Source organism: Blennius ocellaris (genome assembly GCF_963422515.1).
Source record: "Blennius ocellaris genome assembly, chromosome: 5".
In the NCBI taxonomy this organism is placed as follows: domain Eukaryota; kingdom Metazoa; phylum Chordata; class Actinopteri; order Blenniiformes; family Blenniidae; genus Blennius; species Blennius ocellaris.
In genome coordinates this window covers 2499549-2604548 of record NC_137654.1, presented here as the reverse complement: position 1 = coordinate 2604548, position 105000 = coordinate 2499549, and the positions used below count along the sequence as shown (strand labels likewise).

Here is a 105000-nt window from a genome sequence, read left to right as displayed (position 1 = left end):
CACCTCTACCCTCACTATTGTTCACCTCCACCCTCACTGTGGTTCAGCTCCACCCTCCTGCCCCCCAGACCACTGCAAGGCCTTGACCTTGATCAATACGACGGTGTGAAGGCACCGTCTACAGCCTCTCTACAGCCTCTCTACAGCCTCTCTACAGCCTCTCTACAGCCTCTCTACAGCCTCTCTACAGCCCCTCTACAGCCTCTCTACAGCCCCTCTACAGCCTCTCTACAGCCTCTCTACAGCCTCTCTACAGCCCCTCTACAGCCTCTCTACAGCTCCTCTACAGCCTCTCTACAGCCCCTCTACAGCCTCTCTACAGCCTCTCTACAGCCTCTCTACAGCCTCTCTACAGCCTCTCTACAGCCTCTCTACAGCCTCTCTACAGCCCCTCTACAGCCTCTCTACAGCCCCTCTACAGCCCCTCTACAGCCTCTCTACAGCCCCTCTACAGCCTCTCTACAGCCTCTCTACAGCCTCTCTACAGCCTCTCTACAGCCTCTCTACAGCTCCTCTACAGCCTCTCTACAGCCTCTCTACAGCCCCTCTACAGCCTCTCTACAGCCCCTCTACAGCCTCTCTACAGCCTCTCTACAGCCTCTCTACAGCCTCTCTACAGCCTCTCTACAGCTCCTCTACAGCCTCTCTACAGCCTCTCTACAGCCCCTCTACAGCCTCTCTACAGCCCCTCTACAGCCTCTCTACAGCCTCTCTACAGCCTCTCTACAGCCTCTCTACAGCCTCTCTACAGCTCCTCTACAGCCTCTCTACAGCCTCTCTACAGCTCCTCTACAGCCCCTCTACAGCTCCTCTACAGCTCCTCTACAGCCCCTCTACAGCCTCTCTACAGCCCCTCTACAGCCTCTCTACAGCTCCTCTACAGCCCCTCTACAGCTCCTCTACAGCTCCTCTACAGCTCCTCTACAGCTCCTCTACACCTCCTCTACAGCCTCTCTACAGCTCCTCTACAGCGTCTCTACAGCCTCTCTACAGCCCCTCTACAGCTCCTCTACAGCCTCTCTACAGCTCCTCTACAGCTCCTCTACAGCCTCTCTACAGCCTCTCTACAGCTCCTCTACAGCCTCTCTACAGCTCCTCTACAGCCCCTCTACAGCTCCTCTACAGCTCCTCTACAGCCTCTCTACAGCTCCTCTACAGCCCCTCTACAGCTCCTCTACAGCTCCTCTACAGCTCCTCTACAGCCTCTCTACAGCCTCTCTACAGCTCCTCTACAGCCCCTCTACAGCTCCTCTACAGCCTCTCTACAGCTCCTCTACAGCCTCTCTACAGCCTCTCTACAGCTCCTCTACAGCTCCTCTACAGCTCCTCTACAGCCCCTCTACAGCTCCTCTACAGCCTCTCTACAGCCTCTCTACAGCTCCTCTACAGCCCCTCTACAGCTCCTCTACAGCTCCTCTACAGCCCCTCTACAGCCTCTCTACAGCCTCTCTACAGCCCCTCTACAGCCTCTCTACAGCTCCTCTACAGCCCCTCTACAGCTCCTCTACAGCTCCTCTACAGCTCCTCTACAGCCCCTCTACAGCTCCTCTACAGCTCCTCTACAGCTCCTCTACAGCTCCTCTACAGCTCCTCTACAGCTCCTCTACAGCCTCTCTACAGCTCCTCTACAGCGTCTCTACAGCCTCTCTACAGCCCCTCTACAGCTCCTCTACAGCCTCTCTACAGCTCCTCTACAGCCTCTCTACAGCCTCTCTACAGCTCCTCTACAGCCTCTCTACAGCTCCTCTACAGCCCCTCTACAGCTCCTCTACAGCTCCTCTACAGCCCCTTTACAGCTCCTCTACAGCTCCTCTACAGCTCCTCTACAGCCTCTCTACAGCTCCTCTACAGCCTCTCTACAGCTCCTCTACAGCCTCTCTACAGCCTCTCTACAGCCCCTCTACAGCCTCTCTACAGCTCCTCTACAGCTCCTCTACAGCCTCTCTACAGCCTCTCTACAGCTCCTCTACAGCCTCTCTACAGCCTCTCTACAGCCTCTCTACAGCTCCTCTACAGCTCCTCTACAGCCCCTCTACAGCTCCTCTACAGCTCCTCTACAGCTCCTCTACAGCTCCTCTACAGCCTCTCTACAGCTCCTCTACAGCCTCTCTACAGCCTCTCTACAGCTCCTCTACAGCCTCTCTACAGCCTCTCTACAGCTCCTCTACAGCCTCTCTACAGCTCCTCTACAGCCCCTCTACAGCTCCTCTACAGCTCCTCTACAGCTCCTCTACAGCTCCTCTACAGCCTCTCTACAGCTCCTCTACAGCCTCTCTACAGCCTCTCTACAGCTCCTCTACAGCCTCTCTACAGCTCCTCTACAGCCCCTCTACAGCTCCTCTACAGCTCCTCTACAGCCTCTCTACAGCCTCTCTACAGGTCCTCTACAGCCTCTCTACAGCCTCTCTACAGCCTCTCTACAGGTCCTCTACAGCCTCTCTACAGCCTCTCTACAGCCTCTCTACAGCTCCTCTACAGCTCCTCTACAGCCTCTCTACAGCCTCTCTACAGCTCCTCTACAGCCTCTCTACAGCCTCTCTACAGCCTCTCTACAGCCCCTCTACAGCTCCTCTACAGCCCCTCTACAGCTCCTCTACAGTTCCTCTACAGCCTCTCTACAGCCTCTCTACAGCCTCTCTACAGCCTCTCTACAGCCCCTCTACAGCTCCTCTACAGCCCCTCTACAGCTCCTCTACAGTTCCTCTACAGCCTCTCTACAGCCTCTCTACAGCCTCTCTACAGCTCCTCTACAGTTCCTCTACAGCCTCTCTACAGCTCCTCTACAGCCTCTCTACAGCTCCTCTACAGCCTCTCTACAGCCTCTCTACAGCCTCTCTACAGCCTCTCTACAGCCTCTCTACAGCCCCTCTACAGCCTCTCTACAGCTCCTCTACAGCCTCTCTACAGCTCCTCTACAGCTCCTCTACAGCTCCTCTACAGCTCCTCTACAGCTCCTCTACAGCTCCTCTACAGCCTCTCTACAGCTTCTCTACAGCCTCTTTACAAGGTTTTCATAATTTTTTCTCTTGAAAAAGTAAAACCATCCTTTTGTCTAAATTAAGGTGATTTGATCTTACTTTTTTCCAAACCATCTCACCAGTACCACTCATCATAACTAAATACAAATATTTACAGCCAATCCATGCGACGGTATGGGTCTGTAGAGTTTATCTCAATAACTCCCCACCGTCTCTTCTGGCAAGGCAGTTTGGGACCTCTTTGTTTCCTTATTTGTGCTGCAGGGTTCCCTTCCCTATTTCTCAGCTGTGTTGATGTGAGGCCACAATGAACATTACATTTAAAAACAAGACAAAATCAGTTGGAAACTGCAAACAAAAACCAGATTATGAAGAAGCTTGTCAGATTTGTACAGATCCAGACTTCATTTCACATCTTTTACTGTCCAATAGCTATAGTGCTATAAGATCAAAGTGTTTGTTTTTGAACATTGACAAGTAGTTGTGTCCTTGATTTCCTCTTGTTGATTATTATTATTAGTTATTCAAAATGACATCCACAACCTGTAATATGACTGGTTTTAGAGATAAAATAAAATTAAAATGTTTGCAAATATTCTCATGCTTTACCCCAAAATATTATGCAAAATACACTGTTCCAAAAGCTCCAGGAACCCGCAAACAACACAACGTCACTCCCAGTACATCACACTGGTGTGAAACTACACTCACTGTCAATCACTTTCACCGGTTGTTGTTCAATCAAACACAACATGTGGAAATGACAGGCGATGTTGTTGTTCAATCAAACACAATATGTGGAAATGACAGGCGATGTTGTTGTTCAATCAAACACAACATGTGGAAATGACCGGCGATGTTGTTGTTCAATCAAACACAACATGTGGAAATGACAGGCGATGTTGTTGTTCAATCAAACACAACATGTGGAAATGACAGGCGATGTTGTTGTTCAATCAAACACAACATGTGGAAATGACAGGCGATGTTGTTGTTCAATCAAACACAACATGTGGAAATGACAGGCGATGTTGTTGTTCAATCAAACACAACATGTGGAAATGACAGGCGATGTTGTTGTTCAATCAAACACAACATGTGGAAATGACAGGCGATGTTGTTGTTCAATCAAACACAACATGTGGAAATGACAGGCGATGTTGTTGTTCAATCAAACACAACATGTGGAAATGACAGGCGATGTTGTTGTTCAATCAAACACAACATGTGGAAATGACAGGCGATGTTGTTGTTCAATCAAACACAACATGTGGAAATGACCGGCGATGTTGTTGTTCAATCAAACACAACATGTGGAAATGACAGGCGATGTTGTTGTTCAATCAAACACAACATGTGGAAATGACAGGCGATGTTGTTGTTCAATCAAACACAACATGTGGAAATGACCGGCGATGTTGTTGTTCAATCAAACACAACATGTGGAAATGACAGGCGGTGATGTTGTTCAATCAAACACAACATGTGGAAATGACAGGCGATGTTGTTGTTCAATCAAACACAACATGTGGAAATGACCGGCGATGTTGTTGTTCAATCAAACACAACATGTGGAAATGACAGGCGATGTTGTTGTTCAATCAAACACAACATGTGGAAATGACCGGCGATGTTGTTGTTCAATCAAACACAACATGTGGAAATGACCGGCGATGATCAAGACGACTGCTGTAAAGGAGACGTTCTGCACTTGGTGACCACAAACCATGAAGACGTTCTCCTGGTTCCTGCTCACTTTAGAACCTTGTTAGTGTTTCAGTCCTGGAGGAGCAGGAGGAGGAGGAGCAGGAGGAGGAGAGGGGGAGCAGGAGGAGGAGAGGGGGAGGAGAGGGGGAGCAGGAGGAGGAGAGGGGGAGGAGGAGGAGAGGGGGAGCAGGAGGAGGAGAGGGGGATGAGACGACCAACAAAAGATGGAACCTCAATGAGTCTCCCTGGACAGTGTCCAGAGCATGGAGGACACACCAGGACACCAGGAGACATGGAGGGGGGGTAGGAGGACACACCAGGACACCAGGAGACATGGAGGGGGGGTAGGAGGACACACCAGGACACCAGGAGACATGGAGGGGGGGTAGGAGGACACACCAGGACACCAGGAGACATGGAGGGGGGGTAGGAGGACACACCAGGACACCAGGAGACATGGAGGGGGGGTAGGAGGACAACAAGCAGGACAGCTCCCTCCTCCTTTGTGCAAGAAGGAGCAGGAGGAGCTGCAAGAGCTGCAGAACCTCCAGCAGGACACTGATGTGATGTTCCTGCTCAAACTGTCAGAAACACACTTCACCAGGGTGCTATGAGGAACCTCGTCCACCAGGGGGAGCTGTTCTTACAGCCCACCACCCTGCAGGGCCATTGGCATTTACCAGAGAACAGCAATATTAGCGTCTCTATCCTCCAGCACTATGGAGAACGTTCTGCTGCAGCACCATGGAGAACGTTCTGCTGCAGCAATGTCCTCCAGCACCATGGAGAACGTTCTGCTGCAGCACCATGGAGAACGTTCTGCTGCAGCAACGTCCTCAGGCATGAGCCGTGGAGAACGTTCTGCTGCAACTATGTCCTCCAGCATGAAATGTGGAGAACGTTCTAAATCTGCAACATCCTCCAGCACCATGGAGAACGTTCTGCTGCAGCACCATGGAGAACGTTCTGCTGCAGCAATGTCCTCCAGCACCATGGAGAACGTTCTGCGTCAGCACCATGGAGAACGTTCTGCTGCAGCAATGTCCTCCAGCACCATGGAGAACGTTCTGCTGCAGCACCATGGAGAACGTTCTGCTGCAGCAACGTCCTCAGGCATGAGCCGTGGAGAACGTTCTGCTGCAACTATGTCCTCCAGCATGAAATGTGGAGAACGTTCTAAATCTGCAACATCCTCCAGCACCATGGAGAACGTTCTGCTGCAGCACCATGGAGAACATTCTGCTACAGAAAGATCCTCCAGCACCATGGAGAACGTTCTGCATCAGCAGCATCCTCCAGTAACATGGAGAACGTTCTGCTGCGGTAACTTCCTCCATCATGAGCCGTGGAGAACGTTCTGCATCAGCAACATACTCCAGCAACATGGAGAACGTTCTGCTGCAGCAACATGGAGAACATTCTGCTACAGAAAGATCCTCCAGCACCATGGAGAACGTTCTGCTGCAGCAACCTTCCTCCAATAACATGGTGAACGTTCTGCTGCAGCAAAATTGTGAAGGTTCTGCTGCAGAAATGTCCTCGAGCATGAGCCGTGGAGAACGTTCTGCTGCAGTTCCGTCCTCCAGCACCATGGAGAACGTTGTGCTGCAGCAACATCCTCAGGCATGAGCCGTGGAGAACGTTCTGCTGCAGCAACCTTCCTCCAGTAACATGGTGAATGTTCTGCTGCAGTTACATGCTCGAGCACCATGGAGAACATTCTGCTGCAGCAACATGCTCCATGACCATGGAAAACATTATGCTGCAGCAACATCCTCCAGAACCAAGGAGAACGTTCCGCTGCAGCTACATCCAGCAGCACCATGGAGAACGTTCGGCTAAAGCAACATCCTCCAGCACAGTGGAGAACGTTCTGCTGCACCAACATACTCCAGCATCATGTAGAACGTTCTGCTGCAGCTACATCCTCCAGCACCATAGAGAACATTCTGATGCAGCAACATCCTCCAGCACCATGGAGAACGTTCTGCTGCAGCAACATGCTCCAGCAACATGGAGAACGTTCTGCTTCAGCAACATGCTCCAGCAACATGGAGAACGTTTTGCTGCAGCAACATTCCTCCAGTAACATAGAGAACGTTCTGCTGCAAAAACACCCTACAATAACATGGAGAACATTGTACTGCAGCAACATCCTCCATAATGAGCCGTGGAGAACGTTCTGCATCAGCAACATCCTCCAGTAACATAGAGAATGTTCTGCTGCAGCAACATGGAGAAAGTTCTGTTGCAGCACCATCCTCCAGATCCATGGAGAACGTTCTGCTGCAGCAACATGGTGAACGTTCTGCTGCAGGAACATCCTCCAGCAACATGGAGAACGTTCTGCGTCAGCAACGTCCTCCAGGACCATGGAGAATGTTCTGCTGCAGCAACATGGTGAATGTTCTGCTGCAGCAACATGGTGAACGTTCTGCTGCAGCAACATCCTCCAGCACCATGGAGAACATTCTGCTGCAACTCCGTCCTCCAGCACCATGGAGAACGTTCTGCTGCAGCACCATGGAGAACGTTCTGCTGCAGCAACGTCCTCAGGCATGAGCCGTGGAGAACGTTCTGCTGCAACTATGTCCTCCAGCATGAAATGTGGAGAACGTTCTAAATCTGCAGCATCCTCCAGCACCATGAGAACGTTCTGCTGCAGCACCATGGAGAACGTTGTGCTGCAGCAATGTCCTCCAGCACCATGGAGAACGTTCTGCGTCAGCACCATGGAGAACGTTCTGCTGCAGCAATGTCCTCCAGCACCATGGAGAACGTTCTGCTGCAGCACCATGGAGAACGTTCTGCTGCAGCAACGTCCTCAGGCATGAGCCGTGGAGAACGTTCTGCTGCAACTATGTCCTCCAGCATGAAATGTGGAGAACGTTCTAAATCTGCAACATCCTCCAGCACCATGGAGAACGTTCTGCTGCAGCACCATGGAGAACATTCTGCTACAGAAAGATCCTCCAGCACCATGGAGAACGTTCTGCATCAGCAGCATCCTCCAGTAACATGGAGAACATTCTGCTGCGGTAACTTCCTCCATCATGAGCCGTGGAGAACGTTCTGCATCAGCAACATACTCCAGCAACATGGAGAACGTTCTGCTGCAGCAACATGGAGAACATTCTGCTACAGAAAGATCCTCCAGCACCATGGAGAACGTTCTGCTGCAGCAACCTTCCTCCAATAACATGGTGAACGTTCTGCTGCAGCAAAATTGTGAAGGTTCTGCTGCAGAAATGTCCTCGAGCATGAGCCGTGGAGAACGTTCTGCTGCAGTTCCGTCCTCCAGCACCATGGAGAACGTTGTGCTGCAGCAACATCCTCAGGCATGAGCCGTGGAGAACGTTCTGCTGCAGCAACCTTCCTCCAGTAACATGGTGAATGTTCTGCTGCAGTTACATGCTCGAGCACCATGGAGAACATTCTGCTGCAGCAACATGCTCCATGACCATGGAAAACATTATGCTGCAGCAACATCCTCCAGAACCAAGGAGAACGTTCCGCTGCAGCTACATCCAGCAGCACCATGGAGAACATTCGGCTAAAGCAACATCCTCCAGCACAGTGGAGAACGTTCTGCTGCACCAACATACTCCAGCATCATGTAGAACGTTCTGCTGCAGCTACATCCTCCAGCACCATAGAGAACATTCTGATGCAGCAACATCCTCCAGCACCATGGAGAACGTTCTGCTGCAGCAACATGCTCCAGCAACATGGAGAACGTTCTGCTTCAGCAACATGCTCCAGCAACATGGAGAACGTTTTGCTGCAGCAACATTCCTCCAGTAACATAGAGAACGTTCTGCTGCAAAAACACCCTACAATAACATGGAGAACATTGTACTGCAGCAACATCCTCCATAATGAGCAGTGGAGAACGTTCTGCATCAGCAACATCCTCCAGTAACATAGAGAATGTTCTGCTGCAGCAACATGGAGAACGTTCTGTTGCAGCACCATCCTCCAGATCCATGGAGAACGTTCTGCTGCAGCAACATGGTGAACGTTCTGCTGCAGCAACATCCTCCAGTAACATGGAGAACGTTCTGCTGCAGCACCATGGAGAATGTTCTGCTGCAGCAACATGCAGAACATTTTGCTGCAGCAAAATGGAGAACGTTCCACTTCAGCAACATCCTCCAGCACCATGGAGAACGTTCTGCTGCCGCAACATCCTCCAGCAACATGGAGAACGTTCTGCGTCAGCAACGTCCTCCAGCACCATGGACAACGTTCTGCTGCCGCAACATGGAGAATGTTCTGCTGCAGCAAAATGGAGAACGTTCCGCTTCAGCAACATCCTCCAGCACCATGGACAATGTTCTGCTGCAGGAACATCCTCCAGCAACATGGAGAACGTTCTGCGTCAGCAACGTCCTCCAGGACCATGGAGAACGTTCTGCTGCAGCAACATGGTGAATGTTCTGCTGCAGCAACATGGTGAACGTTCTGCTGCAACAACATCCTCCAGCACCATGGAGAACATTCTGCTGCAACTCCGTCCTCCAGCACCATGGAGAACGTTCTGCTGCAGCAACATTGTGAACGTTCTGCTTCAGCTGCGTCCTCCAGCACCATGGAGAACGTTCTGCTGCAGCAACATCCTCCAGCACCATGGACAACGTTCTGCATCAGCAACATCCTCCAGCAACATGGAGAACATTCTGCTACAGAAAGATCCTCCAGCCCCATGGAGAACGTTCTGCTGCAGCAACATGGTGAACGTTCTGCTGCAACAACGTCCTCCAGCAACATGGAGAACATTCTGCTGTAGCAACATGGAGAATGTTCTGCATCAGCAACGTCCTCCAGCAACATGGAGAATGTTCTGCTGCAGCAACATCCTCCAGCATGAGCCGTGGAGAACGTTTTGCTGTCACAACATGGAGAACGATCTGCTGCAACAACATGGAGAACGTTCTGCTGCAGCAACATGGTGAACGTTCTGCTGAAGCAACATCCTCCAGTAACATGGAGAACGTTCTGCTGCAGCAACATGGTGAACGTTCTGCTGCAGAAACGTCCTCAAGCATGACCCGTGGAGAACGTTCTGCTGCAGCTTCGTCCTCCAGCACCATGGAGAACGTTCTGCTGCAGCAACATCCTCAAGCATGAGCCATGGAGAACGTTCTGCTGCATCAACATACTCCAGCAACATGAAGAACGTTCTGCTGCAGCAACATCCTCCAGCAACATGGAGAACGTTCTGCTGCAACTCCGTCCTCCAGCACCATGGAGAACGTTCTGCTGCAGCAACATTGTGAACGTTCTGCTTCAGCTGCGTCCTCCAGCACCATGGAGAACGTTCTGCTGCAGCAACATCCTCCAGCACCATGGACAACGTTCTGCATCAGCAACATCCTCCAGCAACATGGAGAACATTCTGCTATAGAAAGATCCTCCAGCCCCATGGAGAACGTTCTGCTGCAGCAACATGGTGAACGTTCTGCTGCAACAACGTCCTCCAGCAACATGGAGAACATTCTGCTGTAGCAACATGGAGAATGTTCTGCATCAGCAACGTCCTCCAGCAACATGGAGAATGTTCTGCTGCAGCAACATCCTCCAGCATGAGCCGTGGAGAACGTTTTGCTGTCACAACATGGAGAACGATCTGCTGCAACAACATGGAGAACGTTCTGCTGCAGCAACATGGTGAACGTTCTGCTGAAGCAACATCCTCCAGTAACATGGAGAACGTTCTGCTGCAGCAACATGGTGAACGTTCTGCTGCAGAAACGTCCTCAAGCATGACCCGTGGAGAATGTTCTGCTGCAGCTTCATCCTCCAGCACCATGGAGAACGTTCTGCTGCAGCAACATCCTCAAGCATGAGCCATGGAGAATGTTCTGCTGCATCAACATACTCCAGCAACATGAAGAACGTTCTGCTGCAGCAACATCCTCCAGCAACATGGAGAACGTTCTGCTGCAGCAACATCCTCCAGCAACATGGAGAACGTTCTGCTGCAGAGACATCCTCCAGCATGAGGGAGAACGTTCTGCTGCAGCACCATGGAGGTTGTTGCAGCAGCAGAATGTTCTGCATGTTGCTGCAGCAGAACATTCTGCTGCTGCAACATCCTCCAGCATTATAGAGAACGTTCTGCTGCAGCAACATTGTGAACATTCTGCTGCAGAAACGTCCTCCAGCACCATGGAGAACGTTCTGCATCAGTAACATACTCCAGCAGCATGGAGAACGTTCTGCATCAGTAACATACTCCAGCACCATGGAGAACGTTCTGCTGCAGCAACATTGTGAACGTTCTGCTGCAGAAACGTCCTCCAGCACCATGGAGAACGTTCTGCTGCAGCTGCGTCCTCCAGCACCATGGAGAACGTTCTGCTGCAGCAACATGCAGAACATACTGCTGCAGCAACATCCTCAAGCATGAGCCATGGAGAACGTTCTGCTGTAGCAACATCCTCCAGCAACATGGAGAACGTTCTGCTGCAGCAACATGCAGAACGTTCTGCTGCAGCAACATGGAGAACGTTCTGCTGATGCTACGTTCTCCAGCACAATGTAGCTGCAGCTACATCCTCCAGCATGAACCGTGGCAAACGTTCTGCTGCAGCAACATCCTCCAGTAACATGGAGAACGTTCTACTGCAGCAATGTCCTCCATCATGAACCGTGGAGAATGTTCTGCATCAGCAACATCATCCAGCACCATGGAGAACGTTCTGCATCAGTAACATACTCCAGCAACACGGAGAACGTTCTGCATCAGCAACATCCTCCAGTAACATAGAGAACGTTCTTCTGCAGTGACATGGAGAACATTCTGCTGCAGCAACATCCTCCAGCACCATGGAGAACGTTCTGCTGCAGCAACATGGTGAACGTTCTGCTGTAGTATCATCCCCCAGCATGAGCCGTGGAGAATGTTTCCCACATGGAAAGAACCTATATGAGGATATATGCACATATATGAAACCTATATGCAGCATATATGCACATATATGACAATATATATGCTGCATATATGCACATAAATGCTGCATATATGCACATATATGACAATGTATGGGCTGCATATATGCACATATATGACAATACATGCTGCATATATGCACATATATGCTGCATATAAGACCATATATATGCTGCATATATGCACATATATGCACATATATGCTGCATATATGCTGCATATATGCACATAAATGCTCCATGTATGCACATATATGACAATATATGGGCTGCATATATGCACATATATGACCATATATATGCTCCATATATGCACATATATGACAATATATATGCTGCATATATGCACATATGTGCTGCATATATGCACATATATGCTGCATATATGCACATATATGACAATATATATGACTATATATGCTGCATATATGGAAAGTCCCACATGGACAGAACCTATATAAACATATATGTTTTAATATAGGTTTTGATATAGGTTTTGAATATATGTGACATATATAAAATTGGCCATTTTCCTATATTTTATGCACATATATGGACCTATATGCACAGATAGGTACATATTTTTATATATATATATATAGGTCAGGTGGCAAGGCAAAGGACTGGTGCACGGGGACCCTGGTTCGATTCCCGCTAGGGTCACTGAGCAAATAACAGCATCTGGTGTGGGCCCACATGGAAAGAACCTATATAAAGGTTAGGATATATGTGGCATATATAAAATTGGCCATTTTACTATATTTTATGTACATATATGTGTGCATACATGGGCACATATAGGTGTGCATATATGGGCACATATAGGTGCACATATAGCTGTGCATATATGGGCACATATAGGTTTGCATATATTGGAACATATAGGTGTGCGTATATGCGCATATAGGTTTGGAATATATGTGACATATATAAAATTGGCCGTTTTCCTATATGTTATATACATATATATGTACATATATGTATATAACATATAGGAAAACGGCCAATTTTATATATGTCACATATATGCCAAACCTATATCAAAACCTATATTAAAACATATATGTTTATATAGGTTCTTTTCAGTGGGTTTGCATCAGTAACATACTCCAGCAAAATGGAGAACGTTCTGCTGCAGCAACATGCTCCAGCATGAGGGAGAACGTTCTACTACAGCAACATCCTCCAGCACAGTGGAGAACGTTCTGCTGCAGCAACATCCTCCAAGCAACATGGACAACGTTCTGCCAGCAGCAACATACTCCAGCAACATGGAGAATGTTCTGCTGCAGCAACATCCTCCAGCACCATGGAGAACGTTCTGCTGCAGCAACATCCTCCAGCACCATGGAGAACGTTCTGCTGCAGCAACATCCTCCAGCACCATGGAGAACATTCTGCTGTGGCAACATCCTCTAGCAACATGGACAACGTTCTGCCAGCAGCAACATACTCCAGCAACATGGAGAATGTTCTGCTGCAGCAACATCCTCCAGCACCATGGAGAACATTCTGCATCAGCAACATCATCCAGCACCATGGAGAACGTTCTGCATCAGTAACATACTCCAGCAACACGGAGAACGTTCTGCATCAGCAACATCCTCCAGTAACATAGAGAACGTTCTTCTGCAGTGACATGGAGAACATTCTGCTGCAGCAACATCCTCCAGCACCATGGAGAACGTTCTGCTGCAGCAACATGGTGAACGTTCTGCTGTAGTATCATCCCCCAGCATGAGCCGTGGAGAATGTTTTGCATCAGTAACATACTCCAGCAAAATGGAGAACGTTCTGCTGCAGCAACATGCTCCAGCATGAGGGAGAACGTTCTACTACAGCAACATCCTCCAGCACAGTGGAGAACGTTCTGCTGCAGCAACATCCTCCAAGCAACATGGACAACGTTCTGCCAGCAGCAACATACTCCAGCAACATGGAGAATGTTCTGCTGCAGCAACATCCTCCAGCAGCATGGAGAACGTTCTGCTGCAGCAACATCCTCCAGCACCATGGAGAATATTCTGCTGTGGCAACATCCTCTAGCACCATGGAGAACGTTCTGCTGCAGCACCATGGAGAACGTTCTGCTGCAGCAACATCCTTCAGCATAGGCCGTGGAGAACATTCTGCTGCAGCAACATCCTCCAGCACCATGGAGAACGTTCTGCTGCAGCAACATCCTCCAGCAACATGGAGAACGTTCTGCTGCAGCAACATGCAGAACGTTCTGCTGCAGCAACATGGAGAACGTTCTGCTGATGCTACGTTCTCCAGCACAATGTAGCTGCAGCTACATCCTCCAGCATGAACCGTGGCAAACGTTCTGCTGCAGCAACATCCTCCAGTAACATGGAGAACGTTCTACTGCAGCAATGTCCTCCATCATGAACCGTGGAGAACGTTCTGCATCAGCAACATCATCCAGCACCATGGAGAACGTTCTGCATCAGTAACATACTCCAGCAACACGGAGAACGTTCTGCATCAGCAACATCCTCCAGTAACATAGAGAACGTTCTTCTGCAGTGACATGGAGAACATTCTGCTGCAGCAACATCCTCCAGTACCATGGAGAACGTTCTGCTGCAGCAACATGGTGAACGTTCTGCTGTAGTATCATCCCCCAGCATGAGCCGTGGAGAATGTTTCCCACATGGAAAGAACCTATATGAGGATATATGCACATATATGAAACCTATATGCAGCATATATGCACATATATGACAATATATATGCTGTATATATGCACATATATGCACATATATGACAATATATATGCTGCATATATGCACATAAATGCTGCATATATGCACATATATGACAATGTATGGGCTGCATATATGCACATATATGACAATACATGCTGCATATATGCACATATATGCTGCATATAAGACCATATATATGCTGCATATATGCACATATATGCACATATATGCTGCATATATGCTGCATATATGCACATAAATGCTCCATGTATGCACATATATGACAATATATGGGCTGCATATATGCACATATATGACCATATATATGCTCCATATATGCACATATATGCTGCATATATGCACATATATGACAATATATATGACAATATATATGCTGCATATATGGAAAGTCCCACATGGACAGAACCTATATAAACATATATGTTTTAATATAGGTTTTGATATAGGTTTTGAATATATGTGACATATATAAAATTGGCCATTTTCCTATATTTTATGCACATATATGTACCTATATGCACAGATAGGTACATATTTTTATATATATATATATAGGTCAGGTGGCAAGGCAAAGGACTGGTGCACGGGGACCCTGGTTCGATTCCCGCTAGGGTCACTGAGCAAATAACAGCATCTGGTGTGGGCCCACATGGAAAGAACCTATATAAAGGTTAGGATATATGTGGCATATATAAAATTGGCCATTTTACTATATTTTATGTACATATATGTGTGCATACATGGGCACATATAGGTGTGCATATATGGGCACATATAGGTGCACATATAGGTGTGCATATATGGGCACATATAGGTTTGCATATATTGGAACATATAGGTGTGCGTATATGCGCATATAGGTTTGGAATATATGTGACATATATAAAATTGGCCTATATGTTATATACATATATATGTACATATATGTATATAACATATAGGAAAACGGCCAATTTTATATATGTCACATATATGCCAAACCTATATCAAAACCTATATTAAAACATATATGTTTATATAGGTTCTTTCCATGTGGGTTTGCATCAGTAACATACTCCAGCAAAATGGAGAACGTTCTGCTGCAGCAACATACTCCAGCATGAGGGAGAACGTTCTACTACAGCAACATCCTCCAGTAACAAAGAGAACGTTCTGCATCAGCAACGTCCTCCAGCAACATGAAGAACGTTCTGCTACAGCAACATGGAGAATGTTCTGCATCACCAACATGGACAACGTTCTGATGTAGCAACATGGAGAACGTTCTGCATCAGCAACGTCCTCCAGCAACATGGAGAATGTTCTGCTGCAGCAACATGGAGAACGTTCTGTTGCAGCAACATGGAGAACGTTCTGTTGCAGCAACATCTTCCAGCATGAGCCGTGGAGAACGTTTCGCAACATAGAGAACGTTCTGCTGCAACAACGTCCTCCAGCAACATGGAGAACATTCTGCTGTAGCAACATGGAGAACGTTCTGCTGTAGCAACATGGAGAATGTTCTGTTGCAACAACATCCTCCAGCACAGTGGAGAACGTTCTGCTGCAGCAACATGGAGAATGTTCTGCTATAGCAACATGGAGAACGTTCTGCATCAGCAACATACTCCAGCAACATGGAGAACGTTCTGCTGCAGCAACATGGAGAACGTTCTGCTGCAGAAACGTCCTCCAGCATGAGCAGTGGAGAATGTTCTACATCAGCAACATGGAGAACGTTCTGCTGCAGAAACGTCCCCCAGCATGAGCCGTGGAGAATGTTCTACATCAGCAACATGGAGAACGTTCTGCTGCAGAAACGTCCTCCAGCATGAGCCGTGGAGAATGTTCTACATCAGCAACATGGAGAACGTTCTGCTGCAACAACATCCTCCAGTAACAAAGAGAACGTTCTGCGTCAGCAACGTCCTCCAGCAAAATGGAGAACGTTCTGCATCAGCAACATGGACAATGTTCTGCATCAACAACGTCCTCCAGCCATATGGAGAACGTTCTGCTGTAGCAACATGGAGAACGTTCTGCATCAGCAACATGGAGAATGTTCTGCATCAGCAACGTCCTCCAGCCACATGGAGAACGTTCTTCTGTAGCAACATGGAGAACATTCTGCATCAGCAACGTCTTCCAGCAACATGGAGAACGTTCTGCATCAGCAACGTCCTCCAGCACAGTGGAGAACGTTCTGCTGCAGCAACATCCTCCAAGCAACATGGACAACGTTCTGCCAGCAGCAACATACTCCAGCAACATGGAGAATGTTCTGCTGCAGCAACATCCTCCAGCACCATGGAGAACGTTCTGCTGCAGCAACATCCTCCAGCACCATGGAGAACATTCTGCTGTGGCAACATCCTCTAGCACCATGGAGAACGTTCTGCTGCAGCACCATGGAGAACGTTCTGCTGCAGCAACATCCTTCAGCATAGGCCGTGGAGAACATTCTGCTGATGCTACATCCTCCAGCACCATGGAGAACGTTCTGCTGCAGCAAAATGGTGAACGCTCTGCTGCAGCAACATCCTCCAGCACCATGGAGAACGTTCTGCTGCAACAACATCCTCCAGTAACAAAGAGAACGTTCTGCATCAGCAACGTCCTCCAGCAACATGGAGAACGTTCTGCTACAGCATGGAGAACGTTCTGCATCAGCAACATGGAGAATGTTCTGCATCACCAACATGGACAACGTTCTGATGTAGCAACATGGAGAACGTTCTGCATCAGCAACGTCCTCCAGCAACATGGAGAATGTTCTGCTGCAGCAACATGGAGAACGCTCTGTTGCAGCAACATGGAGAACGTTCTGTTGCAGCAACATCTTCCAGCATGAGCCGTGGAGAACGTTTCGCAACATAGAGAACGTTCTGCTGCAACAACGTCCTCCAGCAACATGGAGAACATTCTGCTGTAGCAACATGGAGAATGTTCTGTTGCAGCAACATCCTCCAGCACAGTGGAGAACGTTCTGCTGCAGCAACATGGAGAATGTTCTGCTGTAGCAACATGGAGAACGTTCTGCATCAGCAACATACTCCAGCAACATGGAGAACGTTCTGCTGCAGCAACATGGAGAACGTTCTGCTGTAGCAACATGGAGAATGTTCTGTTGCAGCAACATCCTCCAGCACAGTGGAGAACGTTCTGCTGCAGCAACATGGAGAACGTTCTGCTGTAGCAACATGGAGAATGTTCTGTTGCAGCAACATCCTCCAGGACAGTGGAGAACGTTCTGCTGCAGCAACATGGAGAATGTTCTGCTGTAGCAACATGGAGAACGTTCTGCATCAGCAACATACTCCAGCAACATGGAGAACGTTCTGCTGCAGCAACATGGAGAACGTTCTGCTGCAGAAACGTCCTCCAGCATGAGCCGTGGAGAATGTTCTACATCAGCAACATGGAGAACGTTCTGCTGCAGCAACATGGAGAACGTTCTGCTGCAGAAACATCCTCCAGCATGAGCCGTGGAGAATGTTCTACATCAGCAACATGGAGAACGTTCTGCTGCAGAAACGTCCTCCAGCATGAGCCGTGGAGAATGTTCTACATCAGCAACATGGAGAACGTTCTGCTGCAACAACATCCTCCAGTAACAAAGAGAACGTTCTGCATCAGCAACGTCCTCCAGCAAAATGGAGAACGTTCTGCTGTAGCAACATGGAGAACGTTCTGCATCAGCAACATGGAGAATGTTCTGCATCAGCAACGTCCTCCAGCCACATGGAGAACGTTCTGCTGTAGCAACATGGAGAACATTCTGCATCAGCAACGTCTTCCAGCAACATGGAGAACGTTCTGCATCAGCAACGTCCTCCAGCAACATGGAGAATGTTCTGCTGCAGCAACATCCTCCAGCATGAGCCGTGGAGAACGTTTTGCTGTCACAACATGGAGAACGATCTGCTGCAACAACATGGAGAACGTTCTGCTGCAGCAACATGGTGAACGTTCTGCTGAAGCAACATCCTCCAGCATGAGCCGTGGAGAATGTTCTGTTGTAGCAACATCCTCCAGCACAGTGGAGAACGTTCTGCTGCAGCAACATGGAGAACGTTCGGCTGTAGCAACATGGAGAACATTCTGCATCAGCAACGTCTTCCAGCAACATGGAGAACGTTCTGCATCAGCAACGTCCTCCAGCAACATGGAGAATGTTCTGCTGCAGCAACATCCTCCAGCATGAGCCGTGGAGAACGTTTTGCTGTCGCAACATGGAGAACGATCTGCTGCAACAACATGGAGAACGTTCTGCTGCAGCAACATGGTGAACGTTCTGCTGAAGCAACATCCTCCAGCATGAGCCGTGGAGAATGTTCTGCTGCCACAACATTTTGAACGTTCTGTTGCAGCAACATCCTCCAGCACCATGGAGAACGTTCTGCTGAAGCAACATGGTGAACGTTCTGCTGCAACAACGTCCTCCAGCAACATGGAGAACATTCTGCTGTAGCAACATGGAGAATGTTCTGCATCAGCAACGTCCTCCAGCAACATGGAGAATGTTCTGCTGCAGCAACATCCTCCAGCATGAGCCGTGGAGAACGTTTTGCTGTCACAACATGGAGAACGATCTTCTGCAACAACATGGAGAACGTTCTGCTGCAGCAACATGGTGAATGTTCTGCTGCAGCAACATCCTCCAGCATGAGCCGTGCAGAACGTTTTGCTGTCACAACATGGAGAACGATCTTCTGCAACAACATGGAGAACGTTCTGCTGCAGCAACATGGTGAACGTTTTGCTGAAGCAACATCCTCCAGCATGAGCCGTGGAGAATGTTCTGCTGCAGCAACATTTTGAACGTTCTGTTGCAGCAACATCCTCCAGCACCATGGAGAACATTCTGCTGTAGCAACATGGAGAATGTTCTGTTGCAGCAACATCCTCCAGCACCATGGAGAACATTCTGCTGTAGCAACATGGAGAACGTTCTGTTGCAGCAACATCCTCCAGCACCATGGAGAACATTCTGCTGTAGCAACATGGAGAATGTTCTGCTGTAGCAACATACTCCAGCAACATGGAGAATGTTCTGCTGTAGCAACATGGAGAACGTTCTGCTGCAGCAACATCCTCCAGCAGTAAATAGAAAAGTTTTGAGTCTGGTCTTAAAAGTAGAGACTGTCTCAGCCTCCTAACTGAAACTGATCTGGTTCCACCAGATGGAGCTGGAGAACTGAAGGCTCTGCCTCCATTCTACATTTAGAAAACCTAGGAACCTCCAGGGGGCAGTACTGAGAACCAATAGTTCTGTAGAAACCCTAGGAACCTCCAGGGGGCAGTACTGAGAACCTAGAGTTCTTCTGGGGAGATACGGGACGAACAGTTCTTTAAGATAAGATGGGTGTTAAGAGCTTTCTAGGTTAGAAGAAGGATTTTAAATTCTATTCTAGATTTAACAGGAGCCAATGAAGAGAGGTGTGTATTGGAGTGATGTGATCTCTTGTGCTGGTTCTTGTCAGGACTCTCGCTGCAGCATTTTGAATTAATAGAAGACTTTGTAAGCAGTTATTTGAACACCTTGATAATAGGGAGTTACAATAGTCTACTCTCCAAGTAATAAATGATGGATTAATTTTTCGGCATCACTCTGAGTCAGCATGTTTCTAATTTTGGAAATATTGTGGAGGTGAAAAAAGGCAGTCCTTCAGATTTGTTTAATGTAAGTTAAAGGATAATTCCTGGTCAAAATAACTCCCAGGTTCCTCACAGTGGAACTGGAGGTCAAAGTAATACCATCCAGTGTGACTATTATCTTTAGATAATTTGTCTCTCAGATATTTTGGCCCAAATGTAATAATTTCAGTTTCATCTGAGTTCAGGAGCAGGAAAGTACGACTCATCCAATCCTTTATATCTTTAAGACGAACTTCGAGTTTAGAAAGTTGGTTGTTATCCTCTGGTTTCATAGATAAATAGATTTGTGTGTCATCTGCATAACAATGGAAGTTAATGGAGTGTTTTTTTTATTTTTTATTTTTTCTTATTTACATTCTTATTGAGTGGAACTAAATGGGTGCGCCAGCGAGCTCTTCAGAGTGCGTTTGCTCTCCTCATTTACCCACACACGCAAACATCCATTTTCTTTCCCATGTCCAAGCTGTTGATGACGAAAATGACATTTGCTTGAATGGCTGACGTGTTATTAGCTGCCATCTCGTGCGCTTCTTTTTTTTTTTTTTTTTTTTTTTTTTTTTTTGGCGTGTGAAAGATGTGTTTTTTTTTTTTTTTTTTTTTTTGGCGTGTGAAAGATGTGTTTTTTTTGTTTTTCTTTTGTTTTTTTTTAAATACTTTACAGTCATTCCTATTTGCTGTTATAGAGAAAATAGAAAAGCCCAACATATCCACATGAACAAGCAGGTGTGTTTGCGACTGTGGAAAGGAAAAACTCCCCCAACAAGGAGAAACCTTTGTAGAAACCAGAGTCAGAGGTGGAGGAATTCTGCGGACCGGTTGGGGTGAGAGGATAGAGGAGAGGAGAGGAGAGGATAGAGGAGAGGAGAGGAGAGGAGAGGAGAGACAGAGAAAGGCTTGGTGAAACAAAATAAATACAAAAAATACAAAATACATACAATACCCTTGTTAGTGCTACATACATTTTTTTTTTTTTTTTGATAATAAAAAAAAAAAATATATATATATATATATATTTTATATACATGTGCATATATGTGTGCATACATGCGCATATATATGTACATATATGTACAAAACATATAGGAAAACGGCCAATTTTATATATGTCACATATATTCCAAACCTATATCAAAACCTATATTAAAACATATATGTTTATATAGGTTCTTTCCATGTGGGTGTGACTTTTTGTTAGTCTGGCTATAGTATAGTATTGAAGAGAATTCTAGGATTGTTCTTGTTTTCTTCCATTAAGGAGGAATAGTAGGCGTTTCCTGTTTTGTGAAGGGATTTTTTATATATGAACAAACTTTCTCTCCAGGCTGTTCTAAATACTTCTAACTGAGTAAAGAACCAGTTCTTCTCTAGTTTTCATGCTGATTTCTTTAGAGTTCAGATGATCATTATACCATGGAGCCATCCTCCTCTGACTTGTTGCTTTTACCTTCAAGGTGCAACACAATCAAGTGTGGGGCGAAGTAAGGCTGCTGGTCCATCTACAACCAAGTCAACCTGAGTAGGGCTGAAGGTGTGGCAGCTATTTACTGCTGGTCCATCTACAACCACTCAACCTGAGTAGGGCTGAAGGTGTGGCAGCTGTTTACTGCTGGATCCACGATGGTATTGAAGTCAGTATTGGTGGAGAACTTCCCTGAATTTGGTTCCAACATTGTCTGATAGATATCTCTTATATTTCAGTGTATTTTCAGGGGCTATAAAGCCAGTTAATGTATATTTAAATGATATGAGGAAGTGATCTGACAACAGAAGGTTGTAGGGAAAAACTGTTAATTGATCAATGTCACTACTGTAAGTGAGAACAAGATCAAGTGTGTGATTAAGATAATGAGTGGGTTCATTCACCTTCTGTGAAAATCCACTTGTGTCCAGTAATGAGCTAAATGCCATGTTAAGGCTGTCATTGTCAACATCTATATGAATATTAAAGTGTCCCACTATGATGACTTTATCTGAGCTCAGTACTAAAGTAGAGAGAAAGTCTGAGAGTTCAGACAGAAATTCAGAGTTTGGTCCAGGAGGACGTCCACTATGACAAGTAGAACTGGCTGCTGGGTTTTTCAGTCACAATGCAGAAGATTTAGAGTGAGACTTTAAAGATTCCTGGTTAGTTTTAGGTTTGTGATCGATGAGAAGACTGGAGTTATAAATAGATGCTCCTCCTCCTCCTCCTCCTCCTCCTCCTACAGTTTCTCCAGGAAGATGGTGATGAACATGATGAGAGGAGTTTCTTCATTGAGGCTGAGATATTCTTCTCTTTTTAACCAGGTTTCAGTGAGGGTCAATAAATCAATTTGTAATCTGTTATTAATCACTTATAAGTAAAGAGCTAGATGATAGTGAAGGAATATTTAACAGTCCACATTTGATTGTTGTGTGATTTTGTTTACTGATAGGAGCAGTTTTGATTGTTATCAGAGTCCTATGTTGAAATCCTCTCCTGTGGGATTCTAGTCTTTGGTAAAATGTCGTGGAACACAAACAGTCTCCACATGAAAGATTTGGATGTTGGAGGGTGAGGAGACGGCAGGAAGAGAAGAGACTTTAGTTTTAAGAACACAGATGGTGAGGATGTACTTGACGGAGGAGAACAGTAGGGGGTGCTGCTGCTGCCAACAGCAGTCTGAGGAGGCCAGGAGGAAGAATCCAAGTCTCCTATTATTAATGTTGTTGGACAGAAGAGAGGATGAGGAGCAGCTGGTGGATGAGGATGAGGATAAGGTGGATGAAGATGAGGAGCAGCTGGTGGATGAGGATGAGGATAAGGTGGATGAAGATGAGGATAAGCTGGCGGATGAGGATGAGGAGAAGCTGGTGGATGAGGATGAGGAGAAGGTGGTGGATGAGGATGAGGAGAAGGTGGTGGATGAGGATGAGGAGAAGGTGGATGAAGATGAGGAGAAGATGGTAGATGAAGATGAGGAGAAGATGGTGGATGAGGATGAGGAGAAGCTGGTGGATGAAGATGAGGAGAAGGTGGATGAAGATGAGGAGAAGGTGGTAGATGAAGATGAGGAGCAGCTGGTGGATGAGGATGAGGATAAGGTGGATGAAGATGAGGATAAGCTGGCGGATGAGGATGAGGAGAAGCTGGTGGATGAGGATGAGGAGAAGGTGGTGGATGAGGATGAGGAGAAGGTGGTGGATGAGGATGAGGAGAAGGTGGATGAAGATGAGGAGAAGATGGTAGATGAAGATGAGGAGAAGATGGTGGATGAGGATGAGGAGAAGCTGGTGGATGAAGATGAGGAGAAGGTGGATGAAGATGAGGAGAAGGTGGTAGATGAAGATGAGGAGCAGCTGGTGGATGAGGATGAGGAGAAGGTGGTGGATGAAGATGAGGAGCAGCTGGTGGATGAAGATGAGGACAAGCTGGTGGATGAAGATGAGGAGCAGGTGGTGGATGAAGATGAGGAGAAGGTGGTGGAGGAAGATGAGGAGAAGGTGGTGGATGAAGATGAGGAGAAGGTGGTGGATGAAGATGAGGAGCAGCTGTTGGAGGAAGATGAGGAGAAGGTGGATGAAGATGAGAAGATGGTGGCTGAAGATGAGGAGAAGGTGGTGGATGAAAATAAGGAGAAGGTGGATGAAGATGAGGAGAATGTGGTGGATGAAGATGAGGAGCAGCTGGTGGATGAAGATGAGGACAAGCTGGTGGATGAAGATGAGGAGAAGGTGGATGAAGATGAGGAGCAGCTGGTGGATGAAGATGAGGACAAGCTGGTGGATGAAGATGAGGAGAAGGTGGATGAAGATGAGGAGCAGCTGGTGGATGAAGATGAGAAGCAGCTGGTGGATGAAGATGAGGAGAAGGTGCTGGATTAAGATGAGGAGAAGGTGGATGAAGATGAGAAGATGGTGGCTGAAGATGAGGAGAAGGTGGTGGATGAAGATGAGGGGAAGGTGGTGGCTGAAGATGAGGAGAAGGTGGTGGATGAAAATAAGGAGAAGGTGGATGAAGATGAGGAGAATGTGGTGGATGAAGATGAGGAGCAGCTGGTGGATGAAGATGAGGAGCAGCTGGTGGATGAAGATGAGGACAAGCTGGTGGATGAAGATGAGGAGAAGGTGGATGAAGATGAGGAGCAGCTGGTGGATGAAGATGAGGACAAGCTGGTGGATGAAGATGAGGAGAAGGTGGATGAAGATGAGGAGCAGCTGGTGGATGAAGATGAGGAGAAGGTGGTGGATGAAGATGAGGAGAAGGTGGTGGATGAAGAGGAGGAGAAGGTGGATGAAGATGAGGAGAAGGTGGTGGATGAAGATGAGGGGAAGATGGTGGCTGAAGATGAGGAGAAGGTGGTGGAGGAAGATGAGGAGAAGGTGGTGGCTGAAGATGAGGAGAAGGTGGTGGAGGAAGATGAGGAGAAGGTGGTGGCTGAAGATGAGGAGAAGGTGGTGGAGGAAGATGAGGAGAAGGTGGTAGATGAAGATGAGGAGAAGATGGTGGCTGAAGATGAGGAGAAGGTGGTGGATGAAGATGAGGAGAAGGTGGTGGGTGAAGATGAGGAGGAGATGGTGGATGAAGAGGACGAGAAGGTGGATGAAGATGAGGAGCAGCTGGTGGATGAAGATGAGGAGCAGCTGGTGGATGAAGATGAGGACAAGCTGGTGGATGAAGATGAGGAGAAGGTGGATGAAGATGAGGAGCAGCTGGTGGATGAAGATGAGGACAAGCTGGTGGATGAAGATGAGGAGAAGGTGGATGAAGATGAGGAGCAGCTGGTGGATGAAGATGAGAAGCAGCTGGTGGATGAAGATGAGGAGAAGGTGCTGGATTAAGATGAGGAGAAGGTGGATGAAGATGAGAAGATGGTGGCTGAAGATGAGGAGAAGGTGGTGGATGAAAATAAGGAGAAGGTGGATGAAGATGAGGAGAATGTGGTGGATGAAGATGAGGAGCAGCTGGTGGATGAAGATGAGGAGCAGCTGGTGGATGAAGATGAGGACAAGCTGGTGGATGAAGATGAGGAGAAGGTGGATGAAGATGAGGAGCAGCTGGTGGATGAAGATGAGGACAAGCTGGTGGATGAAGATGAGGAGAAGGTGGATGAAGATGAGGAGCAGCTGGTGGATGAAGATGAGGAGAAGGTGGTGGATGAAGATGAGGAGAAGGTGGTGGATGAAGAGGAGGAGAAGGTGGATGAAGATGAGGAGAAGGTGGTGGATGAAGATGAGGGGAAGATGGTGGCTGAAGATGAGGAGAAGGTGGTGGAGGAAGATGAGGAGAAGGTGGTGGCTGAAGATGAGGAGAAGGTGGTGGAGGAAGATGAGGAGAAGGTGGTGGCTGAAGATGAGGAGAAGGTGGTGGAGGAAGATGAGGAGAAGGTGGTAGATGAAGATGAGGAGAAGATGGTGGCTGAAGATGAGGAGAAGGTGGTGGATGAAGATGAGGAGAAGGTGGTGGGTGAAGATGAGGAGGAGATGGTGGATGAAGAGGACGAGAAGGTGGATGAAGATGAGGAGCAGCTGGTGGATGAAGATGAGGAGCAGCTGGTGGATGAAGATGAGGACAAGCTGGTGGATGAAGATGAGGAGAAGGTGGATGAAGATGAGGAGCAGCTGGTGGATGAAGATGAGGACAAGCTGGTGGATGAAGATGAGGAGAAGGTGGATGAAGATGAGGAGCAGCTGGTGGATGAAGATGAGAAGCAGCTGGTGGATGAAGATGAGGAGAAGGTGCTGGATTAAGATGAGGAGAAGGTGGATGAAGATGAGAAGATGGTGGCTGAAGATGAGGAGAAGGTGGTGGATGAAGATGAGGGGAAGGTGGTGGCTGAAGATGAGGAGAAGGTGGTGGATGAAAATAAGGAGAAGGTGGATGAAGATGAGGAGAATGTGGTGGATGAAGATGAGGAGAATGTGGTGGATGAAGATGAGGAGAAGCTGGTGGATGAAGATGAGGAGCAGCTGGTGGATGAAGATGAGGACAAGCTGGTGGATGAAGATGAGGAGAAGGTGGATGAAGATGAGGAGCAGCTGGTGGATGAAGATGAGGACAAGCTGGTGGATGAAGATGAGGAGAAGGTGGTGGATGAAGATGAGGAGAAGGTGGTGGATGAAGAGGAGGAGAAGGTGGCTGAAGATGAGGAGAAGGTGGTGGAGGAAGATGAGGAGAAGGTGGTGGCTGAAGATGAGGAGAAGGTGGTGGAGGAAGATGAGGAGAAGGTGGTGGCTGAAGATGAGGAGAAGGTGGTGGAGGAAGATGAGGAGAAGGTGGTAGATGAAGATGAGGAGAAGATGGTGGCTGAAGATGAGGAGAAGGTGGTGGATGAAGATGAGGAGAAGGTGGTGGGTGAAGATGAGGAGGAGATGGTGGATGAAGAGGACGAGAAGGTGGATGAAGATGAGGAGAAGATGGCGGATGAAGAGGAGGAGAAGGTGGATGAAGATGAGGAGAAGATGGTGGATGAAGAGGAGGAGAAGGTGGATGAGGATGAGGAGAAGGTGGATGAAGATGAGGAGAAGGTGGTGGATGAAGATGAGAAGATGGTGGCTGAAGATGAGGAGAAGGTGGATGAAGATGAGGAGAAGGTGGTAGATGAAGATGAGGAGAAGGTGGTGGATGAAGATGAGGAGAAGATGGTGGTTGAAGAGGAGGAGAAGGTGGATGAAGATGAGGAGCAGCTGGTGGATAAAGATGAGGAGAAGGTGGTGGATGAAGATGAGGAGAAGGTGGATGAAGATGAGGAGCAGCTGGTGGATGAAGATGAGGAGAAGATGGCGGATGAAGAGGAGGAGAAGGTGGATGAAGATGAGGAGCAGCTGGTGGATGAAGATGAGGACAAGCTGGTGGATGAAGATTAGGAGCAGCTGGTGGATGAAGATGAGGAGAAGGTGGTGGATGAAGATGAGGAGAAGGTGGTGGATGAAGATGAGGAGAAGGTGGTGGATGAAGATGAGGAGAAGATGGTGGTTGAAGAGGAGGAGAAGGTGGATGAAGATGAGGAGAAAGTGGTGGATGAAGATGAGGAGAAGATGGTGGATCAAGAGGAGGAGAAGGTGGATGAAGATGAGGAGAAAGTGGTGGATGAAGATGAGGAGAAGGTGGATGAAGATGAGGAGCAGCTGGTGGATGAAGATGAGGAGCAGCTGGTGGATGAAGATGAGGAGAAGATGGTGGATGAAGAGGAGGAGAAGGTGGATGAAGATGAGGAGCAGCTGGTGGATGAAGATGAGGAGAAGGTGGTGGCTGAAGATGAGGAGAAGGTGGATGAAGATGAGGAGCAGCTGGTGGATGAAGATGAGGAGAAGGTGGTGGATGAGGATGAGGAGAAGGTGGTGGTTGAAGATGAGGAGAAGGTGGTGGATGAAGATGAGGACAAGCTGGTGGATAAAGATGAGGAGAAGGTGGTGGATGAAGATGAGGAGAAGGTGGATGAAGATGAGGAGCAGCTGGTGGATGAAGATGAGGAGAAGGTGGTGGATGAAGATGAGGAGAAGGTGGTAGATGAAGATGAGGAGAAGATGGTGGTTGAAGATGAGGAGAAGGTGGTAGATGAAGATGAGGAGAAGATGGTGGATAAAGAGGAGGAGAAGGTGGATGAAGATGAGGAGCAGCTGGTGGATGAAGATGAGGAGAAGGTGGTTGAGGAAGATGAGGAGAAGGTGGTAGATGAAGATGAGGAGAAGGTGGTGGATGAAGATGAGGAGAATGTGGTGGATGAAGATGAGGAGCAGGTGGTGGATGAAGATGAGGGGAAGGTGGTGGATGAAGATGAGGAGAAGGTGGTGGATGAAGATGAGGAGAAGATGGTGGATGAAGAGGAGAAGATTGTGGATGAAGATGAGGAGCAGCTGGTGGATGAAGATGAGGAGAAGGTGGTTGAGGAAGATGAGGAGAAGGTGGTGGATGAAGATGAGGGGAAGGTGGTGGATGAAGATGAGGAGAAGGTGGTGGATGAAGATGAGGAGAATGTGGTGGATGAAGATGAGGAGAAGGTGGATGAAGATGAGGAGAATGTGGTGGATGAAGATGAGGAGCAGCTGGTGGATGAAGATGAGGAGCTGCTGGTGGATGAAGATGAGGAGAAGGTGGATGAAGATGAGGAGGAGGTGGATGAAGATGAGGAGCAGCTGGTGGATGAAGATGAGGACAAGCTGGTGGATGAAGATGAGGAGAAGGTGGATGAAGATGAGGAGCAGCTGGTGGATGAAGATGAGGAGAAGGTGGTGGATGAAGATGAGGAGAAGGTGGTGGATGAAGAGGAGGAGAAGGTGGATGAAGATGAGAAGCAGCTGGTGGATGAAGATGAGGAGAAGATTGTGGATGAAGAGGAGGAGAAGGTGGATGAAGATGAGGAGAAGGTGGTGGATGAAGATGAGGGGAAGATGGTGGCTGAAGATGAGGAGAAGGTGGTGGATGAAGATGAGGGGAAGATGGTGGCTGAAGATGAGGAGAAGGTGGTGGAGGAAGATGAGGAGAAGATGGTGGCTGAAGATGAGGAGAAGGTGGTGGAGGAAGATGAGGAGAAGGTGGTAGATGAAGATGAGGAGAAGATGGTGGCTGAAGATGAGGAGAAGGTGGTGGATGAAGATGAGGAGAAGGTGGTGGGTGAAGATGAGGAGGAGATGGTGGATGAAGAGGACGAGAAGGTGGATGAAGATGAGGAGAAGATGGCGGATGAAGAGGAGAAGGTGGATGAAGATGAGGACAAGATGGTGGATGAAGAGGAGGAGAAGGTGGATGAAGATGAGAAGCAGCTGGTGGATGAAGATGAGGAGAAGATGGTGGATGAAGATGAGGAGAAGGTGGATGAAGATGAGGAGCAGCTGGTGGATGAAGATGAGGGGAAGATGGTGGCTGAAGATGAGGAGAAGGTGGTGGATGAAGATGAGGGGAAGATGGTGGCTGAAGATGAGGAGAAGATGGTGGTTGAAGATGAGGAGAAGGTGGTAGATGAAGATGAGGAGAAGATGGTGGATAAAGAGGAGGAGAAGGTGGATGAAGATGAGGAGCAGCTGGTGGATGAAGATGAGGAGAAGGTGGTTGAGGAAGATGAGGAGAAGGTGGTAGATGAAGATGAGGAGAAGGTGGTGGATGAAGATGAGGAGAATGTGGTGGATGAAGATGAGGAGCAGGTGGTGGATGAAGATGAGGGGAAGGTGGTGGATGAAGATGAGGAGAAGGTGGTGGATGAAGATGAGGAGAAGATGGTGGATGAAGAGGAGAAGATTGTGGATGAAGATGAGGAGCAGCTGGTGGATGAAGATGAGGAGAAGGTGGTTGAGGAAGATGAGGAGAAGGTGGTGGATGAAGATGAGGGGAAGGTGGTGGATGAAGATGAGGAGAAGGTGGTGGATGAAGATGAGGAGAATGTGGTGGATGAAGATGAGGAGAAGGTGGATGAAGATGAGGAGAATGTGGTGGATGAAGATGAGGAGCAGCTGGTGGATGAAGATGAGGAGCTGCTGGTGGATGAAGATGAGGAGAAGGTGGATGAAGATGAGGAGGAGGTGGATGAAGATGAGGAGCAGCTGGTGGATGAAGATGAGGACAAGCTGGTGGATGAAGATGAGGAGAAGGTGGATGAAGATGAGGAGCAGCTGGTGGATGAAGATGAGGAGAAGGTGGTGGATGAAGATGAGGAGAAGGTGGTGGATGAAGAGGAGGAGAAGGTGGATGAAGATGAGAAGCAGCTGGTGGATGAAGATGAGGAGAAGATTGTGGATGAAGAGGAGGAGAAGGTGGATGAAGATGAGGAGAAGGTGGTGGATGAAGATGAGGGGAAGATGGTGGCTGAAGATGAGGAGAAGGTGGTGGATGAAGATGAGGGGAAGATGGTGGCTGAAGATGAGGAGAAGGTGGTGGAGGAAGATGAGGAGAAGATGGTGGCTGAAGATGAGGAGAAGGTGGTGGAGGAAGATGAGGAGAAGGTGGTAGATGAAGATGAGGAGAAGATGGTGGCTGAAGATGAGGAGAAGGTGGTGGATGAAGATGAGGAGAAGGTGGTGGGTGAAGATGAGGAGGAGATGGTGGATGAAGAGGACGAGAAGGTGGATGAAGATGAGGAGAAGATGGCGGATGAAGAGGAGAAGGTGGATGAAGATGAGGACAAGATGGTGGATGAAGAGGAGGAGAAGGTGGATGAAGATGAGAAGCAGCTGGTGGATGAAGATGAGGAGAAGATGGTGGATGAAGATGAGGAGAAGGTGGATGAAGATGAGGAGCAGCTGGTGGATGAAGATGAGGAGAAGGTGGTGGATGAAGATGAGGAGAAGGTGGTGGATGAAGAGGAGGAGAAGGTGGTGGATGAAGAGGAGGAGAAGGTGGATGAAGATGAGAAGCAGCTGGTGGATGAAGATGAGGAGAAGGTGGTGGATGAAGATGAGGAGAAGGTGGTGGATGAAGATGAGAAGCAGCTGGTGGATGAAGATGAGGAGAAGATGGTGGATGAAGAGGTGGAGAAGGTGGATGAAGATGAGGAGAAGGTGGTGGATGAAGATGAGGGGAAGATGGTGACTTAAGATGAGGAGAAGGTGGTGGATGAAGATGAGGAGAAGGTGGTGGCTGAAGATGAGGAGAAGGTGGTGGAGGAAGATGAGGAGAAGGTGGTGGATGAAGATGAGGAGAAGGTGCTGGATTAAGATGAGGAGAAGGTGGTGGATGAAGATGAGAAGATGGTGGCTGAAGATGAGGAGAAGGTGGATGAAGATGAGGAGAAGGTGGTGGAGGAAGATGAGGAGAAGGTGGATGAAGATGAGGAGAAGGTGGTGGATGAAGATGAGGAGAAGGTGGATGAAGATGAGGAGAAGGTGGTGGATGAAGATGAGAAGATGGTGGCTGAGGATGAGGAGAAGGTGGATGAAGATGAGGAGAAGGTGGTGGATGAAGATGAGAAGATGGTGGCTGAAGATGAGGAGAAGGTGGATGAAGATGAGAAGAAGGTGGTAGATGAAGATGAGGAGAAGGTGGTGGATGAAGATGAGGAGAAGATGGTGGTTGAAGAGGAGGAGAAGGTGGATGAAGATGAGGAGCAGCTGGTGGATAAAGATGAGGAGAAGGTGGTGGATGAAGATGAGGAGAAGGTGGATGAAGATGAGGAGCAGCTGGTGGATGAAGATGAGGAGAAGATGGCGGATGAAGAGGAGGAGAAGGTGGATGAAGATGAGAAGCAGCTGGTGGATGAAGATGAGGAGAAGATGGTGGATGAAGATGAGGAGAAGGTGGATGAAGATGAGGGGAAGGTGGATGAAGATGAGGAGAAGGTGGTGGATGAAGATGAGGGGAAGATGGTGGAGGAAGATGAGGAGAAGGTGGTGGCTGAAGATGAGGAGAAGGTGGTGGAGGAAGATGAGGAGAAGATGGTTGATGAAGATGAGGAGAAGGTGGATGAAGATGAGAAGCAGCTGGTGGATGAAGATGAGGAGAAGATGGTGGATGAAGATTAGGAGCAGCTGGTGGTTGAAGATGAGGAGAAGGTGGTGGATGAAGATGAGGAGAAGGTGGTGGATGAAGATGAGGAGAAGGTGGTGGATGAAGATGAGGAGAAGATGGTGGTTGAAGAGGAGGAGAATGTGGTGGATGAAGATGAGGAGAAGGTGGATGAAGATGAGGAGAATGTGGTGGATGAAGATGAGGAGCAGCTGGTGGATGAAGATGAGGAGCTGCTGGTGGATGAAGATGAGGAGAAGGTGGATGAAGATGAGGAGGAGGTGGATGAAGATGAGGAGCAGCTGGTGGATGAAGATGAGGACAAGCTGGTGGATGAAGATGAGGAGAAGGTGGATGAAGATGAGGAGCAGCTGGTGGATGAAGATGAGGAGAAGGTGGTGGATGAAGATGAGGAGAAGGTGGTGGATGAAGAGGAGGAGAAGGTGGATGAAGATGAGAAGCAGCTGGTGGATGAAGATGAGGAGAAGATTGTGGATGAAGAGGAGGAGAAGGTGGATGAAGATGAGGAGAAGGTGGTGGATGAAGATGAGGGGAAGATGGTGGAGGAAGATGAGGAGAAGGTGGTGGCTGAAGATGAGGAGAAGGTGGTGGAGGAAGATGAGGAGAAGGTGGTAGATGAAGATGAGGAGAAGATGGTGGCTGAAGATGAGGAGAAGGTGGTGGAGGAAGATGAGGAGAAGGTGGTGGCTGAAGATGAGGAGAAGGTGGTGGAGGAAGATGAGGAGAAGGTGGTAGATGAAGATGAGGAGAAGATGGTGGCTGAAGATGAGGAGAAGGTGGTGGATGAAGATGAGGAGAAGGTGGTGGGTGAAGATGAGGAGGAGATGGTGGATGAAGAGGACGAGAAGGTGGATGAAGATGAGGAGAAGATGGCGGATGAAGAGGAGGAGAAGGTGGATGAAGATGAGGAGAAGATGGTGGATGAAGAGGAGGAGAAGGTGGATGAAGATGAGAAGCAGCTGGTGGATGAAGATGAGGAGAAGATGGTGGATGAAGATGAGGAGAAGGTGGATGAAGATGAGGAGCAGCTGGTGGATGAAGATGAGGAGAAGGTGGTGGATGAAGAGGAGAAGCTGGTGGATGAAGATGAGGACAAGCTGGTGGATGAAGATGAGGAGCAGCTGGTGGATGAAGATGAGGAGAAGGTGGTGGATGAAGATGAGGAGAAGGTGGTGGATGAAGATGAGGAGCTGCTGGTGGATGAAGATGAGGAGCTGCTGGTGGATGAAGATGAGGACAAGCTGGTGGATGAAGATGAGGAGAAGGTGGATGAAGATGAGGAGAAGGTGGATGAAGATGAGGACAAGCTGGTGGATGAAGATGAGGAGAAGGTGGATGAAGATGAGGAGCAGCTGGTGGATGAAGATGAGGAGAAGGTGGTGGATGAAGAGGAGGAGAAGGTGGATGAAGATGAGAAGCAGCTGGTGGATGAAGATGAGGAGAAGATTGTGGATGAAGAGGAGGAGAAGGTGGATGAAGATGAGGAGAAGGTGGTGGATGAAGATGAGGGGAAGATGGTGGAGGAAGATGAGGAGAAGGTGGTGGCTGAAGATGAGGAGAAGGTGGTGGAGGAAGATGAGGAGAAGGTGGTAGATGAAGATGAGGAGAAGATGGTGGCTGAAGATGAGGAGAAGGTGGTGGAGGAAGATGAGGAGAAGGTGGTGGCTGAAGATGAGGAGAAGGTGGTGGAGGAAGATGAGGAGAAGGTGGTAGATGAAGATGAGGAGAAGATGGTGGCTGAAGATGAGGAGAAGGTGGTGGATGAAGATGAGGAGAAGGTGGTGGGTGAAGATGAGGAGGAGATGGTGGATGAAGAGGACGAGAAGGTGGATGAAGATGAGGAGAAGATGGCGGATGAAGAGGAGGAGAAGGTGGATGAAGATGAGGAGAAGATGGTGGATGAAGAGGAGGAGAAGGTGGATGAAGATGAGAAGCAGCTGGTGGATGAAGATGAGGAGAAGATGGTGGATGAAGATGAGGAGAAGGTGGATGAAGATGAGGAGCAGCTGGTGGATGAAGATGAGGAGAAGGTGGTGGATGAAGAGGAGAAGCTGGTGGATGAAGATGAGGACAAGCTGGTGGATGAAGATGAGGAGCAGCTGGTGGATGAAGATGAGGAGAAGGTGGTGGATGAAGATGAGGAGAAGGTGGTGGATGAAGATGAGGAGCAGCTGGTGGATGAAGATGAGGAGCTGCTGGTGGATGAAGATGAGGACAAGCTGGTGGATGAAGATGAGGAGAAGGTGGATGAAGATGAGGAGAAGGTGGATGAAGATGAGGACAAGCTGGTGGATGAAGATGAGGAGAAGGTGGATGAAGATGAGGAGCAGCTGGTGGATGAAGATGAGGAGAAGGTGGTGGATGAAGATGAGGAGAAGGTGGTGGATGAAGAGGAGGAGAAGGTGGATGAAGATGAGAAGCAGCTGGTGGATGAAGATGAGGAGAAGGTGGTGGATGAAGATGAGGAGAAGGTGGTGGATGAAGATGAGAAGCAGCTGGTGGATGAAGATGAGGAGAAGATGGTGGATGAAGATGAGGAGAAGGTGGTGGATGAAGATGAGGGGAAGATGGTGACTTAAGATGAGGAGAAGGTGGTGGATGAAGATGAGGAGAAGGTGGTGGCTGAAGATGAGGAGAAGGTGGTGGAGGAAGATGAGGACAAGCTGGTGGATGAAGATGAGGAGAAGGTGGTGGATGAAGATGAGGACAAGCTGGTGGATGAAGATGAGGAGAAGGTGGTGGATGAAGATGAGAAGATGGTGGCTGAAGATGAGGAGAAGGTGGATGAAGATGAGGAGAAGGTGGTGGAGGAAGATGAGGAGAAGGTGGATGAAGATGAGGAGAAGGTGGTGGATGAAGATGAGGAGAAGGTGGATGAAGATGAGGAGAAGGTGGTGGATGAAGATGAGAAGATGGTGGCTGAGGATGAGGAGAAGGTGGATGAAGATGAGGAGAAGGTGGTGGATGAAGATGAGAAGATGGTGGCTGAAGATGAGGAGAAGGTGGATGAAGATGAGGAGAAGGTGGTAGATGAAGATGAGGAGAAGGTGGTGGATGAAGATGAGGAGAAGATGGTGGTTGAAGAGGAGGAGAAGGTGGATGAAGATGAGGAGCAGCTGGTGGATAAAGATGAGGAGAAGGTGGTGGATGAAGATGAGGAGAAGGTGGATGAAGATGAGGAGCAGCTGGTGGATGAAGATGAGGAGAAGATGGCGGATGAAGAGGAGGAGAAGGTGGATGAAGATGAGAAGCAGCTGGTGGATGAAGATGAGGAGAAGATGGTGGATGAAGATGAGGAGAAGGTGGATGAAGTTAAGGAGCAGCTGGTGGATGAAGATGAGGAGAAGGTGGATGAAGATAAGGAGCAGCTGGTGGATGAAGATGAGGGGAAGGTGGTGGATGAAGATGAGGAGAGGGTGGTGGATGAAGATGAGGAGAAGATGGTTGATGAAGATGAGGAGAAGGTGGATGAAGATGAGAAGCAGCTGGTGGATGAAGATGAGGAGAAGATGGTGGATGAAGATTAGGAGCAGCTGGTGGATGAAGATGAGGAGAAGGTGGTGGATGAAGATGAGGAGAAGGTGGTGGATGAAGATGAGGAGAAGGTGGTGGATGAAGATGAGGAGAAGATGGTGGTTGAAGAGGAGGAGAAGGTGGATGAAGATGAGGAGAAAGTGGTGGATGAAGATGAGGAGAAGATGGTGGATGAAGAGGAGGAGAAGGTGGATGAAGATGAGGAGAAAGTGGTGGATGAAGATGAGGAGAAGATGGTGGATGAAGAGGAGGAGAAGGTGGATGAAGATGAGGAGAAAGTGGTGGATGAAGATGAGGAGAAGGTGGATGAAGATGAGGAGCAGCTGGTGGATGAAGATGAGGAGCAGCTGGTGGATGAAGATGAGGAGAAGATGGTGGATGAAGATGAGGACAAGCTGGTGGATGAAGATTAGGAGCAGCTGGTGGATGAAGATGAGGAGAAGGTGGTGGATGAAGATGAGGAGAAGGTGGTGGATGAAGATGAGGAGAAGGTGGTGGATGAAGATGAGGAGAAGATGGTGGTTGAAGAGGAGGAGAAGGTGGATGAAGATGAGGAGAAAGTGGTGGATGAAGATGAGGAGAAGATGGTGGATGAAGAGGAGGAGAAGGTGGATGAAGATGAGGAGCAGCTGGTGGATGAAGATGAGGAGAAGATGGTGGATGAAGAGGAGGAGAAGGTGGATGAAGATGAGGAGCAGCTGGTGGATGAAGATGAGGAGAAGGTGGTGGATGAAGATGAGGAGAAGGTGGTGGCTGAAGATGAGGAGAAGGTGGATGAAGATGAGGAGCAGCTGGTGGATGAAGATGAGGAGAAGGTGGTGGATGAAGATGAGGAGAAGGTGGTGGATGAAGATGAGGACAAGCTGGTGGATAAAGATGAGGAGAAGGTGGTGGATGAAGATGAGGAGAAGGTGGATGAAGATGAGGAGAAGGTGGTGGATGAAGATGAGGAGAAGGTGGTAGATGAAGATGAGGAGAAGATGGTGGTTGAAGATGAGGAGAAGGTGGTAGATGAAGATGAGGAGAAGATGGTGGATGAAGAGGAGGAGAAGGTGGTTGAGGAAGATGAGGAGAAGGTGGTAGATGAAGATGAGGAGAAGGTGGTGGATGAAGATGAGGAGAATGTGGTGGATGAAGATGAGGAGCAGGTGGTGGATGAAGATGAGGGGAAGGTGGTGGATGAAGATGAGGAGAAGGTGGTGGATGAAGATGAGGAGAAGGTGGTGGATGAAGAGGAGAAGATGATGGATGAAGATGAGGAGCAGCTGGTGGATGAAGATGAGGAGAAGGTGGTTGAGGAAGATGAGGAGAAGGTGGTGGATGAAGATGAGGGGAAGGTGGTGGATGAAGATGAGGAGAAGGTGGTGGATGAAGATGAGGAGAAGGTGGTGGATGAAGATGAGGAGAAGGTGGTGGATGAAGATGAGGAGAAGGTGGTGGATGAAGATGAGGGGAAGGTGGTGGATGAAGATGAGGAGAAGGTGGTGGATGAAGATGAGGAGAAGATGGTGGCTGAAGATGAGGAGAAGGTGGTGGATGAAGATGAGGAGAAGATGGTGGTTGAAGAGGAGGAGCAGCTGGTGGATGAAGATGAGGACAAGCTGGTGGATGAAGATGAGGAGAAGGTGGATGAAGATGAGGAGAAGGTGGTGGATGAAGATGAGGAGAAGGTGGTGGATGAAGATGAGGAGAAGGTGGTGGATGAAGATGAGGAGAAGGTGGTGGATGAAGATGAGGAGAAGGTGGTGGATGAAGATGAGGGGAAGGTGGTGGATGAAGATGAGGAGAAGGTGGTGGATGAAGATGAGGAGAAGATGGTGGCTGAAGATGAGGAGAAGGTGGTGGATGAAGATGAGGAGAAGGTGGTTGAGGAAGATGAGGAGAAGGTGGTGGATGAAGATGAGGAGAAGGTGGTGGATGAAGATGAGGAGAATGTGGTGGATGAAGATGAGGAGCAGGTGGTGGATGAAGATGAGGGGAAGGTGGTGGATGAAGATGAGGAGAAGGTGGTGGATGAAGATGAGGAGAAGGTGGTTGAGGAAGATGAGGAGAAGGTGGTGGATGAAGATGAGGAGAAGATGGTGGATGAAGAGGAGAAGATGGTGGATGAAGATGAGGAGCAGCTGGTGGATGAAGATGAGGAGAAGGTGGTTGAGGAAGTTGAGGAGAAGGTGGTGGATGAAGATGAGGAGAAGGTGGTGGATGAAGATGAGGAGAATGTGGATGAAGATGAGGAGCAGGTGGTGGATGAAGATGAGGGGAAGGTGGTGGATGAAGATGAGGAGAAGGTGGATGAAGATGAGGAGCAGGTGGTGGATGAAGATGAGGGGAAGGTGGTGGATGAAGATGAGGAGAAGGTGGTGGATGAAGATGAGGAGAAGATGGTGGTTGAAGAGGAGGAGAAGGTGGATGAAGATGAGGAGCAGCTGGTGGATGAAGATGAGGACAAGCTGGTGGATGAAGATGAGGAGAAGCTGGTGGATGAAGATGAGGAGAAGGTGGATGAAGATGAGGAGCAGCTGGTGGATGAAGATGAGCAGAAGGTGGTGGAAGAAGATGAGGAGCAGCTGGTGGATGAAGATGAGGACAAGGTGGTGGATGAAGATGAGGAGAAGGTGGTGGATGAAGATGAGGAGAAGGTGGTGGAAGAAGATGAGGAGCAGCTGGTGGATGAAGATGAGGAGAAGGTGGTGGATGAAGATGAGGAGAAGGTGGTGGATGAAGATGAGGGGAAGGTGGTGAATGAAGATGAGGAGAAGGTGGTGGATGAAGATGAGGAGAAGGTGGTGGATGAAGATGAGGAGAAGGTGGTGGATGAAGATGAGGAGAAGGTGGTGGATGAAGATGAGGGGAAGGTGGTGGATGAAGATGAGGAGAAGGTGGTGGATGAAGATGAGGAGAAGATGGTGGCTGAAGATGAGGAGAAGGTGGTGGATGAAGATGAGGAGAAGGTGGTGGATGAAGATGAGGAGAAGGTGGTGGAAGAAGATGAGGAGCAGCTGGTGGATGAAGATGAGGAGCAGGTGGTGGATGAAGATGAGGGGAAGGTGGTGGATGAAGATGAGGAGAAGGTGGTAGATGAAGATGAGGAGCAGCTGGTGGATGAAGATGAGGAGAAGGTGGTGGATGAAGATGAGGAGAATGTGGTGGATGAAGATGAGGAGAAGGTGGTGGATGAAGATGAGGAGAAGGTGGTGGATGAAGATGAGGAGAAGGTGGTGGATGAAGATGAGGAGAAGGTGGTGGAAGAAGATGAGGAGAAGGTGGTGGATGAAGATGAGGAGCAGGTGGTGGATGAAGATGAGGAGCAGGTGGTGGATGAAGATGAGGAGCAGCTGGTGGATGAAGATGAGGAGAAGGTGGTGGATGAAGATGAGGAGAAGGTGGTGGATGAAGATGAGGAGAAGGTGGTTGAGGAAGATGAGGAGAAGGTGGTAGATGAAGATGAGGAGAAGGTGGTGGATGAAGATGAGGAGAATGTGGTGGATGAAGATGAGGAGCAGGTGGTGGATGAAGATGAGGGGAAGGTGGTGGATGAAGATGAGGAGAAGGTGGTGGATGAAGATGAGGAGAAGATGGTGGATGAAGAGGAGAAGATGGTGGATGAAGATGAGGAGCAGCTGGTGGATGAAGATGAGGAGAAGGTGGTTGAGGAAGATGAGGAGAAGGTGGTGGATGAAGATGAGGAGAAGATGGTGGTTGAAGAGGAGGAGAAGGTGGATGAAGATGAGGAGCAGCTGGTGGATGAAGATGAGGACAAGCTGGTGGATGAAGATGAGGACAAGGTGGTGGAAGAAGATGAGGAGAAGCTGGTGGATGAAGATGAGGAGAAGGTGGATGAAGATGAGGAGCAGCTGGTGGATGAAGATGAGCAGAAGGTGGTGGAAGAAGATGAGGAGCAGCTGGTGGATGAAGATGAGGACAAGGTGGTGGATGAAGATGAGGAGAAGGTGGTGGATGAAGATGAGGAGAAGGTGGTGGAAGAAGATGAGGAGCAGCTGGTGGATGAAGATGAGGAGAAGGTGGTGGATGAAGATGAGGAGAAGGTGGTGGATGAAGATGAGGGGAAGGTGGTGGATGAAGATGAGGAGAAGGTGGTGGATGAAGATGAGGAGAAGGTGGTGGATGAAGATGAGGAGAAGGTGGTGGACGAAGATGAGGAGAAGGTGGTGGATGAAGATGAGGAGAAGGTGGTGGATGAAGATGAGGAGAAGGTGGTGGATGAAGATGAGGGGAAGGTGGTGGATGAAGATGAGGAGAAGGTGGTAGATGAAGATGAGGAGCAGCTGGTGGATGAAGATGAGGAGAAGGTGGTGGATGAAGATGAGGAGAAGGTGGTGGATGAAGATGAGGAGAAGGTGGTAGATGAAGATGAGGAGAAGGTGGTAGATGAAGATGAGGAGAAGGTGGTAGATGAAGATGAGGAGAAGGTGGTAGATGAAGATGAGGAGAAGGTGGTGGATGAAGATGAGGAGAAGGTGGTGGATGAAGATGAGGAGAAGGTGGTGGATGAAGATGAGGAGAAGGTGGTGGATGAAGATGAGGAGAAGGTGGTGGATGAAGATGAGGAGAAGGTGGTGGATGAAGATGAGGAGCAGCTGGTGGATGAGGATGAGGAGCAGGTGGTGGATGAAGATGAGGAGAAGGTGGTGGATGAAGATGAGGAGCAGGTGGTGGATGAAGATGAGGAGAAGGTGGTGGATGAAGATGAGGAGAAGGTGGTGGATGAAGATGAGGAGAAGGTGGTGGATGAAGATGAGGAGAAGGTGGTGGATGAAGATGAGGAGCAGCTGGTGGATGAGGATGAGGAGCAGGTGGTGGATGAAGATGAGGAGAAGGTGGTGGATGAAGATGAGGAGCAGGTGGTGGATGAAGATGAGGAGAAGGTGGTGGATGAAGATGAGGAGAAGGTGGTGGATGAAGATGAGGAGAAGGTGGTGGATGAAGATGAGGAGAAGGTGGTGGATGAAGATGAGGAGAAGGTGGTGGAAGAAGATGAGGAGAAGGTGGTGGATGAAGATGAGGAGAAGGTGGTGGAAGAAGATGAGGAGAAGGTGGTGGAAGAAGATGAGGAGAAGGTGGTGGATGAAGATGAGGAGAAGGTGGTGGAAGAAGATGAGGAGAAGGTGGTGGATGAAGATGAGGAGAAGGTGGTGGATGAAGATGAGGAGAAGGTGGTGGAAGAAGATGAGGAGAAGGTGGTGGATGAAGATGAGGAGAAGGTGGTGGATGAAGATGAGGAGCAGGTGGTAGATGAAGATGAGGAGAAGGTGGTGGATGAAGATGAGGAGAAGGTGGTGGATGAAGATGAGGAGAAGGTGGTGGATGAAGATGAGGAGAAGGTGGTGGATGAAGATGAGGAGAAGGTGGTGGAAGAAGATGAGGAGAAGGTGGTGGATGAAGATGAGGAGAAGGTGGTGGAAGAAGATGAGGAGAAGGTGGTGGATGAAGATGAGGAGAAGGTGGTGGATGAAGATGAGGAGCAGGTGGTGGATGAAGATGATCCACCTTATCTGTAACTTCTATTGAATCCCACACGTCTGGAAGACAGTCTTTGTCCTCCCCTTGCACAAAGGAGACGACCCGCTATTCTGGATAAACGCTCTGCTCTGGGTGCGACAGTGGAACCCTGCTGAATGAACCACTAAGACTTCTTATACTCCAATCATATTTGATCATGTGACCAGGCAGGCTTTAGGAAAGGGCACAGTACAGTCATTGCATCGTGACGTGCTGCTACAGAGACACATGGACATTGGATGAGAGGAACAAACTGTCCACTGGTTCCAAAATGATCGTTCTAGATAAACTCAGAGTGTGCAGCTTGATGGCAGCACCTCCAAAGTACTTCCTGTTTCCAAACGTGTTCCACAGGGGTATGTCCTTGGTCCATTGTTATTCACAATTGACATCAGTTCCCTCAAACAAGGAGGCTCGGGCATCTGTTTCGGATGGACGCCTCCCCAGGGACGTGTTCCAGGCATGTCCCTCTGGTAGGAGGCCTCGGGACAGACCTAGGACACCTGGAGGGACTATGTCTCTCTGGTAGGAGGCCTCAGGACAGACCCAGGACACCCTGGAGGGACTATGTCTCTCTGGTAGGAGGCCTCAGGACAGACCCAGGACACCCTGGAGGGACTATGTCTCTCTGGTAGGAGGCCTCAGGACAGACCTAGGACACCTGGAGGGACTATGTCTCTCTGGTAGGAGGCCTCAGGACAGACCTAGGACACCTGGAGGGACTATGTCTCTCTGGTAGGAGGCCTCAGGACAGACCTAGGACACCTGGAGGGACTGTCTCTCTGGTAGGAGGTCTCGGGACAGACCTAGGACACCTGGAGGGACTATGTCTCTCTGGTAGGAGGCCTCAGGACAGACCTAGGACACCTGGAGGGACTATGTCTCTCTGGTAGGAGGCCTCGGGACAGACCTAGGACACCCTGGAGGGACTATGTCTCTCTGGTAGGAGGCCTCAGGACAGACCTAGGACACCTGGAGGGACTATGTCTCTCTGGTAGGAGGCCTCAGGACAGACCCAGGACACCTGTAGGGACTATGTCTCTCTATGGCCTGGGAACACCTTGGGGTTCCACCAGAAGAGCTGGAGGAAGAGTCTGGGTGAGGGACGTCTGGACAACTCTGCTCAGACTGCTGCCTCCAGGACCCGGCCTGGATCAGTGGCAGACAATGGATGGATGGATGGATGGATGGATGGATGGATGGATGGATGGATGGATGGATGGATGAACCCTCAAACAAAATGTAGTGGATGCCACTACAGGGTTTAAGTTGTTTATGACTCAGAGGAAACAAAATTAAAAAACTGTTTTGAAAAATGGTTCTACCATAACTGAACATGAGGTCCAGCTCAGGGACCAGATCCATAACTGAACATGAGGTCCAGCTCAGGGACCAGATCACAGCTCAGGGGGTCCATGTGGGCCCTGGTGCTGTACGGTGTACGGAGCTCGGCCCTCAATAGCCCAACATGCTCAGATAGAATGAAGATGAAAGTAAAACGGAGGCCGTCTCCACATGGTCAGGACGGAAGCATGGATTTTTTTCAAAGGACGTTTATTCCAAAAATACCAACGTATAGAGGACTAACTGATTTCTTCTAAACCTATTTAGTTCTTTAAAATTAAAACAAAAACATTTATTTTTTCAAAAAATAAAAAAATAATGACAAATCTCAGGACAAGATGAAGACAAAAGAAATTGGACACTGGACACTGCAGGAGCTGGGGGGGGGGGGGGGGGGGCTCCCTGAGGTCAGAGTGTCTTGTGAGAAGTGGCCGAAGCACTTGATGACCTTACGGTACACAACTGACGATGGTGTCCTGAAACTCTACTTTATACTCAAAATGCTGTCGCACAAATAAGGAAACAAAGAGGAACTCAATTCTTTGAAAACAATTCCTGAAGATGACCAAACCAGATACGATAACAAATACAGATCGATGGAGTAATCATGGAATGCCTAGAGTGTGTAAACGACGTGTGGCGGCCAGTGCCTTGCCCTCAAGTCCCGATCCCAAACTGCCTTGTCAGAAGAGACAGTGGGGAGTTATTGAGATAAACTCTACAGACACAATCCAAGCAGCAACAGCAGAGAAGGGTTCAATGGGTCGGTTGGTGGAACTTGGGAACCCTTGGTTGACTCTCACCCTCCAAGTTTGACAAAAGTGGATCAATGCCTTGGTGTTTCAAAGAATGTTGAGAATGTTCAGATGGTCTGCTTATGCCACTGATTGTATCCCCAATAGATCCGCTTCCAGCTTTAAATCACAGTGTTTGGTCTCAGAGCCCTCCGCCCACCAGAACAACACTCCAGACATTAAAGGTCCATGGCAAAGAGAGTCGGATTGAGATTTCCCAGGAGGCCTGGGACAATATATGATCCTTCCAGTGGACAACATCTGCTTCCATGGTATGGAAGGAGCACTGCTGGAAGAACATTGTTGGATATTTTAAGATACCATATCAAGAGAAATACAAAAGTGTAAAGATGGAGACAATGTGGCTCAACAACTCATAACCACCATCATATTTTGTGAGGATGTCCCAACTTAAAATCCTTCCAGTATTCATTAAACACTCTTAAACACTCAAATACCCTTTGGACCTTTGGATTCAGGATCCCAAAGGGTACATTTGACCAGATCTGGAGTAACTGGATTTCATATACAGCCACCATGAGGCAGACTTTAATTGAAGCTGCAGTGGATCCCAGTCACGTTATTAGTGAAGTTTGTGGTATTGGTCTTCAGTGTTTTAGTGGTCTGTGACCTGCAGACGGTCTCTGCTCACAGGACAACATGGGCCGGTGGCATCGCGCCTCCCTCCCCCCGAGGGGGACAGGGTCTGTGTGTTGATGCTTCCTAAAACGTATTGATGCTGGAACTTGACAGAGCTGCTCAGTGTTACTATAGCAACACATCATCAGCTGCTGAGTGTTACTATAGCAACACATCATCAGCTGCTCAGTGTTACAATAGCAACACATCATCAGCTGCTCAGTGTTACTATAGCAACACCACATCAGCGGCTCAGTGTTACTATAGCAACACATCATCAGCTGCTCAGTGTTACTATAACACCACCTCATCAGCTGCTCAGTGTTACTACAGCAACACATCATCAGCTGCTGAGTGTTACTATAGCAACACCTCATCAGCTGCTCAGTGTTACTATAGCAACACATCATCAGCGGCTCAGTGTTACTATAACACCACCTCATCAGCTGCTCAGTGTTACTATAGCAACACATCATCAGCGGCTCAGTGTTACTATAGCAACACCACATCAGCTGCTCAGTGTTACTATAGCAACATCTCATCAGCTGCTCAGTGTTGCTATAGCAACACATCATCAGCTGCTCAGTGTTACTACAGCAACACATCATCAGCGGCTCAGTGTTACTATAGCAACACATCATCAGCGGCTCAGTGTTACTATAGCAACATCTCATCAGCTGCTCAGTGTTGCTATAGCAACACATCATCAGCTGCTCAGTGTTACTACAGCAACACATCATCAGCTGCTGAGTGTTACTATAGCAACACCTCATCAGCTGCTCAGTGTTACTACAGCAACACATCAGCTGCTGAGTGTTACTATAGCAACACCTCATCAGCTGCTCAGTGTTACTATAGCAACACCTCATCAGCTGCTCAGTGTTACTACAGCAACACCTCATCAGCTGCTGAGTGTTACTATAGCAACACCTCATCAGCTGCTCAGTGTTACTATAGCAACACATCATCAGCGGCTCAGTGTTACTATAGCAACACCACATCAGCGGCTCAGTGTTACTATAGCAACACATCAGCTGCTCAGTGTTACTATAGCAACATCTCATCAGCTGCTCAGTGTTGCTATAGCAACACATCATCAGCTGCTCAGTGTTACTACAGCAACACATCATCAGCGGCTCAGTGTTACCACAGCAACACATCATCAGCGGCTCAGTGTTACTATAGCAACATCTCATCAGCTGCTCAGTGTTGCTATAGCAACACATCATCAGCTGCTCAGTGTTACTACAGCAACACATCATCAGCTGCTGAGTGTTACTACAGCAACACCTCATCAGCTGCTCAGTGTTACTACAGCAACACATCAGCTGCTGAGTGTTACTATAGCAACACCTCATCAGCTGCTCAGTGTTACTACAGCAACACATCAGCTGCTGAGTGTTACTATAGCAACACATCATCAGCTGCTCAGTGTTACTATAGCAACACCTCATCAGCTGCTCAGTGTTACTATAGCAACACATCATCAGCTGCTCAGTGTTACTATAGCAACACCTCATCAGCTGCTCAGTGTTACTATAGCAACACATCATCAGCGGCTCAGTGTTACTATAACACCACCTCATCAGCTGCTCAGTGTTACTATAGCAACACATCATCAGCGGCTCAGTGTTACTATAGCAACACCACATCAGCGGCTCAGTGTTACTATAGCAACACATCATCAGCTGCTCAGTGTTACTATAGCAACATCTCATCAGCTGCTCAGTGTTGCTATAGCAACACATCATCAGCTGCTCAGTGTTACTACAGCAACACATCATCAGCGGCTCAGTGTTACTATAGCAACACATCATCAGCGGCTCAGTGTTACTATAGCAACATCTCATCAGCTGCTCAGTGTTGCTATAGCAACACATCATCAGCTGCTCAGTGTTACTACAGCAACACATCATCAGCTGCTGAGTGTTACTATAGCAACACCTCATCAGCTGCTCAGTGTTACTACAGCAACACATCAGCTGCTGAGTGTTACTATAGCAACACCTCATCAGCTGCTCAGTGTTACTATAGCAACACCTCATCAGCTGCTCAGTGTTACTACAGCAACACCTCATCAGCTGCTGAGTGTTACTATAGCAACACCTCATCAGCTGCTCAGTGTTACTATAGCAACACCTCATCAGCTGCTCAGTGTTACTACAGCAACACCTCATCAGCTGCTGAGTGTTACTATAGCAACACCTCATCAGCTGCTGAGTGTTACTATAGCAACACCTCATCAGCTGCTCAGTGTTACTATAGCAACACATCATCAGCAGGGTAAAACGAGCTCGTCTCCCCGGTCTAACTCTCACGTTCCCTCGGAATGGCTGAACAAGCCAAGGCTTGTGAATTGTGCTTCACAGAGAGGAAGTTGACATTGAAGGACCAGAAAGCAACAATTTCACTGTGTATCCAGAAATAATCTACCAATTAAGTCCAACTTCGGCCACACACAGCGCAGCAGCAGTGAAGCGAGAGGGAAGCGACCGTACTGGCCCTACGTGGTGAAGTACCACTGAAGAACATTCAAATCCTGACTTTTACAGGAAAACTAACTAACTAAGCCACGCTTCCAGTTGTGGATCAAGGAACTCCAGCGTCTTCCTGAAGTCAGTGACTCGGCTGAGGACGTGTCAAACGTCACATCTTCATGAAGACAGAGACACGGCCAGTGTTGGTTTCTTCTGTTGTTCTCTTTATTTCATATCCACATACATTTCAACATTTTAAAATAACAAAGAACATTGCATGCAGCTTCCTTCAGCCTCAAGTCCAACTACAGTTCAGCTTTTCATTTGGTTGTGGATTTTTAAGCAAAAAACTAATAAAGTGCATGTGTTTAGTGGAAGGGCCTTCCTCCCTGCTCATTTGGCAACAGAAGAATTTTAAATACGTGCTTTTTTCAACAGGCACAGCCGCCAGTATGACTTTTGTCTTAAATAAAAGGCGGATTTTAAATGACATGATATACAACCCACAGCAGTGAGGGGAATGCTGTTGTATTTGGCCGCCCTGTCGCACATGTCCACTTCCATGGAACCAGGCTGAAACCACATTTACAGCTTCATCCTCGTCAGCCTGCAGATTCTATCTGACACAAACCATGTAGAGAATCTAACTGCAGGGTCAGTGTGAAACCTCCTCCTGAAGTTCTCCTGATCGCTGACACACAAAACCTACCAGGACCAACTTGAAACTCCTCTTTTCAGTGAGAGACTGTCTGCAGGAATCATTCAAACTAAACTCTCAGCAGCATCTCACTGAAACCAGCGCCTCACTTTAACCCTCGTCTTTGTTTGAAGAAGTCCAGTTTACTTCAGAAGTCACCCACAACTTCAGAAAACAAGAAACTTTTACTTCATGTTATAGGAAGTGGAGGAGGAGGAGGAGGGGGAAAGGAAGGACTAAAGAGGGTGAGGAGGAGAGGCAGGAGGAGGAAGGAGGACAGGGAGGAGGAAGTGGAGGAGAGGAAGGACTAAAGAGGGTGAGGAGGAGAGGCAGGAGGAGGAAGGAGGAGGAGGAGGAGGAGGAGGAGGAGGGGGAAAGGAAGGACTAAAGAGGGTGAGGAGGAGAGGCAGGAGAGGAAGGAGGAGGAGGAGGAAGTGAAGGAGAGGAAGGACTAAAGAGGGTGAGGAGGAGAGGCTGGAGAGGAAGGAGGAGGAGGAGGAGGAGGAGGAGGAGGGGGAAAGGAAGGACTAAAGAGGGTGAGGAGGAGAGGCAGGAGAGGAAGGAGGAGGAGGAGGAGGAGGAGGAGGAGGGGGAAAGGAAGGACTAAAGAGGGTGAGGAGGAGAGGCAGGAGAGGGAGGAGGAGGAGGAGGAAGTGAAGGAGAGGAAGGACTAAAGAGGGTGAGGAGGAAAGGCAGGAGAGGAAGGAGGAGGAGGAGGAGGGGGAAAGGAAGGACTAAAGAGGGTGAGGAGGAGAGGCAGGAGGAGGAAGGAGGACAGGGAGGAGGAAGTGAAGGAGAGGAAGGACTAAAGAGGGTGAGGAGGAGAGGCAGGAGAGGAAGGAGGAGGAGAGGAAGGAGGAGGAGGAAGTGAAGGAGAGGAAGGACTAAAGAGGGTGAGGAGGAGAGGCAGGAGGAGGAAGGAGGACAGGGAGGAGGAAGTGAAGGAGAGGAAGGACTAAAGAGGGTGAGGAGGAGAGGCAGGAGAGGAAGGAGGAGGAGGAGGAAGTGAAGGAGAGGAAGGACTAAAGAGGGTGAGGAGGAGAGGCAGGAGAGGAAGGAGGAGGAGGAGGAGGAGGGGGAAAGGAAGGACTAAAGAGGGTGAGGAGGAGATGCAGGAGGAGGAAGGAGGAGGACAGGGAGGAGGAAGTGAAGGAGAGGAAGGACTAAAGAGGGTGAGGAGGAGAGGCAGGAGGAGGAAGGAGGACAGGGAGGAGGAAGTGAAGGAGAGGAAGGACTAAAGAGGGTGAGGAGGAAAGGCAGGAGAGGAAGGAGGAGGAGGAGGAGGAGGGGGAAAGGAAGGACTAAAGAGGGTGAGGAGGAGAGGCAGGAGGAGGAAGGAGGAGGACAGGGAGGAGGAAGTGAAGGAGAGGAAGGACTAAAGAGGGTGAGGAGGAGAGGCAGGAGGAGGAAGGAGGACAGGGAGGAGGAAGTGGAGGAGAGGAAGGACTAAAGAGGGTGAGGAGGAGATGAGCAGGAGCAGGAGAGCAAGGCGGAGGAAGAGGAGAGGAAGGTGGAGCAGGAGAGGGAGGAGGATGAGGAAGAGAGGAAGGAGAGGAAGAACTAAGAAGAGGATGAGGAGGAGAGGGAGGAGGACGATGGCTTCAGTGTTCCTTCACACAGATCTCCTCAGTCACAGACACGATGGTTGAACTCAGACGTACAAGAGCAGGTCAGTGCTTCAGAGTCAGTAAGGTCAGTAAGGTCAGTAAGGTCAGTAAGGTTTCACTCTGGGGAAAAAAGGCCAAAGATACAAGAAGATGGAGGATTACAGGTCTGCAGTTCATTCCACTCTCTACTGTATGCTAGACATCCCTTCCTCTCAGGACAGCAGTTCTCAGGTCGTCCTCCAGGGGGCACTGTGGCCAGCACTGCTCCACACACTACTGCTGACTGTGGTGGAGGTACTGCTGGGTGAACATGTTCAGCTCGCTGTCCAGCCAGCCCGCCTTGTTCCTGTCAAACACACACACAAGCTGCTTCAGGTCAAAGGTCACGAGCTGCAGGCTCAATGTGTCTCACATCTGCTGAACATCTGGAAGGAACCTTTAATGTCTTCCTCACGCTGGGTGCTCAAGTGCACCTACAGCTTTGGGTTGTTTGTGATTGGTGGAGAGGCGGGAGTTGAGTCTGAGTGTTTGTGATTGGTGGAGAGGTGGGAGTTGAGTCTGAGTGTTTGTGATTGGTGGAGAGGCGGGAGTTGAGTCTGAGTGTTTGTGATTGGTGGAGAGGCGGGAGTTGAGTCTGAGTGTTTGATTGGTGGAGAGGCGGGAGTTGAGTCTGAGTGTTTGTGATTGGTGGAGAGGCGGGAGTTGAGTCTATGAGTGTTTGTGATTGGTGGAGAGGCGGGAGTTGAGTCTGAGTGTTTGTGATTGGTGGAGAGGCGGGAGTTGAGTCTATGAGTGTTTGTGATTGGTGGAGAGGCGGGAGTTGAGTCTATGAGTGTTTGTGATTGGTGGAGAGGTGGGAGTTGAGTCTGAGTGTTTGTGATTGGTGGAGAGGCGGGAGTTGAGTCTATGAGTGTTTGTGATTGGTGGAGAGGCGGGAGTTGAGTCTATGAGTGTTTGTGATTGGTGGAGAGGCGGGAGTTGAGTCTGAGTGTTTGATTGGTGGAGAGGCGGGAGTTGAGTCTGAGTGTTTGTGATTGGTGGAGAGGCGGGAGTTGAGTCTATGAGTGTTTGTGATTGGTGGAGAGGCGGGAGTTGAGTCTATGAGTGTTTGTGATTGGTGGAGAGGCGGGAGTTGAGTCTGAGTGTTTGTGATTGGTGGAGAGGCGGGAGTTGAGTCTATGAGTGTTTGTGATTGGTGGAGAGGTGGGAGTTGAGTCTATGAGTGTTTGTGATTGGTGGAGAGGCGGGAGTTGAGTCTATGAGTGTTTGGTGGAGAGGCGGGAGTTGAGTCTATGAGTGTTTGTGATTGGTGGAGAGGTGGGAGTTGAGTCTGAGTGTTTGTGATTGGTGGAGAGGCGGGAGTTGAGTCTATGAGTGTTTGTGATTGGTGGAGAGGTGGGAGTTGAGTCTGAGTGTTTGTGATTGGTGGAGAGGTGGGAGTTGAGTCTGAGTGTTAGTGATTGGTGGAGAGGCGGGAGTTGAGTCTATGAGTGTTTGTGATTGGTGGAGAGGTGGGAGTTGAGTCTATGAGTGTTTGTGATTGGTGGAGAGGCGGGAGTTGAGTCTATGAGTGTTTGTGATTGGTGGAGAGGCGGGAGTTGAGTCTGAGTGTTTGTGATTGGTGGAGAGGCGGGAGTTGAGTCTATGAGTGTTTGTGATTGGTGGAGAGGCGGGAGTTGAGTCTGAGTGTTTGTGATTGGTGGAGAGGCGGGAGTTGAGTCTATGAGTGTTTGTGATTGGTGGAGAGGCGGGAGTTGAGTCTATGAGTGTTTGTGATTGGTGGAGAGGCGGGAGTTGAGTCTGAGTGTTTGTGATTGGTGGAGAGGCGGGAGTTGAGTCTATGAGTGTTTGTGATTGGTGGAGAGGCGGGAGTTGAGTCTATGAGTGTTTGTGATTGGTGGAGAGGCGGGAGTTGAGTCTGAGTGTTTGATTGGTGGAGAGGCGGGAGTTGAGTCTGAGTGTTTGTGATTGGTGGAGAGGCGGGAGTTGAGTCTATGAGTGTTTGTGATTGGTGGAGAGGCGGGAGTTGAGTCTATGAGTGTTTGTGATTGGTGGAGAGGTGGGAGTTGAGTCTGAGTGTTTGTGATTGGTGGAGAGGCGGGAGTTGAGTCTATGAGTGTTTGTGATTGGTGGAGAGGTGGGAGTTGAGTCTATGAGTGTTTGTGATTGGTGGAGAGGCGGGAGTTGAGTCTATGAGTGTTTGGTGGAGAGGCGGGAGTTGAGTCTATGAGTGTTTGGTGGAGAGGTGGGAGTTGAGTCTGAGTGTTTGTGATTGGTGGAGAGGTGGGAGTTGAGTCTGAGTGTTAGTGATTGGTGGAGAGGCGGGAGTTGAGTCTATGAGTGTTTGTGATTGGTGGAGAGGTGGGAGTTGAGTCTATGAGTGTTTGTGATTGGTGGAGAGGCGGGAGTTGAGTCTATGAGTGTTTGTGATTGGTGGAGAGGCGGGAGTTGAGTCTGAGTGTTTGTGATTGGTGGAGAGGCGGGAGTTGAGTCTATGAGTGTTTGTGATTGGTGGAGAGGCGGGAGTTGAGTCTATGAGTGTTTGTGATTGGTGGAGAGGCGGGAGTTGAGTCTATGAGTGTTTGTGATTGGTGGAGAGGCGGGAGTTGAGTCTGAGTGTTTGTGATTGGTGGAGAGGCGGGAGTTGAGTCTATGAGTGTTTGTGATTGGTGGAGAGGCGGGAGTTGAGTCTGAGTGTTTGTGATTGGTGGAGAGGCGGGAGTTGAGTCTATGAGTGTTTGTGATTGGTGGAGAGGCGGGAGTTGAGTCTATGAGTGTTTGTGATTGGTGGAGAGGCGGGAGTTGAGTCTATGAGTGTTTGTGATTGGTGGAGAGGTGGGAGTTGAGTCTGAGTGTTTGTGATTGGTGGAGAGGCGGGAGTTGAGTCTATGAGTGTTTGTGATTGGTGGAGAGGTGGGAGTTGAGTCTATGAGTGTTTGATTGGTGGAGAGGCGGGAGTTGAGTCTGAGTGTTTGATTGGTGGAGAGGCGGGAGTTGAGTCTGAGTGTTTGATTGGTGGAGAGGCGGGAGTTGAGTCTGAGTGTTTGATTGGTGGAGAGGCGGGAGTTGAGTCTGAGTGTTTGTGATTGGTGGAGAGGCGGGAGTTGAGTCTGAGTGTTTGATTGGTGGAGAGGCGGGAGTTGAGTCTGAGTGTTTGTGATTGGTGGAGAGGCGGGAGTTGAGTCTATGAGTGTTTGTGATTGGTGGAGAGGCGGGAGTTGAGTCTGAGTGTTTGATTGGTGGAGAGGCTGGAGTTGAGTCTGAGTGTTTGTGATTGGTGGAGAGGCGGGAGTTGAGTCTATGAGTGTTTGTGATTGGTGGAGAGGCGGGAGTTGAGTCTATGAGTGTTTGTGTTTGGTGGAGAGGCGGGAGTTGAGTCTATGAGTGATTGGTGGAGAGGCGGGAGTTGAGTCTGAGTGTTTGTGATTGGTGGAGAGGCGGGAGTTGAGTCTGAGTGTTTGTGATTGGTGGAGAGGCGGGAGTTGAGTCTGAGTGTTTGTGATTGGTGGAGAGGTGGGAGTTGAGTCTATGAGTGTTTGTGATTGGTGGAGAGGCGGGAGTTGAGTCTATGAGTGTTTGTGATTGGTGGAGAGGCGGGAGTTGAGTCTATGAGTGTTTGTGATTGGTGGAGAGGCGGGAGTTGAGTCTATGAGTGTTTGTGTTTGGTGGAGAGGCGGGAGTTGAGTCTATGAGTGTTTGGTGGAGAGGTGGGAGTTGAGTCTGAGTGTTTGTGATTGGTGGAGAGGCGGGAGTTGAGTCTGAGTGTTTGTGATTGGTGGAGAGGCGGGAGTTGAGTCTGAGTGTTTGTGATTGGTGGAGAGGCGGGAGTTGAGTCTGAGTGTTTGATTGGTGGAGAGGCGGGAGTTGAGTCTATGAGTGTTTGTGATTGGTGGAGAGGCGGGAGTTGAGTCTGAGTGTTTGATTGGTGGAGAGGCGGGAGTTGAGTCTGAGTGTTTGATTGGTGGAGAGGCGGGAGTTGAGTCTGAGTGTTTGTGATTGGTGGAGAGGCGGGAGTTGAGTCTGAGTGTTTGTGATTGGTGGAGAGGCGGGAGTTGAGTCTGAGTGTTTGTGATTGGTGGAGAGGCGGGAGTTGAGTCTGAGTGTTTGTGATTGGTGGAGAGGCGGGAGTTGAGTCTATGAGTGTTTGTGATTGGTGGAGAGGCGGGAGTTGAGTCTGAGTGTTTGTGATTGGTGGAGAGGCGGGAGTTGAGTCTATGAGTGTTTGTGATTGGTGGAGAGGCGGGAGTTGAGTCTATGAGTGTTTGTGATTGGTGGAGAGGCGGGAGTTGAGTCTATGAGTGTTTGTGATTGGTGGAGAGGCGGGAGTTGAGTCTATGAGTGTTTGTGATTGGTGGAGAGGCGGGAGTTGAGTCTATGAGTGTTTGTGATTGGTGGAGAGGCGGGAGTTGAGTCTATGAGTGTTTGGTGGAGAGGCGGGAGTTGAGTCTGAGTGTTTGTGATTGGTGGAGAGGTGGGAGTTGAGTCTGAGTGTTTGTGATTGGTGGAGAGGCGGGAGTTGAGTCTGAGTGTTTGTGATTGGTGGAGAGGCGGGAGTTGAGTCTATGAGTGTTTGTGATTGGTGGAGAGGCGGGAGTTGAGTCTATGAGTGTTTGTGATTGGTGGAGAGGCGGGAGTTGAGTCTATGAGTGTTTGTGATTGGTGGAGAGGCGGGAGTTGAGTCTATGAGTGTTTGTGATTGGTGGAGAGGCGGGAGTTGAGTCTATGAGTGTTTGTGATTGGTGGAGAGGCGGGAGTTGAGTCTATGAGTGTTTGGTGGAGAGGCGGGAGTTGAGTCTGAGTGTTTGTGATTGGTGGAGAGGTGGGAGTTGAGTCTGAGTGTTTGTGATTGGTGGAGAGGCGGGAGTTGAGTCTATGAGTGTTTGTGATTGGTGGAGAGGCGGGACTGGTGGATTAAAGCCATGTTTACAGGGACACGGACAGTTACAACTGTGATATGTTTCTTAGATTTACACATCAAACTCGCTACGAGGCTCCACTAAACAATGATTTATGAAAACTCCAGCCACAGTGGAAATTTATGAAAACTTTGTCCCCATTTGCATCTAAAGAGGGGAAGACAGAGATTCCATCATAATATGTGATCTTGTTTAGTTTGGCTGAAAATGGATCCAGAAAAAGATGCTTGTTCTCCCATTTTATGTTCTAATGCCACATTCAGGAGGAGATAAACAAGCAGTCCAAACAAACATTGTTTCGGTGGAAAACACACCAAATCAATTGCACCATTGGTGACGTGGCGCCCATGTGGATTTTCTGCTGGTGGTTGTGCTCAGCCTTGTTCATTGAGGTTGGCGTGCTGGTGGGACTGTGGGGCACCGTGTTCAATCTGGAGCTTCGCCCTGAGACTCCTGTTTTAAAGTCCTGTCTCGCCGTCATGGAGGAACCGCAGCTGGACCTTGAGGACCGCGTTGGATAAAGTGGTTTGGACTGATTCAACTCGCCGAGGAGCTGGTCTCCACCATTACAGGAGTGAGCCGCCGCGGGGCTCCCGGGCCTGTTACGGACTGGGAACCTTTAAAAGCCGGGCCACCAAGTGTCTCTGGTATTTAATGTGTGACGTGATCTGCTTTAATCTGTTGAATTGTTTAACTGATAAATAATCTTGTGACGATAGTTGTCTGAGGTTTTAAGTATCCAACGTTTGGTGCTGTGTATCAGGTGTGTGAACATGTTCTGCTCTGGCCAGCACATTCTAATGAAGCTGCACATTTTTCCCTCCCAGTTAAAGAGGCACTCGGCGAGTTCCAGACACCCTCCTGGATGAATCAGTCAGTCTATAGATACCACATACCCGTTGGTAGAGTGTAAGTAAACAAACGTTTATCGAGACAGTGGTGACACGTTGATCAGATTTATGATATTAAGCTGATTTTATGGTTTTTAACGTGTCGCTAAACAACACAACGAGTTAAAGCCCGCTTAAACAGCTGGAACTGTAAATAGAAGAAGAAAAGGTTGATGGGTTTTGCTTTCATGAATGGAACACAAATGACAAAAAAAAACTTATTTTCAGGCTGAAACACATTGGAAAGTCGTCTGAAAAATGTTGCCGAGCTCTGAGCTCACATTAGAACATACAGACCAGCGTCCCAGCAGCCGGTGTGTGTGAAGTGAGACGTGTCCCGTGGTGTGTTCTGGTGAAACGGGGTGGGGACGTCTCACCGCAGTAACTTGGCCTTGCTCTGCAGGCTGTCCAGCTGCTCCATCTTGCTGTTCATGTCAGCAATCTCGTCCTCCAGGTCCTGCCGGGTGACGTCCACCTGCTGGCAGAGCTGAGCAAACACCCCGGCCAGCTCCCTGTGAAGGGAAGCACAGATCAGCGGGTGTCTGCCGAGGCGCAGGGCGTGAGGAGACGGACGCTCACTGCTGGACTTGGTGGCTGCAGTTGGACCCGGTGTAGCTGACGATGAGCTGCAGCTTCTCGCTGGCGTAGTCCACAAACTGTCTCTTGAAGGACCTCTCTTTGGCCCTGGTGGTCCAGGTGAGCCGCTCGTAGACGTACAAGAGGCCGTACAGACCCACCGACAGGGCGATCAGGCGCCAGCCCACCGCCTTCCAGATCTGCAGGCAGAGAGCAGCTCAGGTGGAGGACGTCTTGTCCTCAGTCCGCCAGGGAAACAGCTTCACAAGGTGGACGGAGGACGTCTCTGTCCTCAGTCCGCCAGGGAAACAGCTTCACAAGGTGGACGGAGGACGTCTCTGTCCTCAGTCCGCCAGGGAAACAGCTTCACAAGGTGGACGGAGGACGTCTCTGTCCTCAGTCCGCCAGGGAAACAGCTTCACAAGGTGGACGGAGGACGTCTCTGTCCTCAGTCCGCCAGGGAAACAGCTTCACAAGGTGGACGGAGGACGTCTCTGTCCTCAGTCCGCCAGGGAAACAACTTCACAAGGTGGACGGAGGACGTCTGTCCTCAGTCCGCCAGGGAAACAGCTTCACATGGTGGACGGAGGACGTCTCTGTCCTCAGTCCGCCAGGGAAACAGCTTCACAAGGTGGACGGAGGACGTCTCTGTCCTCAGTCCGCCAGGGAAACAACTTCACAAGGTGGACGGAGGACGTCTGTCCTCAGTCCGCCAGGGAAACAGCTTCACAAGGTGGACGGAGGACGTCTGTCCTCAGTCCGCCAGGGAAACAGCTTCACAAGGTGGACGGAGGACGTCTCTGTCCTCAGTCCGCCAGGGAAACAACTTCACAAGGTGGATGGAGGACGTCTGTCCTCAGTCCGCCAGGGAAACAGCTTCACATGGTGGACGGAGGACGTCTCTGTCCTCAGTCCGCCAGGGAAACAGCTTCACAAGGTGGACGGAGGACGTCTGTCCTCAGTCCGCCAGGGAAACAGCTTCACAAGGTGGACGGAGGACGTCTGTCCTCAGTCCGCCAGGGAAACAACTTCACAAGGTGGACGGAGGACGTCTGTCCTCAGTCCGCCAGGGAAACAGCTTCACAAGGTGGACGGAGGACGTCTCTGTCCTCAGTCCGCCAGGGAAACAGCTTCACAAGGTGGACGGAGGACGTCTGTCCTCAGTCCGCCAGGGAAACAGCTTCACAAGGTGGACGGAGGACGTCTCTGTCCTCAGTCCGCCAGGGAAACAGCTTCACAAGGTGGACGGAGGACGTCTCTGTCCTCAGTCCGCCAGGGAAACAGCTTCACAAGGTGGACGGAGGACGTCTCTGTCCTCAGTCCGCCAGGGAAACAGACAGAACTGCTGACTGCACATTTCACACCTCAATGGCTTTTTATGAATCAACATATGATCGACACAGTAAAATACTTTCATCATTTCAAAAACACTTCCCTGGCGATGCTTCCTTTTCGGTCTGTGTCCTGTGTTGGGGTCAGCGTTCCATCGGAATATGCAAATGACTGTAGTGAGCGGTTACCGTAAGGAAGTAATTTGCATATAAACAAATCATCCATTTGGAGCAAAGTGCTCTTTACCCCTTGATGATTGCTGATCACGAGCGGTAAACCACCAAAACAATGGATTATGGAAGTTGGTCTTAATTAAATAAAGCTGTGGTTTATCAATTAAGACAAAGAGTTACTTGAATGCACTAAACAGTTGAAAATGAGTTTGAGGCCGTTAGGATTATTAACACCATAATCCATTGTTTTGGTGGTTTACCGCTCGTGATCAGCAATCATCAAGGGGTAAAGAGCACTTTGCTCCAAATGGATGATTTGTTTATATGCAAATTACTTCCTTACGGTAACCGCTCACTACACTCATTTGCATATTCCGATGGAACGCTGACCCCAACACCTGCAAATATTTACAATCCTGAATTTCAAAGATCTGTTTTCAACTTTTCCTGAGTTTTGACGCCGTCAACATGTTGAGGTTTGTTCCCGGGAAGCAAAACCTTTGCTGCCTTTTGAAGTTCCGTTGAAGTTCTGATGCTTTCCTAAAGGAAGCATCAGTGTTTCCTAGGCTAAAGGAAGCATCAGTGTTTCCTAGGCTAAAGGAAGAATCAGTGTTTCCTAGGCTAAAGGAGGCTCTAAAGGAAGCATCAGTGTGGCTAAAGGAGGCTCTAAAGGAAGCATCAGTGTTTCCTAGGCTAAAGGAAGAATCAGTGTTTCCTAGGCTAAAGGAGGCTCTAAAGGAAGCATCAGTGTTTCCTAGGCTAAAGCAGGCTCTAAAGGAAGCATCAGTGTTTCCTAGGCTAAAGGAAGAATCAGTGTTTCCTAGGCTAAAGGAGGCTCTAAAGGAAGCATCAGTGTTTCCTAGGCTAAAGGAGGCTCTAAAGGAAGCATCAGTGTTTCCTAGGCTAAAGCAGGCTCTAAAGGAAGCATCAGTGTTTCCTAGGCTAAAGGAGGCTCTAAAGGAAGCATCAGTGTTTCCTAGGCTAAAGGAGGCTCTAAAGGAAGCATCAGTGTTTCCTAGGCTAAAGGAAGAATCAGTGTTTCCTAGGCTAAAGGAGGCTCTAAAGGAAGAATCAGTGTTTCCTAGGCTAAAGGAGGCTCTAAAGGAAGCATCAGTGCTATCCTAGGCTAAAGGAGGCTCTAAAGGAAGCATCAGTGTTTCCTAGGCTAAAGCAGGCTCTAAAGGAAGCATCAGTGTTTCCTAGGCTAAAGGAAGAATCAGTGTTTCCTAGGCTAAAGGAGGCTCTAAAGGAAGCATCAGTGTTTCCTAGGCTAAAGGAGGCTCTAAAGGAAGCATCAGTGTTTCCTAGGCTAAAGGAAGAATCAGTGTTTCCTAGGCTAAAGGAGGCTCTAAAGGAAGAATCAGTGTTTCCTAGGCTAAAGGAGGCTCTAAAGGAAGCATCAGTGTTTCCTAGGCTAAAGGAAGCATCAGTGTTTCCTAGGCTAAAGGAGGCTCTAAAGGAAGCAACAAGCCTCCTTCACTTTGCTCCTTGAGGATCCAGACAGTCGTTATCATGGCCGCTACATAGAGAAGTGATAGATCAGGAGACAGGAGGGACATTTGGGACGGACCCCCAAGTCCATGTTCTCCTGGACTTGGTACTTTTATTTTGACATTCACCATAATAACAGTCTAACTTGGTGGTTTTATTTTGACGGTCACTGTAAGTCACTAGTGGACTAACATGGAAAGGACAGTTTTCAGCGTTGTCGTCATTCCAGTGAAAACAGACATTGTTTCAGAGCGTTTCAGTGTAAACTGCAACAAGAATGTACTTTCACTTGGAAGGTCGTGTTAACGAGGGCTAAATGTGTGCGCTTACCACGCCACCGACCACAAGAACCCCCATGGAGGTCCGCGAGGTGAGGGAAGCGAGCCCCGTCACCATGGAGACCATCAGCTCCTCCTGCGTCACGGAGCCCTGAGGGAACGGAGGCATACTGGTGCTGACGGGAGTCAGAGCCAGCGGACGAGGAACCTGCGGAGCAAAGAGACGATTCTGTCAGAAGCAGATTGAAACGTCGACTATAAAACTAGAATACGAACTGGGAGGCATGACACGACCGAGGCCGCCGTGACCCAAGTTCCACCTTGGGAGCCGGTTTGAAAGTCACGGTTGCAGTGGGTTCGAGAAACACTGTCCTGAAAACAGTAAAGGAAGGTTTCTCTGTACAGTCCCCTCTGAGCAACAGAGGACCAACTCGCGTCTTTAAGACGTCATTCCATTCCTTCACAACAAGTCTTCAGGGGACCACAATGAAAGTTTTTGGTACGTCTTTCCTGGGGCCTCATTTATAAACGTTGCGTACGCACAAAAGAATGCGTACGCCACTCTCTACGCAAACCGTGGGATTTATAAAAAGAGAACTTGACGGGAAAATGTGCGGTCCTCCACGCCAACTCTGACCCTGGGTCACCCTAACCCTAACCCAACTCTGACCCTGGGTCACCCTAACCCTAACCCAACTCTGACCCTGGGTCACCCTAACCCTAACCCAACTCTGACCCTGGGTCACCCTAACCCTAACCCAACTCTGACCCTGGGTCACCCTAACCCTAACCCAACTCTGACCCTGGGTCACCCTAACCCTAACCCAACTCTGACCCAGGCGTACGCACAGAACTGGGGGAAGGAGAAACTGCGCCACCGATGGCAGAAGAAAGAAACGGGAGAAACTGTGTGAAACTGATGGTGTAAAATAAATAGTTATATGACCTCATATATGGACAGTTTATTTGCAAGAAATGGATAGTAAACAATAAAATTTCTACAATGAATAAACAAACATACTCCCTGGAGTGCACACGGGAAACATATGATTAAGACAATAGTAAGACAACAGTATTATGTTTCCACTGATATGAATGCAGTGTAACATCCTATATCATAAAGCCCATATAGCAGTGTTGGGCGCAGACTGGAGGCTGTACGTGATGGGTGGCTTCTAGGTACGGAGAATTCATGTGGAAATCCTGAGACTTGCAATGTTGTAGGAGTGTTTAACCCGTTCACGACCTTGCAGGCGACAGTGGAGAACCCTAACCCTCAAGCGGTGGCTGCTCACCCCTTTTCCTCACCCACAAGGCGCAGAGGAGAGGACCTAGAATCTATAGTATTGTGGAGCGCACCATCGGGCTCCTGAAGGGCAGGTGGCGGTGTCCCCCTCCACCTCCGTCACCACTCCACTCAGGAGGGATTCCCCGATGACCCCCGCCAGTGTTTCCTCCAGCGGGGTGAGCTCTGGGTGGCCCGTCCCCCCGCCCGGGGCACAGACGCTCTGCCTGTGTGACGCCAGGCGCTTTTTTGTGTCTACTTTGATGTCGGACCACTTTTTTTCCCCTCAGCCACACTCCGACCTTCTGAGGCCACAGCATTGACACCATCCGCCACATGCTGCCACTCTAGAGCTTTTTTGGCGTTGGTGACCCCCATTAGTGACCCCAACACTGTGTCCACCAAATAATATCGCCTTCCTCTTCTCCACCTCCCCGACCAGAACTTCCACCTCACACTGGGTGAAGTTGCGCTTCTTGGCTTTTCTTTCTGCTTTCGGCATGCTGTCAGTCGTGAATCAATATTCATGAGAGGCGTTCCTCTGAATATTTATAGGCCAATATGGGCGTGGTCTGACCCGCACACAGGTGCGCCACATTTAGAGTGGATTGTGATTTATAAAGGGAAATCGGCGTAGGACGTGCGTGCGCACTGTTTTATAAATCAGGATATTTTTGTGCGTACGCACTTTCTGTGTTTCGTGCGTACGCCAATTTTGACGTCAATCCTACGCACAGTTTTATAAATGAGGCCCCAGGACATCGCATGGACTTCCTGTCTGGACATCGCATGGACTTCCTGTCTGGACATGGCATGGACTTCCTGTCTGGACATCGCATGGACTTCCTGTCTGGACATCGCATGGACTTCCTGTCTGGACATCGCATGGACTTCCTGTCTGGACATCGCATGGACTTCCTGTCTGGACATCGCATGGACTTCCTGTCTGGACATTGCATGGACTTCCTGTCTGGACATTGCATGGACTTCCTGTCTGGACATTGCATGGACTTCCTGTCTGGACATTGCATGGACTTCCTGTCTGGACATGGCATGATCTGAATGATGTAAAGCAATGAAAAAAAACTAAAGAAAATAAGAATTGTGACCTCACCGGGACTCCAATCAAACCCAAAGCTCTTTCAGGACCGATGAGACTCCGATCCACTGGACCAACCAGAGCTGGGACCAAGTCCTTGTTTTGCAAGTCAAAGTCAAGTCCAAGTCCTTAACATTTTTCCTCAAGTCCTTAACAAGTGATTAAAAGAATTAACTGTTGAGACACTGGTAGGACATTTGTGGTTGAGATGTCCAGTGTTGTTGTGAGACGGACGCTTTTAGAAGTTATTTTCACAATATTTGTCTGTCAACCACAACCGAGTGTAACACATGCTGTACCTCACTGCTGCAATCCAGACGTCTGAAGACACGTCCACACCTTGACTTCAATCAAATAAAGTAACATGAAGAATTTCTACATGAAGCATCCAGAAACCCTGCGACAGCCTGGAGACCTCTTTTAGACAAGATTGTCTAAAAATTACTGCTATGTAATGTTTTGTTTTTAAATGAAAATGTTTTACTTTGAAGGTCCACATCACCTTTTAATGACTTCTATCAGTTGCACGCCCCACAATGAGTTGAATACTAATACCAATACTGGGTTATTTGGTTAGAGGATATTGATAATAAAAAGATAGTGGGCACAATCTTTTTAGATTTAAGTGTGGCTTTTGATGTTTTGGATCATACAATTCTATGAAATAAGTTAAAATGTTATGGATTTCAATCGCCTGCCTTAAAGTGGATAGAAAGTTACCTTAGTAATCGGGAGTATAAAGTTTATTTTAATAGAAATTATTCTGATATTGGACAAATTGATTGTGGAGTTCCCCAGGGAAGCTGGGACCTCTTTTACTCTCTATTTTTACTAATGATCTTCCCCTGGTGTTAAAACATGCAACCGTGGCGATATGCAGTATGCTGATGACGCTACATTATTTTCATCTGCAAAAACACAAGACTGACTTAATCATAGTCTAAATGAGGAACTGGCCTCGGTAGCACACTGGATCACAGCAAACAAATTAGTTATATATGTTGAAAAACTAAATGTATGGTAGTTGGTCCAAAGCACAGATTAAAAACCACACTGGTGTTACATCTCACCTGAGGAACTCCCATAATCGAACCAGTAGACCAAGAGAACAGTGCATTCTGCACCGTCATGGACCAGTCAAATTCATTATGTGTTGCTGAAAATGGGGAGGAGCATGAGCACTACCAATCACTGTCAAAGGTACTTTCCTCAGAGGATGACCACACAACTAGTTCAATCACTTGTACTCTCTCACTTAGATGATGCTTTACTTGTTTGCACCGAGATGTGTCAGTACATTACTACAACTACCAGGTGAGCTGCTGGCTACGTCACCCAGGGGGTGGAGGAGGCGGCTGTGGGCTGGGCTGCAGTCTCTGTGAGGGTGGAGGAGGTGAGAACCACCACCATGAGAGGTGGAGGAGCTGAGAACCACCATCATGAGAGGTGGAGGAGCTGAGAACCACCATCATGAGAGGTGGAGGAGCTGAGAACCACCATCATGAGAGGTGGAGGAGCTGAGAACCACCATCATGAGAGGTGGAGGAGCTGAGAACCACCATCATGAGAGGTGGAGGAGCTGAGAACCACCATCATGAGAGGTGGAGGAGCTCAGAATGTCACTAGTTGTGAGTGTTTCTACTGGATGAGCCACATTCTTATCCACATGAGCAGAGGAGGACTGGAACATGGAAAATACACAATGTGGTGCTTTAATAGTCTGCAATGTCTTACAATGAACCATTTCAGGTCTATTTTTTCAAAATCTTCTCAGGGGAAGTCCCCCGGACCCCCATGTGGAGCACACCCTATCAACCTATTTACTTGATTGTATTTTAAGATTCTGTAGTAATTTATATATATATATATATATATATATATATATATATATATAATGTTCATTCAGGCACATCGAAACACACGCACGTGCACACAGACAAGGCTGTCAGTGTAGTTTTACTCTTGGACACCCTGTTTCACATGAATACGGTCAGCAGCAGCAGTGTGGGCTCCGGTGGGGTCTGACCCCCCCCCCCCCCCCCTGCAGTAATGCAGTTACCTGGGGCTCCGGTGGGGTCTGCCCCCCCCTGCTGTAATGCAGTTACCTGGTCGCTGTAGCCCATCAGAGCCCGCCGGGTGTTCTTGGGGCCCAGGAAGCGGTTGACCAGCATGGTCCATCCCAGAGAGAAGTGGAAGCTGATGTCCTCCTGGAAGTCGCTGCACAGCTTGTCACAGGCCAGGTCGTAGCTGAGGCTGAAGCAGTGGCGGGGGACCAGCTTGTCCACCTGCTCCCGGACCGGGCTGGGCAGCAGGGGCTTCAGGCCCTCTGCTCGCCACACAGAGATACAGGCGGAGGTCACGTGGCGAGTCCACGGAATTAGAAGAGCTTTAAAAGCAGGAGACGAGGCGTTACCGATCATGTCGGTCTGCGTGCCCTGCAGAGCGTTGGTGATGGACGTGGAGCACCTCTCAGACATGTTCTTCCCCAAACCCTCCTCAATGTGCCGATGCAGCTCCTGAAACCACAAACCAGCAGGTCTGACACACACAGCCTCTTCTGTCAACAACTGCTAGGCCGTTTTCAATCATTTGGCCATTTTAGACACTCAAGTCATTCATGTCAATTTAGACTTTTTTATGGTTTTAGCAGTCTCCGCATTTTTCAATATTCTACCCTCTCAAGGGTGTGAAACACAAAACCAGCAAGAGGTTCCAGTCCAGGCCACACAACCAGCAAGAACATTGGAAAGAAAAAGGAAAAAAACTCATGTCTTCAGAATAGTAATAGCGGTGCGACTATGAAAGCTCAGTGCCTGGATGCTATCAAACTACCGTATTTTCTGCCCTATAAGGTGCACCGGGTTATAAGGCGCACCTACATTGATTGACATAATTTACAACTTCATTCATATATAAGGCGCACCGCCCTATAAGGTGCATGGAATAGACCAGTGGACAGCAACATTTATAGCTCAAAGCCATTAAGTTACATTTTCCACTGATTCTAACACCCAGAGAGGTGCACACACTTTATTTTGATAGTCCTACCTGCAGCCTATGCCAGGAGGACACTACACACAAAACCTTCTTCACTGCTGGTTGACAACTTACAACTACCGGTAATAAACTAAACTACATGAACTAAGCAACAAAAACACAACACAACACAATTATTACCGACACCACAAACCAAATAGAACCCCCAATAATTGCATTTAAAACACCACAAACAGCTGCAATGAATTATGGGAGTTTCTATCGGCTGCACTGAGGAGCTCAGGTTGAATTTGTCGCTGCAAGGCATGATGTCCCATCATGCCTTGCTGTGACAAATTCATGTTTTGTGTTGTTGGAGGTTATTGTGGGTTGTTGTTGGGCTTGGTGTTGTGTTGATTGTGTTTATGTGTTTTTGTTCCCCAGTTTAGGGAGTCATTATTTCATCTAGTTTATTTTGGTTTGTTAGAATGTTGGTGTGCAACCATGAGTGATGAAGGTGTTGTGTGGAGTGTCGTCCGCTCTGAAGATCCAGTTGTGAAGTTAGAGTTGTCAAAATAAAAGCTTCTGGTTGTTCAGCTGTCAAATAGCAGTCTTGAGTAGAACAATCGTCCATATATAAGGAGCACCGGGCTATAAGGCGCACTGGCAGCTTTTGAGAAAATTTGAGGTATTTAGGTGCGCCTTATAGGGTGGAAAATACGGTAGACTCAGAGCCACGGGGGCCACATGCAGGATGCAACTTGTTGGACATGTTGCTGTATTTACCCCAGTAGGCATTATTAAAATTGGCTTCATGTTGAGATTGGAGTCATTTTTAATTGTAATGGTTTTGTTTTTGTAAATATATTGACATTGTCATGGCGTATGCTCTGCGCCACAACAAAGAACCACTTCCCAGATTAAATGTAAAGGTTATTGTGGCACTAGTTTACTGGTGTGAACCCCTCAGGGTGACAGAGCCAAGTGGAATGAGTTCCACAAGCATGCGTCTGCCAGCATTCCATGTTTGGATCGATGAGCACAAGCAGCTCGTCAGCAGTTTAGAACACGTCGAGCGGTTTGTTGATTTCGTTGGTAGTATCCTGTGGCTGGAAAATTACTCCATTTTAAAATACGCTTTGTTAATTGTGATTTGTAACACTTATGTTGCATTTAAAATTATTTTCATTCTGTGTGGAAACAAAGTACTGCGGTTCCATCAGCCTCCTGAGACTTGTGACCTCATAACAATACATTTTGATTGATTGTACACACTGAAATGTTGCAGTATTCTGTAGATGCAGGGCTGCTGACAAGCACTGATACAATCACAATCTGTTCAGTTCAAATACTTTGTGTGGAATCTACTGGATCTCACAGAGATTCAGTCATATGGGTGTTCATAGATTTAGTTTGTTTGGTTGAACTGTATTTTTTCTAAACGTTGACCCAGATATTAATAGAAGGGCTGATACAAGAAGCTGGTTTGTCCACTGCCACTCGGCCGGCTGCTCTTTCATAAGTCACATTACATGAGCAGGGATGAAGCTGCATGAGGCAGCCTGAGGTGAGGAGGATCACACCATGGCTGTCTTCAGCGCCATAACTACATCACATTGCAGCAGAAAGTAAAGATTTCATTTTTGCCTAAAAGATTACTCCTGTACAATGAATATCCCTTTGAGACGGCGCAGTTACAGCTTTGAATCATTTAAAAATGGCAAAATGTGTAAACATCTCCTCTGCCAAGTGTGATTCTGAGAGAGTGAAGCAGAGCCAAAGGATCTGGGCCACTTTATATTTCTCATGTATCAAATTCTACATTTTCCATGTATGAGACTACTGGTCTATCCATCCATCCATCCATCCATCCATCCATCCATCCATCCATCCATCCATCCATCCATCCATCCATCCATTGTCTGCCACTGATCCAGGCCGGGTCCTGGAGGCAGCAGTCTGAGCAGAGTTGTCCAGACGTCCCTCACCCAGACTCTTCCTCCAGCTCTTCTGGTGGAACCCCAAGGTGTTCCCAGTCCATAGAGAGACATAGTCCCTCCAGGTGTCCTAGGTCTGTCCTGAGGCCTCCTACCAGAGAGACATAGTCCCTCCAGGTGTCCTAGGTCTGTCCTGAGGCCTCCTACCAGAGAGACATAGTCCCTCCAGGTGTCCTAGGTCTGTCCTGAGGCCTCCTACCAGAGGGACAGTCCCTCCAGGTGTCCTAGGTCTGTCCTGAGGCCTCCTACCAGAGGGACATAGTCCCTCCAGGTGTCCTAGCTCTGTCCTGAGGCCTCCTACCAGAGAGACATAGTCCCTCCAGGTGTCCTAGCTCTGTCCTGAGGCCTCCTACCAGAGAGACATAGTCCCTCCAGGTGTCCTAGGTCTGTCCTGAGGCCTCCTACCAGAGAGACATAGTCCCTCCAGGTGTCCTAGGTCTGTCCTGAGGCCTCCTACCAGAGAGACATAGTCCCTCCAGATGTCCTAGGTCTGTCCTGAGGCCTCCTACCAGAGGGACATAGTCCCTCCAGGTGTCCTAGGTCTGTCCTGAGGCCTCCTACCAGAGAGACATAGTCCCTCCAGGTGTCCTAGGTCTGTCCTGAGGCCTCCTACCAGAGGGACATAGTCCCTCCAGGGTGTCCTGGGTCTGTCCTGAGGCCTCCTACCAGAGGGACATAGTCCCTCCAGGTGTCCTAGGTCTGTCCCGAGGCCTCCTACCAGAGAGACATAGTCCCTCCAGGTGTCCTAGGTCTGTCCCGAGGCCTCCTACCAGAGAGACATAGTCCCTCCAGGTGTCCTGGGTCTGTCCTGAGGCCTCCTACCAGAGAGACATAGTCCCTCCAGGTGTCCTAGGTCTGTCCTGAGGCCTCCTACCAGAGAGACATAGTCCCTCCAGGTGTCCTAGGTCTGTCCCGAGGCCTCCTACCAGAGAGACATAGTCCCTCCAGATGTCCTAGGTCTGTCCCGAGGCCTCCTACCAGAGGGACATAGTCCCTCCAGGTGTCCTAGGTCTGTCCTGAGGCCTCCTACCAGAGAGACATAGTCCCTCCAGGTGTCCTAGGTCTGTCCTGAGGCCTCCTACCAGAGAGACATAGTCCCTCCAGGTGTCCTAGGTCTGTCCTGAGGCCTCCTACCAGAGAGACATAGTCCCTCCAGGTGTCCTAGGTCTGTCCTGAGGCCTCCTACCAGAGAGACATAGTCCCTCCAGGGTGTCCTGGGTCTGTCCTGAGGCCTCCTACCAGAGAGACATAGTCCCTCCAGGTGTCCTAGGTCTGTCCTGAGGCCTCCTACCAGAGAGACATAGTCCCTCCAGGTGTCCTAGGTCTGTCCTGAGGCCTCCTACAAGAGAGACATAGTCCCTCCAGGTGTCCTAGGTCTGTCCCGAGGCCTCCTACCAGAGAGACATAGTCCCTCCAGATGTCCTAGGTCTGTCCCGAGGCCTCCTACCAGAGGGACATAGTCCCTCCAGGTGTCCTAGGTCTGTCCTGAGGCCTCCTACCAGAGAGACATAGTCCCTCCAGGTGTCCTAGGTCTGTCCTGAGGCCTCCTACCAGAGAGACATAGTCCCTCCAGGTGTCCTAGGTCTGTCCCGAGGCCTCCTACCAGAGAGACATAGTCCCTCCAGGTGTCCTAGGTCTGTCCTGAGGCCTCCTACCAGAGGGACATAGTCCCTCCAGGTGTCCTAGGTCTGTCCTGAGGCCTCCTACCAGAGAGACATAGTCCCTCCAGGTGTCCTAGGTCTGTCGTGAGGCCTCCTACCAGAGAGACAGTCCCTCCAGGTGTCCTAGGTCTGTCCCGAGGCCTCCTACCAGAGAGACATAGTCCCTCCAGGTGTCCTAGGTCTGTCCCGAGGCCTCCTACCAGAGAGACATAGTCCCTCCAGGTGTCCTAGGTCTGTCCTGAGGCCTCCTACCAGAGGGACATAGTCCCTCCAGGTGTCCTAGGTCTGTCCTGAGGCCTCCTACCAGAGAGACATAGTCCCTCCAGGTGTCCTAGGTCTGTCCTGAGGCCTCCTACCAGAGAGACATAGTCCCTCCAGGTGTCCTAGGTCTGTCCTGAGGCCTCCTACCAGAGAGACATAGTCCCTCCAGGTGTCCTAGGTCTGTCCTGAGGCCTCCTACCAGAGAGACATAGTCCCTCCAGGTGTCCTAGGTCTGTCCCGAGGCCTCCTACCAGAGAGACATAGTCCCTCCAGATGTCCTAGGTCTGTCCCGAGGCCTCCTACCAGAGGGACATAGTCCCTCCAGGTGTCCTAGGTCTGTCCTGAGGCCTCCTACCAGAGAGACATAGTCCCTCCAGGTGTCCTAGGTCTGTCCTGAGGCCTCCTACCAGAGAGACATAGTCCCTCCAGGTGTCCTAGGTCTGTCCTGAGGCCTCCTACCAGAGAGACATAGTCCCTCCAGGTGTCCTAGGTCTGTCCTGAGGCCTCCTACCAGAGAGACATAGTCCCTCCAGGGTGTCCTGGGTCTGTCCTGAGGCCTCCTACCAGAGAGACATAGTCCCTCCAGGTGTCCTAGGTCTGTCCCGAGGCCTCCTACCAGAGAGACATAGTCCCTCCAGGTGTCCTAGGTCTGTCCTGAGGCCTCCTACCAGAGAGACATAGTCCCTCCAGGTGTCCTAGGTCTGTCCCGAGGCCTCCTACCAGAGAGACATAGTCCCTCCAGATGTCCTAGGTCTGTCCCGAGGCCTCCTACCAGAGGGACATAGTCCCTCCAGGTGTCCTAGGTCTGTCCTGAGGCCTCCTACCAGAGAGACATAGTCCCTCCAGGTGTCCTAGGTCTGTCCTGAGGCCTCCTACCAGAGAGACATAGTCCCTCCAGGTGTCCTAGGTCTGTCCCGAGGCCTCCTACCAGAGAGACATAGTCCCTCCAGGTGTCCTAGGTCTGTCCTGAGGCCTCCTACCAGAGGGACATAGTCCCTCCAGGTGTCCTAGGTCTGTCCTGAGGCCTCCTACCAGAGAGACATAGTCCCTCCAGGTGTCCTAGGTCTGTCGTGAGGCCTCCTACCAGAGAGACAGTCCCTCCAGGTGTCCTAGGTCTGTCCTGAGGCCTTCTACCAGAGAGACATAGTCCCTCCAGGTGTCCTAGGTCTGTCCTGAGGCCTCCTACCAGAGAGACATAGTCCCTCCAGGTGTCCTAGGTCTGTCCCGAGGCCTCCTACCAGAGAGACATAGTCCCTCCAGGTGTCCTAGGTCTGTCCTGAGGCCTCCTACCAGAGGGACATAGTCCCTCCAGGTGTCCTAGGTCTGTCCTGAGGCCTCCTACCAGAGAGACATAGTCCCTCCAGGTGTCCTAGGTCTGTCGTGAGGCCTCCTACCAGAGAGACAGTCCCTCCAGGTGTCCTAGGTCTGCCCTGAGGCCTCCTACCAGAGTACCGGTCCTGAATATCTCTGCTGTTTGGCTCGGCAGCAGGGAGGTGACCTGAGCGGGACACATCAGCATCACAGCTGCCTCAAAGAACCCAGAGTCCACAATGTGTAATGACGGAAAACATCTGTATCAGCAGTACTTTTATACTATTGCTAGAATGTACAATTATACATGAAACAGGATTACAGTGAATCAATATAGGAGAACAGGCTGTGTTGATTGCAGTCAGACTTCACTTTGTTTTTCTTGAAGGATACATTTTGATTCAATGTGTGATTGGCTGGATTTTATGGGGTCATAAAGTAACTGTGCACATTTTCTTCAAAGCAATGAGATTGTGATGTGTGAAACAACATGTGTGCCTGTTTCATTTGTTTGGTGTGTGAGGGCCTGTAAATGTCAGCGTCTGTTCTTCCTGCTGAGGTTCAGTTTCTGGGTCATTTGCTCCTAAGTCAAGCCTGTTCCAATGTGAGAACAGCACAAACAGTCACCCTGTGGATCACAATCCTCCAGGTTCATGCATTGTGGGATGTCGTATGTGGTTCCTTCACAGAAAGACACATTCAATTCTTACTTTAAGACAATACATGCCTTAAAGCTCCCACAGGCCACCTTAAATGAAGCGGTGGGCTCCAGTTGGACACATGCAGCTTCTAAGCTTTTGACAGAGGTTGAGCCAACACACATCAAATGCTGTGAACTTTGCATAATGATTCTTAGGACGCTGGTCTGTTGAGGAAAGCTGCATACCTTGAAACATTTTTAAGTTGCAGGACGTATCATAACTACAATAAACAGTCAGCAACACCTGATATGCAATAAACATCATTTCATGTTTGAAGACGTTTTGGTCTTATCAGGTGACGCTCTCAGGAAGCCCGCAGACGCAGTGAAAACATGTCAGTCAGGGAAAAAAAACATCCCTCATTGCTAAATTGTCCAGAGAAAAAGAAGCAATTTAAAAAAATATATAATTCAGCACCACAGCTTAAGACCTCTGTATTGGACAGTCTCACAAAACAGATTTCTTACATCATCCAGGCAAAGAATCAATCCTGAAAATGTACATGAAGAGGCAATGTAGTGCAAAAAATATCTCCTGAACACCGTAGGGACATGTCCACGAGGAGGACCGCGGGACACAAACCAGAACTTGGATCAAACTTACGTTCTTATAGACTTTGAGCACCACGGCTGATGGGTGGAAGTCCATGTGGAAGTCATCCACCAGCACACTGAGCTTCCTGATCTCCTCTGCCATGGCATGAGACACCTGGACGACAGCAGAGCAGTGAGACACGTCCTGCTGGAGGACAGCCGTCAGTCCAGTGAAGGACAGTGCACTGCACCTTCCACTGATCTCCATCAGAACCTGGAGACAGTTCCTCTGCACACGTCTCTGCTCCACTGAATGTGAGCATGAAAGCACGACACAGAACTCAGTAACATGAAGTGACACGTCAGGCCTCACCTGTCTCTCCACTTCCTCAGTGATCGTCTTGATCCGAGCCTTACAGTCCACACTCAGCAGGTCCAACTGCTTGTCTATGAATTCCAGTCGGTCCTGACGGTCCTCCTTGGTTTCCAGGCAGTACACTCTATACACACAATGTATGTAGAACATTAAGTTAACCACGGCGCAAAGTGCACAGGGCTCAGTTTACACAATATAAAATAAAAGATACCAATAACACAAATCAAAGGACAAGACCTGGGTAGGATAAAAGACATTAAAAGATTGGGAGGAAGAGGTTCCCTCAGTGTTCCTCCAGTCAGAAGAAACAAGGTGAAGCAGCTGTTAGTTCCTACCTGCTCACCTGTGGAACAAACTTCCTGAACACCTGAAGACTACTGACACTCTCACTTCTTTTAAATCCTCACATAAAACATTCTTACTTGCACAGGCTTTCAAGTGAACAATAAACTTTACTTACTTCAGTAAAGGTATCTTCATAAATCTCTTACCTTATTTATTCTACTTTTCTTTATTATTTGTTTTAATGCATTTCATTTAGAGCTTCAATGCATTTATTTTAATATATTCTTTGGTCTTTGTAAAGGTGTTCTGTATTTCTGTCATTTCTAGGAAAGCACTGTGAATTACCCTGTGTTTGAATGGTCCTCTAGAAATAAATGTGCCTTGCTTTATGTGCTCCAGATGAGCAGTGGCGCCACCTGGAGGCCCCAATGGAAGCTGCACTAAAGCCCCATCTCCACCGCACACAAGTGCCGGGGCGGAGTGGAGCGGTACGGAGCAGTTCGGAAGCACTAACCCCGACCGAAATTTTGGGTCGTGTCTCCACTGCAGAGAGGAGCATGAAAAGTGGGCGGGGCTTATGAGCTCCGCAGAAATGTGACATTATAACAGAAAAGAACGTCGTCGGATGTAGATCTTATGAATCCTCTGTTGTTGTTTAAATTCTCCACTTTGCACTTTAATTTTATTTAATTTTTTGCAGCGGAAAACAAAAAAAGTTACTTTTTCCAGCAGTCATTTTTTGCAGCGGAGAGCTGCAGCCGCAACTTCCGTGTTTGTTGTGAGAGAGCCAGTCGCTCGGCCACTTGCCGGGGACTTGGGGCGACTTGCCCCGCACTCGAGCGCTGGGGGGCGGGGCAAGTGGCCGGAGCGTTCCCCCCGGTTGGCTGAGGCACAGACACGGGAGTCTGAGGAGGTTCTCCACTCCGGCGCCTCCGTGTTCCGGCAGCTCAGCGCCGGAACACGGAGGCACCGAGCTCCGAGCTCCTTTTCATGGCTTCCGCGGTGCGTCCCCGCGATAAAGCGCCACTGACCGCGGTTGAACAGAACGCTGACCGCCTCTGGAAAGCGGAGCTGCCGGAGCGCGGTCAGCGCCGGAGACGAAAGCTCCAGACTCCGGTGTCCCGGGCGTGCATCCACGCCACGGCCAGCACTATGCTGCACACAGAAAACTCCAACGCGATGCAAAGTCCCTCCCCCCGGTCTCCCCCTGCCTCAAGTCGCTCTTTCACAACAAACACTAAAGTTGAGCAGCAAAGAAAAGAAAATGAAAATAAAAACAACCAGAGCACAGCTGACCACACTGACAGCAGAGGCTTCATCCAGCCAGCACATTAAAATATTGAGGGCGTGTCGTAAATCACTGACCAATCAGCAGACAGCAGCTCAACCTCAGACCCGTTCCGTGGTCCTGGTACCCCAACGGAAGGGGAGCGGAAAAGCGGTGGCCTTTGGAGCGGTCTGGAGTGGTTTAGACTGCATTCCATGTCGTGACACGCGAGCCGGAGCAGTTTAAACCCGTCTAGGCCGGTACTTTCTGTGCGGTGGAGACGGGGCTTAAGCTCCAAACTAGAGTGACAACAGTCCAGCTGACTGGTCATTACAGCATGAGGTGTCGTTTCAAGGTGGAGGAGCCCTGAAAGGAAACACTTGTTCTGGCCAGCTGGACTCACCTGGTGACAACCTCCAGGTCCAGATCTGTGTTGAGGCCAAGAGTCATGGTGGGAGTTCTGAGAACTGGACCAAATGACCCAGAGCCCTGACCCACTATGAACTAATAATACCCAGTACAGATAACCAAACTATGAACTAATAATACCCAGTACAGATAACCAGAACTTTGGTGTCACCAAAAACCATGAGTTGTGTTTTTGCTAATTGAGGTTCCCATGGTTCCGTTGACCTCCAGGCCTCTGGGGGTCAAGCCGTTGACCTCCAGGCGTTTTGGGGTCAAGCCGTTGACCTCCAGGCCACAGATCTGGACCTGGAGGTTGTCCCCAGGTGAGTCCAGTGTCAAGTGTTTCCTTTCAGGGCTCCTCCACCTTGAAACGACACCTCATGCTGTAATGACCAGTCAGCTGGACTGTTGTCACTCTAGTTTGGAGCTTAGTGCAGCTTCCATTGGGGCCTCCAGGTGGCGCCACTGCTCATCTGGAGCACATAAAGCAAGGCACATTTATTTCTAGAGGACCATTCAAACACAGGGTAATTCACAGTGCTTTCCTAGAAATGACAAATACAGAACACCTTTACAAAGACCAAAGAATATATTAAAATAAATGCATTGAAGCTCTAAATGAAATGAAAGAAATGCGAGGTGCGAGTGTGTGTGCACTGGCAGCCCCGCCCCCTGCTGGCAGCCCCCCCCCCCCTCCATGGCCACAAAGACTGTCCATCAGCCAGGAGAGCCTTCTCTCCTCTGTTGGGCTCCAGAGTGAAGCCTCTGTTTGCAGGCGAGAGGCGAGGAAAGGTCCATGCTGCTGCGTGTTTCCACATTGTGACAGGAAACAGTTCCAGGCCACAAAACGTGTCTCGTTCTTATGGTTGGACTAACTGATTTATTGATTACGGTTCCGGGCCCAGGTGCAGAGGTTTGGTCTGCCAGGTAGGACCTGACCCAGTCCACTGCTCTGTCCACATTAAAATGTCCTGGTCCACTGGGTCCAAAGCTCCAATTAAATCTAAAACCACAAGAACTATACCGTGACCAGAATCAGAAGCTAAAAGGACATTATTAAAAACTCAAACTAAAAGGTTCACAGGAAGTGAAATTGGAGGTCTGGTGACAAACGTTTTCCAGAGAACTGAAGGAAATTCAGTCAAACGGTTGGTGAGGAGGCAGAGTGTGGAGCAGCAAGGAACAAACCAGTCGACCTGAACGACACGTGACGCTTGTGACAAATCAGGTCCTTCCTGTCTATCGTCCAGCAAACATGCAGAGCTCCAATGTGTGTGTGTTTTCTCTGGGTGGTCTGTGATAACAGACTGACAGAGGCCAGAGGCTGGAAACAAAAATGCCCAGAGACGTTTATTATGTGGATCCAACAGGCACATTTATAATGAAAACTTTTAGCAGAACATTTTGACTGGACTGTTTCAAAAGCTGTTCCCGTGTGAGCAGCTCAACATCAGGTGACCAATCAGGTCAGCTGATGTTGAGCTGCTGCTGGAAGCCCCGCCTGGAGGGAGGGAGTGTGTAGGTGAGTCATGATGGAAGACACTCAATCTGGACAGATTCACACCGACAACTCAACTCTCATTGTTTGTTTGTAGATCGAAAGTTTTCTTTATCTCACTGAAAACATGGTTCCAGTGTCGAGAATTCCAACTTCAGAAATCCTCCCAGAGAAAAGCTTTCTGAAACAAGAGGTGCTGCACATCTTCACCAGTTCTAAAAGAAGATTTCCTGCTCGTGGGCGAGTCCATCCACCAACGACTGGAGCCATTTAGTGGCTTCTCTCCACATTTCAAACTTCAAGCAAATGAGTGAAAGCCTGTAGTATTAATCAAGGGTCCCGACGAGGCCCCGGGCCTCCTCTACCTCCAGCCTCACCTCTGTTCCTGAGCAGCCACGTGCACAGAGTCCATGATGCGGCGCAGAGCTTCAGAGATCTGCTTGGCCCTCACAGTGTGCTGCTCAAACTTGGTTTTCACCGCCGACTGGGAGATGCACTCCTAAACACAACACAGCACGGGTCCTCACTACTGTCGGGTGACGGAGGCACAGCTGGAGGACCTGTGTCCACGTGTTAAAAATAAAGGTTTCGTCAAAATGAATAGAAGAGCTCACCTCAAATCTCCTCTCAAAGTTCTGAAATTCAAACATTCTGGCCTGAAAGCCTTCTGCGAGAGCTCCACCTGAAACAGACACCAATGTCATCAGAAACATGTTCATCAATGGTGAAAGATTGTTTTGATACTTTTGTTGGGAAGCAGTTTCACAGGTTACACAAAATACCGTGGGATGCAGCAACAAAACACTTCACTTTGTTTGGTGTTTCCTTCCTCCCACAGGAGAGCAGTTATCAGTGCAACACCCTCAAGAACATATCAATGACACAACGTACATTTAAATGATACATGACAGACAAACAAAAGGGGGGGGGGGGGGGGGGGCTGAGTCAGAGCATCAGTCAGAGCATCAGAGAGTCAGTGTAACTTAGGAGAACTCTCCAAGTGTTTCCAAATGACTTCAGTGATCATTAAAAGGAAATCTGAGCTTCTCCAGTCTAATTGACATTAAAAGCTCTTCCGTGGACCTCAGGTGGGACGAGGGGGGGGGGGGGGGGGGGCACCTGGCCAGCAGGGTGACCAAGGCAGGACAGTGTGCAGTGTTGGAGGCCTGGGGCTGCAAGGGGAACCAGCAAGGCCCAGAGAGGACGAGGTGTGTTGAGGAAGTGAAACTCCCAGACCTGGGTCAGACAAACCACAAAGACTTCTAATAAAGCCGGCGCTGAAAGAAGACTGGGACTGGGTGGAGAACTTTACACCCAAATGAAAGAGTTGCTGGTGTGACGCCAGCCTGGCCACGCCCCCCGTGCTCATGACTGCTGCGCCGAGCAAAGTGGTTGTTCTAGAACGTCTGCCCAGTGGCAGTGGAGGGACCGCAGGGAGAAGCGGAGGTGGCGGAGCTGCGCTCGTTAAAGATGGCGTCCGGCGGTGGGTTCCTCTGGGCCGGCTTCCACACACATCCATCCAGCCGCTGCAGCTCCACCGACACAGCGCCCCCTGTGGAGCAGGAGACTGACTGGCTAAATCAATCCATGGTGTTCAAACAGCTCTGCTCTGGTAGAAGTTGTTGATGAACTTTCCTCAACTTGCTCCTGAACTATTTCTTTTACTCCTCAAGTTTTCTCTTTTCCCGTCGGGAGTAATTGATCTTTTTGATGAACTGAACTGCATTTTTCACCTGCGTTTCATTATTGGGACTATTTACGTCTGCATGAACAAATACAGCATTTTCATTTTGAAATCAGCGTTCCTTGTTTGCTTTGTTTGGATGATTCACATTAGTAGGGTGTACATTTAAATGTGTATTACTTTGTATAGAATTGATGTGGGGGAAATTAAGCACAATGTGATGAGTTGTGTCAAACATTAAGAGACCCAACTGGCTAAAATCCACTGAAAGGTCAGAGAGGGCCTGGCTGGCACAGCTAACCAAGCCGTCCTACGTCCTTGCACACCGACACACGTCAGAATGTGGCGCGTGTGAAGGTTTGGTGTGCGTCAGACTGCCGTGGAAATGTGGGCTAACTCAGGGCCGTCCACACAACAACGCTGGTTGACGTAAACCCAGCGTTTTTCCACACGAGGCCACATTTTAGAAGCACGAAAACAGGTATTTTAACACGGCCCCAGAGTGGGGAAATTGTAAAAGCCCAGCTCAGCTGTGAGGTGTGGAAGACCATCATCTGTGGAAAAGCTCTCTACCTGCTGGATACAGGAGGCGAGGCGTCCACACACAAACCTCCAACTGCCACACATCGTGACGTGCCTCGGCTCAACGCTGCTTACAGCCTCAATTGCTGCTGGATTTGTGTCGTGACATAAACCAGATTTGCCAATGCATTAGAATACATGTATAAATGATGATAGTTGACCTGCTTCAGGCATCCCTTGAGCCTTCTGCACACGAGCCTGGAGGACTTCTTTAGCAGAGACAAAGAAGATGCGATCACTGGCTTGTCCTCGGTCCACCACGCCCAGCTCCTCCACCAGGAAGGTGGAGCAACGGTCCATATGCTGCCTGCGGACCTGCCAGACGAACAACACTTCAAAACACAGCCACAGTGGACACAATGCAGAGAAACCAACAAATGGGACAGGGGCTGTAGTTTCTGTCAAATACGCTCAATACAATACCACAGACAATACATAATACATTTTGTGTGTGAATACTGACTGGATATGTTCAATGACCACATGATAAATAGCCGTTTACTTGCAATTATGTTTGCGTATGATTCTGACTTAGATTTGATTCTATTTTCTGACTTCTATTCTCTTCCATGAAACTCTGGTTGTCTCCATTGTATGGCCTGATATGTGATCCAACAAGTCCACAGGCCACATCTTGACGGCGCTGCTCTATTCTACGGTCCTGCCTCCTATCGTTGATTGGACATGAGGGGCACATTGTTTTTCACGGCAAAGTTCAACTGCATCAACGGTGAAATGAATGAGGACACAGTCTGGCTGGCCCTGGTTTCTACACGCTGATGCTTTGGAGACACTTAAAGGTGATGCTGGGAAACCGTTCTAATAACTAATTGAACATCAGAGACACATGAACAGTTAACACAGAAGAACAACTGCCACGCCCACATGTCTGCAGTTACACAGGTGGGTATAAAAGCATGGACAACGAGGAGCCACGCGCTGCCTGCATCCATACAGGTGCTGCCCCGCTGGGCTTCCTCGGACCCGGGGCGCTGCAGGGGGAGCTGGCTGACGCGTCGGGACTGCGCCAGCCCAGCTGAGCCAAACGGGACGGAGTAATGTCCACTAGGTATTTCTGATTCCCACACAATGCAGTGAACAGGTGGACATAAAAGCACTATTTGCAGTAAGAGTCAGTAGGCCTGTGCAATAAACCAAAAACCTACCCATACCGGAATTTAGGAAACTTCCCCATGTCATTTTGCCCATGTTGGTATAGTCCAGTGCTTCTCAAATGGTGGGGCGCGTCCCCCTGGGGGGGCGTGGTGGGGTGTCAGGGGGGGCGCGAGGCGGGCGCGACTTTCAGTATTAGTGTCTTTATTCATGCTTGAACAATAAAAAAAGTGCCTCCAGCCACTAGGTGGCAGCAGTGCTCACACTAATCAACAGGCTGCCTGTTCAACCAGTAGAGTAGAAGAAGTACTACACATGAACACCGGTGTACAGAGCTGGAGGAGGAGGAGGAGGAGAGGTGGAGAAGTTTCTGACAGGAGTGAAAAGAAGAAAGGATGAGGCGTCAGAGGAAAAGAAAACAGGTGAGAGTAAACATAAAGCTAGTAAGAGCAGGAGATATGATGATGCTACGTCGCCCTTGGGTTTACCGTGAACACGTCGGAAACCAGGAAACACCCGTTTGTGTTTTATGCCTAAAAACTCTGGCAGCGGAGCATGAAACCAAATAAATGAAGACGACACCTGGAGACCATACACCATACACCTGGAGACCATACACCATACACCTGGAGACCATACACCTGGAGACCATACACCATACACCTGGAGACCATACACCATACACCTGGAGACCATACACCATACACCTGGAGACCATACACCATACACCTGGAGACCATACACCATACACCTGGAGACCATACACCTGGAGACCATACACCATACACCTGGAGACCATACACCATACACCTGGAGACCAAACACCATACACCTGGAGACCATACACCTGGAGACCATACACCATACACCTGGAGACCATACACCATACACCTGGAGACCATACACCATACACCTGGAGACCATGCACCATACACCTGGAGACCATACACCATACACCTGGAGACCATACACCATACACCTGGAGACCATACACCTGGAGACCATGCACCATACACCTGGAGACCATACACCAGTTATGTCAGTAAGCCACTGGAGTTTTTTCATGGTAAACTCCATGAGTATGGCCAACAAGCCGGTCATTGTGTCAGCGCGGCATCAGTAAACAAAAAGCCTGTTAGCCTCTTACAAAGTTGCCCACCACATCGCAAGGTGTATAAAACCTCACACCATAGAGATTTATTTTGATAATCAGGCGATTGTATGCAGAATGCTGGTGCAGAAACTCATACAGTGGTTTATACAGATAAATAAATACATATTATCAGGTTCTCAATGGTAGTACAATTCGGGGGGGGGGGGGGCCCTGAAAAAAATTCTGTCCTCTAGGGGGGGCATGACAGAAAATAATTGAGAACCACTGGTCTAGTCGGTGTTTAAGAAAAAAAGAAAAGAAAGGTGGGTATTGAGTGTGTAGGTGGCCTGTCCCTTTAAGACGCTGTACTGTGTGGGAGACGTGACTCCACCCATCCAGTGTGGAACAGAGATGAGAGAGGAGGTGATGGAGGAGCTTCAGAAGCTGCTGGGGGGCTGAAGTGAACGGCTTGAGAAGCCTTGGAAGCAAATCCTCCATATTTAGAATCAGAGGCAGAGACGCCAGCCACTCTGCCATGCCTCCATCACGGGCGGAGCGCCGTGTGGCCACACGCCGTCCGCTAGGCTGGATATGAAAAGTCCTTTTACACTCAAAATATGTAACTTCTTTCAGGAGAATGAAGTTAGAAGGTCTTTTTTCATGTAACTGTGGAGAAATCCCCTGTTTTCAGGTGTAATACAGACCAAGTCACGGTAGAATCCTCTCAGTCCTTCTCATCTCAAGTCATCGGACCTCATCAGCTCTTCAACACATCTTAACTAAAAGTTCAAACTAACTTTGTATTTTCTTCATTTATTTTCAGACAGTGTAGTTTTACAGTCCTTTAAAGTGGTAATAAAGGTCCAGGGAGTCGTACCAGCAATACAACTGCTAACATCTAGTGTACACACTGGTTTTGTGCAGTGGAGTCGTTTCATTTAATTCCATTTATTGATCGATATAGACACAGGACATACTGATGAACAGATAACATGTGTAAATATGCCACAGGCTAATTTCATCTGTTGTCCCGAGACAGGCTGATGTAAAAAATGTCCCCCATAACAATAAGACAAGGTGAGTCACAGAACAATATACCACAGGATGACAAAGAATAGAGGCATCAGAAAAGAAAACCCGTCAGTTAGTTAAAGGACCATATTCTACTAAATGGACTTTTCTGGTCTTTAAACATGATAAAAGTTCTATTTGGGGTTCATATAATCCCCAAAGTGTTTTTTTCATTGATTCCCTCCAGCTTGAGTTCACAGTGATCTTTCTCTGTTCTACCTGGTGGGGGAGCTCAACACCTTGATTCTATTTGATGACGTCACAGAGCTGGAGAAGCCCCGCCTCCAGGAAGATTGACATGAGGAGAAACCTAAACAAGACACGCCCACATCTCAGTCTCTGCTGCTTCACATTGAACTGCTGTTTTTGTTGTTCCACATCTGTTTTCACCTTCATGTCCACTGGAGAAAATGTGTTTTCACCTTCATGTCCACTGGAGAAAATGTGTTTTCACCTTCATGTCCACTGGAGAAAATGTGTTTTCACCTTCATGTCCACTGGAGAAAATGTGTTTTCACCTTCATGTCCACTGGAGAAAATGTGTTTTCACCTTCATGTCCACTGGAGAAAATGTGTTTTCACCATCATGTCCACTGGAGAAAATGTGTTTTCACCTTCATGTCCACTGGAGAAAATGTGTTTTCACCTTCATGTCCACTGGAGAAAATGTGTTTTCACCATCATGTCCACTGGAGAAAATGTGTTTTCACCTTCATGTCCACTGGAGAAAATGTGTTTTCACCATCATGTCCACTGGAGAAAATGTGTTTTCACCTTCATGTCCACTGGAGAAAATGTGTTTTCACCTTCATGTCCACTTGGAGAAAATGTGTTTTCACCTTCATGTCCACTGGAGAAAATGTGTTTTCACCTTCATGTCCACTGGAGAAAATGTGTTTTCACCTTCATGTCCACTGGAGAAAATGTGTTTTCACCTTCATGTCCACTGGAGAAAATGTGTTTTCACCATCATGTCCACTGGAGAAAATGTGTTTTCACCTTCATGTCCACTGGAGAAAATGTGTTTTCACCATCATGTCCACTGGAGAAAATGTGTTTTCACCATCATGTCCACTGGAGAAAATGTGTTTTCACCTTCATGTCCACTGGAGAAAATGTGTTTTCACCTTCATGTCCACTGGAGAAAATGTGTTTTCACCTTCATGTCCACTGGAGAAAATGTGTTTTCACCTTCATGTCCACTGGAGAAAATGTGTTTTCACCATCATGTCCACTGGAGAAAATGTGTTTTCACCTTCATGTCCACTGGAGAAAATGTGTTTTCACCTTCATGTCCACTGGAGAAAATGTGTTTTCACCATCATGTCCACTGGAGAAAATGTGTTTTCACCTTCATGTCCACTGGAGAAAATGTGTTTTCACCTTCATGTCCACTTGGAGAAAATGTGTTTTCACCTTCATGTCCACTGGAGAAAATGTGTTTTCACCTTCATGTCCACTGGAGAAAATGTGTTTTCACCTTCATGTCCACTGGAGAAAATGTGTTTTCACCTTCATGTCCACTGGAGAAAATGTGTTTTCACCATCATGTCCACTGGAGAAAATGTGTTTTCACCTTCATGTCCACTGGAGAAAATGTGTTTTCACCTTCATGTCCACTGGAGAAAATGTGTTTTCAGGTACCAGTATGGTTCCTCACTATTTGTCTTGTGGAAGAAGAAGCACAGTGGCCAATGTGTCTGGACTTGTTGTTGTTTTCCACAAACAATGTTTGTTTGTGAGCGACTCTTCACCAAAGAAGCTTCCAGAACTACGGTACTTTGAAACTGGACTTCCTCAGAAGCTCATCTTGAAACCTGCTGCTATTCCCACAATAAAAGACTAACGAGGCGCAGAGATGTGTCAGTACATTACTACAACTACCAGCTGAGCTGCTGACTACGTCACCCAGGGGGTGGAGGAGGCGGCTGTGGGCTGGGCTGCAGTCTCCATGAGGGTGGAGGAGCTGAGAACCACCATCATGAGAGGTGGAGGAGCTGAGAACCACCATCATGAGAGGTGGAGGAGGTGAGAACCACCATCATGAGAGGTGGAGGAGCTGAGAACCACCATCATGAGAGGTGGAGGAGCTCAGAATGTCACTAGTTGTGAGTGTTTCTACTGGATGAGCCACATTCTTATCCACATGAGCAGAGGAGGACTGGAACATGGAATATACACAATGTGGTGCTTTAAAGAGCGTACAGATCCAAGAAACCTGCAGTTTTCAGATTAGTCATCGTTACATCAATGGAATTCACTGTATATAAATATGAGCTCAAATTATTATAAGCTATCGTCCATTTATCGTTATGGAGCTGAACTGTTCAACATATCGTGATGTTGGTTTGAGGCTATACGAGTCTGGTTGTGGGAGGGAAAATCACATTATAGTGACTTGTTGGAGCAGTTCTGCACCCACTGCAAAATATCATTTCATCAAGTACTGAGGTTTCATGGATCAAAGTTTGAAAAATGATTAGTGATACCAGAGGTTGAGGGTTAGAAAGGAGGTTAGGAAATGAGGCTCAACGCTTCCTTTAGAGCCTCCTTTAGCCTAGGAAACACTGATGCTTCCTTAAACCTAGGAAACACTGATGCTTCCTTAAACCTAGGAAACACTGATGCTTCCTTTAGCCTAGGAAATACTGATGCTTCCTCTGGAGCCTCCTTTAGCCTAGGAAACACTGATGCTTCCTTAAACCTAGGAAACACTGATGCCTCCTTTAACCTAGGAAATACTGATGCTTCCTTTAGCCTAGGAAATACTGATGCTTCCTCTGGAGCCTCCTTTAGCCTAGGAAACACTGATGCCTCCTTAAACCTAGGAAACACTGATGCTTCCTTTAGCCTAGGAAATACTGATGCTTCCTCTGGAGCCTCCTTTAGCCTAGGAAACACTGATGCTTCCTTTAGCCTAGGAAATACTGATGCTTCCTCTGGAGCCTCCTTTAGCCTAGGAAACACTGATGCTTCCTTAAACCTAGGAAACACTGATGCTTCCTTTAGCCTAGGAAATACTGATGCTTCCTCTGGAGCCTCCTTTAGCCTAGGAAACACTGATGCTTCCTTTAGCCTAGGAAATACTGATGCTTCCTCTGGAGCCTCCTTTAGCCTAGGAAACACTGATGCTTCCTTTAGCCTAGGAAACAATGATGCTTCCTTTAACCTAGGAAACACTGATGCTTCCTTTACTAAAGGAGACCAGCTCATGCTGCCCCACAATTCCTTGCTCAGCAGCTAAAAGCAGAGCCATTTTGGGTGCAGACCATATTTGCCATGACACCAGAGGTGTTCGTCTCCTACACGACTGAAATATCACGACTGACGGTAATTAATCATATTTGAAAATAATCCTATCGACCCCAGTTGTTGATTATGGCATCTGCATTTCCCAAACCCTCTCAGGCTTGTGATGACTGTGAACCCCACATGAAAAAGGAAACGATGGCCTCAATCATGTCCACGTGAGCAGTTGAGGGAAACAGGAAGTGAGCGGACTGACCTCCTCCATGTACTCGGGCTCTGAGGCCGAAGCGTCCCAGCGGTTGTTCAGGATGAAGATGTTGGGACTGGACAGCCTCTCGTTGACTTTGTGAAAGAAGGATTTCTCCTGCAGGATGAGAACAGATGAAGAAGAGGCAGAATTCCCTCGGACAGAATGAGGAGGGCCGCCTGAGGGCCTCACCGTCTGCATCAAGGTGGACTCAGAGTTGGCCACCAGGACGAAGACGTCAGCGTCCAGGCAGAACTTGTCGATCCAGCTGTCCAGCTCGGTGGTCACATCGATACCTGGACTGTATCCAACACACAGGACACTGTGAGACAGGACAGCAGCTGAGAGGACAAACATTTGTCTCACTTCAGTCAACTCCTTCCATAACAGTGAAGTCAAGTTAGAAAAAGTCCAACAAAAAGGAAAAATTTAGTGTCGAACAAATCATCAAAATCAGCATTGATGTTATAATAGAATAGTCTTTCTTACGGATTTATAAGAATATTACATCCTGAAATGCACAGAGCAGACATTCAATGTTGTAGATTTGAACCCATTGAAGACCAGAATGGACAGAGAGAGAGAGAGAGAGAGAGAGAGAGAGAGAGAGACAGACAGACAGAGAGAGAGACAGACAGAGAGAGAGAGAGCGAGAGAGAGAGACAGACATTAGAACGTAGCCTCCTACACTCAGGGTGGTACAAACCAGCAGACATGGTTTGGAAAGTAAAACGTTGACAGAGACACAGAGACACAGAGACACAGAGACACAGAGTCCAGGACCTGTCCACCAGCACCAGGTCGTCCCGCAGCAGGGCGCACTTTGCTTTAGGCCACATGACACAGACCAAACTGCCAGCATCCAGATGTTCATCCTGATGCAGAGCGTGGGCCAGCTGGTTCACCGTCTGCAACACAAACACCACAGGCCAGTTAGAACTAGGTCCTCATCAGTCCTCTCATCAGTCCTCTCATCAGGCCATCAGTCCTCTCGTCAGTCCTCTCGTCAGTCCTCTCGTCAGGGCGTCAGTCCTCTCATCAGTCCTCTCATCAGTCCTCTCATCAGGCCATCAGTCCTCTCGTCAGTCCTCTCATCAGGCCATCAGTCCTCTCGTCAGTCCTCTCATCAGTCCTCTCATCAGTCCTCTCATCAGGCCATCAGTCCTCTCGTCAGTCCTCTCGTCAGTCCTCTCGTCAGTCCTCTCGTCAGGCCATCAGTCCTCTCGTCAGTCCTCTCATCAGGCCATCAGTCCTCTCGTCAGTCCTCTCGTCAGTCCTCTCGTCAGTCCTCTCATCAGGCCATCAGTCCTCTCGTCAGTCCTCTCGTCAGTCCTCTCGTCAGTCCTCTCGTCAGTCCTCTCATCAGGCCGTCAGTCCTCTCGTCAGTCCTCTCGTCAGTCCTCTCGTCAGTCCTCTCGTCAGTCCTCTCGTCAGTCCTCTCGTCAGTCCTCTCGTCAGGCCGTCAGTCCTCTCGTCAGTCCTCTCATCAGGCCGTCAGTCCTCTCGTCAGTCCTCTCGTCAGTCCTCTCGTCAGTCCTCTCGTCAGTCCTCTCGTCAGTCCTCTCGTCAGTCCTCTCGTCAGTCCTCTCGTCAGGGCGTCAGTCCTCTCGTCAGTCCTCTCGTCAGGGCGTCAGTCCTCTCGTCAGTCCTCTCGTCAGTCCTCTCGTCAGGGCGTCAGTCCTCTCGTCAGTCCTCTCATCAGGGCGTCAGTCCTCTCGTCAGTCCTCTCGTCAGTCCTCTCGTCAGTCCTCTCGTCAGGCCGTCAGTCCTCTCGTCAGTCCTCTCATCAGGCCGTCAGTCCTCTCGTCAGTCCTCTCGTCAGTCCTCTCGTCAGTCCTCTCGTCAGTCCTCTCGTCAGTCCTCTCGTCAGTCCTCTCGTCAGGCCGTCAGTCCTCTCGTCAGGCCGTCAGTCCTCTCGTCAGTCCTCTCGTCAGTCCTCTCGTCAGTCTTCTCGTCAGTCCTCTCATCAGGCCGTCAGTCCTCTCATCAGTCCTCTCGTCAGGCCGTCAGTCCTCTCATCAGTCCTCTCATCAGGCCGTCAGTCCTCTCATCAGTCCTCTCATCAGGCCGTCAGTCCTCTCATCAGTCCTCTCATCAGGCCATCAGTCCTCTCGTCAGTCCTCTCGTCAGTCCTCTCGTCAGTCCTCTCGTCAGTCTTCTCATCAGGCCGTCAGTCCTCTCGTCAGTCCTCTCGTCAGTCCTCTCGTCAGTCCTCTCATCAGTCCATCAGTCCTCTCGTCAGTCCTCTCATCAGGCCATCAGTCCTCTCGTCAGTCCTCTCATCAGGGCGTCAGCCCACTCATCAGTCCTCTCATCAGTCCTCTCATCCTCTCATGCTGACCTTGATGCTCTTGCGTTCCTCAGACCCTTCAGTGAGGAGGAAGGCTTCATGGCCATCAGTTCCTTCCACTCTCAGGAAGCAGTTGGTTGTGTGTCCGATCCCCGACGGCAGCACTTTGTCACAGAGCATGGCATTAATGACCGAGCTCTTCCCATTGCTGGTCCTGTGGAATAGAACACATTGATCAGCAACCTCTGGCCCACCAGTAAGCCAGCGAGGGCAGGAACCCAGGCTGTACACACCGACGCTACATATCACAAAGAAATGTCTCGGAGCCTTTTTGATGCTCCTTGAACCTGACAAAGAATTCTACTGCAGTGAAATGTAATGATTATTCAGTGAAATTGCACCTACCTTCCAAAGAAGACCACCTTCATATGGCGTCTGGCGAGCACCTCTCCGATCCCCGACACCTTGGCCAGGTAGCCCTGGACCTCCTGGACCTGCTCCTCGGTGGTGACCGGATCAAGCTCTTCATTCTTGTGAGTGTCTGACCAGTGGAAACCATCACACGATGTAAGCGCTAGGACGACGGGTGGTCAAGGGATGTTCCCACACAAACAGGGTCTGCGAGGTTCAAAGCTCCATGATGGGAGATGCTGCTATTTTCTCCAACAGCTCATTGCTTCTTCTAGCTATTTCTACACTGGCCCATACTGCCAAACACAAAGAAGAGTGGAATTCCTTTTTATGGAGAAGAATAAAGTCCGTGCTGGCGGCAGGAGGCCCACTGACGTTTACATTAACACAGATGACCGTCACAAGTCTAACAGCATTGCTTCCATAGAACCAGTGAGCCTTCAGACCGTAGACAAAGTGCCGGTACCTTCCAAGAAGGAAGCGCTCTCCTTGATGTAGGCCCCGAGCTGCTCGAAGATCCCGTTGATCTTCTTCTTTGCCGTCACGAAATGCTTCAATGGCGACGAACATACTTCAGCAAACATTCTCTTTTCCTTCTTGCCGTGAAATGGGTTGTTGTTGGATCGTGGGAAAATCAGAGACATTGCACTGCACATGGAGATGGACAAAGGACAACAGTACTTCTTATGGAGATGGACAAAGGACAACAGTACTTCTTATGGAGATGGACAAAGGACAACAGTACTTCTTATGCACTGAAACCAACACAGAGCATGAGCAACTTTAAGTGTCTGTGGAAAGGAAAGACTTTGAATAAGAAGAGACCTGCAGATCCAGAGTCAGAGGGGACGGCTTTCTGTTAGTCCATTTGGGGGGTGGGGGGTCAGGGTCCAGGGTCAGGGTCCAGGGTCAGGGTCAGGGTCCAGGGTCAGGGTCCAGGGTCAGGGTCAGGGTCAGGGTCCAGGGTCCAGGGTCAGGGTCCAGGGTCAGGGTCAGGGTCAGGGTCAGGGTCCAGGGTCCAGGGTCAGGGTCAGGGGAGCCCTCTGTTGTTCTTTACAACCTCTGATCTGGACCAGCCGTTCTCTTAACATGCGTTTTGCACGTTGGTCCACGTTGCTTCAGAGACTGAATCTCAGCCGGTCCTGGTCCCGGTCCTGGTCCCAGTCACGGTCCCGGTCCCAGTCCCAGTCATGGTCCCAGTCACGGTCCCTGTCACGGTCCCGGTCCCGGTCCCTGTCACGGTCCCGGTCCCGGTCCTGGTCACGGTCCCGGTCCCATGACACCAGCAACACTGCGCTGCTGGTGTTTCCTCTACAGTGATTTGGTGGTGGCGGGCCGCCGGTCCTCATCCTCACTACTGCTCCTCAATCCTCACCGCCGCTCCTCAACCCTCACCGCCGCTCCTCAATCCTCACCGCCGCTCCTCAACCCTCACCGCCGCTCCTCAATCCTCACCGCCGCTCCTCAATCCTCACCGCCGCTCCTCAAACCTCACCGCCGCTCCTCAACCCTCACCGCCGCTCCTCAACCCTCACCGCCGCTCCTCAATCCTCACCGCCGCTCCTCCATCCTCACCGCCGCTCCTCAAGCCTCACCGCCGGTCCTCAAGCCTCACCGCCGGTCCTCATCCTCACCGCTGCTCCTCAAGCCTCACCGCTGCTCCTCAAGCCTCACCGCCGGTCCTCATCCTCACCGCTGCTCCTCAAGCCTCACCGCCGCTCCTCAAGCCTCACCGCCGCTCCTCAATCCTCACCGCCGCTCCTCAATCCTCACCGCCGCTCCTCAATCCTCACCGCCGGTCCTCATCCTCACCGCTGCTCCTTCTAATGTCTAGTTCTTCTTTAACTGACACAAAGAAGAAGGTCACTTTGAGTGACACGTTCCTCAATGATGAAACACGACGCAGGTCAAGAACTGTGGATGTGCATAAAGCTTCCAGAACGCTGTCATGCAGGATCAGAGGACATCACAAACATTTACTTTTTCATAAAAACAGCTACTTTCCTGGTTGCTCCACTGCTGGTTGTGCAGTTTCACTATGAATACTGAAACTGAAGTCGTCAGCAGGGAAAGCAGCAGCAGACACTGACAGCTACAGACACGTTAGCATCAATGCTACTTCATGTCCTTCACAGGGAACAGAACATCTTGACCCACAGAGGAACGCAGGAGGAGCTTGAACTTCTCCTGAAGTCCAACCTTCCCTTCACTTTGCAATCAATATCAGGAGATATTGATCAGTTCACCTCAAATCAATATCAGGAGATATTGATCAGTTCACTCCACTGCACCAAACCAGTGTGTCCACTAGAAGTAGCAGTTGTATTGCTGGTACGACTCCCTGGATCTGTATTACAGGGACCAGGGGGGACCTGCAGGACAGGGACCAGGGGGGACATACAGGACAGGGACCAGGGGGACCTACAGGACAGGGACCAGGGGGGACATACAGGACAGGGACCAGGGGGGACCAACAGGACAGGGACCAGGGGGGACCTACAGGACAGGGACCAGGGGGGACCTGCAGGACAGGGACCAGGGGGGACATACAGGACAGGGACCAGGGGGACCTACAGGACAGGGACCAGGGGGGACATACAGGACAGGGACCAGGGGGGACCAACAGGACAGGGACCAGGGGGGACCTACAGGACAGGGACCAGGGGGAACCTACAGGACAGGGACCAGGGGGGACCAACAGGACAGGGACCAGGGGGGACCTACAGGACAGGGACCAGGGGGAACCTACAGGACAGGGACCAGGGGGATATACAGGACAGGGACCAGGGGGGATATACAGGACAGGGACCAGGGGGGACCAACAGGACAGGGACCAGGGGGATATACAGGACAGGGACCAGGGGGGACCTACAGGACAGGGACCAGGGGGGACCTACAGGACAGGGACCAGGGGGGACATACAGGACAGGGACCAGGGGGGACCAACAGGACAGGGACCAGGGGGGACATACAGGACAGGGACCAGGGGGACCTACAGGACAGGGACCAGGGGTGACATACAGGACAGGGACTAGGGGGGACCAACAGGACAGGGACCAGGGGGGACCAACAGGACAGGGACCAGGGGGACCTACAGGACAGGGACCAGGGGGGACCTACAGGACAGGGACCAGGGGGGACCAACAGGACAGGGACCAGGGGGACCTACAGGACAGGGACCAGGGGGATATACAGGACAGGGACCAGGGGTGACATACAGGACAGGGACCAGGGGGGACCAACAGGACAGGGACCAGGGGGACATACAGGACAGGGACCAGGGGGGACATACAGGGCAGGGACCAGGGGGACCTACAGGACAGGGACCAGGGGTGACATACAGGACAGGGACCAGGGGGGACCAACAGGACAGAGACCAGGGGGGACATACAGGACAGGGACCAGGGGGACCTACAGGACAGGGACCAGGGGTGACATACAGGACAGGGACCAGGGGGGACCAACAGGACAGGGACCAGGGGGACCTACAGGACAGGGACCAGGGGGACCTACAGGACAGGGACCAGGGGGGACCTACAGGACAGGGACCAGGGGGGACAAACAGGACAGGGACCAGGGGGACCTACAGGACAGGGACCAGGGGTGACATACAGGACAGGGACCAGGGGGACCTACAGGACAGGGACCAGGGGGACCTACAGGACAGGGACCAGGGGGATATACAGGACAGGGACCAGGGGGGACCAACAGGACAGGGACCAGGGGGACCTACAGGACAGGGACCAGGGGGACATACAGGACAGGGACCAGGGGGACATACAGGACAGGGACCAGGGGGGACCTACAGGACAGGGACCAGGGGGGACAAACAGGACAGGGACCAGGGGGACCTACAGGACAGGGACCAGGGGTGACATACAGGACAGGGACCAGGGGGGACCAACAGGACAGGGACCAGGGGGGACCAACAGGACAGGGACCAGGGGGACCTACAGGACAGGGACCAGGGGGGACCTACAGGACAGGGACCAGGGGGACCTACAGGACAGGGACCAGGGGGATATACAGGACAGGGACCAGGGGTGACATACAGGACAGGGACCAGGGGGGACCAACAGGACAGGGACCAGGGGGACATACAGGACAGGGACCAGGGGGGACATACAGGGCAGGGACCAGGGGGACCTACAGGACAGGGACCAGGGGTGACATACAGGACAGGGACCAGGGGGGACCAACAGGACAGAGACCAGGGGGGACATACAGGACAGGGACCAGGGGGACCTACAGGACAGGGACCAGGGGTGACATACAGGACAGGGACCAGGGGGGACCTACAGGACAGGGACCAGGGGGGACCTACAGGACAGGGACCAGGGGGACATACAGGACAGGGACCAGGGGGACATACAGGACAGGGCTCGGCTTTGACGTCACACACACAGTTGACCTGGAATATTCCTCTTTGTGTTAAAAATCTAATCTAATCTCAAACTTCATGACGTCACACTGTAAACACTAATCTGCTCGCAGTTTGTTAGATAACCCAGCGACATGTCCCAATGTGACGCTACCTGGTCTCCGAACCCTTTTAAACCTAAAATAATAATGTTTCTTTGTGTTGCTGTCGCCAGTTTGTTGTAGTTTTACTTCGACGGCTGACGGAGGCTCGCTTACAAGCTCACTCACCTCCACCGGGGGAAAGGAGCTCTGGAGCTAACGCTAACGCTAATGCTAATGCTAATCCAGCGGGCGGGACACTCACCGTGGATGAAGTTGTTCCTCACGGATCAACTCCCTCGCATTGTGGCTCCTCGGCGCAGGAAATGTGTCGTTCAGCAGCCGCGGAGGTGTTTTCGTCCTCTCGGTGACGAGCTGGTGCTGGACGGACGGCAGGTTGTCCTCCGTGTCCCGCCTCCTCTGTCATAGACGTACACACCCTAGAACTCTTCGTAGACGTACACACCGTAGAACTCTGATTTAGATGTACACACATAGACATTGGACATATACCCACAGAGATATGCATATCATAGATGTAAACACCATAGATAAATGCGCCGATGTAGCTCGACAGTCTGAATAGACAGACACGAGTAGAATCGTGAGGTCACGTGATAAAGACAAGCACCGGTGGCGGCCGTCCAGCAGAGGGCGCTTGTCCCCAAACAACCCAGAAACAGAAACTAAATCACCAAACAAATAAATAAACTGTAATAATATGTTTATGCCAAAAAAAATAACATTGAGCCCTGAGCTGTATGTTTCCTTTTCTCTAAATAATTACAATTAAATCTTTGATTTCTGTCTGTTACTCTCCTGTGTGTGTGTGTGTGTGTGTGTGTGTGTGTGTGTGTGTGTGTGTGTGTGTGTGTGTGTGTTTTAAATGGATCCACTCCAATAAAAATGTATAAGGATTGTGTGACTCTCCTCAGAGGGATATGAACAGATGACTGTTAAACAAAGTTGTTGTGGTGTTTCTCCTCCCACATGTTCAGATGAAGACCAGACGTGAGTCCATGATTATTAACTCTGTCACTTCTCTTCTCATTCACTCTGTCACTTCTCTTCTCATTCGCTGTTTAAAAGTAGAAATTTGTCTGAAAAGCTGCAGGTTCAACTTTCGCCAACTTAATTTTTAATGACTTATTTAATTGATACATTAAACAGTAAAAAAAAAAAAAAACGGTAAAAACAAATTATAAGATTGGCAACAATAAAACCAGATACAGAGTCTCCAAGGTGGTTAAAAGCCGAGGAATAAAAATGTGTCTTAAGATTAGTTTTGTCCCCTCAAGTGGACATTGAGGGGGGCTGTGTGACCAGCAGTGGAGCTCCACCACCGAGGGCTGCAGGAGAAGAGGCTCCATCATCTCTGAACTTTGGTTTGGACCTCAGTACCTCCACAAGCAGCTCACCAGCTGACCATATGAAAATTGTCTTTCCCGAGAAATGAACAAACTTTCTGTGGTCTTGTGAGATCCCAACAATATTGATATTGAATTCTATGCTGAGAAAGTGTTGTGCAAAAAAACCTAATGACTATTCCATCGGCTTTCGAGGCGTACGGATCCTTGAGGGAGGGAAACAGTGTCACTATCCCAAGAGCGTAGTCCTGTCAGATTGCTTTGGTAGGAAGGTGTCTGAGAAGAGATTTAAAGAAATGTATTAACTCAAACGTGTGCAACTGTCATAAATAATAAGGACAGGAAACACATGTGCCCATGATTATCAACCATGTGAGCCACCACTATGTTAACCATTTATCTTCTCGTAGCATCGGTCAGGCTTTCTGTCGCTTGATACTCCTGTAGTCCTGCAGCTCCCCCACACTTCCCTCGGAGGACAAAAACAATCTCAAGTCTGCCAATGAACAACTTTCCCCAAGTCTCAAAATGAAAACTGCTCTAATGAAACCTGTTTAGCAGATTCAGCATCTCGTGAGTTTTACGCCTCTTGCAGGGAACCTCATCTAAGATTATAGTTGAGAAGCTGAAGCTTGAGTCAGACGTTTCAGAAACGGACGACAAACCTGAAAAGTCTGAAGGGAGAAAACATTGACAATTTTATTAAGGTGTAAAATGTTCTGCATGTATACACTAGTCCGAACATCATTATTGAACACCGTCAACACCATGACGCCTTGTCCAACCAAGTCACTGAAATCTCTGCATCCACTTCTGTCTCGGTTGCATCCTTGTAAACAACCCTGGCATTGACTGTTGTTTACCTATAAAGCCAAGCATACATGACAATAGCATTTTCAATTTTTATTTATTTAATATAACTCTAGTTTCAGTTCAACAACTTTAATAGGTCACAGTAAGAAAAACATACAAACCTCAACCCAAATCCTCTCAATGCAGTGATTCTGAAAGTAAAGACAACAAAACAAACATATTTGAGTATCATGAAGAACATGAGAGCATGTAAACAACAATGCAGTCAATTTCTCAATGTGCCGTTCAGAAAAAGAAGAGCAACAAAGACAACCTCCCGATGTTGATGGCGTCTGCAGGAAGGCTGGACTTTCTGTGTTCAACCTGTAGCAGATAGTTTCTCCTGCAGGAACATATCAGGTAAAACTCTGTCCCACAGTCTGCTCCAAGCTGATCCACAACCTGTACTTCATCACTGCCTCCCTTTAACAACGACACAACACAATATGAGATGTGAATGTGCTTATATGTTTGTGTTTAGGGACAAAACAAAACAAGGTCTAACGTCATGCTGATTTTTCACAACATGTTGATATAAAACCTCAAGATAAAATCTGGTTTCCATTGGAACAAAACCAATTTGGAATTCCTTGCAATATGTAATACCATACCTGTACACCTCCTCATATATTCTGAGGTGGTTTTTAACTGCCATGGTGGAATGGGCAACCAATGTCCCGCTGTATCATCAATGGCTACAACACGGGGAACTGCAACCATCAGCAACTTCTCATCGTGGTCAATGTGGAGTTTGTGACCAAAGTAGTCCTGTCGCCCTGTACGGGACAGGATTGAGGTTCTGGGCTCCCTGAAAGAAAGAAAAATAATAAAAGCTTTAGAAATCTCACCATTTCAATGATGATTATTATGAAAAAAGGCTTCCATGTTGACGAGCGTCATGCTGTTGAGGGTTAAACACTTGTAAGGCGGCTCCACTCTCCTTTCACTGGCATGTCTGCCTTTAGAAGAGAGGAACTCATCATTTCCTCCCATATGTTGGCCCAACCTGTCAATTCTAATAACACATGAAGTAGAAAGATGACGAAAATGACACACAACTGCATAAAGAGCTGCATCAGGTTGTTACTAGTAGTACTATCCAGGAGAACACCAATATTACATTTGTGTATTATATTATGAACCATTAACCAATATAGAAAATGGTATCATTAGTTCTTTGTTTTTTAGAATGTGTAAATATCTTATTGGAACGACAAATTGACCCTGCCCTTTGTTTAAATGTGTATTTTTCTCTCCTGAAAAGTGCTTCAGTACAATATGCAAGTGTGCTACTTCTGACAGTAGGGGGCGCTGTGAGACTGCAGTTTGATCAACGAAAAGCCGAGAGTTTAATCATTTAGATCATAAATCAATCTTGTATAACTGTACTCACCTCAGCAGAAGCTGAAGCAGCTTCAGCCTGGAGTTGGTCGTCCGTCTCGAAGTTGGAGATCCTCGTTCATCCATCTTCTGTCATTTCTCTCAGAAAAACCTCTGATGGGCCAAACTGACTGCACAGGTTGTAGAGATTTCACCACAAGTCATGCCGTTGGACTGCATTTCCACCATGAGGGTGGCGCAACCGTCCAAAGACATTTAAGAAGTTTTAATAATATAATGTATACGAGAGTATCAGAAAGATGGTGGGAGAAAGTCAGTCAGCCTGAGGGGGCAGCAACGCAATGCGTCTTTGTTTACCCTCCCAACAAGCGAAGAAGAGACTCCACTTCCGGTATCCTGCTTTGTTTACCCTCCCAACAAGCGAAGAAGAGACTCCACTTCCGGTTTCCCTGCTTCGTTTACTCTCCCAACAAGCGAAGAAGAGACTCCACTTCCGGTTTTCCGGCAAGTCAAACTTGAAATAAAGAATTACGGTCGGATTTTATTTCTCGATTTTTGTTTCAGAAACGCATATCGGGAAACCGGAAACCATCCGATTTCCGTTTTTCAATTCTCACTTTAAAAACGGGAGACGGCTCGTCTCCGGTTTTTCGTTTCCCAATATCAAATCGAAACACGAAAATCGGATGGTTTCCGGTTTTTCGTTCTCCGACATCAAAACCAAATAGCCGGAAGGTCCACGTACCGGGGGGAAGGTCCACGGACCAGGAAGGTCCACGGACCGGGGGGGAAGGTCCACGGATCAGGAAGGTCCACGGACCGGGGGGAAGGTCCACGGACCAGGAAGATCCACGGACCGGGGGGGAGGTCCACGGACCAGGAAGGTCCACGGACCGGGGGGGAAGGTCCACGGACCAGGAAGGTCCACTACGGACCGGGAGGAAGGTCCACTACGGACCGGGAGGAAGGTCCACGGACCAGGAAGGTCTACGGACCGGGGGGGAGGTCCACGGACCGGGAGGAAGGTCCACGGACCAGGAAGGTCTACGGACCGGGCGGGAGGTCCATGGACCAGGAAGGTCCACGGACCGGGGGGGAAGGTCCACGGACCAGGAAGGTCCACGGACCAGGAAGGTCCACGGACCAGGAAGGTCTACGGACCGGGGGGGAGGTCCACGGACCGGGAGGAAGGTCCACTACGGACCGGGAGGAAGGTCCACGGACCAGGAAGGTCTACGGACCGGGGGGGAGGTCCACGGACCAGGAAGGTCCACTACGGACCGGGGGGAAGGTCCACTACGGACCGGGGGGGAGGTCCATGGACCAGGAAGGTCTACGGACCGGGGGGGAAGGTCCACGGTCCAGGAAGGTCCACGGACCGGGGGGGAGGTCCACGGACCAGGAAGGTCTACGGACCGGGGGGGAAGGTCCACGGACCAGGAAGGTCCACGGACCGGGGGGGAGGTCCACGGTCCAGGAAGATCCACGGACCGGGGGGGAGGTCCACGGACCAGGAAGGTCCACGGACCGGGGGGGAAGGTCCACGGACCAGGAAGGTCCACTACGGACCGGGAGGAAGGTCCACTACGGACCGGGAGGAAGGTCCACGGACCAGGAAGGTCTACGGACCGGGGGGAGGTCCACGGACCGGGAGGAAGGTCCACGGACCAGGAAGGTCTACGGACCGGGCGGGAGGTCCATGGACCAGGAAGGTCCACGGACCGGGGGGGAAGGTCCACGGACCAGGAAGGTCCACGGACCAGGAAGGTCTACGGACCGGGGGGGGAGGTCCACGGACCGGGAGGAAGGTCCACTACGGACCGGGAGGAAGGTCCACGGACCAGGAAGGTCTACGGACCGGGGGGGAGGTCCACGGACCAGGAAGGTCCACTACGGACCGGGGGGAAGGTCCACTACGGACCGGGGGGGAGGTCCATGGACCAGGAAGGTCTACGGACCGGGGGGAAGGTCCACGGTCCAGGAAGGTCCACGGACCGGGGGGGAGGTCCACGGACCAGGAAGGTCTACGGACCGGGGGGGAAGGTCCACGGACCAGGAAGGTCCACGGACCGGGGGGGAGGTCCACGGTCCAGGAAGGTCTACGGACCGAATTGAAAGCGTGTGATCATAAGATCTGGGAGTTTCAGTCCAATAATGTGATGGCGAGGCACTTTTCTCCATCCAGACGAGGAAGAACTGGTGAATAAACTAAGTGTGTTTAAATCAGTGCTTCTCAAATGGTGGGGCGAGCCCCCCTGGGGGGGCGTGGTGGGGTGTCAGGGGGGGCGTGAGGTGGGCGCGACTTTCAGTATTAGTGTCTTTATTCATGCTTGAACGATAAAAAAGGGCCTCCAGCTCATTTTATTAATTTATTTTGATAATCAGGCGATTGTATGCAGAATGCTGTTGCCAGCAACTCATACAGTGGTTTATACAGATAAACAAATAAATATTATCAGGTTCTCAATGGTAGTACAATTTGGGGGGGGGGGGGCCCTGAAAAAAATTCTGTCCTCTCGGGGGGGCATGACAGAAAATAATTGAGAACCACTGGTTTAAATGAACATACTGACATTGAAGATGATGAAGAGCCTCAAATGTACCACTGCTAAGTACATACATCACACACTATAGATGGGTTGGTACATCTGCATATATATATCTATAGATATAGATATAAATCAGTGGCAGGCCTTCACTGCTGGTCTGAGTCAATCCACCCCTCAATAACTTTTTATGGCTACAAACAGGGGCTGGCCCATGGGAGCCCTAAGCAGGATTTTATTTTGGGGCCCCCCTTCCAATAACAATAATAATAATAATAATACATTACAATTACTAACGAATCAAATGAACAGCCTCTATCAACAGTGGAACAAGAACTTTACAGATCAACATGTTAAATGTTGTATATACTTACTTTCACATGTTGTACTTAGGTTCTACAGTTCTATAGTGTAGAACTATAGTGTAGTTCTACATGCTGTTTACTGCTGCAACACATTACAATTCTCCATCGTGGGTCAAATAAAGGATTATCTTACTTTATCTAATCTTGTATGACTGTTATGAATTAAATTCACCAAAAGATGGCGACATTTTACCACCATACAAATACTTCTATTGGTAGGCTCGAGACCAGGGATAACGTATGACCACCAGCTGCTCAGTTAAAAACTCCTTTCTTCAATAAAGCTGAATATATTCAGTTCACAAGACATTTAATAAATGGTCATCAGGGCCGCTGGAAATGTAATGTCCAGTCCACCATGATCATCTCTCTGTCTCATGATGAGCAGCAGCTAAAGTTTTTTCATTTTTCTTTCAACAACATCCCACCTTCCAGTGAAGCACGAGCCTCTGACTGTGTGGACTCTTTCTTTCTTTTGCTAGCTCCTGAATCGTATTGAAGCCATATCTCTCTCCTCTCTCTCTCTCTCTCCCTCTCTCTCTCTCTCTCGGTGCATGCTGGGAGTGTGTGGGTGTGAGTGTGTGAGCGGGTGTGGATCGTCGGAAAAGTTTGAGTGTGAAAACTGGTTTTCTGCACTTGAATCTTCGGTGTTTTCTCCTCCCTGGTTCCTCCTCCCTGGTTCCTCCTCCCTGGTTCCTCCTCCCTGGTTCCTCCTCCCCTGGTTCCTCCTCCCCTGGTTCCTCCTCCCTGGTTCCTCCTCCCCTGGTTCCTCCTCCCTGGTTCCTCCTCCCCTGGTTCCTCCTCCCTGGTTCCTCCTCCCCTGGTTCCTCCTCCCTGGTTCCTCCTCCCCTGGTTCTTCCTCCCTGGTTCCTCCTCCCTGGTTCCTCCTCCCCTGGTTCCTCCTCCCCTGGTTCCTCCTCCCTGGTTCCTCCTCCCCTGGTTCCTCCTCCCCTGGTTCCTCCTCCCTGGTTCCTCCTCCCCTGGTTCCTCCTCCCCTGGTTCCTCCTCCCTGGTTCCTCCTCCCCTGGTTCCTCCTCCCTGGTTCCTCCTCCCCTGGTTCCTCCTCCCTGGTTCCTCCTCCCCTGGTTCTTCCTCCCTGGTTCCTCCTCCCTGGTTCCTCCTCCCCTGGTTCCTCCTCCCTGGTTCCTCCTCCCCTGGTTCCTCCTCCCTGGTTCCTCCTCCCCTGGTTCCTCCTCCCCTGGTTCCTCCTCCCTGGTTCCTCCTCCCCTGGTTCTTCCATGTGAAGGTAAGAGGAGTTTCATTCATCACCTGGAAGGAAAAGAGGTATTTGTGTGAGTAAGTGAAATGTTTTGTTGGAGGAGTGATGGCGTCCCTCCTCCCTCCATCAAACAAGGTGTTGGGGTGGTGTCTGTCCCCCGGTCCTCTGTGGAGGACGTTGTCCTCGCTGTAGGGGACGTAGTGGGTCATATCAACATACTGTATGGCTCCAGGATGAATAAGGCCGTGGTGGCTTTTCTCCGTGAGGAGAAGATGGTTCACTCACTGGTGGAGCAGGAATCGTCCTGGAGGATCAGTATGTCGCGGTGTCCCCGCTGTTTGTCCCGTCCACCCGGGTTACTGTGTCCGGGTTCCCCCGTTCATCCCCAACCAGCTGCTGGAGAACCAACTCACCCGTTTCGGGAAGTTCTCCGGAGGCTTTAGAGAAATTAAACTAAACTGCAAAAACGACAAACTGCAGCACGTCCAGTCGCTCCGCCGACAGTCGTTCATGTGTTTAAATGACCCGGAACAGACGCTGGAGGTGTCCTTTAAAGTGAAGTACGGAGACGGTACTACACCCTGTACGCCAGCTGGAGGTGTCCTTTAAAGTGAAGTACGGAGACGGTACTACACCCTGTACGCCAGCTGGAGGTGTCCTTTAAAGTGAAGTACGGAGACGGTACTACACCCTGTACGCCAGCTGGAGGTGTCCTTAAAGTGAAGTACGGAGACGGTACTACACCCTGTACGCCAGCTGGAGGTGTCCTTTAAAGTGAAGTACGGAGACGGTACTACACCCTGTACGCCAGCTGGAGGTGTCCTTTAAAGTGAAGTACGGAGACGGTACTACACCCTGTACGCCAGCTGGAGGTGTCCTTTAAAGTGAAGTACGGAGACGGTACTACACCCTGTACGCCAGCTGGAGGTGTCCTTTAAAGTGAAGTACGGAGACGGTACTACACCCTGTACGCCAGCTGGAGGTGTCCTTTAAAGTGAAGTACGGAGACGGTACTACACCCTGTACGCCAGCTGGAGGTGTCCTTTAAAGTGAAGTACGGAGACGGTACTACACCCTGTACGCCAGCTGGAGGTGTCCTTTAAAGTGAAGTACGGAGACGGTACTACACCCTGTACGCCAGCTGGAGGTGTCCTTTAAAGTGAAGTACGGAGACGGTACTACACCCTGTACGCCAGCTGGAGGTGTCCTTTAAAGTGAAGTACGGAGACGGTACTACACCCTGTACGCCAGCTGGAGGTGTCCTTTAAAGTGAAGTACGGAGACGGTACTACACCCTGTACGCCAGCTGGAGGTGTCCTTTAAAGTGAAGTACGGAGACGGTACTACACCCTGTACGCCAGCTGGAGGTGTCCTTTAAAGTGAAGTACGGAGACGGTACTACACCCTGTACGCCAGCTGGAGGTGTCCTTTAAAGTGAAGTATGGAGACGGTACTACACCTTGTACGCCAGCTGGAGGTGTCCTTTAAAGTGAAGTACGGAGACGGTACTACACCCTGTACGCCAGCTGGAGGTGTCCTTTAAAGTGAAGTACGGAGACGGTACTACACCCTGTACGCCAGCTGGAGGTGTCCTTTAAAGTGAAGTACGGAGACGGTACTACACCCTGTACGCCAGCTGGAGGTGTCCTTTAAAGTGAAGGACGGAGACGGTACTACACCCTGTACGCCAGCTGTAGGTGTCCTTTAAAGTGAAGGACGGAGACGGTACTACACCCTGTACGCCAGCTGGAGGTGTCCTTTAAAGTGAAGTACGGAGACGGTACTACACCCTGTACGCCAGCTGGAGGTGTCCTTTAAAGTGAAGTACGGAGACGGTACTACACCCTGTACGCCAGCTGGAGGTGTCCTTTAAAGTGAAGTACGGAGACGGTACTACACCCTGTACGCCAGCTGGAGGTGTCCTTTAAAGTGAAGTACGGAGACGGTACTACACCCTGTACGCCAGCTGGAGGTGTCCTTTAAAGTGAAGTACGGAGACGGTACTACACCCTGTACGCCAGCTGGAGGTGTCCTTTAAAGTGAAGTACGGAGACGGTACTACACCCTGTACGCCAGCTGGAGGTGTCCTTTAAAGTGAAGTACGGAGACGGTACTACACCTGTACGCCAGCTGGAGGTGTCCTTTAAAGTGAAGTACGGAGACGGTACTACACCCTGTACGCCAGCTGGAGGTGTCCTTTAAAGTGAAGTACGGAGACGGTACTACACCCTGTACGCCAGCTGGAGGTGTCCTTTAAAGTGAAGTACGGAGACGGTACTACACCCTGTACGCCAGCTGGAGGTGTCCTTTAAAGTGAAGTACGGAGACGGTACTACACCCTGTACGCCAGCTGGAGGTGTCCTTTAAAGTGAAGTACGGAGACGGTACTACACCCTGTACGCCAGCTGGAGGTGTCCTTTAAAGTGAAGTACGGAGACGGTACTACACCCTGTACGCCAGCTGGAGGTGTCCTTTAAAGTGAAGTACGGAGACGGTACTACACCCTGTACGCCAGCTGGAGGTGTCCTTTAAAGTGAAGTACGGAGACGGTACTACACCCTGTACGCCAGCTGGAGGTGTCCTTTAAAGTGAAGTATGGAGACGGTACTACACCTTGTACGCCAGCTGGAGGTGTCCTTTAAAGTGAAGTACGGAGACGGTACTACACCCTGTACGCCAGCTGGAGGTGTCCTTTAAAGTGAAGTACGGAGACGGTACTACACCCTGTACGCCAGCTGGAGGTGTCCTTTAAAGTGAAGTACGGAGACGGTACTACACCCTGTACGCCAGCTGGAGGTGTCCTTTAAAGTGAAGGACGGAGACGGTACTACACCCTGTACGCCAGCTGTAGGTGTCCTTTAAAGTGAAGGACGGAGACGGTACTACACCTGTACGCCAGCTGGAGGTGTCCTTTAAAGTGAAGTACGGAGACGGTACTACACCCTGTACGCCAGCTGGAGGTGTCCTTTAAAGTGAAGTACGGAGACGGTACTACACCCTGTACGCCAGCTGGAGGTGTCCTTTAAAGTGAAGTACGGAGACGGTACTACACCCTGTACGCCAGCTGGAGGTGTCCTTTAAAGTGAAGTACGGAGACGGTACTACACCCTGTACGCCAGCTGGAGGTGTCCTTTAAAGTGAAGTACGGAGACGGTACTACACCCTGTACGCCAGCTGGAGGTGTCCTTTAAAGTGAAGTACGGAGACGGTACTACACCCTGTACGCCAGCTGGAGGTGTCCTTTAAAGTGAAGGACGGAGACGGTACTACACCCTGTACGCCAGCTGGAGGTGTCCTTTAAAGTGAAGGACGGAGACGGTACTACACCCTGTACGCCAGCTGGAGGTGTCCTTTAAAGTGAAGTACGGAGACGGTACTACACCCTGTACGCCAGCTGGAGGTGTCCTTTAAAGTGAAGGACGGAGACGGTACTACACCCTGTACGCCAGCTGGAGGTGTCCTTTAAAGTGAAGTACGGAGACGGTACTACACCCTGTACGCCAGCTGGAGGTGTCCTTTAAAGTGAAGTACGGAGACGGTACTACACCCTGTACGCCAGCTGGAGGTGTCCTTTAAAGTGAAGTACGGAGACGGTACTACACCCTGTACGCCAGCTGGAGGTGTCCTTTAAAGTGAAGTACGGAGACGGTACTACACCCTGTACGCCAGCTGGAGGTGTCCTTTAAAGTGAAGTACGGAGACGGTACTACACCCTGTACGCCAGCTGGAGGTGTCCTTTAAAGTGAAGTACGGAGACGGTACTACACCCTGTACGCCAGCTGGAGGTGTCCTTTAAAGTGAAGTACGGAGACGGTACTACACCCTGTACGCCAGCTGGAGGTGTCCTTTAAAGTGAAGTACGGAGACGGTACTACACCCTGTACGCCAGCTGGAGGTGTCCTTTAAAGTGAAGTACGGAGACGGTACTACACCCTGTACGCCAGCTGGAGGTGTCCTTTAAAGTGAAGTACGGAGACGGTACTACACCCTGTACGCCAGCTGGAGGTGTCCTTTAAAGTGAAGTACGGAGACGGTACTACACCCTGTACGCCAGCTGGAGGTGTCCTTTAAAGTGAAGTACGGAGACGGTACTACACCCTGTACGCCAGCTGGAGGTGTCCTTTAAAGTGAAGTACGGAGACGGTACTACACCCTGTACGCCAGCTGGAGGTGTCCTTTAAAGTGAAGTACGGAGACGGTACTACACCCTGTACGCCAGCTGGAGGTGTCCTTTAAAGTGAAGTACGGAGACGGTACTACACCCTGTACGCCAGCTGGAGGTGTCCTTTAAAGTGAAGTACGGAGACGGTACTACACCCTGTACGCCAGCTGGAGGTGTCCTTTAAAGTGAAGTACGGAGACGGTACTACACCCTGTACGCCAGCTGGAGGTGTCCTTTAAAGTGAAGTACGGAGACGGTACTACACCTGTACGCCAGCTGGAGGTGTCCTTTAAAGTGAAGTACGGAGACGGTACTACACCCTGTACGCCAGCTGGAGGTGTCCTTTAAAGTGAAGTACGGAGACGGTACTACACCCTGTACGCCAGCTGGAGGTGTCCTTTAAAGTGAAGTACGGAGACGGTACTACACCCTGTACGCCAGCTGGAGGTGTCCTTTAAAGTGAAGGACGGAGACGGTACTACACCCCTGTACGCCAGCTGGAGGTGTCCTTTAAAGTGAAGTACGGAGACGGTACTACACCCTGTACGCCAGCTGGAGGTGTCCTTTAAAGTGAAGTACGGAGACGGTACTACACCCTGTACGCCAGCTGGAGGTGTCCTTTAAAGTGAAGTACGGAGACGGTACTACACCCTGTACGCCAGCTGGAGGTGTCCTTTAAAGTGAAGTACGGAGACGGTACTACACCCTGTACGCCAGCTGGAGGTGTCCTTTAAAGTGAAGTACGGAGACGGTACTACACCCTGTACGCCAGCTGGAGGTGTCCTTTAAAGTGAAGTACGGAGACGGTACTACACCTGTACGCCAGCTGGAGGTGTCCTTTAAAGTGAAGTACGGAGACGGTACTACACCCTGTACGCCAGCTGGAGGTGTCCTTTAAAGTGAAGTACGGAGACGGTACTACACCCTGTACGCCAGCTGGAGGTGTCCTTTAAAGTGAAGTACGGAGACGGTACTACACCCTGTACGCCAGCTGGAGGTGTCCTTTAAAGTGAAGTACGGAGACGGTACTACACCCTGTACGCCAGCTGGAGGTGTCCTTTAAAGTGAAGTACGGAGACGGTACTACACCCTGTACGCCAGCTGGAGGTGTCCTTTAAAGTGAAGTACGGAGACGGTACTACACCCTGTACGCCAGCTGGAGGTGTCCTTTAAAGTGAAGTACGGAGACGGTACTACACCCTGTACGCCAGCTGGAGGTGTCCTTTAAAGTGAAGTACGGAGACGGTACTACACCCTGTACGCCAGCTGGAGGTGTCCTTTAAAGTGAAGTACGGAGACGGTACTACACCCTGTACGCCAGCTGGAGGTGTCCTTTAAAGTGAAGTACGGAGACGGTACTACACCCTGTACGCCAGCTGGAGGTGTCCTTTAAAGTGAAGTACGGAGACGGTACTACACCCTGTACGCCAGCTGGAGGTGTCCTTTAAAGTGAAGTACGGAGACGGTACTACACCCTGTACGCCAGCTGGAGGTGTCCTTTAAAGTGAAGTACGGAGACGGTACTACACCCTGTACGCCAGCTGGAGGTGTCCTTTAAAGTGAAGTACGGAGACGGTACTACACCCTGTACGCCAGCTGGAGGTGTCCTTTAAAGTGAAGTACGGAGACGGTACTACACCCTGTACGCCAGCTGGAGGTGTCCTTTAAAGTGAAGGACGGAGACGGTACTACACCCTGTACGCCAGCTGGAGGTGTCCTTTAAAGTGAAGTACGGAGACGGTACTACACCCTGTACGCCAGCTGGAGGTGTCCTTTAAAGTGAAGTACGGAGACGGTACTACACCCTGTACGCCAGCTGGAGGTGTCCTTTAAAGTGAAGTACGGAGACGGTACTACACCCTGTACGCCAGCTGGAGGTGTCCTTTAAAGTGAAGTACGGAGACGGTACTACACCCTGTACGCCAGCTGGAGGTGTCCCTTTAAAGTGAAGTACGGAGACGGTACTACACCCTGTACGCCAGCTGGAGGTGTCCTTTAAAGTGAAGTACGGAGACGGTACTACACCCTGTACGCCAGCTGGAGGTGTCCTTTAAAGTGAAGTACGGAGACGGTACTACACCCTGTACGCCAGCTGGAGGTGTCCTTTAAAGTGAAGTACGGAGACGGTACTACACCCTGTACGCCAGCTGGAGGTGTCCTTTAAAGTGAAGTACGGAGACGGTACTACACCCTGTACGCCAGCTGGAGGTGTCCTTTAAAGTGAAGTACGGAGACGGTACTACACCCTGTACGCCAGCTGGAGGTGTCCTTTAAGTGAAGTACGGAGACGGTACTACACCCTGTACGCCAGCTGGAGGTGTCCTTTAAAGTGAAGTACGGAGACGGTACTACACCCTGTACGCCAGCTGGAGGTGTCCTTTAAAGTGAAGTACGGAGACGGTACTACACCCTGTACGCCAGCTGGAGGTGTCCTTTAAAGTGAAGTACGGAGACGGTACTACACCCTGTACGCCAGCTGGAGGTGTCCTTTAAAGTGAAGTACGGAGACGGTACTACACCCTGTACGCCAGCTGGAGGTGTCCTTTAAAGTGAAGTACGGAGACGGTACTACACCCTGTACGCCAGCTGGAGGTGTCCTTTAAAGTGAAGTACGGAGACGGTACTACACCCTGTACGCCAGCTGGAGGTGTCCTTTAAAGTGAAGTACGGAGACGGTACTACACCCTGTACGCCAGCTGGAGGTGTCCTTTAAAGTGAAGTACGGAGACGGTACTACACCCTGTACGCCAGCTGGAGGTGTCCTTTAAAGTGAAGTACGGAGACGGTACTACACCCTGTACGCCAGCTGGAGGTGTCCTTTAAAGTGAAGTACGGAGACGGTACTACACCCTGTACGCCAGCTGGAGGTGTCCTTTAAAGTGAAGTACGGAGACGGTACTACACCCTGTACGCCAGCTGGAGGTGTCCTTTAAAGTGAAGTACGGAGACGGTACTACACCCTGTACGCCAGCTGGAGGTGTCCTTTAAAGTGAAGTACGGGAGACGGTACTACACCCTGTACGCCAGCTGGAGGTGTCCTTTAAAGTGAAGTACGGAGACGGTACTACACCCTGTACGCCAGCTGGAGGTGTCCTTTAAAGTGAAGTACGGAGACGGTACTACACCCTGTACGCCAGCTCGGGGAGCATCAAGTGTTTTGAATGCGGGGACGTCGGACATAAACGTCTGGCGCGTCCGCACAGAGAGCAGCCGGCACGCAGCGGCGGCTCCGCGGAGCGCCGCGGCGCGGCCGCTGCGCCTGCCGCCGCTCCGCGTGCGGCACCATAGGGTGCGCCGCGGCCGGGGCCGGAGTCTGCGGGTCCTGGGTCTCCCGGTGGATCAGGGTCGGAATGGCCGACCCCCGGTACCAGCGTTCCCACTGGGGCACGGGTAGGGGCTCCGACCCCGGGTGCCGACGCGGGCAGAAACAACGGAGGTGGAGGAGGTGGAGGCTGTAAGCAGCTCTCCACCACAAGGGAAAAATAACAAGAGGAAGTTGCAGGATGACAAGGAAATAAACACTGACAGGAAAAATAAGGAGACGCACACTGTTGATGACAATGGACTGATAGAGACTGAAACACACACTGAGCAAACTGA

General features: G+C 49.6%; 1 protein-coding gene across 1 annotated transcript; it reads right to left on the bottom strand.

Moving 5' to 3' along the window:
* Nucleotides 1-47613: 47613 nt before the first annotated feature.
* Nucleotides 47614-89945, bottom strand: mfn2 (mitofusin 2). The gene is made up of 18 exons (XM_080496423.1): nucleotides 89814-89945; nucleotides 85554-85735; nucleotides 85082-85217; nucleotides 84728-84890; nucleotides 83170-83294; nucleotides 82579-82687; nucleotides 82396-82503; nucleotides 75775-75928; nucleotides 73962-74029; nucleotides 73725-73846; nucleotides 69887-70013; nucleotides 69584-69688; nucleotides 62487-62589; nucleotides 62179-62399; nucleotides 57742-57897; nucleotides 54419-54615; nucleotides 54217-54351; nucleotides 47614-48379 (listed from the first exon to the last, which is right to left on the bottom strand). Exons 2-18 carry the CDS (start codon nucleotides 85729-85731, stop codon nucleotides 48307-48309), a joined length of 2280 nt encoding a protein of 759 aa, XP_080352549.1. The 5' UTR covers nucleotides 85732-85735; nucleotides 89814-89945; the 3' UTR covers nucleotides 47614-48306.
* Between the last annotated feature and the right edge of the window lie 15055 nt (nucleotides 89946-105000).

Bases quoted from the DNA above. Each gene is read 5' to 3' on its own strand.
- mfn2 (XM_080496423.1), bottom strand. From the start codon at position 85,731: ATGTCTCTGATTTTCCCACGATCCAACAACAACCCATTTCACGGCAAG. The intron at 74,030-75,774 runs GTCAACTATCAT...TGTCTGTTTCAG, and splicing joins TCAAGGGATGCCTGAAGCAG to GTGGAGCTCTCGCAGAAGGC. The intron at 54,616-57,741 runs GTAAGCGCACAC...CTCTGCCTGCAG, and splicing joins TTCTTGTGGTCGGTGGCGTG to ATCTGGAAGGCGGTGGGCTG.